Genomic DNA, 131,626 nt, shown 5'->3' on the forward strand with positions numbered 1-131,626 from the left:
CAAAGGGTTTCCGAATTGGGGAAGTGCTCTGTTTTCTCCCAAGAGGAAAAGAGCGGGTGACACTCCGTCAGTGCTTCAGCCCAAATGTCTTAAGGGTTGGTCCGAAGCTGTAAAGGAAACAAAGCGTCTCTTTTCGCCAGCCATCGGGCTGGACACAGGCAGCCATATTTCCCATTTGCTATCACTTATCTTTGAGCATTAAGAAGGCATAGCTCTTTCCTCATTCTTTCCTCAATTATCATTGGATATGGCTAATCACTGCTTAAGGTGCCATCTATTCCTCCTTTTGAATACTTGCTTAGAAATAAATTCCACTAATTAGGACATTTATGCACAAATCTTTTTAACTGTTTTGCAGTTACTTTTACCAGTAATTCTATGGACTGAAACTTAAGAATGTTAAGTTTCTATCCCTGCTTCTTTTAGATTGTTTCATATTTCAAAATGCGGAATGAAGATCTTACTGTACTGTTTTGAACCCACAATTTCTGTCCTGATGTCCTGCCCTAAATTTTGCCCTCCAGATCTGTTCGATTATAATATTCACCACTCTGACAAAAAACAAACCCAATTTATTAGGATTAGGAACCCATTAGAAGTGTAGCTATTTCAAGGACTAGTCAATAAGAGGAACATCTGTAATATTCAAAATCACCGTTATTTCCCTTGATTCTCTTTGGCTAAGAATTTTGTAATCTTCCTCTTTGGCTTAGATTTTTGTAATCTTCCTGTAATCTTTTGTTCTCCAATAGCTAATATTTTCATCGTGTGGGACTTTTTGTTTTCTGATTGGAATTCCACAAGTCTCATTTTTCTCATTCTCCTACATATTCTTGGGGCATTTCAATAGTCACCAGCTTCACCCCCCAAACTTCAGAAACATTTTTACACCATTTTAGCTATGTCCTCACTATTATTCTAATGTCTTCCAGATAATAAATGGAAGATGCAAAAAAATTTCCAGTGTTTATTAGCTCTTTTTCCCTAGTAGAGAGATAATTTCCCCTCAATTTAAAAAGTGGTCCAAATTTTGGCAAGGCAAATGGAGAAACTTTCCCCAGACCTTAAAACCCCAACTTGATAAAGTAATTTCTTCCTGGATTGTCATTTTATTATTTTCTGGTTATTGTTCTGTGGTTTTGTATACTTTCTGTTAGTTTCTGTGGAAATATCTGTAAATTGTCCAGAGTCACTTAGATGAAGTTGGTGGCCACATAAATATTTAAATAAGGACAATAAAGGAGAATATTTGTAGCTCAGGGTTGAAATGACAGATCCTTAGGCTTGCTTGTTCTCTTGCATTACTCTAACTAACTAAGGACAAAGCAAGAATTCCTGTTAGTAATCGTATTGCCATTTCTTTTGTTCCAACATTAGCTCTGGAATTGTTTTTGCTAGTTCCTCCTGCATTGTAAATGACCTAAAATTTAATCAACAACAGCAGAATCCCAGGACTATGGGAACATAGCAGCACAATTCCAGTTTCTGCTGTATATACATGATGCATCTAGAACAGGGGTGGGCAAACTACGGCCCGTTGGTCTTTTTAATCCGGCTCGCCGAAGATTGGTACAGAATTAAGGTTTGATGTGAATGATTGAATGATTGCATTCATTTGATTTTGACTTGTAATGACAGGCATTTCGACACCAGGAGGCGGCCCGTCTGTCAAATTTTAAAAGTCAACGAGGCCCTCGAGCCAAAAAGTTTGCCCACCCCTGATCTAGAAGGACCCTACAAATGTTCTTCACCTGATATATAACAACTTTTTGTATCACTTTGCACCAAGGACATATTTCTCTACTCTGGAAGTAATTTTCAATCCATGTAGCGCAGCATCTCTAAATGTTTTTTTTTTTTTGACAAACTACCTTGAAAACTTTGCCTCCTTGCCTTTCTATTTTGGCAAGCATTCCGGGAAGGTAATCATTTCATTTAAAAAAAATGGTAAAACAGATGCATCTTAACAACCTCTATCTTAACAGCCCAGACAGAATTATATTGGGAGAATCATTTAGACAGGCCAAAATAGTTTAGGGTTTAAAGATCAGTATCAATACACTAACTTGTGCCTGGGGAAAAAGAATTAATGCAGATTATTGCTATATCCTATTATTTTTGTTCCCTGTATAGTAGCAGGCTAGCTGCTGTTCATGCCAATTGCAACTTCTGGGTATATTGCAGGAATCAAGATAGTATGTAACAAGATGTGAAACACTCAAATTTAAGATAACATATTGCATACTATCTTAAAACTCTGCCATAAGCTTCACATGGTTGTTAAAAAGCACGGGAAACAAGATGGAACTTTGTAGGATATCACAGATCAATGGCCTAAGGGTCCAAACAGAAATCACTTGACATTAACATCACCTGACAGGCAGATTGGAATCACTATGAAACATCATTTTCAAGGCCAGATCTTGCCAAATGCTTCAGGACACCATGGGCTGATATGTCTACAGTATTTCTTCCAAACACTCATTACATAATATCACTATCCATTACACTGAATCTTTATCTTGCACTCCTTTGTCTCCAATAATCATCAAATAATGTGAAGTCTGTATGATAAACATTGCAACCTTTTTTTCTATTTTTTCTTACATGACTGATTACTTGCTTTAAATATAGCAGCGTCCTCTCACTTTTCACTTTCTTCCCTTGTTAAATTCACCTATGTAGAGAACTCTCTTACCAAAAGTACAAAGGCTGTTCTGTTTTCTAGTTTTAATCTTCAGGGCAGAAAACTATCTTATTTTTTAGGTAATCATTACATTATTGATAACATCATATACAAAATAAATGTTACAGCCAATAAAATTTGTAGTAAACTTTAGTAGAAAAGCAAACGTAAGAGAATGTTATAACTGAAACAAACTAAAACATCAATGTATATAAGGAAAAAAGCACCATATATTAGTAGCATGAGAGGCTCCATTAAGAGATACAACTATACATTTTGAAGATAAATGCAATATTGTCTTAATTCAGATCTCTGATTTCTTATGACTAATCTGACTGATTTCACTTGGCAGTAAAGATTTGCTGTAATCATATAACTGTAAAGTTGGAATAAATGCAAAAGTATCATCTACTTTGCAAGGTTGTTTAGGCTTTAATTGAAGTTTGTAAAGTGGAATTATTAGGTGAAGCTGTACATGATATAAAAGGATATATTATCTTCAGCTAAATCAGACTATATATTTATTAAATTTATTTACTCCCCATCTCTCTGCAAGGGTAGTTATATTTAATATTTGGCATCTTAATAGGCACTATTAAGTGCTTTCTGCAAATATAGTAATTTTCAAACTACTTCAGAAACAGTTTTAGGGTAAAATATTAAAAGTGCTTCTTCACAAGTAAGGAAAAACTTGTAATCTTTACAATGGACTTGCTGACGCTTCCATCTCTAAGGCAGGAAATATTTAGATACATAGCTTTTGCCAATGATGCTGTTGTTAAAAATATTAGGACAGGTTTAAAATAAGATCTTATACACTTGATAGGCTATTTTAGGGATCAAGGGGATAGTTGGAGACATATAGAAAGTGGCAGCAACCTCATGGAATTTTAACATACTCGTGCACTATATTTTCAGAAACTGAAAGATAATTTAAAAAGAATTCTTGGGCTGCTGCAAGGTAACATTGCCTTCACATTGTTTTGATCTAATCCCTAATCTACTTTGTAATAGTGAATATGGTATAGGGAAAAGGAACACAGTCACACATATTATGAAAAGCATATGCTACAATATACAGCAATGTTAAAATATGAATATAATTGTAACTTCTTTGTTCAGCACTCAGGAGACCAAATCAGAATAAAGTCAAAATTTTTATACTATCTAGCCTGTTTTCCTTCTTTCACATGTTACTTCTTAACATAAATGTTATATCCAAGTTACTACTCCAGTAAGAAATCCTGATTTCTCCTCTTTATGCACAACTATATAAAATGATTGCATAACTGAAGTGCAGAATAATATACCCCTTCTTGAAGAGACAGCCAAAACCTACCAAAGGGATGCTTAATTCAAATTTTTCATGGAAGTGATTATGATTAATATATTAGGTCTTTTAAATTCAATTCAATTTTTCTCTGAAAATTATTTATATACAAAGGATATATAAAAACAAAACAAAAATGGTTCTCATCTAGCCTCATTTTAAAATTCAAATAAAGAGGCAGCAGATTTATAGCTAATAGTTCTCCTATCTTTAGAAACAATTAGTTCTTTAGGAACAACTTGATTAGATATACATTGTCATATGATATACAAATCAGAATTCAGCTGATTTAGTTTTCACCAAGAGTAATAAACCTTTAGGAATTCAAGTGGCAAGAAAAACCAAAAGTACCTATACAGACTGGGTGAAACCAGGCTCAATAGCAGTAACTGTGAGAGGGATCTTGGAGTCTTAGTGGACAGCCTGCTAAATATGAGCCAGCAGTGTGCAGCAGCTGCCAAAAAAGCTAATGCAATCCTAAATTGCATTGAGGGATACAATCAAGATCAAGGGAGGTACTAATACCACTCTATAAAGCCTTAGTAAGACCACACCTAGAGTACTGCATCCAGTTTTGTTCACATTACAAAAAAGATGTTGAGACTCTAGAAAAAGTACAGAGAAGAGCAACCAGGATGATTAGGGGACTGGAGACGAAAACATATAAAGAACGGTTACAGGAACTGGGCTTGGCTGGTCTAGTAAAGAGAAGGTCCAGGGGAGACATGAAAGCAGTCTTCCAATATTTGAGGGGCTGCCACAGAGAGGAAGGGGTCAAGCTATTTTCTAAAGCGCCTGTAGGCCAGACAAGGAATAATGGATGGAAACTGAACAAGGAGAGATTTAACCTGGAAATAAGGAGAAACTTTTTGACAGTGAGAACAATCAACCAATGGAACACCTTGCTCTTGGAAGTTGTAGGAGCGCCATCACTTGAGACTTTCAGAGTATGTTCTCAAGAAACCACATCTAGTTATTTGGCAGAGACAATTTTTACTCATACCAACAAAGTCCAAATTCCATAATGGCAGGTTATTCCCAACTCTTCCTTCCAGTAGTTGATATATTCTATTTCTACCTCAATGTGTCAGAGCAATTAAAGATGGTCATGAATACTCCCATACACAGAGAGGCAAGGGTCCTCAAAGTTGTGCTGTTTTTTACCTAGTCAGGTATAATCTTTTATGTAACTTGGAAATATCTACTCATACCTTACTTGGATTATCTCAGGATACTGGGAAAACAATATAACTGATAGAATAGGTACCAATCCAGACATGACATTTGTGTAGATTTGCGATCTGCGGCATTCAACACTATTTTTGTCTTCTACTTTCACTATCTTTTATTGAATTTTAGAGCTGTTCCTCAATTAAGGGGAAAGCTCCATTATTTTGTAAGGCAATGATCTATTAGTTGGGCAGACAATAAATTTAAATAAAATAAAAATTAGTATGAATATGAGTAATTCCTAGAGATATTGATCATAATATTTAATGGTAGAGAGTAATTGGGGCAGCCGCACTGTTACATCCTCTGTAACCTTCTATCTTCCTAAATATACAAAGTGTATTTGGAAATCATTTTTTTGGATAAATAATCCCAACACAGATTGACATTTGATAAGGTATCATCCAAAACCTCAAAGGCATGTAAATTCACATGTATTTTGTTTCTCAATTCAACAATGCATCCTATGCACCTATTAATTATTGGTTTAATATTATCACTAATCTTAATTTAGAGATAGCTCTGCTTGTGCTATGATTTCATAACAAACAGAAATCTCATCATAACAAAATAGATGTAACTTTTTGTATAGCTCTTAGCTGGGAAATATACAAATTACTTTACAATGATATCCTAAACATTTTTGAAGGAGATGTAAACATTTTTGTAAAAAGTATACATCTATGTTGCTTCTACAAGACAAAATAATAATTCAACCTAAAAATGGCTGAGATTAAGAAGTTTCTGAGTTTAGATGTTACCATGAAAGAGAATGGGGCCTTCAGACAGGAAAATTTCCATCTTTCTACACTAGCCAAAAACATAATTAAAATTTAGCCCAGTTGAACTAAGAAGTACCAAATATTTAATTCTTCTAGAGGAACATTTCTCATTGATAATTGTAATTAAGCCCTAAAAAATAGCATGATATAAAACTTATATTCGTTGACAGAACAGATTAAGATTACTATAAACCCCTTTTAAAAATATGAACCAGCAAGGTCAGCTTACGTAGCTACTAGATTATGTTTCCAAATAAAACATGCAGAAGGAATTTATATACATAAAAATGAATCAATAATTTATAGATAGTCCTGAATTATGACTGTTAACCGAGTCTGGCATTTCTGTTGTATATCATGGCAGTTGTTAAATTTTGGCACCCATATGATCAACCTGATTTTACATTTTTTCAGCAGTTGTTAAGAGAATCCATTTTCCACAATGGACTTTTTCCCCCAAAACCGGCAAAAATGTAGAAAATCAGTCACATGACTGTAGGATGCTGCAAACAGCTGTTAACGTGGGCTGGCTCCAGTGTACCAAAAATGTGATCATCACCTGATTTCAAGAGGACAGGGACTGACCATCAGAACTTCAAATTCAGGTCATGAGTACCTTGGGAGAGGAGGGGTTCATTGTAACTTTGAACTGGTCAAGAAATGCTTAATGAATACAAATATACTCTAACAAATACAAAAGATAAATTTGGCAAAATAGTTATTCATCCAAGTTATACTGACCACCTTTTCAACTTAAAATTGAATTTTGATACTACAGACTATTGCATGTGTACAATTTAACATACTCTGTGTGAATTATATTTGTACTAGGAATTGTATATTCCTGTTTTTCTCTTTTCTGCTAGTATTCCCATGTTAAACTTATCTGTATCCTTTTATCTTTACTTAATATTCAATCACTAATGTTCTAATTTGCTAATCTAAGACGACACTGGTCATTTCTAGGGGATACCCAAAATAAGAGCATGACTATAGTTTTGAGCCAATCCAGAAATGGATACAAGATGCCATATATAATTTAGAAAACCTTATCTTTACCAGCATATGTAGACATCAAGATGACAGAATTTCCATATGTTTACATGACAGTGTAAAAACTGAAACTTCCTCACATTCTCAGGTCCACCCACATGAGAAATCAAAATGTATCTTTAGATTCCTTGTACACAGATGTGTAGCTAAGAATTATTTACTCCATTTAAGTGAGTGGGCATGAAAAGCTTCAAACAACAAAACTGCTGTTTTTGATGAAGGATGTATCAAATCATTTTTATAATTAAAATCTGTAACTGCTGGAGTGGTCAAAATGTACCTGAATTTTTTATTACTTTCAAAACTCTTGAATCAGAGTGCAAAGCAACTTCCTAAATCACAGAAGAATAAGCCTGCACAGCTCAAAAATGTGCACACTGAACATGTTTGCTTGAGACTGAAGTGCAACCAAGTCAAATATGCAATTAGCATCCCACCTGGATATTAAAAATGTCTTGTACTTTTCAAAGCACAAATAAAAGCACATACAAAGGCACACCAAAATGGACATTCATCAGCTTCATTAGAGTCTAAAATACCCACCTTTAAAAAAGACCAAACACTAGTATATATACATGGATTGGATTTCCATAGGTTGTCTGTAAAAGCATACCATCTTCTTTCCCCATTGTAAAATAAGCACCAACCGTAGGGAAAAGAAGAAGGGAAGCATAAAAAACCAGTCTGTCTCACACAGTTTATTTAACAATAGGTAATAAGAAATCAATTAACAGTCTATACAGTGATCGAAAGTTCATATTTATAAGTAATCAACTTTAATTGCATGATTTACAACATTTGAGGGTTTTTTGCTTTCTATTTTCAAGTTTTACAGAAAATGGAAGAGGAGAAAAAGGGAAGGAAGGGAAAGAGAAAGCAAGCATAAAGAAGAAACCCCAGGGATTTTCACTCAGGTTAAAATTTTACCCTTGGAATAGTTTCTTACCCTCTTTAGTTTTTTCCTTTGTTAGATGTAAAAATAACAAAAAATCTTTCAGGAAAACAAACCACAATATATATACTACATCCATTTGGCAGCTGCCCCCATATATTTGCAAAAAAGTTTTCTTTTCTACATGTACAAATTTTAATACTTGAAGTTTAAGCTCAGACTCTGGTATAGAAAATTCTTGGAGGACAAAAGTAGACTTTGGAGGGGAGACTGGATTTCTTAATATTTTTTTTACAGTTTTTAAAAGAATTGACATCTTTCCAACCAAGGAAGAAAATTGGTATTTATCTTTAATATATATTTATATATATATTTATATATATATATATATGCACTGTAATTTTAAAGCAACATTCACCTTTTTGTCCTCCAGTTTAGGTAATGTTCTTTTTGTTTTGTTTTGTTTTGTTGTTGTTTTTGCAGTAGACAAGAGGAAAACCAGAATAGGGGAAAGTTAACCATTTGCCTCAGTAAATTATAACTATCAATATTACATATTTTCATTAATTTAAAAAAAATAAAACCTATTGGAGGCTAGTGAAGGAAGTCATTTGGTCAGCAGCCAAACAACTATCCACTCCCAAGCACCTCCCCAACGCACGCGAAGGGAAAACAAAAACAAAAAAAAGGACTGGTTACAGTCCCAGCCATAACAAAAATATATTTTCTTTGTATTCCATTGTCCCCCATTTCAGTTGGGGTTTCTTTTTGTTTGTTTTTAAAACCACAAACTACTGTTGCAGATTTCAGGTGTATTCCAGGGAAAATGTTCTGCTAAGAAAGATTCAAAAAATTGTCTTCAGTACAAAACGTCTTGCGAAAATAAGTTTTTTTTTTTGCTCCCAAAATGCTACAAGGTATCTTAGCGTATGTCTAGTGTACTCTGTGAAAGATTTGAATTTAAGTCTGAATTATCTGAGCTGAGTCCCAGTTCTGTGGCACCTGCACCATGGAGCCCTGCCATGCCTGGATTACTAGCAAGCTGAGAAAGCATTGCACTCTGGTCCGAGCTAGCAAAGTGCCCTTGATCCATGGGGTTAGCTTGGGCAGCTACCAATCCTGGATGTGGGGAGCTGGTCTGTGGGGAGACGTGATGTGGAGAAGGTTGAGGCTGCATCCTAGGGGAAGGGCTGGAATGGGGTGGCTGGGATTGGGGGCGTGGTGAGGGAACAGGCTGCGGAGAACGAACTTGATTGGTAAGTGATGATGGAATCTGTTGACCTTGTAAGTGTGGGGACTGGGCCTGATTAGGAAGCATATGTTGCTGAGGACTCATAGGATTCGGCTGCGCTGGGGATCCAATTTGCTGTTGGAGTAATCGCTGTTGGTAAGCCTGCTGCAAATTTGATCCTGTGTCTGCACTCATGGCCTGAGGAAGCTGGCTCATCTGTCCCATATTTCCTTGCTGCAACTGCTGCATATGATGCTGCATTCGCTGCTGCTGCTGCTGTTGCTGCTGATACCCAACTCCTTGAGGCTGTTGGAACTGGTTATGATTGGCTATGCCAGGACCTAAATTGGGTCCTGTTCCTTGCTGCTGCTGCTGCTGCTGCTGCTGCTGCTGCTGACGCTGTTGTTCAATCATCTGTCGTCTTAGCAGGAGATCCCGGAACTGGGGAGATATCCCCGAATGATTCATGTTCATTGGCTGTGCCTGAGGATTCATCCCACCCATGGTTTGTTGGGGTGGAGGCTGCTGAGGCGGTGACTGCTGAGGCATGCTAGCCCTCTGAACACCTGCTTGCATTGGATTCATGTTCTGCATGGCTGGATTTGAGTGAACACCTTGTTGTCCTTGCATGACCTGCTGCTGCTGCTGCTGCTGCTGCAGACCTGGCTGGCCCTGAGGCATTCCAGGCTGTCCCGGCATGCCTTGTGGATTTGGGTTACCCGCATACTTGGCAGCTCGCTGCTTAATAAAAGCAGCTAGCAACTGAGGGTTTGAATGCAAGATGTTAAGCACCTGCTGCTGCTGCATGGGAGAGCTGGGAGACCTGAGAGTCCGCAGCAGGTTTTGTAAGGCTGCCTGAGGCAGAGAGCCTGGTTTTGATGAAGCTGCACCAGGTACCTGACCCATTCCTGGTTGCGGTGACATATTCATTGGCTGTCCAGATTGGGCCATTGACATCATGGTTGGTCTTTGCATTCCTGGCTGCAGTTGCTGTGGTTGTGGCAACCCACCTTGGGCCCATGCTGGTTGCTGCTGTATTCCTGTTGATCCCATCCCTTGGTCTATGTGCCCACCGGGACCTCTGGCCATCTGAGGTGGCGTTACACTCATAGGCTGTATTGGATTCATTTGAGGCATCTGGTGTTGAATAGGCCTCTGGAAGATTGGAACATGAGCCATCTGCCGCTGGTGATCTGCTACTCGTTGTATCTGCATGGCTATTTCCACAGCAGCTGCAGGAGGACCCTGGATAGGTGGCTGAACAGTCTGAGGAGTTGTTGGAGGAGTTACCTGGCCACCCGCCTTGCCTTGAGACACAGCACCAGGAGGTTGAGTTCTTGCAATGCTATATGGAGGCATGTTATTAGGAGGTGCAGACTGTGGTTGTGAAGCAGGCTGTGGCGGAGGCTGAGGCTGTGGTGTTTGAGGAGTTGGTGGCTGCTGGCCTGTTGGAGTAGTTGGTGTGGCTGGTGTAGGTGAAGGCAACCCTTGCTGTTGTCCTACTATGCCTGTCCTCTGCATGCTTGCCATCCTCCTCCGGAGCATCTGGGCCTGTTGTAGGCGATGCTGAAGCTGTTGCTGACGAAGTTTATGTTTGATATTTAGACAAAATGGCACTGGGCACTTGTTCTCCTGGCAGTGCTTAGCATGGTAGCAGCAAAGAGCAATGAGTTGTTTGCAAATTGGACACCCTCCATTGGTTTTGCGTTTGCAGCCTTTGGTGTGCTGGACAACTCTCTTCATCTTTTGACAAGATGGCAGTGAACAGTTGGCATTGCGACACTGGCAGGCATGAACTAAAGACTGGATGCAGCGCTGGATACTCAGGCGACGTGAATCACCAGGACTCTGAGTGGTGGCTGTCTGTTGGTTGTTGCTTTCATCATCAATACCAAGGCCCAGTTTTTCCATCTTGTGCTCATGGTTTTTAGTGTTATAGCAGGTAATGCACAAGTCATAATCCTAAACACAGAAATTAATATAGTCAGTTACTTGGAACTTTAGACCAACAGACATTAACTAGCTTATCATCTCTAAATAAATAATGTAGTAATGTACATTATTTATGTTCCACCAATTTCAATATGGTAATAGTAAAGTTATCTCAGAAAAAAGTTCTTATATTTTATGCACATAAGCATCTTTGCATTCTAACCCTAACAGAAAAACTTATTAAAATAGGCAAACATAAAAAGCTGGGCAAGTTAACCAAATGCTTATTAGACTTATTAGTGTATCAAAACTATGCAGTGAAGATCACAGAAAGTAATAATGCATTGGTACTAATAGCAATAGCAAAAGCACTTATATACCGCTTTACAGCCCTCTCTAAGCAGTTTATTGACCCCAACAATTTGGCTCCCCATTTTACCCGCCTCGGAAGGATGGAAGGCTAAGTCAACCTTGAGCCTGGTGAGATTTGGACTGCCAAACTGCAGTCAGCCAGCTGAAGTAGTCTGCAGTACTGCACTCTAACCACTGTGCCACCATGGCTCAATATACAAAGAATCACAAATCAAGGGGGCTTTCTCCTATTTCATATTGATGTATATGCATAAGCCCACGGAATTCTCAGGTAAATAAAATAGGTAATGTACTCTCTTTAGTAGGGATTCCTATCATTTCATTCACTGTCATATTACAAAGTTAGTAAGTAGAAAGGAGCTATATTGAGATGACAGAGGTACCTATATATTTATTATCCAATGATTAAGCACGTACTAGCAGGCAAAAGAAATTCCTGAAATGCAAGTTTAACCAGCTGCTTCACTATAGGTTAGGCATACCTCACAAACAGTGCAATGCCATCTTGTCTCCACATGGTGCTTGCATTCATTGCAGGTGTACACAAAACGGTCCTGGCTCTGTGTATGCAGCTCTACTAGCATACACATAGTTGACCACATTGCTCTTCGTAGTGAAGAAAACTCAAGATGTTTGTCTCTAGCAAGGGTAAGGAAGGCATCACGCCCATCCATTAAGTCACACGGAACAAGTGGGTCAGGTTCAATGATGGGAGGCAGAGAGTTGGCTTGAGGACCAGCAATGAGACGGATCACAAAGAATACCTGTAAAAGAGACAGGCCTATTTTAGGTTCTCTTCTAAGGCACATTCTTTGAATATAGAATGTTTGATAATTTATGCTTTTAATGTCAGTGTTAAATGTTTGTATAGATTACAGGAATCACGGGCTTTAATTTTTTTCAATTTCATCAAATGCTTTTTATAGTAGTAAGTATAATTTGTAGCAATGTACTAACTAAACACTGAAATGCAGTCATTTGGTTTTCTTTAGTGATCCAGTTATAATCAATGGAAAGTAGGTGGTAGTACAAGTGAATGAGGGCTTAGTTAAAACATGATTTTATTTAATCTTATCTGGAAATGATAAATTATTGGTTGAATTTGTATAGAATAAGTCAGAGACAAAAAAATGTCATTTTACAACTTTACACTGTTGTGAATGCAGGAATCTCTCTCTCTCCCCTCTTCCCTCCCTCTCCCTCTCCCTCTGTCTTTCATACACCCCCCTACCCCCACCCCCACCCCCTCCAAGGCAGCCACACTCCTAGCCTGCTTTTGAGCTCTGTTCTCAGAGGGAGGGAGAGGGAAAGAAAGGTCCGATCTAACCTTGAAGGCTGGTGGTTTTCTTTCTTTTTCTCTCTCTCCCTTACACAACCCCTCCCCCTCCAAGGCAGCCACATTCCTAGCCTGCTTCTGAGCTCCATTCTCAGGCTTCATGCAAGGAAAGCAGCAGAAGTCTTTCTTTCTCTTCCCCCAAACTCCACCAGAAATGAGTCTTCGCTGGTGCAGCCTCTTGGAGCAGGATGCCTTGCAGGGTCCCAAAGACTCATTTCTGGCGGAGTTTGGGGGAGAGAAGACTTTTGCTGCTTTCCTTGCGTGCTGCCAAAAGCAGAAGAAAGAAGCGGAAGCAGCAACCTGGTGGCCAGGCAAGTTCCCCCCCGCCCTTTCTCCCCTCCCCTCACTTCCTAATGCAAGAGACGCAGGCCATGTGTTCCAGGCATGATATTCCCCTCTGAAAAAAAAAATCGGGCCGGCCAAAAGAGACCCCCCACCGCGCGCCAAGAAATCGCTGCCCAGCTCCCTTTTCCTGCCGCTCAGCGGCCTCCGCTCGTACCGCCCACCCGCCCGGGCTCCGCTCGCACCGCCCGCCGCTCGCACCGCCTGGGCTCCACTCGCACCGCCCGGGCGATTCCCAAAAAAATCGGAATTCCGATTTTAATCGGAATAATATCATGTCTGGTGTTCCCGCAGGCCATGTGTTCCCTCGGAGCCTGGATTAATTGCTTTGGGGGTGGTGGTGTTCTGGGGGTGACATTTCTCTGTGGCCCACCAACGTTTTCTTGTGGCCCACCGGTTGGCGACCATTGCTTTAGACTATAAATCCATGAATATATTTTATACTGCACTCCCATCCTACAATTTGGCAAAAATGGTCAATATTGTAGATACACATAATAGTAGTGCTTTAAAAAGCCACACAAAGTTATTAAGTTTCTAAAAAGCCAATGGTACTCTTCTAGCTTTGTCATTCACAAGTCCAAGAGCATGTTTTATTGTCTTTTTAGTCTCACTTGCCAACTTTGTCTTACATTTCCTTCACCAACCCCTCCCTTCCAAACTCATTTTTTGTGGGCTGGAAGTGTTTACTTCACTCTTACCTCTTTGTGCTTTTCCATAGTGGCATAGAGTTTCTGGGAGAGATCATTAGAGACATTGGGCATGCCTGGCTTCTTTTTGTTACCACGACTTAAACTGCTCTTATTTTTACTGGTCTTCTTGTTGTTTTTCTTTTTGGCATTTTTACTATCTCCTTTGCTAACCTGAAAATGAACATAGTGAAGTTTGAGAGTGGCAAACTAAATTTTAAGGTCTTACCCTTCCCAGAAGAACCAGTTCAAGAAAACCTTCATTAATTCAGCACAGACCTTCTGAAAGAGCCAAGCAAGACTTATAGCCATGGCTTAATCCCACTACAGGATTGGGAACAATGGCACATGGAACATCCTTCTAGTCATTTTAATGTTATTCCTGAATTAAAATAAAGTGCCTCTGGTTGGGTCTGAGTCACTTGCTCCCCTGCATCCATTAATTTATCAACATTTCTGGAGCAAAATATATCATTTATTTTCTCTACTTTCTCTATTTTAAAATGTTACAGATGAATTTTTTATAAAAGCTATTTTCTTACATCAGTGCTCTCATTGCTAGTGTTCTCTTCCCTTTTCCTCTCTTCCTCCTCTTGCTCTAATTCCTTTATGCTCTCTTCTAGAACATTTGGCCAGAAATCTCCTTCAAAGTAGGGCAGCTCTTTTGCACTTGTTAGACGGTCTTCTGTTGCTTGTTTGAAAATGTCCTGCAACACAAAATATTTTTCAGCACACATTTAACAATCTGAAAACAGTAAAATAGTTGTCAATTTTTAATTTTTTAAATGTTTTGTTTTAAAGTAACAGAAAAAGCAAAAACAAATGAAAAAACACAACAGAAAAATAAAATGAAAAAAAAAATCTCTTACATACACATACACACAAACTGTTTGGACCTGAAGCATTTTCCGCTTCTGAAATACTAAAACCTGAGATACCAGAACAACTTGTTAAATCCTTTAAAATTAAAAAAAAAATCATATCACTGATTTTTTTAATAATTGTCATCAGTAAGTGAATTTGATATGCAGACATTAAGAGATGAGTTGAATATAGATCCCTATATTGCTTCACCTAGTGGCCCTAATGTTTTGGCTGTCAGGCACCAGTTCTTGGGGGGGCGGGGGTGGGGGAGATTTCCGCAGAGTGAGAAGGTTGTTGTTTCACGTGTAACCTAGATCCCACACAGGCACATATAAAGCTTTGCTTGCTGGTGTGGATTGGTTCCTAGTGGGCCATGGACTGGTATCAATCTGCGACCCCGGGGTTGGGGATCCCTGGCCTAGACAATGGAAGAGTGTCTTTATTTCTATATTAAGAGTGTTGATGTACCTTGAACTATGACTTATAATTCTAAATAATATTTAGAATTTATTAGACTCCATGACAATTGTATAGATGGGGACTATCTAAGAGAGCATTTGTTGGAGATGTAATAAGGAAAATAATTCTTTAAAACACGTGTTTTTATAATGTTCTATAATTACTAAAATTTGGGGTGAAAATAATAGATCATATAGGCGTGGGTTAGATGATGGGAATAAGGGTAATCATGCCAAGAGGATTGTGCGGCAAAAGCTAAAATTTTCAAAGGATAATATTCTTTTAAACTACATATCTATTACATGGAATTTTACAACTGGACAATGTACAAGGATTCTCTCTCCCTTATTATGGCTAAAAAACTAACACTACAGCATTAGAAAGATGCTTGTATGTTCCCATTCTCTCAATGGATTGAAGCAGGGGTCCATAACCCCCAGGCCACAACCCACTACTGTGGTCCGTTTGGAACTGGGCTATGGAAGTGGTGGCCGAGTGGATGTGCAGTTTCACTCCTGTGAGCAGCAGCCATGCATGCAGCTCCAAACTGAGCGAGCGGCAGGTGTGCATGCCTGCTACTTACACAAATGGAGTTGCACACACATGTGCACTTGCCCATTACTCATGTAGAACCATCTCCTATCCCCCCTTTCCACTGGCCCGCAAAGCCGGAAAGGTTGGGGATCACTGGATTAAAGACCTGATTACACTTGCCACCTATGGAAGATTATAGACGTAGACTTTATATGGACAAATATAATTAAATATGGGCTTCATTTATAAAAAACACAGTAGGTGAAAAAAACATAATAGTTGTAGTAGTTATAGAAATATGTATACTTACATATTTGCATTAGATAAATACATAAAACTGTAATGATATATTACACTTTATAAGGTCCAGTTTCTTAAGCCTTCTCAATCTATATTACATATCTTTTCAATTTTTTTTCTTATTTAATGCACACTTGGAGATGTAGAAAGATGAAATGTTATTTCTACTACCCCTATTTGACAATCTCAAATAGGTTTCATAAACATCAAAACTTGATATGCTATATTGCTTTCCAAATAATTTTTTATATTTTTCTGAAGTACTATGACTTAGGAATAAACAGATAAACAAATGTGATATTTCAACTAATGCACAACCAACCTTATAATCATGGACAATGCGCTCTGACACGGATTTATCCAACATTTTTTTATACCACTCTTGCAGTCGTTTTGGTTTGGGAATTTTTTGATCAGGAGGATGGCAGTGGAAAATATAATCATCTCCTTCACTAGGTGGACAAGCCCAGATATGTCCAGTTGTATAGCTAATAAGGTAGAAATAAGTTATTAGTTCTATTATACATTATTTAAGATATACTTACTTTATTATCATTTGTTACCTTTTCAAACCAAGAATGTACTCCACAAGATAGCTGACTCTGAAATAACTATATTATAACTATGTCATATCTGAAAAGCTCAGAAGTTATAAATAAAAAGGGGTTCAGAAGCTTTATAGATGCTTGTTTTCTCTCTGTCATTCCCTCTCATGTTATTGCATCTTGGGCACTTGGCAACAGAGTTCCATGTATGCCCATTTGCAATATCTTGTAACTGCGATTTTCATGCTTTTTTTTTTTTTTTTTTTTGCCAACTTTCGGGGTTTACTTCCGATTTCCAGCAAAAAATGTCTAATGGTAAAAATGAGTTTATTTAATGATTGCTGCAAAAAAAGTTATAAAGTTGAGCATGGTCACGTGCAGATTCGCTTAATGACTTATGATTATCATTTTGGACTCAATTATTATTGTATTTGAGGGCTATCTTTAATCGTATAGGATTTTATAGCTTGATTAGCAGATTGAATTGGCAATAAGACAAATATATTCCCTTCCCTTGGAAATTATTCACATATTTTCTGTATGTTGCCAAATAATTTCTGCTTTAAATTATATTAATGATTATGAACATTTGGAGCACACTTCTTCCATATATTCTATTTTTGGAACCATATAAAAACCTTGTTTATAAATACACAGACACACTCAACACAAGACATGCTTAACTTGCCATTGAAAAGTTATTTTTCCAAAATCAAAATTAGTTATGATTGAGATAAACCAAGAAACAAAGCAATGAATACGATTAACTGCAGGTCTCTCTGCTCACAGATGCATAGAAAAACACCATAATGATGTAAGCATAATCAGAATTTCCTTTTATAAGAGTAACACTTTTTTATATCTGTCTTTAACTTAAACTATTTTCCTTTCTGAATTTTAAATTTAAGATTAAAACTAGCCTAACACTTAAATTAGCCTTAAATTTCTCTTCCAAAACAATTAAAGCATTAATGAAGCCTTTAATAAAATGCTACCAGTATTCTAATATAAATTAAGATCCACACACTACTCTCAAGTGATCCATCTAAGTTACAGTTGATCTTTATAATAATGACATAAATTAACTGCCTTAATGACAGTATTTCAGGAATTCTTTCATTTTATTCTAACAACAATCCTCACTTGGGAATTTCATATATGCAATTCTTCAGTAAAGAAACAAAAAATACATTCTTGTTTGCTACTAGTAGTGTACTAATCAAAGCACATCTACACCCAAGATTTTAATAAACATGCTGAAAATATATTTATCTTCTGGCTGCTACAGAGAAGGGATTGGCAACATAGTCTAGAAACATCTTATTTGGTGTTCAACAAACTTTCTGTCCACTTGACTTAAATACAATTGACTTTACAATTATAAATCTGTTCACTAACCCAAATTCTCCATGTTTTTTATAAGTTGAAATACACAATAGCATACCACTATAATAAAATAGAAAACTTACCCCAACTTCTTAACATACTCTAGGTAACCTATCAGAATTTCATGATAGACAGCAGTCCTCAGGCATTTAGGGCGGAAGAAATGAACACTGTCAAGGTAAGATATGTATACTCGCCTAAAGAAGAGAAAAAGTTCATAAGCTATAATCAGAAGCATCTTGCAGTATTCAATTATTCCCTTTTTCTTCCATTAAGAAATTTGTCTTAACTTCACCTTTCATAGTCTCCTTTTAAAACCAGTACCTTAATCTAACTATGTTTACTTAGTTCTCATGTAAGATTTTTAAGCTATTAACATAGTTCTGGATTAATGTAATTCTCTTGGCATTCTCTGCCATACAAACTGCAATAGCTGCCAGTTTGCTTCTGGAGTAATTCAAGTTGCTGGTCACAACTTATAAAGCTTGGGATTGGCACTGGGTCAGGTTACTTGAGGGACCACCTATCTCCTAGAGTACCTGCCTAGTAGATTCAATCTAGCAGGGTTGGCACACTCCAAGTTCCATTGTTTAAACAATGCCACATATCGGAACCTTGGAAGTATACCTGATCTCTGGAATGAAATTCCCCAACGCCACCCCCAAGATTCTAACAGCCATCACTCTACTCATGATTTAGCTCTTTGCCTAGTGCTTTGGTAAAGATGACTGACATCTCTTTTTTCCTTTTCCTTGTTTCCCTCCAGATTTATTTTCCTTCACCATATTTGTTTTTTGGTCTTTGTCTTTATAATGTTTTTTATTTTTAAATGCTTTTTACAACTGTAAAGTGCCCAGAGCAACTAGATGGCCAATCAATCAATCAATCAATCAGATAAATACAGGAGTAATTCCAAAGAGTTCAAATCATTTTTGGCCCTAAAAGAATGAACTTTCAAGCAATTTAAAACGGCATATTGTGATATATTTTGTACCTGAACTAAGCCAGTTTATCATTTTGGTTGAATTAGAAGATTGTGGTTTCTACTTGGTTTACAAATTGGTTACCAATCTTAGTTTTCAACCTCAATCAAACCAGTTTCCCGTAGGCCAAAATAGCACGACAGCTTGACTTGAACCCGGAAAGAACCAGTATGGGTAACGGGAGTAAAAGTTTTGAACTCCACATTTATTCAAAATGTGCTGTTCTAGCAGAAAACTGTAATAGGTGGTTTGGGTTTACACAACTCCAAAAATTGCTGATATACAAATCTCTTTAATAACCAAGCAGCCAACCATAGCTGTTGATATGCTTAATAAGATGCAGTCACTATTACAGTAGCAATACATAACACTTTTTGTTAATACTCCAGTGCTTAACTTTATTGTAACTTACATTATCAAGTAGACTTTGGGAACACAAGATATAAAAAATGGGCATATCTTGAAAATTTAGGTCACCTGACCAATAAAATATCACCAATATACATTTTCCCATTAAAATATATCATCATACTTGATATTGCTTGGTTAAAAGTTCCCAAAAACTATTTCCATACAGATGGAAAACTAGCATAAATATTTTGGTATAAATTATACTTTCTCCTAGCATTTCCCCATATTTAAAGACACTTTAATAATTTTTCCTTGTTTTGATTATTTTACATAGTTGCTAAGCAGCAGTCATGTGCAGGTCACAGCTCAATATCAGCATTTTTCCATCTTTATCTTTATCTTCTGCAAAAAGAAATAGAAACCAAGGAAAGAAATTCTTCAATTTCTTTCTGAGCTTCTTTATCAAACATTAACTCAAATTAGAAATTACCTTTCTTTTATTTCAAAAAGGTAGATTTTCTCTGTTTAGCAAAAACATTCATCTCCATCAACTTTTTGGAGGAGAGAAGTAGCTTATTTAAAATTGTGAGTCAAGCTGTCTTTAAAAATGCAAATGCTCCTAAATAATTCCATAAAGTAAATAGTGTAATTTAATAAAATCTTCCTGTTAAACATGTGGGAATGATTCAAACTTGGAGAAAGACAAGTGACTTAGGCAAGACAGGAAGGGGGAAGATGTATTAAAGGGTATATACCTGATACAGTTACAAAAAGATCCATTTCTCAGGCATTTATGTAGCAATAATCTAATTTTAAGAATCATCATCATCATAAAAAAAAGAAGTTTTTAAAATACCTCTGGTTGGGTTGAGGGCAATCGGACCCATACTCCTGAACATGCATGCCAAAAAAGCATAAATCTACACCATCGATCTCCTCAAAAGCAAAAAGTGCTTTTGTTCGGTAAGGGAATTGTTCTGCCATCTCTCCACTATCTACAAATCTGCAAAATTAAAAGGCATAATATAAAGCGATGCTAGAAAATTTAATACTATCATGTGTTATAGAATGCTGTAATATGGAAGCTGCCCAACGTATTCTTTTACCATTTTATTTTAACAATTTATTCACTTTTATCTATTTTGTTCTGCTATATTTTAACTTTCTCTATGGGAATCATTTGTAGTAAAACAACATATAAATAAACCTAACCTAACCAAAGTCATTCAAAAGTACAGAGCATTGTAGAAATCTGACATGATATAAATCAATCACACAAACAAACAAACAAGTAAAGGTAATGTTCATTGGTCCAACTTTTTAATAAACTTGTTATTTGATCGTCTAAAGCCTAGTTTTCACCATCTCCTTCCAAATCTCTTCTTTTAAATCAATAATATTCTATCTGAAAACAGCTCAAAATACTCAATAAATTGTAGATGTGTTGAATTGTTGCAAAAGTAGCACTGATCACTCAAAATGTTTAAAAATGAAACTATCAAATGTTCTTTTGACTAACAAAATAACGTTTTATTGTTCAGACAAATGTACCAATAACACAATTTAATATTCAAACAGAAAAAACCATGCCATTCAAAAGTTTAAGGAAAATTACCTTGCTTTCATTCCAGGTTTCACTTCAACAGTTTTCTCTGAGGTATGAACCACCCTAACAATGACTTCGCCTGACTCAGGATGATTCTGTCGTCTCAGGAATTCATTCACTCTGTTTTCCAAGAAGGTACCAAGTCTAGTGGTTGGTAATCCTACAAAAATGAAGATTGCTTAATTGTGTATAATTACTCTAGCAACAAAATAACCTATAAAATGATACGCTGAACTTGTGGCTTCTAGGTTAGAAAGTTACAAGTATTTACCTTGTTGAGCAAGTAAAATTTACATTTTGTATTAATTTACAACTTTAAACGTGCACACTGAAATTACACCAGTAATAGGTTTCAATTAGGGTAATACAGCCTCAGTTTAAAAAAGCTAAACTGGGTCATTCTTTACTTAGCTAGGAAAATGCTGCACCAAAAAACCCTAGGGATAAAGTCTAGGTAATTTAAAAAATGACAACACCAAAAACCAAAGATAAGACATGTCCAAGCTGGACTTCCGGCTGACATTGCAACGAGACCAGAAGCAGCGAACGGAGGTCTCTATTCCTGCGCTGGCTTCTTGCCGTTTGTGGGCTCCATATGGAGCCAAAAGCTGCCTTGGAGGGGTGGCAAAGGTAAGGTGAGGTTCTCGGGGAGAACACAACTCCCCTGTAGAAACCCCGAGCTTGCTCTCTACGCTACAATGGAGAGAAGAGCATGTCAAGATGGACGCTACAAAGTTGGGACAGCCGAGGAACATCTAAGTGCAGCGCTGGAGTGGAGATTGGGAATGGTGTTTGGAGAAGGGTGAGAAGAATCTACGTTATTTGTACTACCCCAAACAACTATAACAGAAGAATAAAGGATTGTGTTAGCGGCAGATGGAAGATACAAGAAATTGGGAAATACAAAGAGTTCTTTTAAAAAAACTTTAAATTTGAAAAGGAATTAATTTGGAAGAATATTAATTTGGAATTGGTGATCGGACAGGATTTGGCATTGGAAGGCATTAATTTGAATGCTGGAAACAATTGTTTTAAAGAGAAATAATATTTTTAAAACTGGTGAAGCTAAATAAAGAAATGGAAAAGGAGTGGCTGTGAAACTGGACTAAAAGTGCCACTTGTTGATGAGTGATATATGCAAAGAAATAAAGATGCACATTTGAGCCATGAATGAGATGTAGGATAGAATGTTGGATATATGCTCTAAAATAGTGGTTGCCAACCAGTGGGCCGGGGACCACTGGTGGTCTGTGAGAAAATTTTGGTGGTCCACAGAGAAATGTCACCCCCAAAGCAATTAATCCAGGCTGTGCGGGAACACAAGGCTTGCGTCGCTTGCACTGCGAACAACACAAGGTAGTGAGGACAGGGGGGAAAGGGCGGGGGGGGGGAACTTGCCCCATTCGCCTGGCCTGGCCACCGGGCTGCTTCTTTCCACTTCTTTCTTCTTCTGCTTTTGGCTGCACACATGGAAAGCAGCAAAAGTCTTTCTTTCTCTCCCCCAAACTCTGCTACAAACGAGTCTTTGGGACCCTGTAAGACATCCTGCTCCAAGAGGCTGTGCTGGCAGAGAATCACTTCTGGTGGAATTTGGGAGAGAGAAAGAAAGGCTGCTTTCCTTGTATGAAGCCAAAAGTCTCCCTCTCTCCCCCTGAGAATGGAGCGATCCCAAATATAGAATGATCAATCGGTAGGAAAACGGGATGGGGAATTTTCCTGCAGACTTTTTGGGGGGATTTTCCCAGGGTCTCTGGTTCGCGGGATTTAAAATTATGAGTTTGGTGGTCCCTGAGTGTGATGACCCAGGGCGTGGCACAAAGGCAACAAGTCAAATAACTAAGAAGTGTCCCCTTAATACTTCCAACTTTGTCCCCAATGTCCAGGTTACCTTCGGCTGGAGAAAAAAACTTTCCCAAGAACAGTCTTTAAGTGGAAGAAATTCAGTCCAAAAACAAAGTACATACAAACTGTAACTTGACAGGGCAGGAGAAGGAATTGCAGACTTGAAAGCCCAGCAAACCACACACAGTTGGGAAGACCCCAGGAACCCAGAAAAGCCTCGACGATGCCAGATAATTCACGATTTGCTCCCAACAACTTTGCTATGTGCAGCCTCCCTTTTAAAACACTGTGTTCCCAACTGCAGCAAATGAAGGGAATCAGGGCTCTTTCCTCCCCCATAAGCCACACAACTCACATTGCTCTCTTCTTCATTCTTCCCTGCGTGCCCTAGGATGAAGAGTGGGTGGGCCTGGGTCTTCCTCCAAATTCCCTCTCCCTTGCTCTATCTCTCCCCTGCTCGGCCCAGCCGGCCTTTGCCCTTCCCCAGTTTTTTCCACAGCCAACGGAGCCACACTCTCACTTCCTGTCAGCTGCTCGGCCTCCCCCTCCAAATCAGATTCCGACAGGGGCATGACACTGAGGTCCAAAAGGTTGGCAACCCCTGCACTAAAATAGAATATAGAAGAAAATTTAGAAATGACGACGGTAGCAGGAGAAGGAGAAAGAACAAAGGAGGAGGAGGAACTAGAAGAAAGAGGAAACAGTGAAACGGAACAAAAAGAACAACAAATAATACAGAAGAAGAAAAAAGAAGTTGAACATGGGATATTAATGATATTGGGGGTATTGAGATTGGAATGCTGATAAATGGTTAGGGAAATATAGAGGAGAGATTTAAAGAGGGTGGGGGTAAACTTTGTGAAATGGGAGAGAAAATATAAGAAAATGATGATAAATATAGGAAGGATTAAGGGAAAAAGCCAAAAGATGATAATAAATGGTAAGCAAGCAAAGAAATGGCAAATTCACATAAAAGAAAGACTTAGAGATAATGGTTAGAAATGGAAAGGAGGGAGACTCCACATGAAGAGGTATACTGGTAGTAAAAATATATATTATAGACTTTGAGGAATTGGGATTAAGAATAAGAACAAGAAGGAATAATGTTAATGTAATAGTGATGAAAATAAGAATTTATAATGGATTAATTAAGTAAGATAGAAATGTTTATATAAGATATAAATGATTAATCGTTAAGATATGAAAAGAACTGTTATGTGGAGTCTGAAAGAGAATAGATATAACTTTGAGGTAGGATAATATTTTTAATGAATTATATATTTTGTTTTATATATATATATATATATATATATATATATATATATATATATATATATATATATATATATATATATATATATATATATATATATATATATATATATATATATATATATATATATATATATATATATATAGTGTGTATATATAGTGGTATGGTGGTGGCTGTTTGTGCTGCATCTTGATTGTTGATGGGTGATGTTGTATAATGGGCTGTAATGGCCTTTGTTGTGGGATATCCTGGATCTTGGCTGTCATCTCCTGGGTCGTTAGCCTCTTGTGTTTTGGCTTGGGATGGGTTGTGTGATGGGCTGTGAGTTCTGTGATCCTGGGTCGTTGTAATCTCCTGGGTCGTTTGTGTTTTGATCTCTTTTCCATTAGCCTCCTGTGTAGTAACAGCTTGGGTAATGGGTTGTGTGATGACCTTGTGAGATTTATTGCTGTGGTATCTTGGTCTTGTGCTGTGATATCCTGGGTCATTTGCTGTGTTGTGACTTCTTGAGTTCTTGAGGTGTAATTTCTTGAGTTTTCTGATGTGATGTCCTGAGCAGGTGGCTGTGATGTACCCCCCCGCCGGGGGGGGGGGGGGGGGGCCCCCCCCGCATTTTTGCACAAGACCAAGGCCAGCCACAGGTCCCACCCTTCAAGGTCCAGAGGCAATGGAGGGGGGGGGGGGGGGGGGGGGGGGGGGGGGGGGGGGGGGGGGGGGGGGGGGGGAAGGGGCAAGACCCCCCAGGCGCCCCGGGGGGATACCGCGCGAGGCCCGGGATACCAAACAAAAGGACCTCACAAGCCCCACACAACCCATTACCCAAGCCGTGCGCGGGAGGGCACGCCCAGGGTGTTTTGGGGGGCAGCACCGCAGGAGCTAGTTACAAATACAAACAAAATTACACAGCCCATTAACCAACATCAACTCCATCAACCATCAAGGGCTGCGCCGCCAACCGCCCAACACCCATCCCCACCACTTGTTATTGAGAGAGAGGCGGCCCGGTCACACACTGCGACTGTGTAAGTTTCAGCCTGAAGTGGCAGGGGGACCGCGAAGGCGTTGACGGCAAATGGAAGGGGAAAACCCATAAGATCCACATACAAATATGAGAACCTCAGAAAATATATATATATATATATATATATATATATATATATATATATATATATATATATATATATATATATATATGAGATAATGAGATAATAATATTATAAGGTTGAATTTATTGGGTAAGAGAAAATGATATTTGTGTAAAAATGAGATGTTAGAGGGAAGGGAACATATAGAAAATAAAATATAAACAACTGTGGTAAAAGTCATATTGGGGGAACATAATAGGGTATGATATAAATTAAGACGGAATTTTTAAATGCTTAAAGAATGGTATGAAATCATAAACATGGTGAGCATAAGAATACATGATTAAGGAAATTAGTATTTGATTAATATATTTTTAATGAATTAATATTTTGTTATCCATTTGTATAAAGTAATGAGGATATATTGTTACAGATTTGATAATATAAACAAAGGTGATTACAAGAATATATGATTAAGGAAATTAGAGAAGGGATAACCATAAATTAAGATGATAAATTGAATGTTGAATGTTTAATGATATGAATAGATTAAATTGTAAACATGTAGAATATATTATTAAGGAAGATAGAGAATGAGTAAAAAATAAAGAGGCTGATACAAAGTAATTTATGAGAATATAAAGAAAAAATAATAATAATAGATAATGAAGTGATGGTGGAAAGTTGTATTTGTGATTATGGATATGATTGATTTAAAATGTAAAACACCTGAAACCACACTATTCTCGCAAAGATGTATTTAAATAATTAAAAAATAAACTTTTTGACAAAAAAAGACATGTCCAAGCTGTTGCCAAAGGACATTTGATATACTTTACTTCCTCAGCAAAAAAAGGAAACTCATCTAGAATATATAGCAATCCAATGAGTTTGTTCTAGCCTAAATTGAGGAAGATGTTCAAACCAGAACAATCAGATTGGGGTCAGTGAGTTGGAGTTGAAAAATAAACTTCCCTGGATTGTTATCTTGAAGTTAATATTTTCCATTTTTCAAGAACTAAGTTTCCAAATATATCTTGTCATGGCAGGTTATCAATAGTTGAAAGATTTTTATGTTTATCAGGTTTTTTAATTATAAAATAATCAATAATAAACCTCTAATTTATTAGACATATGTTCCTCAAAGAGCAATACTATTGAAATTCAGTATTGGAATTGTTGATCAGATGAACATATTGCAATTCTTTTTCTCCAGTGCATGTTATAAAAAAGGATGGATAATGTTTATGCCATACAATGTTAGTAAGGATGAAAGCCCTAAAACATAATTTGTTAATAGAATTCACTGAAAACAATGGGACTAATTCCCCAAACAGTACAAGTTATCCTTACTTAGTGACTGTTCATTTTATGATTATTTGAAGTTACAAGGACCATAGAATGGTGCTTTATGTTGGTAAAGCACCGCTGGCTGTTATAAATGGGTTACGCTGTCCTTCCCCCACAGTCATAAGACCGTATGTTAGGTGGGGTCAGCTTTATGACCATTCATGGCATTCCAAAATCACATGATCCACATTTATGATAGTTTTTGCCTGGCAAAAACTGCCTTATTGAAATGAATGAGTTCACTTAACAACCCTCACAGAAAAAGGATAGAAAATTACTGCTGGTCATGTGGGTACCTTGATTTATGACAATGACATGACCATAATTCCAAGATCAATTATGGTTGTACATTAAGGACTACTTGCAACTTCTTCAAATCTAGCTATCTGTTTAGAATAGTGGATATCCTTCTGTATGTCAAATATCTGAAGTCTCTGTCAGATCACAGAACTCTCTCCTGAGTGAAACTCTTCTTACAAAAGGCTTTGGGAAATACTACGTCAGGCTTGCTAGAATAGTTTTATTTGGCTCCTCCAGAATGTTGTTTTTATTCTACTTTTTTATATGGATTTCATTATCATTCTTTTTATCTTATCTTTAAACTGCTTTGGCATTAATAGAAGGAATAAAACATTTTAAATAAATACATCTATTTAAAAAAGCAAATAGAAATAAATATGAGAAATGCACCAATCTCTACTTACTTCTGGCAGAAAATTTGTTCTCTCTTCGAGTTCGTCCTGATTTTTTTAGGCAGCCATCACAGACAAAGCTACAACAGAAGAAAATAATTTAAATTCCTAACATAATTATTAAAATATTTCTATAAAAATATCTCTCCTGCATTTTCTAGTATATACTAATTATTAAACATGGATTACAAACTGCTACTGAACAGCCTAAATTAGACTTGCTGTATATCACAATCTGAGCAGAACATCAGATTTCACCTGGTATAGTAATATCATCATTACAGGTTGTCATTGGCATAACGACTATTCGTTCAACAACTGTTTGAAGTTACAGTGGGGCTGAACAAAGAGACTTACAACTAGTCCCTTAAGTTACAACCACTGCAGTGCCCCCGTAGTCACTTGATCAACAATTGTTGCAGCCCACCTACACTTACAACCACAGGGGCACTTCAACACTCCCCCACATCACCCTCTCATCTATGTTGTTTTGGCCCCCTGCACACCAAGGTCCTTGCTGCTTTAGCTGATCTTTGCCGACTTCTTGACTCTGATATTGACCAAGCTTGTCTGGCCTGGCCCTTTGCAAAGCAGCTGCTGGCACTATAGGGCTTTCTTCCCCAGACTGTGCATGGGAATTTCCTTGCAATACCTAGTGTAGATACCCTCACAGGGACAGCAACTGCCTCATGAAATGCCAGGTTGGACACACCTTGTCCTCACTGGAATTTTAAAAAAATTGTGCATGGAAACTAAAACTAAATTAAATAGCCATACTAATATCTTGCTCATGGTCGCTCACTCATGCCTTGGTCAGTTTCTGTTTGGATTATTACAATGTACTCTACTTAGGGTTGCAGTTTGAAGATCAGTTGAAAGTTACAACTGGTCCAGAATGTTGTTACACACACAATAATAGGTGCTTCTTTGCTGTGCAAGCTGCACTGGCTCCTGGTTTCCTTCTGAATACAATTCAAGGTGTTGGTTACCTTTAAAGCCCCATATGGCATAGACCAGGTTATCAGTGTGACTGTCTCTCCCTAAGGACATCTACCCATTCTAACAGATCAAATAGTGTGAGCACACTTCTAGCCCCTTCCCTTAAACAATAGCATCTTATGGGGTCTAGGAAGTGTGTCTTTTCCATGGCAGCCCCTGCCCTATGAAAAACCTTTCCCCTTGAACTTTGGCAGGGACTTCCCTCCTTTCCAAAAAGCATTAAACACCTGACTATTCACTCAGATTCTGGGACAGGGTGAATTAGATAAGAGCAAGAGTCGCCAACCTTTTGGACCTCAGGGACCATCAAGCTCATAATTTAAATCTCAGGGACCACTAACTGGTTCTGTGGGCATGGCCTGATTTGTGGGTGTGGTTTGGTGGTCATGTGACTGGCTGGGCAAGGCTTGTATGTACATATTATATTTATATAAACATTGAATTTTTTTATTTAAAAAGAGCAACTTTTACCCAAAATCAGGCAAAGCAGGCAGGCAGACTGAGTTGCTCACAGAATCATTCAGTGATCTATCTATCTGCCATCGGCTAGCTCAGTCTCTCAAATTTGCTTGCTGTGAGTCTGCACTGAATAATATAACCTTCAGTCCTAAGGGAGGTTTGGCTGTACTTAAAAGCAGAGCCGAAGATCTAAAGACTAGCTAGAAAGCAAGAAATCCAACCATTTCCTGCTTCCTAGCTAATCTAAATCTCCCGGCACAGCAGAACACCTGATGGTTGGAAAAAGGAAAAATAGCAATTTAGCAGGCAAGTTTGTCAGGTAAGGAGTGAGTGGGCGGGGAGGGTTCCCGCGGGCCATGTGGGCGGCGCAGCCTTATGTTTCTGTGCAGCCTGGATTAATTGCTTTGGGGGGTGCTTTGGGGGTGAGATTTCTCTGCGGCCCACCAAAATTTTCTCACAGCCCACCAGTGGGCCACAGCCCACCGGTTGGTGACCGCTGGATAAGAGGATTTATCAAAGGACCCGATGGTGAAACTTAATTTTGGAACCAGATTTTTTGTTTATGGCTTTAATAGATACATACATTATGTGGTTTTATTATTGATGTTGTTTTAATTTTTGGTTGGGTACTGCCCAGAGTTTGCTGTAAGATGGCAGCTATATAAAAGTTTTAAATAAATAAAATCACATCACAACTTTGTTAATCTATTTAGAGAGTTATCAAAGATCACATGGAACTACAATAAACTTTACCATTAGCATCTTCCAAATATCATTTTTAATTGTTTACAATTGTAAATAAACACAAAAGGAAAAGCAGCATACCCAGATGGCCAGATTATTTCATTGTGAAGTACACAAATCTGATGCATCTTTCTTCCACATTCAATGCATTCAACAAATCTAGAACAGAAAAGAGTCATAAGCACTAAAAAAAACAGCTGAAAGTTATTTTAAAAATGTTTCAGGAATAATGCAATGTGACAAAATCTATTTGTTCTTTAAACCTATAGAGTTCTGTATATGTAACTTTAATCAAAAACATATAAAAAGTATCTTGAAGTACAAAATATCATTTAAAACTGAAATGTTTTCTCACACATACTAAGAGATTTGAGAAATGAATTCTACACTGTGCCATTAAAAAAAAGTACCTCAGCAAGCTAAAAAATGAGTAAGAATTGTATTAAAATGGACAAGAGATGAAGGATAGAAAGGAATTTTTTTTTCTAATATAATGATAGCCTGTTTAAAAACTAGAATAGGGGTAGAAATAAGAATATACACTTTTATATAAAGCAATAGCTAGATGGAAAGATTAGAAGTTGAAAGATGGTATTATTATGTATGTTTAAACAATATGGTGATTGGCACTAGAATGGCATATTGAAACATTGAATAACTAAATAATATGGACTATATCTTAATATAAACAGGTGTATTAACATTAGGATTAATTATGGTGGCCTGACTAGAAGCTAGAATAGAGGTAGAAATAGGAAACGGGGAATATTAGCATACATATTTTTAATATAATAAAAGCAATAACTAGATGGAAAGATTAGAGGTTGAGCATTATCTATGCTCAAATAATATTGTGATTGGCATTAAAATGGAACATTGAAATATTGAATAACTACTTTAAAACAAACATGCATATTAATACTAGGATTACATACATTTGACTAATGTAACAAATATTAATATTGCTACTTGTATCAAAATGAATGATACCCAGATGCCACACTGTTCATGTATTGATGTTGATGTATATTTAAAAATAAAAATCCAAAAAAAAAAAAAAAAAAAGGAGGGGAGAAGTACCTCAGGCTCCAACATAGCTTTATATAGTATGTTTACAAGTATGCATACAGTATCTACCTATTTACATATATAAGAGGAGAGGGAAAGATGAATCAGTATTTTTAAAAAAACTAGTTAAATGTTTATGATGAAAGGAAACTTTCAAAAATGGATCCTCACTTAACAAGTATTGGGACTGGAAACGCCATTGCTAAAAGATGTTAATAGTTAAGAAAATATTACCACGCCAGATTTATGTCAGTTACTTTGTAATTAAACAAATAACCCATGGTTGGTGACACATGACCACAACTTGGGATTTTAATGCTGATTTCTCTATTAATTGCTTGTCACAAGCCAGCTATGAAGTTCATATAGGATGGTGAAATGGGTTATAAATTTGTACAGACTACAAAGTGTCCAAATGGTGATCATATAAGTGCAGGACACTGCAATGGCTTTAAGTTTGAAGACCAAGTGTTCAAACTGCTGTAACTTTGATCAGTCACTAAATAGGCCAGTCATTAACCGAGGACTACCTGTATTATCAAATAAAGCAATCAATATTTTTCAGTCCCAAAGCAAAAATAAACAAATAACAAACTGGTAACAAATTTGTTTGTTCTCAAGATACAAATTTAGCTGCTCCAGTATCACTTACTGTTCTGGATCCAGTGTATCATTTTTTCTTTTTGAAAACTGATCTTTATTTATTGTGCTGAGGAGAGAAATGGACAATTTTAGTTGTACGAAGATGGACATTAACATAATAAAACAGTTTTAGATCTGCAGCAGACACATTGACATTTAAGTACCGTATTTGCCGGCGTATAAGACGACTGGGCGTATAAGACGAGCCCCCAACATTTCCACTCAAAATATAGAGTTTGTTATATACTCGCCGTATAAGACGACCCCCCCACTTGGAGGCATGTTTTTCAGGGCAAAAAAGCCATCTCATACGCCGGCAAATATGGTAAGTTGTAACACTTGGGGTATTCTGGATATAATTCTTGATTGACACCCCCGCCCCTTTCCCCCAAACTTACAAAGCCACCAAAATGCTTTAGAGAGGCAGCTTCGCCTTTCTCAGGCTGGCACTCAATTCTTCTCCCTTTCTTTGTGACAGCCCCCGCGTGCGTGCCATCGGGACTCCAAGGGTGGGGGGTGGACAGCTGCCAACTCTCTCTCTCTCTCTCTGTGTGTGTGTGTGTGTGTGTGTGTGTGTGTGGAGGGTAATTCCGGCTATCTCTGGCCTCCGCTCGGTTTTAAAGTCGCTTGGCCGGTTCCCAAGTTGCAAGCGCGCGCTGGCCGGGAGACGCGGCACTGGGTGGCAGCTCGGTGCCGGGAAGGCGGATCTTTCTCTCTTAAGCAGGGAGGGGAGGAGGGGACAAGAGGAGGGACGGGACGGGGCGGGAGGAGGTCCCTCGCCTTCTTCCACCGCCCACCGGACCCTTTTCTTCCCAAGGGGACCCTGGAAAGCAGCTCGGGAGCCGGGTGGCCCTGCCCAGCGGGGTCCCATCAAGAACTTCCCGAGGACACCCCCCCGCCCCAAGCACAGCCCTCCCGGTCTTTCAAAGAGGGAGGGAGAAGCGGGAGGAGCAAATTGCTGCCCCACGCCCCGCTGCCCAGAAGGAGGGGCGCCACAGTCCACCACCACCACCTTCTCCCCCCCACTCCCCGGGCCATTACGCGGCTCGGGGCTGGCTGGGAAGCGGCGGCCCGCCAGAGACCCTCCCGCTCCACCCCACCCCACCTCCAGATTGGCCTCCATAGCGCCCGAGCCGGGCGGAGGGTGGGTGGGTGGGGGGAGGAGGAGGAAGAGAGACTCCAGCTGGGCTTGAAGCGGCTTCGCAAGTTGCGGAGCTCCGCCCCCGTTGCTCTTGCACCGAGTGACAACAACGTATTTACCGGCGTATAAGACGACCCCCCCACTTGGAGGCATGTTTTTCAGGGCAAAAAAGTCATCTTATACGCCGGCAAATACGATATGTAGGATCTTCAAACATACTGCTTTTTAAGAATGTTTTGGGAATAAAGGAAAGGCGTGAATTGAACAAGATGATAATAGTATCCCAAGCTAATACTTTCAAAGAAACAACCAGTGGATTTAGACACTGGAAGCTCTATGGTTCCGACCTGAGAAGGTACTCACATCATTTAACAATCTGACAAGAAACTCCAGAATTTTTCTTCCCAATAAGGCATAAAAACCACCTATATTTGTAAACTACCTATCTCATGGCTGGCAGAGGGTCATACAGGAGATATAGAATACACTCATTTTCAAACATGTTCAGTTGCTTAACACAACCTACTGGTTACATCAATCAGGCTTCTTTATCACATCTCATTTCTTGATAGAGAAGTCAGGACACAGTTACCCATACACAACTCAAGATAATTTCTTATATAAAAAAAAGCCAAGAATGCCATAATTTATATTTTTTAAATTTTTTTACACATTAGTACAAGGTAATTGTGTGAGGTTCAGAAATTCCAGCTGATCCAGAATTTCTCATGATTAAGGTCACATATAAATCATTATAAACTGTAAGACTAGAAAGCTAACTAATAACAAGCACAATTTGAACCAGTGGCTTAACTTCTATGGCCTAAAATAAAAGCTATCTGAAAAAATGTTGCAAATCCTTTCTAACAGATAAGTTCCTCCAAAATCAGGACTTTTAGAAGGCAGTAAACTCAGATTACATAATTGTTGCCTCAGCAGGATTGTCTGGTTAGTTTCCTATCACCTTTTGACATTGGTAAACTCTTTCTGGAAAATATTTACCTTTTCAGAATACAACCTAGTTTACAATTATGTCTGCTAAATTTGGTATAGTTACAAAAGTATAATAAAATAGCTTTTAGGAACACAGTGATAAGAGTTTTAGCACTTTCTATGAACTGAAAAATTATATAAAGAAATAATTCATTTGTTGGAAGAGAAATATACACCTTGATAAATATTTATTTCAGCTGTTTTCATTTTCCCCAGTAAAATAAAAAAAGGATTAAAGAATTTACAATCCCATCATTTCTTAACATTTCGAGTTTATTGTAGCATTATATTTTTATTTTGATTGTTTTATAAATGTAATATTGCCAAAATATAGTTATTTCAAGATACCACCTATGGAAAATTCATAGTACACTAGAAATCTTGATACTACTGCTTCGCTAAACATTGCTCAGTAACAAAGGAATTTATTAGGACAAAACGAGTAGAAACTATAAGAACTTGTAGATCAGTATTTAAAAATGAGATAATTTAAACAAAATATAATTATATAATTATTCCATATCTAAGCTTTTTAACTTTGTGGCTTTATTATGAACCATTTTGTACAGCAAAATCGTTTTACAGTTATAGAATTAAAAGCTTTAGTATTAGAAGTATTTCTGCACTTTCCATATATACTTAATAAAACATTGTTAATTATTCCACCTTGATCTGAAATTTTAAAGTAAGAATTTGTTCTCAAATCTCTCACTTTGAGGTTTATCTTTTTAAGTAAAGCTTTTTACTTAAACATGGCTTTTTCAAAAACATATAGGAAGTACATCATGATAGGTTTGCTAATAACATAATTGTAACTTCTGAGAGTTAAATATTATTAAAAGAGGACACAATTACTCACGTTTGTGGTTGTGATGGATCATCCCCCAAAGAAACGCTTTCCCCTTGGATTTCGTTGAAGCACTTCTCACAGAAATGATACCTGTCGGCAAGAAGGCCATATTTGGGTGAACTGTTCCGTCCACACAACACAGCCCAAGCCAAGCAACGAAGTCACCAATCACAGCAGGCCAAGGAGTGGGACGGGAGCAGAGAGCAGGTCATCAACGACGACAGGGACATTCAATGATGAAGATTTATGGGACCCAGAGTTTGATATTGGTTGTTTTGTTTTTTTGTTTTTGTTTTTGTTTTGGGTTGTTTTTTTGCAATCAAAGCCAAGTGCAGACAACGACAAGCATGAAGGAGAAATAAAAATATACATACAAACAAAGAAATGGGATTTTCAGGACAAAAAACAAAAACACAGAAGCAAGACAGGACAACACAAAGCAGAAAGCCAAGGCAAAGCACAGATTAGCATTAAATCTCTCAAATGGGATTACAAGCAGCAAATTATAGCAAACAAAATGTATTTGGTTAAGTATACCCATGCTCAATTACCAATCAAAATGAAGAAAAAAGAAGTGCAACTGCTGCTTTGCAGCTGCATCAAGTTAGCAACTTTCTTCACATCTAATATGAAAGAGCAGGATAGGCATGAAAATAAACTATCCTGAAAATGCTTAAATGTTTATGGAGCATATACTTAAATATTTGTTTGCAATAACTCTTTACAGGAGTTATTTGAATAATTTTTATCCAATTATTCATGATTTGTTGAAATGTTAGATGCAATAGCAAGCAGCTGCATATTGTACAATTCTTAACAGGTGAAGTCCATAAATTTGGATGTCTGGAATAGCTGTTGTATTAAGAGGATTCCATCTTCATTTGATTTGGGTTTGAACTACGCTCAAGAGCGTATAGAAACTGCTGTCTCTCTATTGCTTCAGGAAGGGCGCACAAACACAAAAGAAAACCAAAACCAAAACAACTACACAAACCCTCCAAAATTGTGACAATATTTTAAAGCAAAATAAAAACAACACTATCACATCTGTAATTGCTAAGGAATGAATCATACAAGTCACTTTCCCACTGCATTTCTTCTAGTGTGTAATAAAAGGAAATCATATACATTGGTAATGCTATATTATCAGTTTGGGCATTCAGAAAATCAGGACATGGTGCCATTTACTAAAAAGATTTTGGCTTTGAACAGCAACTCTTACAAGTAACAATCTGAATATGGCATGCAGATTAAAAGTTAAAAAATAACTTTTCCTTGAAGTAAAAAAACTGACATATTAACTGAAAGTATATAGCTGCAAAAATACATTAAATATTTTTTGTGTTTGAAACAAAATTCATCACCTCTCGAAGAAACCCAAAACAGATGACAATCCTTTGGTTTAACGGAAGAGAAAATCTTTATCTCTTGCATATCCAAAAAGATTAAATCATCGCAATAGACAAATACACATACACACTCATTCACACACACATATTATTGAAGGCGCATCAGTAGAGTATACAACATCTTGTGTTTGCTGGAACTCCAAACCAGGTGGACCTTGAACTAATCCAGTTGTTAAGCAACAGCATTTGACATACATTAGTTATGTCTTAGTTATGAAAACTGAAGTGTGACATAATAAGCATCTACTTTCAATTTATTTTTTAAACCACAGATTCATTTTGCTGCTGTTAATGTGACAATGATTTAAACAGAAAAGTTTAAGCAAAAAACAGTGAGTAGGTACATTATTATTTTCTTACCTGTTTTGATAACTGTAATATGTAGCATCTCGTGGAATTGTGCATAATTGCTTGCCATAACAACATAAAGTTTGTGGTGAAAATTCCAACTGCAACGAGAGGGACAGGTTGCTTACTAACATATGAAATTTATAAGAATATCAAGTAGTATTGCAGACTGAAATTAAGTGGGAAGACACAGACCACACCCAGTAGGACAAATACAAAGGGGGGCATTGTTTTGCATCAAACTGCTTCAACCAAATTGCTTTGGAAGATTTTGAGTGATGCTCTGCGTAGGCTCATAAATCTTCGACGGCTGTGTGGTTAACAAATGACGAAAACCAGTTTTATATTTTTAAGCATTTGTGCAGATACAACTGGGTGTTGATGCAGTGAATATTTACTGCCTAAGAAATTGTTTTGGTGGATCAAAACCAACACTGTTGTCTACATTTACAAATGATTTCTGTCATCAGTACAAACCTGATGAGGATTCACAACACAGTCCTTGACTTAAATAATTTGTTTAATGACTGTTCAAAGTTACAATGGAACTGAAAAATGTGACTTATGACTAGTTTCTAAAGTTACAACCGTTGCATTTTCATGGTCATGTGATCCAAATTTGGGTGCCTGTTATGTACTTGTGACCATTGTGCTATCCCAGGGTAATATAATCACCATTTATAACCTTCCCAGCTGGCTTCTGACAAGCAAAGTCAATGGGAGAAGCCAGATTCACTTAATGATTCACACAATTCACTTTACAGCTACAGTGATTTATTTAACAACTGTGGCAAAAAAAGCTCATAAAATGAGACAAAACTCACTTAACAATTGCTTTGGCTAGCAACAAAAAATTTGGGCTCAATTGTGCTTGTAAATTGAGGATTACTTAAATACTTAATTCCCAGGATTACATTTTATTGAATAGAAATCCGTTATTTTTTCACCTAGAAATCTTGTCCCATTACAAGATTTCCAAGAACACGTGGGATATTCATTTCCAGGGAAATCAATTCTCTGGTACAGAATACAATTTAAATTTCCTTTAAAATATTCTTTTGTTTACTTATTAAGTGTTGTTACCCAATTTTACTTAAATATTGTATTGTGTGCTGAGTATATGAACTTGAGTACTGTCCATAACCATATTTAATTACTACTTTACAATAATTTAATCTTATGGTTACTGAACAATATTCAAGTTATAATTGTTATAAGTTGTAAGATAAACTTTTTAAAATTCACTTTTTAAAATTGTAAAAAGCTGAAGATAAAAACAGTTATAGGGAAGAGACATTTGCAGAATGCTATTTCACATCTGGATATTTATATTTACAATCAATATAAGCACAATGCTTAGAACTAGGTATTCAGTTATCTTAATAATTTTCTCACCTATTACCATAGTTCCTTCCTTACCTTTCTTCCACAGCAGTAGCCGAGGCTCTGCATAACTGGATCAATTTCTTGCTCAAAAACCTCTGCCAACTTGGAGCAGTACTTGTACACTCTAGATGTTTTACGATTGTAAAGCCAGGCATTATTGAACATAAGCCAAATATCATCCACATATTGCCAAGGTTCCTGGTACTGCCCTGTATCAAGCTTTCTCTTGATAGTAGAAAGATCCATGGGGTTCCTTACTATATCAAAGTAATCCTGCCAAGACAAGACATCAATAAATTATGCTTTTGAATCTTCAATCCAAATATTGGACATTCCCCCCCTTTAACTTGTCATTAGACAATTCAAAGCACTGTACACTGGGTTGTCCTTGAGGTCCACTAAGAAGCTACAGCTAATCCAGATCAAGCAGCATAAATAATTACCATAAAACTCTACATGGCACAAGGCCTGAATATTTGTGGGACTGTCTCTCTCCAATTACGGGTAGTTCTAAACTTACAACAATTCATTTAGTGACTGTTCAAAGTTACAAGGGCATTGAAATATATGATTCACTTAAAAACCAGGTTACTAAGTTACCAACTGCAGTGATTCACTTAACAGTGGCAAGAAAGGTTGTAAAATGGGGTAAAACTCACTTAACAAATGTCTCACTTAACAACAGACATTTGGGGCTCAATTGTGATCAAAAGTTGAGGATTACCTGTATCTCTGCTATTTCAACAAGATCAGATAAGGTTGATATGAAGCAGGTTCCACCTATTCTACAGTGTCACTTTATGGGATCCAGGAGGTATGCCTTCTCTTGGAGCAGCAGCTGCACCTACTTCTAAAATCTGGATGCTCTTGACCGTACTAATTTTGAAGGCTTTGAAGACTTGGTTCTTCTTGCTGGCACTGGGCCAGGGTGCAATATGAACTTACTTTAATGTGAAGTATGTGCGTTACTGTCTCTGGTGCCATGCCTGAGCTTTTAACATGTATTTTGATCTTTTAAATCCTTTATTACCTGCCCAATTACTTATCAAGCAGGTGACAATATAAATTGAATAAAATAAATATCCATACTTCATTCCTCAGCCAAACAAGCCCATCCCAAAACCTCAAGGAAGTGCCAGCATTGCATATTCTATTTGGGCTTGCAACTCTATTAAAGATGTTGGCAATCAGTTATCAAAGTTACAGTTGGTATCCTCACAGTCATGTGTTCAAAATTTGGGCACTTGACAGCCCACCTACCTTTACTACCACAGGATGATCTTATGACCATAGGCTGTGCTTCAAATTCCTCCATCCACCTATCTCAGCCTACATATCTGCGCCCTTTTGGCCACTTGCCCTCCACTGTCCCTGCCGTCCTGCATCTCATTACCCCAGCTGACCTTCACTGTCTTCTTCCTTTTACTGTTGATGAAGAACCCCCAGCCAGGTGCTTTGCAAGGCAGCTGCTGGCCACATGAGGCTGCAGGAAGGCTGAATATGACCACCAGCTGCCTCATGAAGGCAGTGGGCAGTGGTGGAATGCAGGTGATCAAAAGGACACAGATCAGAGGTAATAGGCATGTGGAGGAATTTGAAGTGGAGGTCAGAGTGGCAGGGCAGGAGAAGCACTGCAACTGCGACTACCAAAATTGCCACTGCTAAGCAATGTTTTGCCTAATGAATGCATTGATTAGTGATGGAAATTCCGATCCCATTTAGAATTAAGCAAGGCAGTATAAAGACATGTTAAGACAAGAAGAACTTTTTAAAAATGCACTTACAGGAATTCCTAATAGTTGAGGATCCACAGGCTGCCGGAAAGGAAGGGATTCTGGGTCCTGGCGATACAGTGCCTCCAAAGTTGGCATAAGTGCCTGTCTCAACTCTTCTGGCTTGAAAACTTTGAAAAAAGTTATGGAAGATTGAAGGCAACATACCAACCAGATTAGTTACCTATTTTAAGATCCAAACAATGCTTTAAGTGCAGTGTCAGTATTCAGTTTCCAATGTTGGACAGAATTTATCAATCTAAATTTCGATATTAGGACTAGGATTATTGTAAGGTTAATTTCTACAATGTATTCTGTTTTTCTAATATTAAACAGCTGTATTTCATAGATATTTCTTCTAACTGATAAGACATTTCTGAAAAAGCTTTTCTGATACCAAAATGTTAAACATACATTCAAATCTCAGTTGAAGAAAATGACTTTGCCTCCATATAATGATGGCCAAAAAAACCCCAAATTGACTTACTTTTTCTCTTTGACTGCCCAGAAGCTGGTGAAGACTGGGTACCTGGAGTACTAGGCCTTTCCTCCTCTTCCTTTACTTCTTGCTTCATTTCTGGTTTCTTTTCCTCCTGTTGCATTGGTTCAGATTTACATTCATCTGCTAAGGGTTCTACTTTAATCTGGAAAACAGTATGTAAATTTAACATTACATGTATATTGTATCTATAGCAGTTTAAGATATTCTCTCCTGTATCAATATTTTTGTACTGTCAATATTGATAGAAATATATTCCCTCTGAATCTATAGGAAAGGGCATAGAAAACACATAAATTACATGTATGGCCATGATACATGCACAGATCTGGCCACAATCAAATGCAGCCTTATAGTGCATGTAGGCTAAGAGATGTGCAGAATTGTATCTCCGATATATTCTGGATTACAATAATTGCCGTTGGCTATAGTCACTATGGCTGATGAAACATGAAATCCAAAGTATCGAGATATAACCTTTTGATCTACCCAATATTGTAGATAATCTAAATTTAGTTAGATCACCATTATCTCTTCATTATTTTTCATTTGTTCTCCTTGACTAAAGTACTTTTTCAAGACTTTCGTATTCTGAATACAGAATCAGGTTATATTAAAAGGAGAAACTCACTTTCCTGTACGATGGCATGTTTTTATTTCAATGTATCTATATAAGTATTCATGATCCTGTTGCTGGTATTGGCCCTAACATCAGCAAGAGACACAAAGAAAACCTGCCCATTGAGTTTTTCAGCTTATAAAGCATTTTAGTTCTATTTCTTAGCCAACTGGTCAGAATGGTGGAATTAGTAAAGCATCCTCTTCCAAACTACTGATTTCCAGATATGCCTAACTTTATCATCCTTTAGTCACCTCTGGTTTCTCATCTATTTGATGATCTGTGTGTTCAGAGTCCTCCTCTTCCATTTTAACCTCCTTTTTACTTTCAGGTAAAGTTTGCTGCTGTTGCTGCTGCTCAGGGGCAGCTTGCTGAATGTTTACATCTGCACTGCTGGTGGATGGTGGATTTGATACCTGCCCATCAATATTTGCACCTGGCTGTGAAAGCTAGAAAAGAAAAGAAAAAATCCCCAATAAAACCAGATTATAAAGACTGAAGCCACATGACTTTACTAAATTTATTTTTTGCTTTCTTTTGTGTTTTTAAATTATGTTAGCTCTTGCATCGCTTTCTACCTGCACAAAAGAGATGCTGCACAATAAATTTAACATTAGCTTATACTTGTCTATCATGGAAGCATCCCATTATTTTACAGCTGTTTATTTCTTCAAACATGGGTCATTAGAATTAAGCTGATGAAATTGTGTTTCATAATATTAAATTCCACCAAAACACCATTGACGAGAAAAAAGGGCAAGTTTCAACATTTACTACAGTTCAAGTATTATTCCCCCATGACATGTACACTCCAAAGGTTTTTTGTTTGGATTTGCAGTTTTGAAAAATAATAGCATTAGAAGAGTAAAAGTTTTCTTACAGGTGTTGTAGGGTGTTGAGTTTGCAGTGTCGCTGTTGGGGTGGGTACAGATGCAGTTGTGCTCTGTTGTGAAAGAGGTTGCTGTGGCAACTGCTGCTCTGCAGAAGAGGTAACAGAAACTGGAGGTTGCAGCTGAGGAGTCAACTGAGGCTGTGGGGGTGTTGGAGTCTGCCTCTGAGAGGGATGCATAGTTTGCGACTGGGACCCAGAAGGTGGTATTTGAGAAACAGCAGCAGGGGCAGAGGCAATAGTTGCCTGTTGTGGTGCAGGTGGCTGTTGCTGTTGCTGTTGCTGCTGTTGCTGCTGCTGCTGCTGCTGCTGCTGCTGTTGGGAAACCAATCCTGGGGGTGTATGATGAGGTGTAGGAGTACGACTTGGTACTGGAGAAGGAGAGTTACGATGCAATGCAGACTGTGGAATGGGGGGACAATGAATATGACCCCCCTGAGAGCCAGGAGCCACTGCTGGAGATGTTACAGGACATGAAGAGTTGGTCATTTGTGCCTGCAAATTTTTTAAAAAAGGTTCTGAATATACTGTATTTGGAGGTTTGGAGTCCAAATTCACTCATAAGGACTAAAAGCTTGTCATCCCTCCTTCAGCTATTATCACAAAAACAAGGTAATCCATTCTGGGAAATGAGCATAACCCTGGCCTATTGCTCCCCACACTCATAGAAAAACAAGCTATAGTCAATTAATTAAGATGAAAAGGGGGGGAAAGGATAGAAAGAATTCAGCAAAGACAAATAAAAAAAATTACAAATAAAAAGAAAACTGACAATGCCACTGACAAGCTTATCTGAAGAATCTTGTTTCCATTTTGTACATTTCATTTATCTACATTAGCTATCAATATGTCTGTAATCAAAGAGGTTATTAAAATATTTTCTCAACACATACTTGAGAAGCTGGAGTCTGATTGGCAGGTTGAGTCATAGGTGTGCTAGCTGGATTCATTCCAGGGGACAATGCAGGAAATTGGTTCTGTGGTACAAATTGACTTTGACCAGAAGACTGACCAACCCCTTGAGGTTGCATACGTGGGGAAAATCCAATCTATAAGAAAACATCAATTAATAGAAATACTATATAATGCCATTAATTTTCATATTACCTAACTCTAATAAAACTGATGTTTTAAAATATCCCCTTCTAGAGTGTAAGAAATATTTATGTGACTACCTATAGATTTTCCACCACTCAATAAATCAATTCTCCAAAGAATGCATGTATGACTTAAACAAATTCAAAACAGAACTAATTAAAATATGGACAAAACACCACATTTAGATAGAAGACTTAGCTTTACCAGCTAATTCATCCGAAAACATAGAAATCAAAACTAATAACAGATAGAAGAATCAACCAACCTGATTTATATTCCCAGTCTGGTTTAGCTGTCCAGGGTGTGGAAGGGGAGGGGTTTGTCGGGGTCCAACTGATGGCATCGACATGGTTATTGGGCCAAACTGATTCATTCCTGTGAATGTTCATGTTTAAATAAAAATTTACAGTGTTCATTAGTACATTGATGTGCTACACATTTTTTAAAAAAGGTATAAAAAAGAAAGAGCTGTTGGAACAACTCAATACTAGTGAGAAAATAAGGAGAAAACAATGGGTGGATGAATAAAATAAATAAATAAATATCAGCAATCAATAAATAATCATTTAGAAAAAGCTTTGACTTGATAAATTTGAAGAAAACAATGGAAAGGAATGATTTTTAAAAAGCTGCATGTATGAAGCTTTAACCTAAACTGAAGCAAAGGCTTTATTGTGCTATTTGAGAGCGAAGCCATTTAGTATAGGTATTTTGTAATACAGCTAGAGGCTAATATAAAAATACAAAGATAAAAAGAACAAAGCAAGAGCCTATGTGTAATTACTAATGGTGGCTTAAATAAAGCCATATATTGTTTCCATTAGGAAGACCTCAAAATCCCCCAAAACAGAAAAAGATGGGTTAAAAATTAAAATTTGCAAAAATGTTGACAATTGCTTGATAAAAAGGACAAAGATGTATGGTATATGCCCCTTTGGGATAAAGGAAACTACTTTGCCTAGAACAGAACATTCATCGAAGGACAAGGAAAACTTGCTCTACTTGGTTATACTGAAAGTGTAATGCCAGTGGATTGTGTCACTAAGGAAAAGCAATAATATGACAGAGATACATGATCTATCTATTGAGAAAAAGTATAAAGTGATAAAACAAGAGTAAATATATTCCAGAACTAAAATACTGAATGTGGAAATCCAATCATAGTAATAAGAAATTATTAGAACAGAACAACTACACAACCTAAATACAAAATTTCCTGAATCTAATGATAAATGTCCCTAAAGTCTCACCTGGTGGTGTCTGCATGCGATTTACCATTTGATTTGGCACATTGGAACGAATCATGTTTGGGTCAGGAAGAGGACCATCTGTAATGTAGATAAAATTCCAAAAATTATATTAATATTTTTTCACAAATCCTAGGTACTTTATAATTAGGGATACTTGGTAAATGATTCTTTATATACATGATCTCATGTTTGGGGTCCTACTGGGGAGAACATCACTGGAGGTAGCTATTGGATTAATTAGCTGACCCCCCCCCACACACACACACACTTCATGGTCCCCCTCAGCCCATTTTTAAAAATACCATATTATTGTACTTTATTGTTTTATTCCTTTGCTATTGTTATGTTTACTTTTTACTTTTATTGTTTTAAGCCACCTCCCTTCTGATACTGGTGATTTTTCTGTATGGCCATCTTGGCTTAGAAAGGAGAAACCAGGTACCAATGTGTAATTTTTGCTCAGTGTTTACCAGATGAGAAAAACAAGCAAGCCTTGTAAGTAAGAAAGTGCTGGTGTGAGCAATAGAAAGGAAACAATAGGAATGTAAAACAGGAAAGATAGAAAATCCCCATCTGTCCCACAAATCAAATTCTTACTAAACCTAAACATCTTCAAAATCTGACTCTTTCCCCCAGTGCCAGCCCATGTTATAGAGAGTAATTAGTGAATTTTTTCCTACTGTAGGAAATCCACCAATCATTTTTGTTAACTTGTTCCACATGGAAATTGTCAAGAGAGCATTACTTTCTAGCCTTGGTAACAAAGCAAATGAAATTGGCTGATGGGGCAAAATTAATTATGTCAGCATATTTACTGAATTTTGCAGATTGGAAAAATTTATATTAAACTATCTGTATGTGCTCTGTTTAAAGTGGGGCCTTATCTATTGTCAGTTTCCTCCTAATAATATACATGATGACATGCTATAAATTAAAACTACCAGCCTCAAGCTTTATTTTCATTTACAAAAATGCTTTTGGATACTGCAGCATGATACTCGAGCAGAAAGTATGCCCATCTCCTAAAAAACTAAAATAAAAAAATCTAGGCTTAAGAAGATGGGGAATTTGGGAATTTCTTCAGACATTTACCATTAAGATATTTTCTTACTTGCCTCTCCTATCATGGCACCACTGTATCCATTTTATTAGAATAACTACAGGTATGACATTTATAAATTCTAAATAAGCTGATGAGCCTACTTCTAAGATATCATTTGCTGGCTAAGTATTAGATTTCTCAAATATTAATTACACAGGTTAGTGTAAATACTTACTTGCTGTCATTCCAGGCTGTGGCTGCCCCATGGGCCCTTGACTCATAGGAGCTGGTGGCATGACTGGGGCATTTGGTATCATATTTTGCCTCTGCAATCTGGTCCTTCTCTTTTCCTCCAATTCCTTCTGGATTTTATAAATTTTCTCAGCTAATAAGTGATAGTACTCTGCCTGTAATGGGAAAGATATGTATATTAAATAAAGATTAATGATACATGACACGTATTTGCTAATTTTAAATTTCCAGTTATGCAATATGTATTTTACTCTTTTAGAATTTGATGTTTATTCAACTCTAGTAAAAGAGCTATCACTGTAATTCATGTTCTGCATATAGAAAGCTAAACAATGTAGTGATGTGGATTGTTTGGGTAGGTAGGTGGAGCTAAGAATACCAAGTTAGACTATAGTAAGCACCAAGGCTCCAAAATAATCAGGTTTCCCTCTATTGCCATCAGAATTCTGCATTACAAACTGAGACATTAGACCAGTGATGGCTAACCTTTTCAGCTTGGTGTGTCAAAAATAGGGAAAAAGTGTAGCCTTCCTCAGGTCGTGTGTCACTTCAAGAAATATCAATAATTTGGTAATATTTGCAGTCCCCCAATCGCGCAGCCCAGAATCGCCCTCCCCTCGGGGGGCAGCAAAGACGCCCGGCGTTTCCCAAGACAAGAAGCTCCGCCGTGCAATGAAAGCGCCCTGGCTCTAGGCTCGCGGGCTCAGAAAACAACGCGAGCCGAGGTGGCTTCGGCTCCGCTTGGCTTCGTTTCCTCAGCCCCAGCTGCTTTCAGTCCGCTCGGGAGGAGGTGGTGGTGGCGGCTCGTGTTGTTTTCTGAGCCTGCGAGCCTAGAGCCTAGAGCTCAGAAAACAACACGAGCCGCCACCACCACCTCCTCCCCCTCCTCCCGAGCGGACCAACAGGCGTGTCAGTCAAAGTGCCTCGGCGTGTCACGAGTGACATGCGTGTCATAGGTTAGCCATCACTGCATTAGACTGTAGACCTGTCAGGAGTGTAATATGAGGTTTGATATTATATGTATCCTCAAGGCCATATAAAACATCATACACAAAATTCATTTGATTTTAATCTTCATTTTAAGGCAAATCTTCAACACTGCGTCTAATGCCATATCATACAACAGGAATGAGTAGCAGTTTGCTCCTCACTGTTAGGATCTATCCAATTATGTTAAAGAACCATGAAAATTACATTCACCTATACTAGTTTGGTCTCAAATTTTGTTTCTTGAACACAAAAAAAATGAGTTTAAATGACTGTAATTGACTTTGCAATCCAACTATATACACATAATGATTCACTGGTATCACTGAAGTAGTCTATATTCTTTGTTCTATACACATCTCACGATAGAAAATTAGCAGTATATACATAGAAAAATATAAGGATGAGCTGTTTAGAAATGTGAGAGAAACAGGACTCCAGAAAATAACATACCCTGCTATTTGCAGATTCATACATGTCCCCTTCAACTTTCCGAGCATAGGAGACAAGATTTGCCATACGCCTATCTTTCAGTGCTGCAGGGTCAGGAGTTGGAAATATGGCTTGTACTCTAGAGGAATATAAGGGGGAAAAATAAACCTGGATCCTCAAATCAAATAACTATCTATTGTTTCATAAGCAAGTAAACCAAAATTTTTGAAACTTTGTATTACATAATACCATCATGTTCCGTTTCAAAATGGCAGTCATATTTCCTTTAGGAATAAAAAGTAGTTGGCTGGCTGATAAATCAAAACAATCCTCAACACTTCCCAGTATGAAGGCAAATATAAGTGTCCCAGGATAATGTTGCGAGATTGAATTTGCGGTCACCAGGACCAGAGATTTACTTTTCCAAGTTTTTTGACTCATGCTGGAGCCATCTTCAGGGAGCTTCTCTCTATTGGCTTAAGAGCTGAGGGCTTGGCAGCACAAGAAAACAACAGCCACCAATAGGAAGGCACCACATACACACAGAACAGCCCAAAGCACGTATTCCAGTAAAGAGAAGTTCCCTGAAGATGGGTTCCAGCATGAGTCCAAAAATTCAGAAGACTAAATACTTGGTCCAGGTGACTGACCCAAATTCGATCTCGCACTTCCCAGTATATTTAGAAATCCAGAAAATGTTACCATTATGAACTAAAATATCAGCACCAAGAAGGGAGAGAAGCAATTCAAGTAATTTTAATTTAGCCATATTAAAATAGGAGCGAGCACAGTGGTGGGATTCACATTTTTTACTACCAGTTCTGTGGGCGTGGCTTGGTGAGCGGGCAGGGGAAGAATATTGTAAAATCTCCAGTCAGACGTGGTATTTGCCGGTTCTCCAAACTCCTCAAAATTTCCGTTACCGGTTCTCCAGAACTGGTCAGAATCTGCTGAATACCACCTCTGAGCGAGCAGGGATTTATTTTACAACAAGTATTTTATCGTTCTTATTATATTCTTATCAATGCTGCAATAAGGAGAAGCATATAGAAACTCTGCAGCTATGTTTGCCTCCAAACAATAAAAAACTTACTGAAAGCTTGTACACCCAGCCTTATTTAATACAAAATAGTCTTGCCAAATCACAGCAGCACAACTTCTTGTAATATGGAAATAAAGGATATCTAACAGAACAGCCTTCCTTGACTCAGGACCCCTCCAAAATGTGCCTGATCAAAGCTTTCATTGCCCATGCTACCTGGAAGTAACAGGAACTATAATTCAATATAACACAGAATACAGCCAGGCACAAAAGATCGTGTTGACTGCTGCACAGCCAATGCAACCTTTTTCAGCCCTACCAGATCAACAGCACTGGATTACTTGGTTTTCTGGAATTACTTTGTCACTTTCATGCTGTAGCTATATAGAAAATTATAGCTGACTCTTTCAGCGGTTTACCACAAGAGCCAGTAGATCATAGCGGCTGAAGTCTAGGCCCAAAAGATTTTTAGCAATTAGAGCTATGGAAACTTGTTTGAAAAAGATGGCTGACAATGAAGTATGGACAAAGTACCTTTCTTTTAATCATTACAGCAACCATGTCTTTAACCAGCTTGCTTTGTTACTTTGTAAGCTGTTCCTAGCTATCTCTGTGTATGCTTTTTTTGCTTGTTGGTTTTCCACCATCAAGTCTATTATCCGTGGTTAATGCAGGGATCCAAATTAAAGCACTATCAACAAAGGGCTTTCCAGCCTCTCCTCACAAACGTATAGTGAAAGTAAACTCTCTACTTCACTTAACTGTTTTAAATATCCTATTACTAAACTGAAATGTGTATTCCTGTAACTTAAGATCATTATTTGATTTTCAAACTTAGACATGCAACTAGTAACTTTGTTTCCCAACTAATATAGGAAGGAAGAATTAACTCCAATCCAATGGAACTATACTAAACTTTTCTTTCTTGCCATTTTCTCTAGTGATGAGGCACTTTTTTCTTGCCACTGATATACTCATGCCTTGCAAGTAGCTGCTATTTTACACACATCCCTGTAGATCAAATAGGCCCTACAGAATCCTAAATCCTGGGGACCAATAGGTGTCCCATTAAAAAAATCTACTTGGTTTATTTTTAGCTTCCTTATAAAAAGGAGATGCTATTCTTCAGCAAAGGAAAATTAAGATAACTTTCTACAGACAGAATAAACATTTGCAAATATTGCAATATATTTTATTTGTAGACATTCTGAATAATAAATAAAATAACAAAACATTTCTAATTATTACTGAAGTTATAATAGCTTTTTATCAATGTATTTTATTTTAGTCAACAGACACTTAAAACACAATTGGAGTATCTGGGGCCATGTATCCATGACCCCAAAAGTTGACAACCATGGTGTATGATAATCTAGGAGAAAAGAAAAGGATATACTATATTGAAATTAAAATTGTCGGCTTATACAGAATAGAAGGAATTTTATAATTATATTTATAAGGCCATTCAATTCTACTGCCACTATGGGCTACATATAATATTAAAATAATTCAGAAAATACAAACTAAAGATCAGACATCCATAAAACAAACAATCCCCGCCCCAAGCTTTAAAAAAGAACCATATAACACAACAATACTGCACCCGCAATAGCCAAAAGGCTGGAGGGGAGCGTCAGGTTTTAAGAGTGCCTCTGAATAATCAGTATGGGGCTGTTCCAATGGCAGGTATAGGTTATAGAAAGGCATGCTTCCTAGGTCCCGTCAGATAACACTGTATAATAGATGGCACTTGAAGCGTGCTGACTCTGCCTGATCATACAGGATAGCAGAAATTGAGATAACCAGGACCTATACCATAAATGGCTTTAAAGGTAATAATAGATGTTTTGAATTGCATCCAGACTCCTGCTGTTAACCAACGCAGCTCATAAAACAGGGTTGGGGGATACCATGGAGCCTGGACAAAAATTGTATAGAACCACTGACTCCAGTAATGTCCAAAATTACCTATTCCTTCAACAAAATAAATACTACTGCATGGGTGCAATTTTAAATCCCCTCCAAGCAGTCTTTATGAGCCACAAGGGGTAAGGATCTAATAGACAAGTAGCTAAGTTAACAGATCTGAGGATCCTGTCCACTTTTTCCGGAGTTACAACTCCAAACTTGGTATGTTAATTATCCAAGACCTTGATGAATAATGGTTTAAATTATGAATGGAAAAGTTAAAATATGACACAAAGAGGGTAGAAATTGGTTTAATTTAGATTGATTGATCAGGTGCCATGTAGTTCATGTCAGCTCTTAACAACCAGATACTGTATATTTTCTTTATGATGATCTGCTTCTATTATTGGTATATATGAAAGTAGGAATTTATAGGGTTGTGACAGGTTGGCTATGTAACCTGTTTAGTATGTATGCACAGACTATATCTATATATGGCAATTGGAATAACGGTATTATATTTCCTTTATACAAAGGGAAGATACAACAATGAATGCAAAATCCACAGTGAGATTTATTATAAAGTGTGGGATTGTGTTGGGTAAAATTATGATTCGGAGAGAAGTGAAAATGAGCAAAATTTGGGAAGTGTGACCGGGTTTAATGCCAAGTAAGACTGTATACAGTCCAAATGTACAAATCTGAGAGAAAAAAACACTATACATTTGAAAATAAAATGGACTGAATACAAAAGGAAGTTATAAAAAAACAATATACTGAAATGGATTGGTTATAAAGGAAGACAAAATTAGTTAAGAGGAAAGGGAAAATCAAGAAAATTGTAGTTAGTTGAAGTTGATAAGGTCTCAAAAAGAGTCAGGTAAAACTTTCAAGAACAAAAGGCAATGTATGGTGTATTGCTATGGTGGAAACAAGGCTGGCATGAAAGAAAAGAAAGGAGGTATAAAGAATTTTTAAAATGGTTTTGAAGTTCCTCCTGTATCTTCTGCAATTTATTTATTTTATTTTATTTTATTTGCTTTGCATAATACTGCTTATATTGAAAGAAAACAGCATGATGGGTGTGCATGCATATAAAATGATACAAATTTTCAACTATACAATGTTTCTGTGCACCAATGTTTTAGCCCTGGAAATAATAAATATCTTACTGAATATTTACATATTTATGTGTGGCAATTCAATGAAATGAAATTCAATTTTTAATGCTCACAAAATAAAATTAGTTTAAGGCAATGTAAAAGAAATGGATTTCCAGATATGAGTCACATTTTCTGACACTGACTGTCTCCTTATCAAAGAACTTATTGCCCCATGATAGGATCCACTTAACAAAGCAGCAAATTATGAGTAGTTTTTACACTATTTATCAATTTCTCTTTTCATTAGAAATGTATGGCCTTAACTTTAGATTCTTGCCCTATATCTAGTTCCACAGGCTATAAAGACAGTTTCAAGAGTTACATAAGTAAAAAAGAAATCAATAACTACCATCATTGTGAGAAAGCATTACAAATTTATACTTTGTTATACTATGTTTACCACTCTCATTATATCAATTGTCTTATTTGTAAGATTTGTTTATAAGTCTTAACATTTTATCAGTACATACAGTTTATGAACAAGGTGGTTTCTGAGATCCTGAGTAATATCTTCATGCCATGGTTTTCGAATTCCAATACCAGAAGGATGTGTTGCGGTTGGCATGGTCCCCAGACCAGCAACATTTGCATTTTCATTCAACATAGGACTGAAAATGAAGTGGAAACTTATGAGGCACCAAAAAACAACGTTTAGTCTATACAGAAGACAAGATAGTTTATTCTATTGATGTAGCCCTCTTCTATTTATAAGAAGTTTCCTGCTCTGGCATGATCAGATGTGTTATATGTTATCTTAGGGAGATAAGTATTTCTCCCAAAATGATTTTTATTTCCTAAATGTGAGCTTCAATATCTTGTCAAAATTTTCAAGATTAAAATCAAAACAAAAATTAGAAAAAGAACTCAAAATACTCTTATATACCTCTGAAAGTTTTATTTGGTGAAATAAGGAAGCATTTAAGAATTATATTATGGATTTGATATCGGGAATAAAAATCCAGCAGGTCATCAGTCACTAAGTCTTCGGTTTTCAAAACTGTACTTCAGAATATGTATACTTCAGAAAACATGTATTTCCAAATAGAACAATTGATGAGTTGTTTTTTAAATGGTCTTTTTATTAGTAATTTATATTAATTTAATTTAACCAATTATAAAAAAATATAAATTCATTTATAAACTCATTCAGTTATCTCAATATACAGGCAGTCCTCGACTTATAACCTTTAGTAATTGTTTGAAGTTACGACGATGCTGAAAAAAATGACATGATCATTTCTCACACTGATGACTGTTATAGCATCCCACGGTCACGTGAACAAAATTTGGCCTCTGGGCAACTGACTCATATTAATGATGATTGCAGTATCCTGGGATCATATGATCATCTTTTGTGACCTTCTGACAGTAAAATCAATGAGAAAGCCAGATTCACTTTACAATTACGTCACCGACTTAACTGCAGTATTCACTTAACAACTGTGGCAAGAAAGGACGTAAAGTGGGGAAAACTCACTTAACAACTGAGTTGCTTAGCAGTGGAAATTTTGAGCTCAACTGTTGTTGTATATTGAGGACTACCTGATAAAGAGTAAAATGAAATACATTTAATTTTCACCTGTCCTAAAGTTACTAAGTATATTTGGGAAAAATAAGCATTTATTCATATTTTATATTAACTTCTAGTCGATATATCTACTTCATTCAGCTCAATCATATCTACTTTTACATCCAACATTCTGACCTTTCTAGTGACTATGGTCAAATTTTTTTCAATACCCAATACAATTATTGTTTTTTATTGAGAAAGGAAAGGTAGAATCCTGTTCTTTTTAAAAAGAAAATTTTCTAGAATTTCTACATTATGAGAAAATTCTACCTTTATACGAGAAAATTCAAAACCAAGTAAATTTCAATATTTGTGTGATTTTAAGATTTTACTCATGTCCCCTTTCCTTGAGAATAGCATGCAGATCTAACCTGACAAGATGGAGCTATTGTCGAACAGTAAGGAACTGCCTTGAAAGAGGACTATAATTGGGCTTATATTGGACTGCATTTCAAATGCACTAGTTCAGGGGTGTCAAACTCAAGGCCCAGGAGCCAAATCCAGCCCACGGGGTGCTTAGATCTGGTCCACCGGGCTGCCCTAAAAATAGCGAAGGACTGGTCAATGGTGCCTTTGCCAGAAAAAATGGAGCTCCGGAGGGCCATGTGTGGCCCTCCCGAGCTCTGTTTTCACTGGCAGAGGGTTGTAGGAGGATGGCCCAACCCAAAACAGAGCTCGTGAGGGCAACGCATGCCTCTCCAAGCTCCATGTTCACCTCCAGAGGGTTGCAGGAGGCCAGCCCAGCCGGGGAGCTCGGGAGCCCGTTTTCGCTGGCAGAACGCTCAGGCCTCCACAGGCAACTGCCCCCTGACATGAATGACCATGCCCACTCTGGCCACACCATGCCCCGGCCCACCCAAGGTCAAACACAACCCTGATGCTGCCCTCAATAAAATTGAATTTGATACCCCTGCACTATTTGGATGTTTTCCTTTGCTTGGCATCATCCAAGACAGATCATGCCATATTTAGGAGAATTTTTAACCAATTTAGAGGGTATACCAGCTGTAGCTGTACCAGAAAAAAAAGAGCCTCCAATCTCAGTAATAGTAATATTCAGTCTGAATTACTAACTCATAGGGTAATATAATGTATTGTAGTAATGGAAAATTCAGCTGGTGCAAAATGCAGTTCCCAGTCTTAGTGATTTTTAAATGGTATGGGGAGGGGTGTCAAACTCGCAGCCCATAGCCAGATGCGTCATGTGCTAGTCACGGCCACCCCTGGTTTAGTGAAGGGGGAAAAGTTGTATACATCATGTGACAATGTGTCGTCGCGAGCTTGACATTCCTGGGTTAGGGTAATTTAATAAGTAGTGGATAAGCAGCACTAATCAATGTATTTCCAGGCCCAGGTTAGGATGCTAGAATATATCTGTAAAGTTTCTTATTGGTGCTAAGTTACCTGAAAACCTTCTTTCAACTACAGCAACTGCCCATCTATGCTAATTTTACAGGTTATAAGTTAAATGAAAGTAATCTTACTTTTGAGAATTTACAGCTGAATGCAACATTGCATCTGGTAGCAGATTCTGGGCTTGAACTCCAACTCCTCCATTCACTCCCATAGGATTAGCACCTATATAGGAAAAACAAAACAAAACCCAAACCTCCTCATGAAATCTTTTCTATGTTGTTTTACAAAAAGCAAGTCCTTACTGTTTACAGTTTGTATTATACCTATACCATGTAAGAGTCCACTCCATTCCTGATTTTTATAGCTTAAACATATAAACATATACAAAGTTTGTAACTTTTGCATCAAATAATTATCATTATTAGAGAAATCTCCTTCAAGAGAAAATACAGTAGGATTCTTAAGGGAGATCTAGTAAATTGCTGAGACCTCAGGGACATTAAAAAAAAAAAATATGGCCACACTTCCAAGATGTTCTCTCCCCCCCAATAGGAATATGTACCAATAATTAAGTTAAAAAAAAAGAAAAGGTATCAAATTTTAAGATTTTTTTTTCAATTTTTGTAATAATTTTCTAATAATTTAAATTTCTTTTGGCACTTCAGAGAGAAAAGCTCATCAATAAGATAAAGATAGTGCTAAGTATATACAAATGTAAAATTATTTATTGGTTATGAGACATATTTTGTCTTCTATGAACTCACTTGTGGGATTCATGGGGCGAAGCCCCTGTGGTGACTGTCCTTGCTGCTGACTTTTCACTTGAGCTTGTGTCTGCGTTGGCATCTGATTCCCTTGATATGTCAGCCCCAGAGCTGCATAAGCCCTCTCAATAGAGCTGGGGTCAATCTGGTTAGTAGCATTTATGTTGGGTGTTGTCTGCTGCCCAACTCCCACAGAACCAGAATTTCCAATTCCTACTGCAGCACCACCTAATAATGCTAGAAGCAATAAAAACACAAAGATAGAGAGATGATTAAAAAAAAACCTAGCTGGATTGAGATTAATCCAAATTTTTAAATAAACATCAAAAACATGGAACCATATAGCATACTATATCAAAATCAAATAAGCCACATTATACAGGTAGTCAACTTACGACCACAATTCAGCCCAAAATTTATGTTGTGAGAAAGTTGTTTAAGTGAGTTTGGTCCATTTTATGACTTTTCTCACCACAGTGAATCATTGCAGTTCTTAAATTAGTAACATGATTGTTAAGTGAAATCTGATTTCCCCATTAACCTTGCTTGTCAGAAGGTCGCAAAAGGGGATCACACGATTCCAAGACACTGCTACTTGTCATAAATGTGAATCAGTTGTCAAGCATCTGAATGTAAATCACGTGACCATGGGGATGCTACAAAGGTCATAAGTGTGAAAAATGGTCATGTCACTTTTTCAGTGATGTTGTAATTTTGAATGGTCACCAAATGAATTGTTGTAAGTCAAGGACTACCTGTATTTTGGGCAGAATCAGGACATCAACAAATGGATGAGATAAATACTCTTAAAGTTGTTGATGAGACTTTTTAAAAATTAAACCTGTCACTAATCAGGGTTTCATGCTCAAGTGAGAATTTCCCCGATTTTATTATATTGATCAAATTACAGAATTAGAGATAAGCCTAGTCAAAAGAGCTCTCTAAAAAGCCCACTGATATGACAGAAATGTTGATCTCTGTAATAGGATTCATTAGACCTGCTGACATGTAAGTGAAATGATGGAACAGCAGTGCCCCCATATAGCCATGAAATCCGAAAACACAAATCACTGTAGCTGTTAAAGGCTTTATTCCCCTCAAGGAATGTCAGTTTTGAAGCAAAAATGGAGCCCATTCAACAACATTAATGTCTAAGTGTTAAATCAGAATTAAGTCTTCATAAAATAATTCTGTGCTCATGTTATAAACATCTTGCATTCTTACTATTTTAAAATTATTATTACATACTCAATATATCTTGGTCATTTTTGCCAATTATTCAGCTTGATCAAGAGTTATGTAGAGGAGAGGCAAGGAAAAATAGAAAAATAGAAGCACGACTATGGGGAAAGCATGGTATGTACCTTTCATCAATGAAGAAATATTGATTTACTAAAAAGTCACTCCTGCAGGCACTGAAAAAGCTTAACATGGCCTAACATAAACTGGCATACTGATTATTCTCATCCAAATAAAATCTTATTAATTAAACTACTGCAATTGTAACTGAGGAACTCATTTTAAGGGATTTTTGTTCTGAAAGCTTTTGTGGACTTTTCTAAGTGTTATAACTGCTGCAATGCAGGATAGCAAAGGCTGCAATACATGGATGAAAGTAAAGGAAGAAACTAAGAAGTGAACATTAACCGTCCCTGTCCTATTGTTTCTTTTATTTTTTTTATTTTTCTTATATGTATCCATGTATTCATAACTATGTTTTTACTTATACCTATTATCTTGTAAGCAATTGACAAAAATAAAATAAATAAAATAAATAAACAGGCATCTTTATTACATTCTAAGTGCTTAGTGTCCTAGGAGGCAGCACATAAATTAATGCAATAAACAAGAAAATACATCTTTTGATACACTGTTTGTCCTATAAAGGATTGTCAGTTTCAGGCCTCGTACTTTGCATAACATTGTAAAAAAAAAAACCTATGGAATTACAGTATACATAAGTATAAGATTCTGATTTTGTTAATAGCCTAACAATGGTATTACAACAATAAATATAAAGGATGTAACAGATTTCTTACATTGTTGATTTCTTTTATCCCCAGCATTTTTAAGAGGAAGACACACAGGACAATCATGCCGGGTACAATTCTTCCAGTGAGATATGATTTGTCGTGAAGATGCACAATGAGCCACTAAAAGAAAGTAAAAAGATGTGTGACTCGCACAAACCTGAACATTTCTTAAACTATCTATACAAATTGAAATCTGCTGTTGATTCCTAGAAATAAAACAGTCGGTACAATATAATTTCAACTTTTAAAACACGCAGGTTCCTAAAATTAGAAAGCCTTCCCCAGTTGTGATCATTAAATAACTTGTGGATTCATTCCAGCCAAGTACAGGTTATAGTTTCTGGACATATTGCAATAAATCATTTAGACAATTCTTTTTTCTTGCATAGTAGAAACCATGATGCTTACTAAATTTTCAATGCATTTATAACTCTGATCTTAAGATGTGTTGTGGCTCAGCGGCTTAAAGATGCTGTATTTGCCGGGTGGAAAAGGTTGTCTCTCTCTCTGTACTCTAGCAGTTTGAGCCCTAGCACTGTGTGATGGAGTGAGCTCTTGTCATTTGCCTCAGCTTCTATCAACCTACCGGTAGCAGTTCAAACCATGCAAAATACAAGTAGATAAATAGGTACCACTCTGATGGGAAGCTAACAGCGCTTTGTGAAGTAGCAAGAAAACAAATAACGTTGGACCTGCCCAAATGTGAGACAAATTCAGTGGAGAAAAGCTCCGGATGACGCATGCACAGAACACTGTTAGACACTGTGGGTGGAGCTAGTTCACCCCCTGCGGTGTACCCTGGATGAACCAAACAAACTAGCAATCTTAGGCAGCCAAACTATTCTGTACCAACATTGTAGACTCCCTAGTTCTCAATGTACAAACACCATATGCGAAATAAATCAATAAATCAGATCTCAAATTCATCATTCTATTAAATACTAGAACTACAAACCAGTTTTCATTTCAGCAATATAATAGTCTGAGCAAAGGCAAGTAGTTTTATTGTTGCTCATGTTAAATAACTGTAAGTTTAATATAAATCCTTGCTGACTTCCAAAAAAATCATCCAAAGTACTAACATTAGATTAAGATCAAATTTCTGCCAATCCCTGCTGTAAAGAACATGATCACAAGTATATAGGAAATCAAATGTTGCACTTACCCTGACAGGATTTTCCAGCCTGGCAATGTGTCATGTGGTTGAGGACATTCTTCATTGTTCGACAGTGTGGAAGGTTACACTGTCGTACCTCTCCATTTGCTTGCTCCCTCCGCTGACATTTGTGAGCATGCAAGAGGAGAACAAGTTGCTGCTGTATAAGCTTGCGTTTTTCTGGGTCTGCTGTAGGTGCTCCTGATCCCATAGCAGTTGATACCATACTAGCCTGCTGAACTGAAGGAGTCTGCTGCTGCTGACACTATCAAAAGGAGACAAAGCATTTTTGAGTTCAGCAAAAATTAGAAAAGTGATTTTTTTAAAGCCTCTTCCTGGAGCTTAGCTTGAAGGAAACATACCGTATTTATCGGCGTATAACACGCACTTTTCCCCCCCTGAAAATAGGGGGCAAATGATGTATGCGTGTTATACGCCGATATAATGTTAAGAAGCCTTCGGTGAATGCTGCTGGGATCGGGGATCAAGGACACAAATGAAAGAAGGGGAGGGAGGAAGCAACTGAAGCCTGTCCTTCTCTCTGGGTCAGCTCTCTCAGTCGCTCTCTCGCTCCTCCACCAGCACAGGAAGAAACTGCTTCAAAGAAGCGGGGGCTTTTCCTGTCGCCGCAGCTTCCCTGAAGCGCCCGTTTCTCCCCACCCCCACCCCGTCCGCAGTGCTCCGTTCTGCCTGCCTGCCTGCCTTCGTTAATGGTTGAATCGGAACAGCTTCGGCTGAGTAAAAGAGGCGAATAGTTATTATTCTCAGCCGAAGCTGCTCCCAAACAACCAGAAACTAAGGCAGGCAGGCAGGCAGGCAGAATGGGACACTGTGGATTGAAGCGCGCGCGGGTGGGAGTGAAACGGGCGCTTCGGAATAGCTGCGGCGACAGGAAAAGCCCCCGCTTCTTTGAAGCAGTTTCTTCCTTGGATGGTGGAGCAGCGAGAGAGCGAAGCCTCCTTCTTCTCTTCTCTCCCCCGGTCCTTGCAAAAATTTTCTGCTTGAAACCGGTCCCTGGTACAAAAAGGTTGGGGACCACTGATTTACCTTATAAGTGGTAATAATATTAATAAAAAAAAAGTTCTGAGCTACCCTTATTTTGCTTCAAAGTTTTTATTTAGAAATTTAATTTTTTTTCCTGAAATTTCCCTCTTAAAATGAAGATGCGTGTTATACGCCTGTGCGTGTTATATGCCGATAAATACGGTAACTATTATTTTGAATGCAAACCAGAAAGAAGTAAGTTTCCCAAGAAGTTGGTTCTACAAGATGGAAACTGCTATTTTGTTTTGAATTCCCCAGTTCCAGTAGTTATTATGGACTGTGTTTCTGACCAGCACGTCTCAAAGAGTTGACATCAATAAATGGAACAATTCTATAAACTGTATTTACATGATTTAATGTAATGTGATTCTATTGCTTTTGCCTTCATCTCTACTCTTATGAGTTATTTTTAAAAAAAATTAGTTGAAATCAATTTGGTTAGTCAAATAATAAATGTCGACTGCACTTTAGGAAATGAAGTCAAGTAGTCTTTCCTTTTAAGCTAAATTGGTAACTTAATGAAGTCAAAGCAACTTATTTACCATCCCGACACACACACCCCACTTCCCCAAGATATTCATGCCTGTTCAGAGTTAACTGAAAAGTACCTGAAACAATCTCTCCAAAAGACAAAAGAAAAAAATATAGACATGTACTCTACAGTATCCTGCTTTGCTTCCTTCCCTGACCCTGACAATCAAGCTTGCTCACCCTCCATCAAAATCAATAGTGGATTACCTTGGCTTTGTATATATTTATAGCCAGTATTGAGGCTGGCTAAGGAATTCTGGGAGTTGGAGGCCACATTTGAAAGCTGCCAAGGCTAAGAAACATTGCTCTAAACAAAAGGCATAAGTACTCTGTATATAAACCATGTCTACTGACTCTATAAATAAAATTAATTAGTACAATGGCTCTTACTCCCAGATAAGTATAATACCTGCTTCTCTAAAGGGGATGAATCTATTTATCAAATTACTTAATGTAAGTTGAAATAAATATTTGGGGTACTAAACTTACTCTTCCTCTAGCACAGAAGTGTCAAACTGGATTTCAGAGGCACGTGGGCCCATCCTTTGCTGTTCCCAGGCCAGCGCTGTGGGCCTGATTTAAGTACCCCATGGGCAGACCTGGCCTGTGGTCCTTCCATTTGACACCCCTGCTACAGCAAGAAAACTAATTTGTGAAAGCAATGGAGAAAAAAATCTGCCCTTTCTGGAGAGAGCAACAGCATTTCCACAACTCTGAACTGAAATGCTAAAGACTTCTTTAATGAATGAACACTTTCTTGCAACACAATTTACCATGCCAATAGCTACTACAAACAAAAATCTGAAGAAAAAAGGTTCAATCCATGCCTAACTACACAATGTATAGGGAGTTGATCAGTAACTAAACGTATTTTAGCTCCTGAATGTTCCAAAGGAGAACAATGTATGTGACAATCTGATACGTGCTTTATAGAAATATTGATAAAGAACATACTATTTCTGTCCTTATTTGATTTCTGACCATAAAGATAAATCAATATGACAAATTTTGACCATATAATCTACAATTATTTTGGATTATCCCAGTGTACAAAGAAGAGATACAGGAAGTCCTCTGCATACAATCACAATTGGGCCCAAAATTTCCATTGCTAAGACAGTTGTTAAGTGAGTTTTGCCCCATTTTATGAACTTTTTGCCACAGTTAAGTGAATCATTTCAGTTGTTAAGTGTATCTGACTTCCCCGTTGACTTTGCTTGTCAGAGGGTCACAAAAGGGGATCACATGAACCTGGGAAACTGCAACTCTTATAAATACATGCCAGTTGCCAAGTGTCCACATTTTGATCACATGACCACAGGGGTATTGCATCGGTCATGTGAAAAACAGTCATAAGTCACTGTTGTAATTATTAATGGCTGCTAAATGAATAGTTGTAAGTTGAGAACTACCTATACACACTAAGATCTATTGACTATTCATTTTGTGTTCATGATGCCTTTTGATTAAACAGAAGATAAGATTTTCAGGTAAACTTGTAAATCACCTAGACCCTTCAGGATTGGATAGCATACAAATTAAATGAATATAAACAGTAAAAGGAAAATACAACATTTAAGAAAAAAACAACCAGTTTCCAGATAGAGTACAGCAGGAACAGACAACTAGACAAGCAACTAGATTAGTTCTGTGTTCTGGGTGATTGTGTACCCAATTATGAAATACTAGCTGGATATCTGTGCTTCATGATGAAACTATGTGATCGGGCTATGCAGGAGAAATTCTGTTGGCTCAGTGGTGGTCGGTGATTGAAACACATAAGGGAATATCGCTCCCGCCACCTTGAATCCAGAAGCTGTTGCATAGGTGGAAGGCGTAGACATTTTGGTGAGGCACTGACATTTAGTACTGTAAAGCAGGGGTCCTCAACCACCGGGCCGCGGACCGGTACCAGTCCGTGGAGCACTCTGTACCGGGCCGCAAATAAAAAAAAATTAAAAAAAATGGCGGCTTTCTTCGCCTTCGGTGAATGCTGCTGGGATCGGGATCAAGGACACAAATGAAAGAAGGGGAGGGAGGAAGCAACGAAGCCTGTCCTGCTCTCTGGCTCAGCGGCTTCGGTTTCCTCCCGCCTCGTTCCTCTCTCAGTCGCTCTCTCGCTGCTCCACCAGCCCAGGAAGAAACTGCTTCAAAGAAGCCGAGGGTGGCTTTTCCTGTCGCCGCAGCTCCTCCGAGCGCCCGTTACCGCCACCCCCCGCCCGCGCTTCAATTCAGTGCCCCGTTCTGCCTGCCTGCCTGCCTTCTTCGTTTCGGAGCAGCTTCGGCTGAGAATAATAACTATTTGCCTCTTTTTATCAGCCGAAGCTGCTCGAAACGAAGAAGGCAGGCAGGCAGGCAGGCAGAACGGAGCACTGTGGATTGAACCGCGCGTGGGCGGGCGGGGGTGGGGGTAAACGGGCGCTTCGGAGGAGCTGCGGCGACAGGAAAAGCCCCCGGCTTCTTTGAAGCAGTTTCTTCCTGGGCTGGTGGAGCAGTGAGAGCGACTGAGAGAGGAACGAGGCAGACACCTGAGGGCGGGAGGGAGACACTTGAGGGATGGGGCTGAGGGAGGCAGGGCCGAGGCGCTCCCTGAACTTGGTGGTTTGCTGGCAGGCGTTTTATTACCCGACTAGGTAACAACATCAGATGTTACCTAGTCAGGTAATGAAACGTCTGCAAGCAAACCACAAAACTCGATTCTCACCCCCGGTCCTTGAAAAAGTGTTTGTGCTTGAAACTGGTCCCTGGTACAAAAAAGGTTGGGGACCACTGCTGTAAAGAGCCTCAGACCACTCCTGAGGGAGGGAGTGGAACCTCTGCTGGTTTGAACTGAAGTAACGGAATGTGAGGCAACTGATACATGGAACATAATTCTTTCCAGGTGGGGAGGGGGAGTAGAATGTCTAACTCCTTTGCATCATAGCGTGTTAATATAAGGCAACTGGCAGTTGGAACAGAGTTCTTTTCAGGTGGGGAGTAGAACTCCTTAACATCAGAGTGTGTTAATTACTGTATAAGAAATACTATACCCATGCTTTGGGACGAAACTATGTGATCGGGCTATGCACGGGAAATTTGGTTCACAATCCATTGGCTCAGTGGTGGTCGGTGATTGAAACACATAAGGGCATATCGCTCCCGCCACCTTGAGTCCAGAAACAGTTCCATAGGTGGAAGGTGTAGACATTTTGGTGAGGTACCTATGTTTAGTACTGTAAGGATCCACAGGTTGCTCCTGAGTGAAGGAATGGAACATCTGCCAGTTTGAACTGAGGAAGCTGGCAGTTAGAACAGAGTTCTTTTCAGGTGGGGAGGGGGGGGTAGAATGTCTAACTTCTTAGCATCAGAGCGTGTTAATATAAGGCAACTGGCAGTTGGAACAGAGTTCTTTTCAGGTGGGGAGGGGGAGAAGAACTCCTTAGCACCAGAGCATGTTAATTACTGTATAAGAAATGCTACTGAAATACTAATGATCCAATGGTCATTTCGAAAAATCCTTTCTTAGCGAGCACCTAGAAGCCAAGAGGAACATACATGCCAAATTTCAAGTTTGTAGGCTTTATGGTTCTGGAGATTTCATGATGAGTGAGTGGTACTTGGCTTTTACATATACAGATAAAAAAGTAATTCACCCAATTCCCAATTCCAAAGGTTATGACGGTGCTGATTTGCCTAAATTGGGTGGTGAAATAACTACTTCCTGTCACATAAATGGAGATTATAGAAAGAATTAAAAGCAAAGTATTTCCAATAAGTAAAGTTACTGAGAGAGCAAACAAGTGTTTTATAAGCTGAATTCAATTAACATTTTCCCTCTAACTTAACAATGGCCTGAAATGGGAAGAAGAAATAATCCTCAACTGGTAGGATATTAAAACACAAAAATACACAGAGAGAAATCTATGGTTGTGACTTGTAAAACAACCTGGTTATTGTGCAGCAAGCAGAACCATGTATCACGTCCTGAATAAAAAAAAGAGCATTGGCAAAGCAAGTGGCCACACTTGAGATAAGAAAGGGTGAAGACTTATCAGATTATACAGAAATGAGATGTTATCAGAAAAATTGACAGAAGAGGTAAGTTTCCATAAGAGCAAGTTCACTAGATGAGATAAAAGCATTTTTAATAACCTTTTAGAACAGTTAAGATAATTTTAAAAAGTCAGGCATCAGTTGATATTTTAGTTTGAATCGTGCACTGAGTGGGATTTAACTTGATGGTCTAATTTTTTTAATTAAAGATTATCAAAGGGAACAGCATAAAATCTTCTGGATCCTCCAAATTACTATCTATCAAATCTGAAGATTGAATACAGTGTGCTTAATATCGTTAACAATTTTTATACAATGTACTGCTTTTTCTTTTGTTTTAGCACCCAGCCAACGAAGATCCTACATGTTAAATTTAATTGATCAATTTTTCTTGTTTTTTGTACACTATTTTTTGTTGTTATTAGGGTTGAATAGATGCTTTTGTTTTGTTTCATTTTGTTTGTTTTACTGTTTTGTATTTTATTTTCTATGATAAAACAATAAAAAAAATTAAAAAACAAAACAAAATTTTATACAAGGGTAGGCCATTCTTCTCAATCAGCATGATGTGAGGTAGTACACAACCTAAATGTATTTTTTTTTTTGACAAGATGAACACCAAGAAAGATTCAAGTTCATAGAAGGGGTGTTGGTCTTACCGGAGACGTTTCTTCTCAGAGGGTAGAGATAGGATCCAGACAGCGTGGGATGACTCTGATCTGCTTGCTCTTTAGACTGAATTGTTTAAACTGAGGACATGCCTCTTCCTCCCTAACGGTCCCCAGTTTTCAATGAGGTCGAAGCGATGCACATGGTTGATAATGGCAAATGTCCACACACATTCCTGCACCCCGAACCAGACGGTCTCCAGGATGGGGCTGCATCCTATCTCCACCCTCTGAGAAGGAGCGTCTCAGGTAAAACCAACACCCCTTCTCCAGAGTGGTGTTGATAGGATCCAGGCAGCATGGGACATATCAAAGCTGATGTCCTAAGGGTGGGTCACTGGCTGGTCTTGAGCCTGTGATGCTGAAAGTACTTGTTGCAGGACTTGTCTTCCGAAAGCAGCTTCCACCAAGGCAAATGTGTTGAGTCGGTAATGCCTAATAATAGATGAAGGTGACGACCAGGTTGCCGCTCTGCAAATTTCATCCACTGAAGCCTGGGTAGCCCACGCAGCCGTCGTGGCCGCGCTTCATGTGGAGTGAGCCATAATTTGTCGTGGCTTGGCAAGTCCTTGTACTTCATACGCCTTAGCAATGCAGCCCCTAATCCATCTGCCAATGGCCAATGGTATAATCTTCTGTCCCAGAAGAAGTAGAAACGACACAAACATGGCCTCCGTCTTCCTAAAAGCTGCAGTCAGTTTGATATACATATATGGAGGGCCTGCCTTATGTCCAATATGTGCCAGACTCTCTCCCGGACCTGAGATGGTGTCAGGCAAAAGTCCAGCAAGATCAATTCCTGGGCACAGTGGAAATAGGAATTGATCTTAGGTATGAAGGCAGGATCCAACCATAGGACAACTCTATTGATGTGGAAAATACAGAGGTCCTCCCTGACTGATAGGGCCACCAGGTCTGATATCCTCCTGGCCGACATTATGGCTATGAGGAAAACCATCTTATACATTAGAAAATGTAGGCTGACAGATCTTAAAGGTTCAAAAGGTGCAGATGTAAGTGCCTGAAGCATCTTGGATAGGTCCCAGGTGGGGTATTTATGCACCACCAGCGGTTTTTAATTGGTGGATCCTGAGAAATCTACGTACCACCAGGAGCTGTGATAGGGACTCAAAGCTCCCAAAAGTCAAGACTGTTGAAAGGGCTACTATCTGTCTATGAATAGTGGCCAGGGCTAAGCCCTTATCTAGCCCTGCCTGCAAAAAAAGTCCAGTACTTGGACCACTATTGCTGAAAAGGGCGTTGGTGCTTACCTGATACGCCCGTTCTCTTTGAGCTGCGAAGAGTATCCAGTAGTGGGAGGTGCTTCAGTCTCTGCATTAATAGGCTGCGCTTGAAATTGAGGAACGCTCCTCCTCCTCCACAGCGTTCCCCAGTTTTGCGAAGACGAGAGGAAAAAAAGGCGCTTTCATCCCTACTACCTAAAAAAGGTTCCTTGGCTGAAAAAACGAGGTCCCACCAGATGGAAAAAAAGGGTGGGGCTGGATGCTCTTCGCAGCTCAAAGAGAACGGGCATATCAGGTAAGCACCAACGCCCTTTCTCCTATGAGCTGCTCCGAGCATCCAGTAGTGGGACATACCAAAGCTTGGCCTGTCCTACGGGAGGGACTCCGTCTGGTTCAGAATCTCCTCAGGGTCCCTAAGAACCCGTTGCAGAACCCTTCTGCCAAATGAAGTCTCCACAGATGCAAACAGATCAATTTTGTAGTGCCTGATGAAAGGAGATGGGGAAGCCCAAGTCGCCGCCCAGCAGATTTCGATTATTGGTGCCTGGGTAGCCCAGGCTGCCGAAGTTGCCGCACTCCTAGTGGAATGCGCAGTTATGCCTCTGGGCACCTGCAGGGCCTGGGACTGATAAGACTTAGCTATGGCCGCCCTGATCCAGTGGCCTATAGTGGACGATGACACTCTGTGACCTAGTGTTTTGGGCTGAAAGGAAAGAAATAATGCCTCCGATTTTCTGAAGGACTCGGTGTGTTTGATATAGATTCGCAAGGCACGCCTTACATCAAGTTTGTGCCATTGCCTTTCCCTTTCCTGTGATGGTCTGGGACAAAAATTCGGAAGGATGAGCTCTTGGGCTCTATGGAAAGCTGAATTGACCTTGGGCAAAAATGTGGGATTGGGACGGAGGATCACCCGATCGGCATGAAAGACACAGAGGTCTTGTCTGACCGACAAGGCTGCTATTTCCGATATGCGCCAAGCGGATGTAATGGCTACAAGGAAAACTACCTTATATGTCAAAAACTGGAGGCTTGACTCCCTCAAAGGTTCGAAAGGTTCTTTGGTGAGAGAGAGAAGGACTTTGTTAAGGTCCCAAGTGGGGTAACGGTGCACTGCTGGGGGGCGTAAGTTGGTGGCCCCTCTAAGGAAAGCCCGTATATGTGTGTGATGAGAGACGGAACTGAAACCCTCACAAGAAAGAACTGATGTCAGAGCGGCTACCTGTCGTCTCAGTGTATTAGGAGACAGCCCTTGTCAAGTCCCTCCTGAAAGAATTCTAAAATCTGTGCGACAGAGGGGGAAACGGGGTTAATTTGAAACTTGCTACACCATCTACAGAAAATGGCCCATGTGGCGTTGTAAATTCTAATGGTTGAGGGCCGTCTGGCAGCTAGGATGGTGTTAATGACCCTGTTGGAGAGCATTTCGCTCCTGAAGCTGCTCCGCTCAACCTCCAGACGGTCACAGGCGCTCGGCTTCCCTCATTAATTGTATTGATTGTGTGCCCCCCTGTTTGTTGATATGTGCTTTGTCTGTCACGTTGTCTGTTAGAATGAGAATGTACTGCCCGCGTACCTGGGGGAGGAAGCTCCAGCCAGTTGATGCTGCACGCCTGTTCTATTGCAGACCATCTGCCCTGGGATGTGAGTGACTGGACGTGGGCACCCCATCCATATAGACTGGCATCTGTGGTGATAGTCAGCCTTTGAGGCTCCTTGAAGAAGCAGCCTTTGTTGATGCCCGGTCTGGCCCACCAAAGAAGGGACGTGAGGATCTTGAGAGGTACCCTGACCGTGAGTTTGGAATTGCTTCTGCCGGATCTCTGGTACGGGAGCAGGAACCACTGGAGGGATCTGGTGTGAAGACGGGCCCAGGGAACAATAGAAATGCATGATATCATTTTTCCCAATAATTTTGACAAATCCAGTAAGGCTACCCTCCTACGGCGCCTGATCTCCCTAACCAATTTCTGAATACTAAGTGGTCTATCTGAAGACAGGTAGACCTTGCCTTCCACCGTATCGATGACAGCCCCTAAATGAGTTATTCGAGTAGATGGGGATAATTGGCTCTTCTTCCAATTTATGAGAAAACCATGTTCTTGGAGAGATGTTAGAGTGGCCTGGATGTCCCTCGCTGCTTGATGGGTAGAGGGGGACAGGATTAAAATGTCGTCCAGGTAACATTGGAGACGAATGGGAATGTTCCTAAGGTGGGCAGCTAGCACTGCAAGTACCTTAGTGAAGGTCCTGGGGGTGGAGGCCAGTCCAAAGGGAAGGGCCATGTATTCAAAGTGGTGATTGTTGTAGCAGAACCTTAAGAATTTGTAATGGGAAGGCCTAATGGCAATATGTAAATACGCTTCCGTCAGGTCTATGGACGTGAGCACGTCCCCTTGCCTGATGCCCAGCAGTATCGATTGCAAGGTGTGCATTTTGAATTTGCGGTATGTTAGGAAGCGGTTGAGTCGTTTTAGATCTAAGATCGCTCTCCACCCCCCACCCCCGAGTCTTTTGGTACAACAAAGAGGTGAGAGTAAAAGCCCCGCCCCCGTTGCTCGGACGGTACTGGTTGGATGGCCTTTATGTTTAGATGCTGGATAGCGGAATCCATTAGATTACGCTTGACCGGGTCCCTGGAAAGGGGGGATGACAAAGAAATTTGGGGGAGTGGATTGAAACTCAAGCGTAAGCCCAAATCTAATGGTGTCCCTGACCCAAGAGTCAGAGGTGGAAGAGTCCCATTGACTCGCGAACGACTTAAGACGTCCGCCAATGGGGACAGTGTCCCTTAACCTATCTCGGACGTCGGAAGGGCCTGCTTCCGGCTCCCCGAAAGGGCCTTTTGTATTGACTGCCCCTCCGGCTCCTGTCTCCGGAATTGGCTCTATCCTGGAGTTGTCCTGACCTGAACGGTGGGAGCCTCTGATACCTGGGGGAGAAGGGGGCTTGGTAGAAGGGCCGAAAGGAACCTCTCCGAAAGGGCTGGGAAGTTCTGAAATCTGACCTTCGTGTAAGGGAAGGAAGGAATTTTTTCTTACTGTGGGTCTCCATCAGTAGGGGGTCCAGGGAAGGGCCAATTTGTTTCCTACTATGGGGGAGGAAGCCAGCTTGGCTCTGTTCTTAAAGTCTGCTTGCCAGTGTCTCAGCCAGAGTAGACGGCGGGCTGTGACGTGAGATGTAATTGCCCTTGCCGAAAATTTAACTGCATGGTATGTGGCATCAGCAGAAAACTCGGCTGCAGCAGTGAGCTTGGCAATGTCCTGGTGTGCCCTGATTTTGGATGTAGGGACATGTTGCTTGAGCTGACAGAGCCATCGAATGGATGACCTTGTGAAAAAAGATGCGGCCGTAGCCGATCTGATGGCCCATGCATCCGACTGATGAGCCCTGCCAGGGCCAGCTCGGCCCGCTTTTCCTCTGGCTTAAGGGCCTCTAGTGCATCAGTCGGAGTTGAGGAGGATGCAAGGCCCACAATGGGCTCGTCTACCTCAGGGGTGCTTAATAATTTTGAAAATTCCGGATCCAAATTAAAGTATTTTTTGTCGTGACTAGAGGGGGCTGGGGGCACCACTGCCGACGCTAGTTGCTTTTGCACCAGGTCGGCAAAGATGGGTGGGGCTGGGATAACCTCGGCCTCTACAACGGGCTGGTTAAAGATGAGGTCCTCTGGTCCCTCCGTTGAAGGAGCGGGGAGGTCTGTTGGTGATTGTTTACTTAGGCCTGAAATATTCTTGGCCTTGAATAACAAGGACTTGAATAGGTGAGGCCTGAATAAGCCGGCAAAGGCGGGTTGGTCAGGGGTGAGCCCCTTGTCCTCGGACATTTCGCCTTCTAGAGGATCTGCCTCTGATAGGGGCTCGCTGTAGTGCATAGACCCCAAATCTCGTCTGGTTCCATGAACTGATCCAGTTCTCCCTCCCCCTCTTCCCCCTCCTCCTCCTGCTCTTGAAGGGGGGTCTCCCTTTGCAAGGGTACCTGAGCCTGATGTTGATCCGACCTGGGCAGGGACCTTACTGATTGAGACTCCTGGTAAGAGACCGCCGGATAATGACTATGCCTGGTTGCTTGTTGGATTCCGGCTGCGATCCCTTGGCGAATAGCCAACTCCACCCAGGATCTTATTCTTTCTGGCACCTCCTCAATGAGAGACTCCTCTTGACGGAGGCCAGCTGCTGTTGGGGTGAAGGTGGCTTCTGGAGCCCTTCTAGCCGGTGTTCCAGGAACCTGAGTCTGTTGTTCCTGTGAGGGCAAGCTGCGCCTGGATGAGAAGGAAACATCTAAAGGGGGTGGGGGGTGGGATGAGCGGAGGTAGAGGGACTGGGGGATGGAAGAGCCTGAGGCACCTTGAGTGCTTCCTTAGCTCGCTTGTCAATTTCCTTTTGCAGGGCCTTGTGGCGCCTTAAGGCGTCTCTCTGGGCAGCTTTGGAGGTCTCTTTAGCCTGCTTGCGCAAATGATGGGTTTTGGCTTTTGCCTTCAATGAAGATCCTCTAGAGGTGTTACCATCTGCCATTTCAATGATTTATATATTGCAGCAATAGGTTAGAAATCAATATAAGGTGGTTGGCACGCCCAGGGTCCGATCTGAGGCAAGAACGGTTGCCCTGATCAAATATTTCGCGTCCCCCTTTTTGTTATTTTTTTTATTACTTTTTAAATTTAATATATATATATATATATGTATATGTATATGTATAAGTATGGCATTCAGCTTTGTTTGGGTATTTTCCCACGTCATTGTAGTTGTGCTTTTTATATATATATATATATATATAGATTTGGTTTTCTTAATAAGATTATAGGTAGCTGTTTATGAGCTGATGAAGTCTCATTCATCATCTTCAGGCTTCTGTCTTCAGCTCTGTGCTTCTCATTCACTCTGAGAAGCACAGAGCTGAAGACAGAAGCCTGAAGATGATGAATGAGACTTCATCAAACGTTGCCTAGATACTTCCAATCTATGCGAGAAAAACCCTCAGAATAAAAAGATCCACATACAAATTACCTCAGTGATAATATTTTTGTGACTTAAAATATTATACTGCCAAGATATATGATATCAATATTATGCCAGTAATGAAATATAGGATGGCTGGTGCAATTGTATCCCCGCTCCTGGGATAGAGTAGTTTGAATGGTAAATTGCCAATGAGAAAAAAGAGAGACAAGACAAGCCAATCAGCCAAATTTCGAAATGCCTAGGCCCGGATAGAAATTAAAGATGGGGCCTTCAGCAGCTTCTCTGCACAGGCGGACACAAGGCCTGGGTGCAGCTGCTGCACCGCTGGAATTGAGCTGTGGGGTTAAGCCAACGATCCTTAAAATTGATCACGAGTACAATCTAGTAAGGAGGAATAATAACTCTGAAAAGCCAGGCGAGAACCTGTTACTTTAAAATAAATTCCACTCACAGCACAGAATTAAGTAGAAAAACAAAATGGCGCGCAGCCACGAGGAGACTCCCAAAATGGCGTCCCTCAGCACATCGCGCCTCTCAGTGGCGTTTTTTACCCGCCTGGGAGAACGAAGCCGAAGCTCTGCCTACAGAGGCGGCCAGGGAAGGGGAGATTAGCCCTTCTCCTCTTAAAAGAAAAGACGGTGTTTGAAGGTGGGGGGGAAAAAACAAGATACGACTCAAACGGAACGAAAATAACAAGCCGCTGGGTAACGACGAAGGAAAACGAAGCGGCAAACAGACGAAGGCAGAGTGGGGGATTTTCCGGCTATGGGAGGTAGTGCGAAGTCGCTACTGACCCTCCCTTCGCCTCCCTTGGGGGCGCAAACTGCGCTTCCCCTTGGAGGCAAGGTTGCCAATTTAAGCAATTGCACAGAGGCTAAAGAGAAAGGGAAACAATTCAAACCTGTAAACAACTCTATTGAGACTGTGAGATCGAAAATTCCTGATTCGGCCAAGGAGAAATGTAAAGCACTGCCTGTCTCGCACGAGGCTGAGCAAAAACTGGGGAACGCTGTGGAGGAGTCACGTGGAGGAGGAGGAGCGTTCCTCAATTTCAAGCTCAGCCTATGAATGCAGAGACTGAAGCACCTCCCACTACTGGATGCTCGGAACAGCTCATAGGAGAATGTATTGTACTCCCTTCACTGCGTACTACTCGCAGAAGGCTTTCCGTGTTGCATCATAAATTCTGGTGGTGGATGGTCTCCTGGCCACCTGAATGGTTCTGATCACCAGGAGGAGAAAGTGTCCCCCATCAGAATTCTCCGCTCAAGTGCCAGACAGCCAATTGGAGCCACTGAGGCTCCGGATGGTCTATTGGCCCCTGGCTGAGATCCTTTTGGGGGGGGGTTCTCCATGGTCTGGCTATTGAGAGACCCATGATCGCCTGGGCCAATGAGGGGCTACAAGAAGAACCTCCGCTTATCTTTGATGACCTTCCTGATCAACCCTGGAATGAATGGAAGTGGTGGAAAGGCATAAAGAAGACCCCACGGCCATGGGCACCTGAGCGCGTCTACACCTTCCACCCTCTGTTCTGGGAATCTTGTAAAAAAATCTTGGCAGCTGACAGTTTGAAGGAATTGCAAAAAGGTCCACCATCGGAAGACCAAAACGGTCTGATATCTTCTCGAACAGGACTGGATGCAGGTGCCACTTGGATTGATCTACAGTGGCCCTGCTCAGCCAGTCTGCCCTCACATTCCTCACTCCTGAAATGTGCTGTGCTTTGATGGAACCCAGGTACTTCTCCACCCAGCGGCACAGCTGTTCTGTCTTCCTTTATGAGGGGCTTGGAATGAGTACCCCCCTGCCTGTTGATATGCGCCTTGGTGGCCACATTGTCTATAAGAAGGAGAATGTGCTGTCCCGCAATCTTGTCCTTGAATTCCCTAAGAGCAAGGTGAGCTGCTCATAGGTCTAGCCAATTGATGTTGTGCTTCAAATCTATGTCTGACCATCTGCCCTGAGCCACTAGGTCTTGGAAATGTGCCCCCTAGCCCGAGAGGCTGACATCCGTTGTAATCGTGAGACGGCCCTGTTCTCTGAACAAACACCCCTTGATCATCGCCTGGGACCTCTACCGAAGTAATGATGTTAACATCTTTGGTAGGTACTTTTACCTTTGACAGTGAGTTGCTCAGACCTGACTTCTGAAATGGGAGTAGGAACCACTGCAGGTCCCTTACATGCAGTCGAGCCCATGGTACGATTGCAATGCAAGAGATCATCTTGCCCAACAGCTGAGATAGTTGAGCAAGCGAAGCTACTCTGAGGGACCTCGCTTGACTCACCAGACCCTGGATGTCTATCCTTCACTCTGGGGAGAGGGAGACCACCCCGGCTACTGTGTCTATTATCGCCCCCAGGTGGAATAAACGGGTGGTTGGTGCAAAGTGGCTCTTGCTGGTGTTGATTGAGAACCCATGGGCCTGCAACATCTGCGGGTTAAGTCCTCCTCTGCTTGCCTATGTGATGACGATTGAATTAGAATATCGTACAGGTAGCATTGTATATAGACAGGATGGTTCTGAGATGGGCTGTCAATGTTGCCAGAATCTTTGTGAAGGTTCTGGGCGCTGATGCCAGGCCGAACGGGAGGGCTTTATATTGTAGATGTCTGCCCTCGTAGCAAAACCTCAGGTACTGACAGTGATCTGGCCGAATCAGTATGAGGAGGTAAGTCTCCGTGAGATCAATGGATGTCAAATAATCTTCCTTCCTGACACTCTGCAGAATGGATTGTGGAGTGTGCATTTTGAATTTTCTGTATATTGGGTAATGATTCAGTCCTTTTAGATTGAGAATTGCTCTCCATCCCCCCAAGCTCTTTGGTATGACAAATGGTACTGAATAAAATCCATGCCCCTGCTGATTTTCTGGAACTGTCGCTATCGCATGTATTAACAGTAAATGCTGAATAGTATCCATAAGATTTCTCCTGGTTGTATCTTTTGAGGTTGGGCAACGGATAAAGAAGTTCGGGGGTTTGGATTGAAATTCTAGGGATAAACTGGACCTTGTCGTGTCTAGCACCCAAGCATCCATTGTTGTTTGCTCCCGTTGGTCTATGAAAAGGCTTAGTCTGCCACCAATGGGAGACTCGGTATGGTAGTCATTTGGGGCGATGGAAGGGATGGTTTCCAGTCCCTCGAAAGGAGCGCTCGTTTTGTGTTTGGGGCTTGTTCTTGTCCCCAAACCCATGGGACAACTGAAAGTCCTGCCTCTGACCAAACGACTCTTGAGCTCATTGAAAGGTCAGTCTGTGATAAGAGGAATGAAAGGACCACTGAAAAGATGGTGAAAACCTGTTATCTGCTCTGCGCAAAAGAGAAGGCAGGATCTTCTTTTTGTCCCTGGCTGCTACTAGGACTGGTTCCAGTGGGTCCCCAAACAGGTTGTCACCTTTATATGGAGCTGACGCCAGCTTCCATCATCGCTTGGTGTTGGCCTGCCAATACTTGAGCCACAGAAGGCGTCGAGTTGTCACTGCCAATGCAATGGCCCTGGAAGCAAACTTCACCGAATTCAGGATGGCATCAGCTGAGTACTCTGCCAGAGGGATCACCTTGTTAAAATCCTGGTGGGTCCTGATGTCACCGGTGGGCACCCTCTCCTGCATTTGGCGAAGCCAAATCAAAGAGGCTGTAGTGAAGTAGGACGCTGTTATAGTGGTCTTCACAGCCCATGCAGCAGCCTGTTATGTCTTATGCAACATCAGCTTGGACTTTTTATCATCTGCCTTGAGGACATCATCTGCATCATTCAGCATATTTGAAGACAATGCCAATGCCAGTACTGAATCATCCACTTCGGGAAGTTGTAAGGTATCAGCCAGAGGCGTGGCCACATTATAATATTTTTTATCAAAAGAAGTGCCACTTGGGTCGTGACCCTGGCAAGTCTAGTTGTCGCTGAACCATATTCAAAAAAAGCTTTGGAGATGGAATCACCTCCTCCTCTTCCATTGGTTCAGCAAATATAAGATCCAAGTGGGTTCTGTAATGCCCAGAGCAGTATCTGGCAAAACAGTATCCAGATCCAATCTGGTTGCATTTTTGGCCTTAAAAAGTAAAGACCTAAACAAGTGAGGCCTAAAAAGCCCTTTAAGAGCTGGCTTATCTGGGACCCTCCTATCATCCTCTGACAAATCCTGTTCAATCTCACCTTCCTCTATTGAGCTCTCAAATTGACTCTGTCAGAAGAGACTGGAGAATACTGAACTTCAAATTCTGATGGATCTCTCTGAATTTGACAAGGTATCCCTTGGCTAACTGCCCTAGGAAGTCCTTGTAACATAGGAGCCTGATGGCGGCCTTGCTGAATGCCAGCCATGTAACCCCGTTGGATGGACTCCAAAATCCATCTTTGCACCTCTTGGGGCATGGGTTGGTCATATTGAGCAGTAGACTGAATTGAAAAAATGGGGACCGTTAGGGAGGAAGAGGCGTGTTCTCAGTGTAAACAATTCAATCCAAAGAGCAAGCAGACCAGAGTCATCCCACACTGTCAGGATCCTATCAACACCACTCTGGAGAACAATCCATTCAGAAGTGTATAGCATTGAATATTTGAGTAAAGTAAGACAGCAAAAAGTTTACACAGTTCAACTAACTAAACTGTGTTGGCCACTGAGTTAGTTTTTCACTGAGATGACTACTCCATGCAGTTTTTTTAACAAGGTTTTTTTGGAAGTAGTTTGCCATTACTACGTCCTAGGACTAAGAGAGGGTGACTGGCCCAAGGTCACCCAAGTGGCTTTGTACTTAAAGACAGGCATAGAATTCAATCTCCTGATTTCTAGCATGGCAGCTTAACTGCTACACCAAATCCTTTTCAAAATAAAAATAATTACTTGACAAAAATATAATGGAATCTGAAATAAAGAAGTTGGACTGCAGGCACTACTACAGGTGGTATCAGTAGTCTTTTCAATTTCTGCAGTTCAATGTGTGACTAATTTAGGTAACTTATATTTATGAAATATAAGTGTTAAATGGATCAATGTAGTCTGAAACTGTTAGAATTTTTGAAAGGAAAAATCCCTACTAAAGATAATTGCAAGTATTCTGAAACAGGAATATTTGTGGACAGAATTCAGCTGTTCAGATCCGAAGTGGGAAAAAAGTGGGAATGCTCTCTGTGCCTTTTTTGCAAAGATAAATAGCTGCTGCAAGCCTAATCTAAATAGAAAGTAGATTCATTACAAGAAGGGAACAGCTATAAAATCCCTTCCTTTCAGATCACCTTCCACTTGCCCAATACAATGAATGAATCAATGAGCGAGTGAGTGAGTGAATGAATGAAATGATATGCAATGCGTGCTAACCAGAAATACAATGAGACAGATCCATGGTTATTATGGAAGCCCCAAATCCCTGCATGGGCATTCTAGGATGCCTCAACACCAAATCTGAGATGAGACTTTAATAAATTTATCAAGCCAGCACAATTACATTACAATAACAAACACAAAAGAAATTAAAGAATTAAAATAAGATATTTATTTATTAAATCCATATGTCACTCAACTCCCAAGCTCCTTAAATATTGAGAGAGAAGGTGGCAAATGAGACTCCCTGTGAAGGACATTCTGGAGAGAAAGTATACAACTTCTTTCTTTGATGCAGATAAAAAGATAAAACCATTTGAAATATTTCTGTGGGTGATTTCAGATTATTATTCTGGGGAGAGATTTTATGCACTTCTATTTGATTTTATTTGGAGCTATAAATATCAAAATGATATAGGCCGTCCTTGACTCATGACTATAATTGAACCCAAAATTTTAATTGCTAAGTGAGACAGTTAAGTAAATTTTGCCCCACTTTATGACTTTCTTGCCACAGTTAAGTAACTCACTGCAGTTGTTGGGTGAATCTGGCTTCCCCACTGACTTTGCTTATCAGAAAGTTGCAAAAGGTGATCACATGACCCCAGGACATTGCAAAGTGTCCAAGTTTTGATAAAGTGACCATGGGGGTGGTGCAATCATCATAAGTATGAAAAATAATCACGTTATTCTTTTTCAGTGCTATTGTAACTCTGAATGGTCATCAAATAAATAGTTACTTTTAGGACTACCTGTACATTCTGGATCAGTAGAAATTTTTATAGAGGGGTACAAACAGTCCTTTTCAGAATAGGGACGACCTCCTCTATATTATGAAATTAAAACTTAAGTAAAAGGTGCTGTTCCATGAAATTTATTTCCTAATAAAATTGAATTAGTTCACTAAACATAGAAGTCAATTTTTTTTTAAAAAAAAGAAAACCAATCTGGTTGATAGTCTCAAATAATATTAAAAGCCTTATATCAATTCTGATGTAGATGTTGCATTGGAATTTAAAACAATTCTAAAACATTAAGTAGAGAATAGAGTTGGTTAAATAGATCTGGTAAACAGAGGGTTGATGACAACAGATTGTGTCATAATTTATTAACAAATAAATGTGAATGTGATTGCAAAAGAATCTGAAATTATGAATAACATAATACAGACATTTACACTTGTGAAGCTCATCAGTATATAGGCCACAATTATCCACATTCTCAAATTATAGTTTTGGAGGATCTTAGGGTAAGAGCTTTTAAAATACACACTAACTGAAATTTACAAACTATACACAAAGAAATATTGCCTTTTTCCTCCTACCCCAAATTATATAAAGCTGCAATAATTTATTTTGTGGGGAAGCATGATTTTTTTAAATTAAAAATTAGTTAGGCTTTTTCTTATAGGGTCCCTATAGCAATTTTTTACAACTAGTCTTTTATATTCACTTTATCACCATTAATGGCCTTTCATATTCACTCAACACATTGTTCTTATGGTTGCTATCATTTCCCCCCATTTCTCCCAGGCTACTCTGCTGTTGCTATCACAGTCTTCAAACTCCCCAATAATTTACTGCCTCAATTTTACTCTAAAAATACCATACATATTACATTTCTCCAACCATAAATCTTTCCACTGTTCATTTTCTCCAGTGAAGGTCACTCAGTTCTCTTTCAATTTCTGCTATCCTGGAAAAGTTTCTATTCCTTATATTTTAAGAATTACCATCACTCTACTCTATAAACATCCCCTCACAGAGTATAGCACCATCTCCATAGCCAGTTTCAGTTACCACTGAAATTTATGGCAAGTGGTATGTATGCACATTAATCCAGCATCTTTTCTACTTGAAGATAAAGAGATGAAAAATGTTATATTGTTCTACAACAATTGCATACATTTTAAACTAATTTTCAGCATAGTAATCTGAGTAATAATAACCATAGTTTTAGTAATATAGTTTTTCCTAATATATTCCTAAATCATTACTACTTTAACTGTATGGCCACTTCAGAACAATTACAGATTGTTTTTCTTCTTTGAGCTTCCAGAATGTCAACCAGAAAAAGAAAACTAAATCTGTGCTTTAAATCAGAACCGATATTTGTGACTTCCAATGATGCTGAATGATAAATTCCAGCAGCCCCACCTGTGATTCAATGGTGCAGTAAAAGTGTATGACAAAAATATGGCAAAAGATAAAGATCAGAGAAAACTCCACAGAAGATATGATAATTCAGTTGAAACATTTCTTCTTCTAGATCCAGTAACTTATTTATAGTTAGACTTCAATGATAATTTACTCTCCCATTCCAAAACATCTTTTCCCACTGTAGTTTCAGAGACAACTAAGCAATGAAACAGTATGTAAATCATTAGCACAGAAATACTGCATTATTCCAAATTAGTTGTAAAAGAATTTTCTGCTAAAATTACTACTTACCATGTTAGGCATAACAGGAGCAGGCACTGGTTTCTTGTCCATTGGAAACTGTGACAAACTGTTAGGTAATACCGGCTTACTTTGCATCTGGGGACCAAGTCCACTGGCTCCAATTGGCTGCCCAGTGTTTTGGCTATATGGCGGGACATAAGGGCTGGGGTTGTTCATCATTCCCATCTAAAAATTAAGTAAAAAGTGATAGATCAGTTAAGGATTTTTAATTTTGACTTTCATGGAATATAAAGTAAGCATGAATATTTTAATGTCACAAACTGTCTTGATGTAGTGAATATGTCAGAAATGGTATAGGGTCTCCTGCTTGGGCGGGGGGTTGGACTAGATGACCTACAAGGTCCCTTCCAACTCTGATTATCTGTTATCTGTTACCTAGAATAGCCCTATCTCCTATCCAACCTTTCATGAATGCTATTCTAATAAGGAATTCTTAAAAACAAAAAAAAGCAAAACGATTCATTACTATTAATGGTAATATAGTTCATTTCTAATTCAGTCTTACAAGTTTTCCCCAGATAATTAAACTTATTAAATATAATTTAAATTGGTACTATTCCTATTGAAAGAGTTCATAACTGAACATGTATTTGAATGTGCTTCAGTTTGTTATACTCTTTAACTAGATTCTATTAACTGAATATAACTTTCAGATTTTATAGCTTTCAGATTTCAATATCTAGCTTAGACTCCATAAAATGTTTAATCTGATTACATATTAAGACATCATATAACTTTCATCATGTTCACAGTTCATTACTATATCAAGTCCTCCTCTTTCCCTCAAAATAAAAACTTAGAAAGGAGTTTTTATAATTATCTGTTAATAGTGACTAGCAAGTTTATATTATTTCTTAAGTGCATATACATAGAGATAATTTGGTATGGAGGCCAAAGTCATCAAACTAGAAACCAGAAGATAGTAAGTTGTCGTTCAAAAAAAATATGACTTAAAGCCACAGTTTTTAAACAATGCATGTTTAAAGACTGCATAGAGTCACTGGAGATAGCAAAATGTGTAGCTTATAAATTAAATTGAAAAATTGATTTATACTATCTAGTTCATATAATTTAAGTAATATGTAAATTTTAGGACTTTCAAAGGTGATAACTAACACTTTGAATTGGACCTGGAAGCAAATCAACAGCCAATGCAGCTCCTGCAGGAGATGACACATGTGCACATGTGTATTGGCTATTAATTTTCTTCCAGGTACAATTCATGGTGCTAATAGTCATCTTTAAAGACCTACATGGCTTGGCACCAGGTTATTTGAAGGACTATCAGAGAGACGAGGCAAGGAATGTTATGGGTACATCTAGCAAGTACATCTAGCAAGACCAAGAATGGCTGTCTCTTTTTGTAACTCCCTCTCCGTGGAACATCATCCCCACAGAAATAAGACTGGCTTCCATTTTGACACTCTTTCAGAAGGCCCTGAAGACTTTTGGTTTTGCCAACAAGCAAGTTTTGCCAACAAGCAAGTGGCTTGTTTGACTTCTTGCTATTACCACGTAGGTGAGGCATCACTTTTTATTGTTTTTATGAGATTTTTTATCTTTGTAAGCCATCCAGAATCACTGAAAATGAGTTGTGTGACCATATAAATTTTCTCAAGTAAATTAAATAAGGTAAATATTATCTGATAATGGATAGGGCTAAAATAGCTCTCATGAATGAAGGCAAAATACCTAAAATACCTCTGTTCATAACCAGAGCAAGTAGATAATTGCATGAATAAATAGGAAAAGAGGTTGTCAAGTTAACTTTGATTACAACTTTTGGCATCATGCTTATTATGCTTAATCCTACCATCCACTTTCAGAAGCAAATGGAAGAAGCATGAACATCTGCAGCAGAAAGAATAGGAGGGAGAGCACTAGGAAAGCCCTACTAATATATAAATGGAACATAATGCACAATCCTTTAGATCTTATCCATATTTGCCCAAAATTATTTCTACAGTCCAAATTATGATCTATAAAACATACTTTACAGTTTCTAGTGTGATAGATTAAACAGCTCTTTGGCACTTTTTATCCTTGATATTATAGAGATAGGTTGCTGTTACAGATGCAATAGAAAGATTACAAGAACTCACCACATGAAAGAGGGCAGGTGCAGCAACAGATGCTATTGAGTGGCAAGGATAATTTCAGTGTTACAATAGAAATTAATTATACCCCAAATCCCCAAAATAAAGCAGTCTTGTTAGCCAATATTTCATCATAAATTATGAGAGATTCTGCATAATAGATAATTTGCAAATTTACTTTTGAGATTTCATTTTGTGTAAGATTTCTAGAAAGGGAGCATTCCTGCAGTTGTACTGCATTTTGCAGGTTACTGAGATCCCTCCCAAAGAACAGTGTAAATTCAGGAGTGATTTACTAATCTACTACCTCAGAAAAAGAGATGGGACCTGGAAGTTTGTAGTAAGAAAAATATACAACTGTAATCACAGCAGTGGCATGACCAGCATTGGTGAAAAGCTTTAAATTCAATTCAAACAACGAAGTAGAATTCAAATGTTTTAGAAGGCAGCCAACTACATTGTTACATGATTCTTAAAGCATGGAAATGTAGACAATTTGTGAATTGCACACTTCTCTATTTTTTAATATTACAACCACATGAAACAAAGTTTATATAAAATCATACTTCCTTCACCATTCCAATGTAATTGAACTGAAAAAAATATTCCCAGACAGCAAAAAGACAGTACAATATGCACAAATGCACTTTCATGAACACTTCTTAAGCATGCACATATTATATAACTTGTTGCTTGATTATAAGATTAACCATAATTGTTTCCCTTTTGTGAAGATCGAATTATATGTTTGGTTCACAACTGTAAATGTATTTGTTCATGCTTAACTGCATATTAATACCATATTAATAAGTCTTTTGCTATCACTTCCAAGATCATTTGGAAGTGTCAGTCAGGGGCAGTACATTACATCTGTGTTATGGACCCTGCACTAACTTCCTAGTACAGGGGTGTCAAATTCACATCGTCATGGTGGCATCACGTGACATATTGGGACTTTTCCCCCCCTTAGCTAAACTGGGCATGGGCATGGCTAGCACGTGACGCATCCAGCTTGTGGGCCGGGAATTTGACAGCCCTGTCCTAGTACTATTTAGTCCTTGTAGTGTTAATCTACAAAGCTCTTTATGGTTTGGTATTCAGGACTGCATTCACCCACTAGAATTGGGTGAACATATTGAACATATTCAATCTTGCTGGGAAAAAACAGTTAATAGCTTCCCACTTTTACTAGTGTGGGAAGCTGAGGGACAGAGGCACTACTTTTTGTAGCTGAGGGACAGAGGCACTACTTTTTGTTCCATTGGAATGGTTTTCTGCTGAACTTAACTTTGCCTGCCTTCTAAAAGGCAGAAGCAGCTGAAAATAGATCTTCCAGATACTTTTCAATTTCTCAGTCAATGTGCATTCTTAAATTCCTTGGAAATCTCCCATCTAAGCCCTGATTTGCTCAGTCCCCTTGACTATCACCAGCTGTGACAACTATGTTTTACTTTTAAAAATATAAGCAATGCTGTGTACTTTTCAACTTAAGAAAAAAAAGTTCTACTTAACGCAACTCAATAAAAACATGAAGTTATGTGTACTGTTTAAATAGTAAAGTATGAAACACATGGCTCACATATTCGAAGTCAAAAGACTGGTCCAATACTTATTATTGTCTATAATTTAACTGTGATGCTATAAATCACACTGCTGATTTCCATTGCCTATTTTATTTAGAAAATGCCTCTGAACCTCAGAGCTCGGCTGAAACTAAAAATGGCATGCAGCTGAGGATAACTTTCTGTTTTGAATCATGTTCAGCCATCTCAGAAACCAAAGAATGCATAAGATAAGTTAGAGATAGTGAATCAAGGAAGTTGCAGGAAGAATCCTTTAACAGAAAGTTTAAAGGAACAACTTGACATTTTATGATTTTGTGTTTCTTCCTCTACATGCATATATCTGCAGTTTTCTGTGCATCATATATATATACTTTTTCAGTTTGTCTTTTGTGCAATTGTTATTTTGTTGTGCTGGAACCAAGTACAAATGTATTGGCATTTGGACTCACTCTGCCCCAAGTTTTATAGAGTTATTTGGTTAAGGTTTTTTTTACGTCATCACTTTGTTCTACTGCCCCTCAGGACCCTTCAGAATTACTATTTCATTCAAATTCATTAACATCCACACACACAAAATAATTTTTCAGAGAATGACAACTTGCTAAATATAAAGTAAATAATAAAGTACAAGCTAAGTCTAAGAAATACAGTTAATGACTTAAGAAGCATTAATTTTTACATATAACTTTATAAGGCAGAGCGTCAAAATCCCAGCCCGTGGGCCAGATGCGTCATGCGCTGGCCACACCCACACCCAGTTTAGTGAAGGGGAAAAAGTCCTGATAGGTCATGTGATGCCACCGTGATGACTTGAGTTTGACACTCCTGGTATAAGGCATTTAAAAACTATTTATAAACTGTTTTTATTTATAATACGCTACATTAGATAGTCAAGAATGCAGACAAATAGATCACTTTTGACAGCTGTGTAACAGTTTTAGAGATTTAAAGTTAAGATTAATTCAACATGTGTCCATTTACTTTACTGAGTTTACAGGCTACTCCAATCAAAATATTCTATTGAGTGGCATACAATTCCCCAGTCTATGAGTTAAAATAAAAATAAAATAAGCAAATATTAAAATCAAGTTTTTTATTATAAAATATCAATTTATATTGGGAACCAATAATCCTCAAACACAATTAAAAATAATGACTTATCCAGAGAGAGAATCATAGTAAACCTGTGTCTAATGCTTAGCCAAGTCTTTACTGACATTCTGAAGGTCAGGAGGAAGGGGCTTATTTAAAAGGCTGGGATACAGCATTCCGCAGAATGGAGACAACAACTGAAATGTTATGTTTCAAGCCCTTTATTTCAAAAAATGTTGTGAGTGGCACAAAATATGGGCTGTGCAAAGACCTCTTGGCTACAGCTACCTGTTCCTTGAACGAGAGTTGTGAGTCCAAGAGGATCCCCTGTAAACAGAGAAGTGCAACTCCTTTCAGAACTAAACATATATCTCTGGAAACCACAGGCCTTTGAACCTGCTCCATTTGAAGTTGCTCCATTTGCTAGGATTCAATCTTAGTCTATTCTCCCTATCTAGACCTAAAGAAAAGCACTTTGACAGATTATTTAACACCTACTGAATATTTACTTTTCACTTAGAATATGTACAGGTAGTCTTTGACTTACAACAGAATATGTACAGGTAGTCTTTGACTTACAACAGTTCATTTAGTGACTGTTCAAAGCTACAATGATAATGAAAAAAGTGACTTTGGCCATTTTTCAGTTACAACCAGTGGTGGGCTGCTGGATGGTCGGCGAGGTTTGGGCGAACCCCTTGTTGTGATCTCTGGCTGGGCCCGTCCACCCGCCCTTGTGCTATGCTTTCCCTAAATAACTAACTTTTCCCCTGCCCAGGCTGCCCAGGCAAGTTCCACGCCGCCCTGCTGTACAGTAGGAGCTGTCTGGGTCAATTAGCTGCCTGTTTGAAACTGCGTTCCAGCTCCAAAACACTCATTCACGACCAGCAAACCCTTTGTCAACAAAAGTGCAGCCCACCTCTGGTTACAACCCTTGTAGCATCCCCATGATCATGTGATCAAAATTCAGATGCTTGGCAACTGACTCATACTTATGACTGCTGTGTCTCAAGGTCACGGGATCACCTTTTGCAACCTTTTGACTAGCAAAATCAATGGGGAAGCCAGATTTATTTAACAATTGTGTTACTAATCAACCGTGGTGATTCACTTAACAACTATGGCAAGAAAGGTCATAAAATGGGACAAAATACACTTAACAAAATTGTCTCATTTAACAACATAAATTTTGGGCTCAATTGTGATCATAAGTTGAGGATTACCTGTAATTACTGGAGATACAAAGCTTATAACATTGTAACATTTGTTTATATGGCCGTCCCTTCTGCCTTATTGGCTGGCAATCATTTGGATACAAGTTATTTCACATATTTTGTTTTGCAATTTATAGATATACCTTTTAATTATAAAAAAATTAAAACTGCCAACAAAAACATACGAAGTTGGAAGAACACTAATTCTCCATCCATTATAAAATGGCTGAAAAATTACTATTCACTGTTTATTGATGTTTTATAACATATGAACTTGATTTTAATCTTTGGTTATTTTATTTTTATTTTAACTCATAAATTAGAGAATTGTACAACATTCAATAGAATGGGCCTTGGTCTTACCTGATACATTCCTTCTCGGTGTGCTAAGAGACAATCCAAAGAATGGGTTAACTCCGCCTTTCTGCCCAGAGACTGAGTCCTTTTAAACTTTTTAGCCACGCCTCTGTTGACTGTGTCCCAGTTTTGATGAAGGTATAGCAGTTGACTTGATGCATTACTGATCTTGTTGTCCACTCCTGGACTCTGAACCAGATGGTCACAAGGGTGGGGTTGGATTCTCTCTCAGCACACTGAGAAGGAGCGTATTAGGTAAGACCAACGCTCTTTCTCCAGTATGCTGAGCAGAGAATCCAAAGAATGGGACATACCAAAGCTGGCTTGTCCTAAGGGTGGGCCGCAGTCCAGTGCCAAGTCTCCAGGCCTGTGTGTATCTTCTGGAGAACCTGTCTGCCAAAGACTGCTTCAGTCGAAGCAAAGGTGTCCAGCTTGTAGTCTGAGATGAATGGTGGCAGTAAGGACCAAGTTGCTGCCCTACTACACACTTCCTCTAGGGAGGCCTGTGTTGCCCATGCGGCCGTTGTGGCAGTGCTCCTGGTAGAGTGGGCTTGGGCAACAGGACAGCATGAAGCTCGTATGCTTTGGTGATGCATGCCCGTATCTACCAGCCTACTGTCAATGCTGTAACCTTGCTACCCAGTGTAGAAGGCTGGAAGGACACAAATAGAGACTGCTTTCCTGAAAGGAGCTGTTCTTTTGATGTAGATGTGGAGGGCCCTCCTGACATCCAAGGTGTGCCACTTCTTTTCCAGGGGACAGGAAAAGAACGAAGCGGGCCCAGACAGAAGTCTGGAAAAATTATTTCCTGTGCCCCGTGGAACAAGAAATTAACCTTGGAGTGAAAGGAGGGATCCAGCTGCAGAACCACTCTGTTTGAATAGAATACACATAAGTCCTCCCTTATGGAAAGGGCCACCAGCTCCAAAATTGTCTGGCCAGGTAATACCCACAAGGAAGGCTACCTTGCAGGTGAGGAAGCACAGACTGGTTGCCCATAACAGCTCGAAGGGCAACAAGGAGAGTGCCTGCAGGACCTTGAGTAAATCCTAGGTGAGATACCTGTGTACCACTGGAGGTTTCAAGTTGGTTGCTCTTTTAATGAAGCTGCGCACAATAGGGTGCTGTGCCAGGGACTCCAGATCCCCGCATGACAATACTGATGACAGAGCTGCCACCTGCCTGTGTATAGTGTTATGGGATAGGTCCCTGTCTAGCCCTCCTATAGGAATTCTGGGATCTGGACTATGGATACCACAAGGGGGCCAATGTTGCCCTTGGAGCACCAGCTACAGAAGGCCTTCCAAGTCGAGTCATAGATTCTGTTAGTTGATGGCCTCCTGGAGGCCTGGATTATCTGGATCACCCTGACAGAAATTTTTCCCTGTCTCAGAACTCTCCGCTCAAATGCCATATGGTCAGTTGAAGCCATTGTGGTTCTGGGTGAACTAGAGCCCCCTGACTGAGGGATATTTTGCTCTGTGGAATCCCCTCCAGGGCCTGGATAAAGACCAGCTGACCAGATCTGCGAACCATGGCTGTCTGGGCCAGTGAGGAGCAAGGAGTAATATCTTTGACTTATCCGCCAATACCTTCCTGATTACACCTGGGATCAAGGGAAGAGAGGGGAAGGCATATAATAGTCCTCAAGGCCACGGAATGAGGAGTGCATTTATCCCCTCCACCCCCAGTGTTGCAAATCAGGAGTAAAACCTCGGCACTTGGCTAGTTAACGGGATACAAATAGGGTCCTGAGCCATTCTGAGAGTTCCCTGAACAGTTCTGGATGCAGGTACCACTCCAAGTGGTTGACTATAGTCCTGCTTAGCCAGTCTGCCTATACATTCTTTGTCCCAATATTGCTTTGCCTCTCGCATGAGAGACCTGGAGTGGGTGCCTCCTTGATGGTTGATGTAGGCCTTGGTCGCTACATTGTCCGTCAGAATGAGAACGTGATGGCCAGAGACCTTGCCCTGGAACCATGTGAGGGCCAGGTGGATTGCCTTGAGGTCCAGACAGTTGATGTTGTTCATCAGGTTGTCCTACGACCACTGCCCTTGTGCCAACTGTGATTGAAAATGGGTGCCCCAGCGAAGAGTACTGATTGTTAGGTGGCTGGACTCTTTGAAGGCACCTCCCCTTGTCATGGCACAGGACATCCACCACTGGAAGGACTGGAGAACCTTGTGTGGAATTCAAACCTTGGTAGGTGAGTTTCTCTTGACGGACCTTTGGTAGGGTAGGAGAAACCACTGTAAGATTCTTGTGTGTAGGTGTGCCCAGGGACGATTGCGATGGAGGATACCATCTTGCCCAGGAGCTGTGAAAGAACAGGTGGAACTGACCAGATCATTTGGATCCAGTTCACCAATGCTTTTATGCTGTCCTGATGCTCCTACAATAGGTAAGCCTCCCATTATGAGGTGTCTATAATCACCCGCAGGTGTGGTAAATGAGTGGTAGGAGCCAGGTGGCTCTTCTCGTAATTGATGGAGAATCTGTGATCCAGAAGGACCCAGATTGATCCTCTGCCCCATGAAGGTGGGAGGAGGACTAGATTAAGATGTCATCCAAATAACACTGGACGCAGATTGGAATTGCTCTGAGGTAGGCCGCCAGTATTTTGTGAAAGCCCTGGGAGCTGAAGACATGCCAAACGGTAGAACCCTATATTGATAATGCCATCCCGTGCAGTAGAACCTGTGGAACCAGAGGTGGAACAGTAGGATTTGTACATGGAGGTATGCCTCCATCAAGTCTATGGATGTTGAGAAGTCGCCCTCCCGGATGCTCTCCAGGATGGATTGGAGGGACTGCATCTTGGTCATTTAAATGGTCATTTTGGTCATTTAAATCTTTTCAGGTCCAGAATTGCTCTCCACCCTCCCGAGGCTTTTGGGACTACAAATAGGATGGAGTAGAATCCTTGCCCCTGTTGGTCCACCAGAACCAATTGGATAGCTTGAATGTCCAACAGGTCTCCGAGAGTGACCTGTCGCAGCCTTACAAGGGAAAATATTAGCTTTCTCTGCTCTTTGTCTCCTGAAAGCCAATCCCTACTCTGTAAGGAAGAAGTCGGAGAGTGAGGTTCCCTAAGGTTCGCCAAGTCTCCATGAACCTGATGTTTCAGGTTTTGACTATGCTCTAGAGATGAGTTTGATGCCACAGAGGCAGCTTGGCTTCCTTGCTGCAATGCTGTAGTTATGGAGATCAGAAGTTTCATCTATTCAGAAATCTACGATCCCTGGTTCTCCCGTGGGTGAAGCCCTGCTGCTGTGGGAGTAAATGTGGTCTCTGGGGCAGATAGCCTCTTTTTAAAATTAGGCTCCCAATGATTCTCTGCTGGCATTCTATTTGACTGTGAAGCAAAGGGATCCTCATTGCTGCCTTTTATAAAAGGTAGCTGTGGAGATTGTTCTATGGTGCCATCTGGTGGCCGAGAGTGGGGGCTCAGAGTCTCCAGTTTCCTGGTTGGGTCAGCCTACAACGAATGGGAAGAGATGGGATCTCCTGAAAGAAAATCTGTCTGCCTTCATCGCTCAGCTTGTCTCTCAGCTTTGGAGATCTCTAGAGCTCTTTGACGCCCCTGGGCGTCTCTTTCCTCAGCCTTAAGAGGCTTTTCTGGAATGTAGGGCTTTTGCCCTTATTCGGGCAGCCACCTTCCTACTGCCTGCTCTTGGCGCTGAGGGACCTTTCTGGTTAATCTGGGGCTGTGCTGAGCTCATCTCTATTCATGAGTCAACTCATGGCCCTCTGAGGCAGCAGTATCGTCCATCCTTTGTTTCTCCTGCTGTATTGGAGGTTTTCCGGTCCCCTGCTGGGGCGGCGCCAGAGCATCTGCAGTTGAAAAGCGTGCCAAATGTGTTCAAATGAGCAGGAAAATGGCAGTACTAGTTGGATCAAAGGCGCCAGCCACGTGCTCTAACGGCTATGCCAGTTGGAGCTTGGTCATTGCGGTGGCTGTGCCAGTAAAATGGGAAGCCAGCCGAATCATTGCAGTGGCTGTGCTGATCAGACTGGGGTAGCCAGCTCGGTCATAGTGGCAGCTGTACTGATAAAACAGGTAGCCAGGCAAACCATTGCAGTGGCTATGCCGGTCAGACCAGGATAGCCATTTGAGTCTTTCCTTCCCACCCACTCGTTCACTGAAAAACAGTTGATTTGCTGTAGCAGCAGTATCACTCATTAAAAAACTGCTGTTTGCTGAAAAACAGCTGATTTGCTAGCGGCTCTGTCGCTCACCCCAAAAAACTGTGCCATTTGTTCACTATTTGCAATTGGTCTAATATCCAGTCGTGCTGTGTGAGAATCCCAAGAATCCAACTTCTGCCTTCTTGCTCTGAGGAGCTCTTTAAATGAGTCTCTCTTTGACTAAGACTGAGTCAAAGCTGGGACATAGTCAAGAGAGGCATGGCTATAAAGTTTAAAAGGACTCAGTGGAGCTGTCCCATTGATCAGCAAACAATTTTAGCCGCCCTCCAATGGGAGCTGCTGTCAAGGACTCGGGGTGATGAAAAAATCGGCCTCCGGTACCTCTGGGGTTTCTTCTGTTTTGGCCTCCCCGCTGACCTCTGTCGGAAGATTCTGACCTATCCTGTTTAAAACTGGGTCTGTAGCCTAATGTTCTTTGCGATCTGGGAACGTATGGGCCTTGATAGTAGGTCCAAAAGGAACCCCTTCGAAACGACTGGGGCGTTCTGTTTTCAGACCTCCGAAAAAGAGGGGGAAGCACTTTTTTCTTGTTTCTATTCTCAATAAGCAGGGGCTCCAAGACACTGCCAAATAATTTATCCCCCGATATTGGGGCTGATGCCAGCTTGCATTTATGCTTGGTATCCGCCTGCCAATGCCTGAGCCATAGCAGTCTCTGTGCTGATACATGAGATGCTATGGCTCTAGACGAGAATTTGACTGCATTAAATGTGGCGTCGGCGGAGAATTCTGCCGCTGCAATAATCTTAGCAATGTCCTGGTGGGCTCTGACATTTGACGCCGGCAATATATCCCTCAAGTGGAAGAGCCATCGTAGGGAGGACCGTGTAAAAAAGGATGCAGCTATAGCTGCCCTAATGGCCCAGGCGTCAGAAACATGCACCCTACGGAGTGCCAACTCTGCTCTCTTTTCCTCCGGTCTCAGGGCTTCCTCGGCCTCGTTGGGAAAGGTTGAAGAGGCCAGTGCCACAATGGGCTCATCCACCTCCGGTGTTTTGAGAAAATTTGAAAACTCTGGTGCCAAATTATAATATCGTTTATCGTACCCTGTTTGGGCTGGGTAGGATGCTGCTGATGCCCATTGGTTTTGTACTAATTCAGCAAGCATACGAGGGACAGGAATAGTTTCTGCCTCATTAGCCGGTTGTGAGAATATTAGATCCTCAGATTTGTCCTGAGACCCTGTTGACAATGGATGAGGGCTTGATGTGCCTAGTTTAGCGGTGTTCTTTGCTTTGAACAGTAAAGGTTTAAAGAGGTGCGGGTGAAAAAGGCCAGAAAAGGTAGGTTGGTCCGGAATGAGGCCTTCATCATCCTCGTTCTAGTGGGTCAGCCTCTGACAACCCCAAGTCCATCTGATGGATCGACCCCACCTCCATGGGAACATCCTGGTCATCTAATTCCACCTCCTCCTGAAGACCCTGGGCTAGTATGTCAGGGATATTGGGGAATACCTGAGTTTGATGATGTCCCATATGCGCAAAGGATCGAGCAGACAGGGATCCCACTTCCGAAGTAGCCGAAAAGTGTCTGGTCCAGATGGATTGCTGAACTCCAGCCGCAATGCCCTTTTGTATGGCCATCTCCATCCATTGCCTTATTTCGAGGGGAATAGTCTCAGGTAATCCCTCCTCCTGTCTTAAACCGGCGGCTGTAGGTGTGAAGGTTGCCTCTGGGATTCGCCAGGCAGTGCTCATTGGAGGAGATATGCCTATGGGAGGCTGTCCAGAAATAGCCTGTCTGGGCTGGGTGGATAAGTCCAAGGGCCCCAACAATGTACTTGGGCCCTGATCCGATTGTTGTGTCATAGCCATCTTGTCCGCCTCCCTGGCCCGTTTCTGCCACTGCCTTTCCAAGGCTTGGTGCCGTCTATGGGCATCCTTATCCGCCGCCTTAGAGGCCTTTTTGGGGCCCACTGACTTATCTCGGGACTTATTTGTCTTGGAGCGGAAGACGTTGTCACCTTCCATTGTGGAGGACTGAATCTCGTGTCTCTAACTTTTTTTTTTTTTAATAGGTGGTGCTTACCCCTGTGGTTGAAAGTAGGGCGCTTCTCCAGGAGTGAAAGTCTATATATATATATCTATATCTATATACAAACACACATATATATACATATGCCTATATCTATATGTAAGCCCGTATATATGGGAAACAGTATCTAAGGGTCCCCAGCAAGGGAAACCCCCCAAGCGCTCCAAGCAAGAAATGTTCAGGATCCCTGGTCCCCAACAAGGGAAACCAGCTATACAGGTCCTGGATGGATCCTTTCCTGTCAAAAACGTCCCGCTGTTTGAAATGGCACTTGAGGCTTCGCTCCAATGTAACGATCCAAAAGCAATTGCGAGAGGGGGGAAAAAAATCCTGTTTAAGGACTAGCCTGCTTATCCAACGCCAGCAGGCTAAGAGAGAAATAATCCCAGGAAAGTGGAGTGGGAAAGTACTTGCCCCGGTCCCCAAGAAGAAGAACCAGAGGGGAATGGCGCCTGTAATATTTAGGCGCGAACTTGAAGCCATCTGTTTAAAAAGGCGGGAAGGCAGAATCTCCGATGTTAAATGCCTGAGCAGTTTAACGAGCCACTGCTGCTGACTCTCCAAAATGTCAGACAAATGATTCTGTAAGGAGAAGTGAGCCGCGGCTGCGAGCATTCCGGCAAGATCGCAAAAATAAGACGATCGGGGAATTAGGCTAATTGCCTGAAGCGGCTGTCTCAGACTGCCTGCGAAGTGGCAGGCTCCGCCAGTCACAAAGAGCTGCTCTCAACTGATCGGGGTGATAATCTAATAGAGCCACAAGCCTTGAAATCGCCGGATTAATAGGGGGAAAAATTTGCAAGCCGGATTAACCCAAGAGCAAACCTGAATCTTGACTAGCTGAATCAGAAACCGTTCCAGTTAGGGAGTGCACAACCTCTTACCATGAAGGCTGAGCTAAAACTGGGGGATGCTGAGGTGTCCCGTGGGGGAGGAGGAGTGTCCTGGAGTTTTAAGCCCAGCCTTTCCAGAAGAGAATGAAGCACCTCCCCACTTCTGGATGCTCTGAACAGCTCATGGGAGAAAAGTGACTTACGACCTGTGCTTGCATTTAAAACTGTTGCAATAGTCCCGCAGTCAGGGGATTGCAATTTTGGCGATTGGCAACTGGTTTAAATTTTTGACTAATTTGCAGGGTCTTATGGTTGGTCATGTGATGATGATTTGCAACTCCCCCCCCCCCCTAATTTCTGGCAAAAAAGCTCTATCCATTAGGGAAACTGGATCATTTAACTGCAGTTAATGGCTGTCATAAAAACTGATACGACTGCAATGGCTTAAGATGGAAAATCCAGTCCCAATTGTGGGTGTAAATCAAGGAATATCTATACTTAAGTATTCATTAATTTTACAAAGTGAGATATTAAAAAATCAGATAACTTATAAAACTAGTAATTTTTGCCTGTATTAACCTACTGAATTAAAATAAGCCTGATTTTCATGAAACTCCAAATCATTCCAAAAAGTTGGCCCTAAACATTAGGGCACATATTTACTTAAAACTCCAGGCTTTGCTCATATCCTAAAGAGATACACACATATATACATTCATAAATATATATATAATTTTCCAGTAACTACGGTATATATAAAAAATAACCTATACATTTGCAGTTGGATGCCCAAATTACCTTAATGCATTGTTGTGAAGCTATACATTTTTCATAAAGTATTTCCCTTATGCTGCTGAAAATGCATTTTTTTATAAATTACTTCCAAATTGGAAAACAGAAACTCAGAAATACTAGAGCTGGGAAGAAAGCTGAATATGAGATTCTTAGATTGCAAGCTTCTAGGAATTTGCATTTATTTATTTAATTTATATTGCCATCTATTCGCCCATGGAGACTCAAGGCGGCTTACAGAATGTAAAACCACATTTAAAACAATAAAAACTAACAAAAAGAATCAAATAAATTATTAGAGTACAATATAACAAAATCACCCACTAACTCCCAACCCCTGCCCCAGCAACAGCAGATCACACGAGCCACTTAATGGGCTCCAGCCCGCTCTGGGTTCCCCAGGCCCACTGGCAGAACCGCTGGCAGAACCTCTGGGGGAATGATGTTCCAGGGAAAGGGAGCCACCAGAATGCCCTTTTCTGGGTCCCATCAGGAGTATCTCCCTCGGGGATGGGACTCGGAACATTCCCTGCCTCACCGCTCTGATGGGTCAGATAGATATGACTGGCAAGAGACGATCCCTCAGATACCTGGTCCCAAGCCATGAAGGGCTTTAAAGGTGACAACCAGCACCTTGCATTGCATCTGGAAGTAAATGGGCAACCAATGCAGCTCCCGCAGGAGAGATGATACATATGCACACTGGAGGTTGCACAAAACCATGCAGGCTGTTGCATTTAGAACCATGCCCAAATATTGCGACCATATTTCACAGTTCTGTTTGTTAATAAGGAGGCCTTTCTCATCACTCCGAAGCTGTTCAAAACATCTAGGGGTAGGATTCTACCTGGGTGGACCATAGAACCAGTTGTTACAGTTCTGCGCAGTTCGGAGAACTGGCAAATTGCACCACTGGCTGGCCCTGGCCCTCCTCGCCCACTCACTCCTGACCTGGCATGCACACCATTTAACTTGCTTGCATTGTACCTTTGCCTAATTTTTGGTTTTTTCCTTTTTTTTCTCCCAACCATCAGCTGTTCTCACTATCAGCTGTGCCAAGAGATTTAGATTAGCTAGAAAGCAGGAAATTGTTGGATTTCTTGCTTTCTAGCTAATCTAAAAGCAGAGCTGAACCTTCTTTAGGGCTGAAGCTTCTATTTTTCAGTGCAGACTCAGGCAGCAGATTGCAGAATGGTAGATCTTTGAGTGAATCTGTGATTCTGGGATCTGCCTGCCTGCTTTGGGGTAAAAGTTGCTCTTTTTTAAATAAAAAATTCAATATTACATACCAAGCCACGCCATCCAGTCATGTGACCACAAAGCCACACCCACAAATTAGGTCCTGCCCACAGAATCAGTTGTTAATAAATTTGAATCCCACCTCTGAAAACATCCACCTGTCCAATTCAAAAAATGATCGTATGTTGCCAGAAGTGTGGTAGTTCTTTAGCCAAGACACCAAACCAACAATTCTCTTAACTCTTTTTCTGGACATTACAATCCCATATGGAGGCGATCAAGATGCCTTTAAGCAACAGCAATGAGAAAAAATGGGCAATGTATTGGGACTGCTACACATTAGCTAATTTAATAGTGAAACTCAGAATTTGCAGAAGTTGAAGAACAGACAACAGTTATGGGTTATCTAGTGCATAAGTGCACTTGGGGATCTGCCAAGTAAAAGACCACCATCATTTGGCCCGAAACATGCTAACAAGTTTACATTTTGGCAGTATAGTGAAGATAAAAAATGATAGTATAACCACTACTATCCCATTAATTAATCCATTCTCATTTAAAAGAGGCCTTCAGGGGATAGTGCTTTTTTGACCCATGAAAGATTTGTTTCCTGATTCATTAATAAAATAGTTTCCTAATGACATTTAATACAGAATTATTACTGATGAGATGAAACTTTGTAACCATCTTTGTTTCCCTTACTTCCAACTGGAAATTTACATCTAATGTCAAATGGTAAGTTCTTTGCAACAGGCCTATTCAATTCAATCAAATGTAATTTGCAACCATTTCCAAAACATAGCCTAGCCACTATAAACAGAGATGGCATCACAGTAAAAATAAAAGTCACTCTTGGACCATTCTTATACAACTTTTCAGCAGCCTTACCTTACAGAGGCTTGCCTTTAACTTCATGCAGAAAATTTTTAACATATAGCTCTGGAATAAACACAATGCTTAATTTTCCAAGTCAGTCAAATGGCAAGATGCCACCACCTGTCAAATCCTTTTAAAGTGACTAGTCTAAATTAATCTCTGGCAACTATATGCTTATACAGTTTTCTTAGATTTATAATGGAAGGTTTGGTATGTATGTCCTGTTGAGATTTTATGGCCCAGGCTACCTTGGAATTCCAAAGTGCAATTGAACTGAATTGAATACTTTATTTGCCCAAGTATGATTAGACACACAATTGTGTCAAATTCATCCAAGTACAATAATACTTTCACTTAGTCTCTGCCACAAAGAACTTATATTACAAAGTAGTTAAATTTGTATTATATACAAATGATAAAAATATGAATTATGACATTAACAGCATCATAACAGTATTAAGCAAATAATATAAATCATGGCAAATGTCATTTACATTTATTGGACATTAGAGTAACAGACACTCTTTCCCAAACTGATCTGGGTATAGTGAAATAAAGATTTTATTATACTAACTAGCAGCCATTCATGGGCTCTAGTATCAATTAAGCTCATAATTCCATCATAAACAAATTCTACAATATCCTTAACTTTCTTATCTCAAACAAAAAATAATTTTTTCTTTCTTTCTTCAAGAATCTTCCAAGATTCACACTTATGGTATAGGATAGTTTTTTTACACAATGCCATTTTTCATGGTAGCTTAGTCTGAATTTACTTTTTCAGAATCCAAACACTGAACAGTTGTTTAGTCATTTCTTTTCATTGTCTGAGAAGAAAACAGAAACTTTATATAATAACCAAGTGGCTCTATTGTGGGGGGAAGCAGGTATCAACTATACTGTCTCCTCTGCAATACATCATATATCCCACATTGCTTTCTGAAAGCACCCAGGTTTCCAAAATAGCACACAATTTAGCCTGCTAAGAATATTGGCAATTCAATGTTTTATTTACTTATTTTAAACATTAACAGAAATTTTCTGACTGCATGCAATTTGGATCCAATTTGTCAATTAGCTTTCACATTAAGCCATGATTTGCAAATCATACACTAAACAGACTAACTTATCTTGAAATATATTAAACCCATCGAAAATATGTTGCTTGAAGCAATTTTAAAAACATGGACACATACTATTTAAGAGGATTATTGATTATATACCAGCACCATCCAATGCAGACAAAATTGACAATGCATTTGCATGCATGTACTATAAATTGTTTGCTTGTATTTTCCAAATAATTCATTTTTTTATTGCCAGGATCATTTTTAGTAGCTTTATTTATAGGAGCAATATTTTACTGTGTTGAGTTAATTTGGTTTTATTAAGTTATGAGAACATCGGAATACCATCACATACCATCCATTTTCAGCAACTATAATAAGAGAGTGGTGTCCATTATATTATTCTTACAAAATAAAGCCTATAAGGACCCTAGATTTTGATGAATCAGATATACTTATTCATAGGTTAATTAGACAATGAGATTTATATAACTGATAGAACACTGTTTTTTCAAAAGTATATTTGATAATATAATTTAAGACTGCCACCAATGTTAGCAAAAATCCTCATCTTAAACTAATAATACGATAATTCAGAAGTTGACAAAACAATACATTTTTGCTGATATATTTGAGAAATAACTTTAATAAATCTTCCAAATAACCTGTGAAAAATTACATTCATATCATAATTTATTTGAAAGCAGTGATAATTAAGATTTTTTTCCCTAGTGATCTTCTAGATTTACAAAAGCAAATTAATTTTACTAGAATATGTGATCCAAGTTATGCCTAACAATTCTGCTATTTAGGTAATATTTCTGAAATTGCAGGTTTGAATTATTCAATTTTGTAGCATTCTTTAGCAATCTTCTTTGCCAAACTAACATACTGTATCTGCAATTGTGATACTTAGAAATATAAAAGCAACATTTGAAAAAATTAAAACAAATCTTCATTACAAAATGATTTATTTTCTTGGTTAAAAAAAACTGGAATTCTGAGGCAAATAACATTTCTCTAAACCAGTAAATTGTATAATTAGTAATGCAACCTCACAATATAATGGTTGAATTCAGGACTATGTTTCCATATCAGAGCCATGTTCTTTAAAAGCTCCGATAGTAGAGGTAGAACCAACAAAATTTATACAATAATATTGCACTCTATTTAAAAATTCTCGAATTATTTTTCGTGAAAGAGCTAGGATTTGGGAAAATACCTGTGGTCAGAACAATTAAAGCAATATGATAACAAAAAGTACATTACACACATACCCAAATTTAAGCTAACTAAAATGAGAAATGATACAATTAAACACCTACTCAAAATAAAAATGACCCCAGGGTCTTTCTGGTACTTAATAAATCAGGTTGGATTAGTACTGTCTTTGAATAGAGGAAAATTTAAAATTAATGTTCATCCATATTCAAATTAAACCCTATATATTATAATCCTTTCCCCCTAGCTAGACAGATACCATGATCATACAGAATAAAATATTAATAGATAATTTCATATTGAATATTTTACTGAGATAATGTAATATTATCTAAAAATTAAAGGAAACCAAGCCATTGATTCACAAGTCACCTATAGGCTTTGTAAGTGCTATACCATAGCTTTTAAACATTATTTACTAAACCAACTACAATAATTGGGTTTACAGAAGACATTGTCAGAAACCAGTTTCGATGTAGAGCACCATATGAACGTGGTTATGTATTACCAATGATATTTGAAACTTTTTAAAAATTTAATATGTTCTGGAATATGCTGTCTGCTTTGTTTAATAGGCTTTTAATACTGCTATTTTTGAGATGGTTTAGGTTAAACACTAAAAAGCAGTCTGAAAGCATTTTAAATATACTTTAAATATACCAAATATATTAAGAATTTAAATTAGTATTTTGTTATTCTGCTAAAATGCATCCAAAAACAGCTGAATTCCACACAAAAAAAAACAAGAGTTACTCTGCTCCTGTTGTTTATATTCCATATTTTTTTTTACTGCACTGTTCCCATAATACAGGGCTCTTCAAACTTGACAGTTTAAGACTTGTGGACTTCAGCTCCCAGAATTCTTCCTCCTGTCATGTTAACTCAGGAATTCTGGGAGTTGAAGTCCACAAGTCTTAAACTGGCCAAGTTTGAAGACCCTTGCCATAATGTGTTCTACCTGCTAGAATAGCTGTCAATAATATATATTCAGAATAATGAGAACTTGGAATTTTTTCCCTGTATAAATATGTTATATACTTATAATTTATTTTAATAAAGCTACATAAGATCAAAATTTTGTCAATAGGTATAATAAAAAAGGCGAAAGATTCTAACAACAGGGAATTGAGGGAACAGTGCTACAATGCCAACTTAAGTGTTTATTGTACAAATTTTCAGAAATCAGTACAGTCACTGATCCATATTGATCTCCTAAGTAAAACCGCTCTATTTAGATTATGCCCCTCAGCTGCTGCTTTGTGCAGGGAACTACATTGATTTTCTAGTGCTCCAACTCAACATTATCAACAATCTCCCACACAATCACACTTGGACAAGTATGGCAAATATTTGGCTTAGATGGAATTTCAAATCTTACTTCAGAAAAATGATTGGAAAAAGTTGGTTGATTTATTAATTTACAATACCAAATTTCCTAAACATATTTCTTAATAAAATAAGGTTTTATTAAGTTTATTAGGTTTCCTAGAAAAGTACACAATGAGCAAAATAGATTACAAATTTTCCTCACTTAATGACTATTTGTTTAGCAAATCTTCAAAGTTTTCAAAGTTCTGAAAAAGTGACATTCACATTTAAGATAATTCCTGTGGCCACATGATTGCAATTCAGATGTCTGATAACCATTGTGTATTTACAATGGTCACATGACCACCATTTGCAACCATCCCAAAAGGCTTCCGAAAAGCAATGTCAATGGGGAAATCCCAGGAAGTCACGTTTTGGACGTGTGATACCTTTATTAACGATCATGGGTGATTTGCTTAATGACCAGTCACATGTTATTACCTTTATTGTCAGAGTACAACATGTGTACAATGAGATTGGCTATGGTGTTGCCATTCCCAATTAGAGTGGTAAGCTAGCATTATCAATATACATTTTATTCAATATTTGTCTGTTCTTTCTCAGATTTCACCAATGAAAAAATGAGCATGTCAAATTACTAAACCAGAGTTAATTTTAACCATGGTTCATTGAATATACCACATTAGAATTGTCTGAAAAATCAAAATTAAAAGTATCATTTATGCTTTAGCATAAGCTCATCCTATGTTTTATCAGACAGAGAACAATGTAACATGCTTTGTTTCAAAGTTAGTGTGATGTGTAAAATCAGCACTGTGGTTTGGAAACTGATTTCTATATTAATAACCAATCTACTATGGTTTATCCATTAAACTGTTTTCAAATAATTTTTGACTTAACAAGTTTGAACTCAATCATTTTATTGCTTATTTTATATTAACAGTTTATTCAATTAAACTATAACTTCAAATTTAACCCCAGCCATTCCTTGTTTCTAGAAACAGTCCATGAATATTCCCATAAGAATCGTATAAGCAGTGTATGAAAGCCATCATTCACACAAGACGTGGTCAGAAAAATAATTGAAAAAAATGTTTTTCTGATCATTTCTCAACAAAGGAACATACCACACCCCTTGAAGTAGTGGTATGCAAATCTTTTGAATTTGAACTAATTTGAATTCAAAATGTCATTTCAAGTTCAGAATTGCTGTTTTGATTCAAAACGCTTTCAAAATGATTGAAAACTTCATTTTAATTTGCAAAATAAATATTCTGCATTCAATGCAATCAATTGGGTCTTCAAAAGTAGCATTTTAAATTCATATTATTTTGCATCTACAGTATTTTACAAAATGCAAGATTTAAGACACAAAGCCAATATAATATTCTCTTATATTACTAATGCTACTCTTAAGAATGGAAATTATTAGCCTTTGGAGTACTTTTAATACTTGCAATTAGGCAAATTATTAACTTACTAGCTCGATATCCGTGCTTCCTTACGAAACAATGTGGTCAGGCTTAGCTTTGGGGGAGGAAAATAAGGGGGGGGGGGAATTCTGCCTCTGCCTACCAGCATCCATCGGTATTCATCTGGCTAGCGTTGTCAGTGTGTGAGAGTTGAGACCTGTTTAGAAACTGAAACAGTATTTGCTGTGTGAGCAAGTAAGGAACCTGGGCGTGGCTGCTTGGTGCTGTGAAACTAAAACTAAAACTCCTCTCCTCTGCTTGTTTTGCATTTGGAACATTTGGAACAGATTTTTCAGGTGGAGTAGAACTCCTTGGCATCAGAGCGTTAATAATAATATACGAAATACCAATGCTCTGATGGTCATTTTAAAAAATCCTTTCTTAGTAAGCACCTAGAAGCCAAGAGGAACATGCATGCCAAATTTCAAGTTTGTTGGCTTTACGGTTCTAGAGATTTTGTGATGATGCATGAGTGGCATTTCGCTTTTATATATATATATATAGATTACCTCATGCACAATCATTCTACGTGTGGAAAACCTTCCATACTTATAAATTCAAGCAACTTGTTTTGAATAATATAGTATACCTAGACTGCAATAGACTCCAGGATTATTATACAGTTGACACCTATGTAACATTTATTCTTAATATGCATTGATAAGGTTATGTATATGTATGTGTATTATGTATTATGTTTCATCTGCAAACATGTTGGAGACATCTGGCAAGACACCCAAAAATATCCCTAAAGGGTGGCATTTTGAAACTGTATTTTTCATTGTCAATATTCAAAATAAAATCTTTGACATACCTTGTTCATTGCTCCAGGCTGTGGACCTCTGAGGCTCGCCTGTCCTCCCATTTGAGGAGAACCTTGCTGTAATGTCTCTGCAATTAGAGTACCAGCATTTCCCATTCCTGGGTTTGGATATGACATATTGGAACGTCCTCTTCCAGCTCCAATTGAACCGTTCATAACTTGTCCTTGCATCATTCCTTGCCCATTTCCTGCAGACAACATACCAGGATTCATGCCAGCATTCATTCCTGCATTCATTCCCATTCCAGGCTGATTTACTGGACTATTTACTGTTGGCATCATTCCTGCAGTGGACTGAGTTGATGGACCTTGATTTGGCCCACCTGTACCCATCCCCAAATTTGGAGATGTCAGTGCAGCCTGTGCCATGGGGCTTTTGACCATACTGTTTAAGATTCCCATTCCAGGGTTGTTCTGTTGTGGCTGACTGGCCATATTCTGTGCTGGCCCAGCAACTCCCATATTAAGGTTTGGCGAGCTGCCAGCTCGTAGCAGTTCTGACAACTGTTTGTGTTTTGAAGCAGCATCTTGTGCCATACCAAGGCTGGTCTGCAGTTGATTAATGTCACCACCATTAGTAAGTCCCAGTTCCGTAGAGCTGATAAGTTCATCTGGTAAGTCATGTTCCAAATCAAAGAGAGATCCAAAATCTGGAGAGAAAAGTAAAAAAAAAAAAAGGTTTAGAGCACTTCAGCAAACATTTCAGCTGAATGTTTTTTTCCCCAGTATTGATAGAATAGCTATTTATCTAATTTGTTTTTGACTAATTTTTTTAAACAAAAAGGCACCTCAACAACACTCTCAAAATATTAAATAATGTTTTTAATATACTCAGTTCAGGCTGTGCAACACTATCAATTAACTCACATTGGTTCCAGGTTTCTACGCTTTTAAGTATCTCTCAAATGTGAAATGTGGCATCTTACAGTTGCTAACCCCAAGTGCTTAAAAATTAAGAGCAGCAAATCAGTGCACATGCCTATACATCATTCAGCAACACTTTGCTGGGAGATAGATGGCATTAAACACGATTCAGCAATTCCATTCTTTACTTGCCTAATTTTTAGTTCTATAACTTGTCAGCTAACATGATCCATCATATATAGTAGGAAAGTTTACCAGTGAAAACTGAATAGACAAATTGTTCTATTTTGCTGAAACTGACCTACACATTTTACAAGTTTAAAAATTATGTACTTAGGAGATATAGAAATATGAGATCAACCTGTTCCATGTTTCTGAATGATCAAAAAAAGTCAACCACAATCTCATTTTGGTTCTATTACCAAATTTATTCAATGTGTGAATATAATATAGCCCAGACACAATATGCTAAAAGGATGGACATTTCTAATTCTACAGTCTTTATTCCAAGATATCCAATAGGTAAAAATCTTAAAAGAAATACAAAACTGAGCTAAGTCTTTTTGGCTTTTATACTATTTGCCTTTCAGAAGCTTCCTGCAATGAAATCTTGAACAGCTTTAACAGCTATTTAAAATTCCAGAATCTCCCCCAAGACAGTGTTAAGATCTGCTGAAGGAAAACCTAAAGACTACCAATGGCTACAAGCAGTTTCTCTTAAAATTAGTTTCGGAAGTATGGCAAATTCCAGGGTGACTTTATTTTTAAAATTATTAATAAAATATTGATCCAAGAGGCACAAATTCTCCTTCCTAACAAGTTTAATAGCTTACCATACTACTTCAAAAAGTTTGAATGTTTGTTAATATACCTCAACAGTAGTCCTGACATTTGCAAACAAATGTAGCAGCTTCTTGTAGTGACATGGCCAAAATAGTGGGTTTTAGCAAAATATTCAAGAGATTCAATGTTTGTTGCTATTTTTAAATCAGATGTATACCATTTTTTAAAACTAAGGTATTTCTTGGACATGGGAGAAAACAACCTGGCAATTAAGAACTAATCTACAAAAAAAAATGATGCTCTTTGCCACGCTATTTATATGTGGGGAAAAAGTACATGATGTCACATGGTTCACTTTGTACACTGAAGTAATATAAATGAACAATTTTCAACTTATTTGAAGAAAATATTTTGATGGTACAAATATTAATGAGCATAAATACTAATAGGTTATTAAGGTAGTTTTTACTCTAATTTTATGATTTATACCCCTTAAACAGGAGCTGAATTTGACAGTTAAGTTCTTAAATTCAGTTCTTATCATTTGGTAGTATAATCATATTTACTTGCAAGTAAAGCCTTCATAATGGTTCTACGTGTACTCTGAATTGTTGAAGGCTACAAAAATTCAACATGTCCTCTTAGAGAAAGGAGATAGGGAATCAATTTATTGCTACCTCCTCACACAGCTCATTAACAGAGAACATTTGGGGGAATATAACCAGCTGTATTACAGAAAGGTGAATCGACATAACCATCCCCTTCTCCACTCATGGAATTATTTAATTTGGAATTTCACAGAGCCTTTGGAACTAACATGAATATTATTGCATATTGTTTAACAACTACATCACACTGGCTGATATTCAGAGATATTGTGTGTACATATGGAACTGAATACTTTTCAGCATTTTCACTTTTCCAATTTTAAAGCCATATAATTTATCTACAACTATTAAAGCAGTAAGTATATTTCCACTTCAAAGATAATTTTTGAAATTTAGTTTGCACGTTCATTGGAAATTAAATTCTGACATGCAAAACAAACTTCATTTAATGATATTTTAAGGAACATATTTTTCAGTAAGCAATTTCTATTTTAAAAATCAGAAGCTATTGGCCATTGGTTAATAAAGCATTTTATGATGCAGATTGCAGAAAATCAAGCACCTACCGATATGTTTAGTTTAGTAGCACTTATTGAAACTTGCCTAAAATACAATTACAGATGACATAACTGCTATAAGTAATAACTGCTTTACGCGAGAATTTGAACAAACCTCTTCTCTAATCTTATTAGCTAATTTCAGAGATACTGCATGAAGGAAGGAAAAGCAACAGACTATACATTCTACACACTTTCAGAAGTTTACCTTAGGGCTCCTTAAAGAGCCAAGGGCAACCACATATAACAGATGGAAACTGAAATGGCATGCTTCTTTGCCAGAACTCCCTCTGGGATCTGAGATCCACAGGATCCTACAAGTACATAAAAGCAAAAACACCTGCTACCACTTCCTTAAGTGTTCCTGAATCCTAGGAAAGTGATAATCACTTCTGCCATGAAATGACAAAACCAGAAACAAGGGACATTACAAGAGAATCTCACTTCAACTACCCTTTTCCTTAGGTATACCAAAAGATGGTAATTCCACTCACATTATTTTTTATAAATGCCTATACAAAATGCTAAACTATTAATGTAGTATTTTCATTTTACAGAAAGTCTATTTCAGACTTTATATATAAGTATCAAATATTGTTATAAATCTTCAGACATTTGGAATAAATTTTGTCAAAAATAGAGGAATCTCAAAATTCCAATACAAGCACAAAAACATTCAAAACTGTGATGACTTTTACACATATGCTTCAAGGATAAAGGAAAGACTCAAATACTCCTATATTCCTAGACCTAACTTATTGAGTCCAAATAGTTTGGTACCTGCCAAGTAGCTTAGCATACACTACATGTATTTACAGGTTTTTCTGTAGTCACAAAATAGGCAAGATGACAGAAACAATTCATTTCTGGAAAGGAAAAATAGAACTTGTACATGTAGTTTCATTAAACTGAAGAGCAACTGCAGTTTACTAGCAGACATAATAGGACTTGCATATCTTAACTACAGAAATATAACTAAAATGAAATGCATTCTAAGATGACCTTAGTCAAAAATCTATGTGAAAAAACACATTCAAAATATTGTGAGCAGGATTATAAGCAAAAAACACTACCATAGTAAATAACTATAGCTGTGTTCTTTCACTTCATGCTTATGTTGTTAAGCAGAATTTTTTTTGCCTCTCCTTTAGTTCATTTGGAGTGGGCTTGGTTATCTTCAAACAATAAAACATTAAATCCGACATGAAAAATGTTCAGTATACAAGGTATTCTTGATAACTATAGCAAAATATTTCAGGGAGAACTGTATTGGTATATAATCTTATGTAGAAATTCTAAGGAATAAAGCTACTTTTAGGGATAAAGACAGAATTATATAAATTAATCTCCCTTATTTTTCTGGTATTGAAGGCAAAAGGAAAAGGGTATAGCAGATGATGAGATGGTTAGATAGTGTCATCAACACAATGAACATGAATTTGGGAAAACTCCAGGAGACAGTGCAGGAGTGGAGGACAGGGGGCTTGGCATGCTGTGGTCCATGGGGTCCTGAAGAAATCAGGCATGACTTAGTGACTGAACAATAATTTTTATTGTAATTGCATAATGTAGATGCATTTCCAATTTGTCAACAGATATAGATTCCTGGCTCTTTTCCCATAGCTCCCAAATAAACTTAGCATTTACACCTGTGCACGTTCTAGAGAATTAGAGTAAGAAAAAAAAGAACAGAAAAATGAATCTAGAGCATGTATTAGCTAGAAAAAAGATGCAGCACTGTGACGCAGCATTATGGGAAAGATGTTAGTAATTTGTTGCACCTATGTTTACTATTCTTACATATGTAAGAATATGTAACTTTTTCTGCACAGCTTTTATTGGAACACACTAAATCAGGTATCTTTACACCTTTAGAAAACCGAATATTAAAACAAAGTCAAACTAGCAATTCACTCTTTGCAATATATTGAAAGAACTTAATATTTATAAGCTTGCTATATTTGAAAATCTCCCAACTATTATTTCAAAGAGGATTCAACCAACAAAAATTAAAATCACATTCATAATGATTAATGAAAAGCTAAAAACATTTAGCAACTTTTGGAAATGGTAAAAAATTAAAAGTCAATACAACAAAATTAGATTTATATTTCTAAAACAAATTGGAAAGATGTAATAGTTTATAAAGGCAAAAACTATGGCTTTTTGAGGAGAATAAAATTGTACCATTTTCACTGGCAAAGCATTCACTAGAAAAGTTCATTGAATCAAGTAAGATTTATATCTGAGTATATATACATTGGGTTGTATTCATTCACAATATACTTATATGACACTGAATTCATTCAATGGACTATAGTCTCAGAAAAGTACAGACTTGCAACTTTAAATCAGGATGCCTATTTTCAATTGTGTGCATGGAAAGGGTACAATGTTAATAAGGATTATTCTATAACATAAATTTGAAAAAGTATGTATTATTTTATAGCATTTGTTTTATATACCACAAGGAATTCTGAAGGCAGATTCCAATCTTACTTTCCTACAAGCAAAATGGAACTTGTTGATTTTCAGGTAAGCATTATATTAGGCCTGCAAATAGTGAAACAAATGCTCTTGGTAGCAAATAACCTACATATCCTTAAAGTTGCAGGAGATACCAAGATAGACTGCAGATTCAAATAGAAACATTGTTCAGAAGTAAATACTAAACACAAGCAGCATTCCAAATTACCTAATGTATCCAACCAGTATTCAAACATACACATACAGCCTATCTATCAAATCCTATCAGCCATTTTCCCTTGCATTTATATATGCAGTAGGAAACAAATTCAATGAACAAGTCTGACAACCATTAATAATCAGAATGTCTGCATTTTTGGCTGAAGGATTCCAATTAATTTCTTCTGATAAGATGGATTAAAATAACTATTGCACAAACTATACTACTCAGAAATCTCAGGAAAACAACACAATTTTTCTTTTGAAGCTAATTTATTCTTATAGGGGTATAGTTGCCTGAACTTCCAAGAGAACCTATAAAAACAGTTGTTACCAAATGAACACCTGTAACACGCATACCTAATTTCAAAAGAGTTGTAATATTTCTACCTAGCTGGTTTGTTCAATAAATAAATAAATAAGTAAACAAGTGTTACTGTACTCATCTTTACAAATAAGGCATGACTTCAGGGGAAATTCAGACATTTTAGTCTGAACAAAAGCAAATGACCAAGTCTATATTGTTTTTCAGTGCTGATCTAACGAAGCTGTCTTAACAAAAGCATCAAAATGAATTCGATCAGCAAGTGATAACCTCTTTACAAAACAATATTAGTACTAAATAATTGATGGAAATAAAGGAAATTAAAGCCATCAGAACATTGGTAAGATGAAAAATAAGGACTCTTCAGATTAAATGAGTTTAAGATTTGAAGAAAAGACTTTCTATATCAACACACAGATAACAACTAAGCAATAAATATCACTTTTTACAAGATTTCAAGTGCTGCAAGGACTCAGAGGTAAGCATCAACTCATTTACATCTTCTTCAAAAGAAATAAAGCTTAATGTCAATTAAATGTCCGAAGTAATATTGCAAAATATAGGCTAAAAAAAAGTAGCCAGAGAAAAGAAATATATCAGACTGACAGAGACTGCCCGAAAAAGAGAGCCCATTTGTGATAAGGTAAAATTAAGGGATCTATGCCCAAGACTGACCTGTGCCATCGCTTGCAGAGACAGAGAGCGCCGGTGAAGAGAGTTTAGGCCTCTTGGCTGAAGGCGGGCCCGACTCCACCACATTCTCGGCCATTTTTAATTCTTTTTAGACAAACAGAGCCCAAATTGAAGATGGGGATCCCCAATGCCCTCAGCCGTTTTCTGTGATCCAAAATCAACCCGAAGATCAGTATGGAAATGGACTGAAGAAATAGACAAAGTTCCTCTTTTTCCGCTCCTCGAGATCGATTTCTGTTGGATAGCAGTGAGTAAGGGGGAATAGAGATGGGAAACAGGGTGTGGAAGCAGTCTTTTCTCCGGGCCACAGCGAAAAACAAGGATGAAAAGAACAGAACAAACCCTTCCTACACTCAATTAAAGGGCTCGGTAAATTTACAAATCGAATTAAATCCGGCCGTAGATCAGTTGGTGCTTCCTCGCCGCCGCCGCCAATACCACCATCTTCATCCTCCGGGGGGTCGTCGTCTTTTCCTCCTGCTGCTGCCTCTTCGCCGCCATCAACCTCTTCCTCCTCGGCGTCGTCCTCCTCCTCCTCATCGCCACAAGGAGGCGGGCGAAGGAGGAGAGGCGAAGAGAGAAAGAATCGTTTTTCTTTGCTCGCAGTTCTTTCCTACTCCTTCCAAAACCAGCCTGCAACGGAGGAAAATGCCTACACTGGTGAACAAGGGGCTGGGGAAGGGGATCACAGACGGAACGTACCGAGGGTCCCCCTCAACTCCCCCTGCTAATCACTAATGGCTGCAGAAAAGGGAGCCGTGAAGAGGAGGAGGATGAAGCTAAGTCCCAGGAGTCTCCGCTTCACATCTTGTTGTGCAGGAACAAGGAGGCGGAGGAGAGATTTGTTGTCCCGATGGAGGCAGCAGAGATCCCGGGATGGGAGCTGGAGAGGGTGGGCTTCAGGACGCGCGCCTGCCACCCCTCCTTTTCTTTCCTTTCTTTCTCTCTCTCCGGCAGGGTACCCCTTTCTGGTGAGACGACGGGATCGATCCCAAAGCAACGAGAGGAGGAGGAGGAGGAGGAAGCGGCAGGAGCGGCCCCTCCCCCCTTCTCTCAGCCTCTCCCCCCTCCCCGGAGGATACGGATGGTTACGAGCGCTTGATCTATCGAAAGGATAAGGCTCTCCTCGGCACTGGAGACGCCGTGCCTCGGGCGTTTCAGCAGCGGCCCCGTCTCCTCTCCACCATATAGACCCACAGGAAAGGAGATGTTCAGAGAAGCAGCAGCAGCTCTCCAAATCGAGGCGAAGCGGTTTCCTAGACCCGCGAACGTCCTCAATTGCCAGAAGGAATTGGGGTGGAGTCCACCCGGGGTCCCGAGTTTCTAGCCGAAACCGGGAGTGCGTACTCCCCTACTGGCTACGAGGCTAGAATAGTGGGTATATCACGGAGGTTTCAGGTTGTCTCGGGTCTGGCCGGCCGGGGGCCCTGAGTTGCCGAAGGTCTCTGCCGCTGTTTTCCACCTCCACGGCTGTACCCGCCTAGCTCGGTCCTTTTCGTTCGCTCCCTCCCCTCAATCGCTCACACACCAACAAAATGGCGGCTGTTGTTTCTTCACTCTCCCGATTCCTCAGAGGGAAGCGAGCGGCCGCGCCGGAAATGAGCCAAGAGAAAAAAGGGCGTGTCCAAAAAAGGAGAGGCGGGGACGCACGCAGCTCGCACACACAATGGAACGCGGAGGGCTAGGAGGGGGGAGATCCCGAGGCGGGGCCAGCTCCGGTCACGAGAGTAGCTCAACCAGTCGGCTTGCGATCCTTAAGTGATCCCTTCCGCAAACTCTCGCCTAAATTTCTTAAAGGGGCAGGAGAACTTATCTTCCCCCCTCCCTCTCCTTACTGTTTTTCAGTCGGCCGAAATGTGCCGCGAGATTGTTCCTTTGGCCAGTCCTATTATAACCCAGAAGCGGGGGGGAGAGGTTGTGTATCCTGGAACCGACCGTGCTCGAAATGCGCATCAGAAGCTATTTATGTGACGAGGGGCCTCCTTCTTTCCTATACCCACTTGCCTTAACACTAGACCTCCACCTAGACGTCGCGGCCAAGAGATTTGGTCAGCGAAACAGTTTCTCACGTATACACAAATGTAAGGAGGAGGCCGCCACTGTCCGCCAACGTATAAATCATTAATGTTAGCCGTTCTGTATGATAGTATGGCCGAGACCCCAATCAAGATACAGGCTCAAGGCGGGGTTGGGAAGGACTTTTATCGAACAATCCGTGTTGCCCAGAATCAATGTCAGAATCAATGTCTGACGCTCCCAAAGGAAAAGGAAACTCAGCTGAGCGAAGAGGTTTTTATTACGCATGAGGACGCGGGACTTCGTTGTCCCTGGATTGATGTGCATTTCCTGTAGTACCATGGGCCGAAGTGCTCTCTTGGTGCCCGCGACTTCCTACAAAAATCGGGCTCTGTGTAGGTTAAAGGAACGCGGACTGGCGGGATGTATATAGATAAACACGCTTGCCACTTGCCCTTCAGTTCTCTGTGAACGGATCATTCTCTTGGGAAGCACCTAAGCATAAATAACAGCCCTTTCTCCTGTCGTATATTTGTATTTGTGAAACGTGAGGATTCCACTTTCTCTCCTTGCTCCTTATCATGGGAGATGAAGAGTCAGTTCATTAAACTATCGGCTACGTGGCCTCCTTCGAGTCAGTAATTAAAACTGCCTGGCCGTTTGAACGTACCTATTACCCTTCATTGATATTCACTTTCAGGCTAAGCAAAGTTGGGCAAAGACTAGAAAGGGTACATAGTAGTGAGGAAAATAAATTAAATGCAGGGAATAAAAGAAATCTACAAAAACCTAGTTTGTATAAATGCAATTCAATATGTCTCTCCTGTACAGAGGCATCTAGTAATTTGTGTAAATTATATTTATGTACATTTCCTTTTCCAATCATCCTTGGTTCCATTATGTATGTTATTCACTGATTCTACATTACCTTTTGTTCTTTAAACTTCTCATTTCTTTCTTTTGAGGGTCTTTTCGACTCCAATCACAGTTTTCTATTTTCCTTTCTCCATTCTTCCCACATATTTTCATTTTGTGATTTGTTTCTCATTCTCTATGACTAAACTACATAAAAGTCTTTCTCATTGGTAATTCACTCTTTGTGTTCATATTCATTCAGCATCTATTACTTTTTCATATTCTTGTTTTTAGCCATACTCTTTTTAAGAATACTGTTTTGGTTGCATTACAATGCTTTGACTTGTACATCATATTTCAAGAGTATTCAAAATACATGACCATGTATTAATTTTGTATTCTAACATGCTATTGTTCATTTCAGGATAAGCACTTTTATGCAAAATAAATTAAAAGCCTGCAATTAAACCAGAAAATAAAAGCTAAACGTAGCTTAGGCCATCTTCATGTTGTTCAATCCTTCCTTTCATTGGGACAATTTATTACTTCATAGATTGTCTTTTGTTCTTTAAATTCTCTTTTGGAAGATCTCATGAATTTCACCCAATTCCAATTTTCTCAGTCTTTTTTTCTCTGTTTCTTCTCCCACACAGCCTTCCTTCATATATATTTTTACCATTTTATTCTTTCTGTCACTAAACTATGTCAATTTACTTTCATACTACTAATACTCATTTAAATCTGATTTCAGCCCACATTCATTCAGCGCCTATTCATTTTTACCCTATTTTAGTTTTATCATGAACACGTAAATACAATTCCCTGTAAATCCAGCTTACTCTTACATTTCTCCTGGCAAATCTAGTTCTCACTTCCAGGTAACGAAATGGGCAGAAGCACATTTCTGTATAGCCATTTCTATTTCTCTCAACATAGTCTTATTTTGAAAATCTTCTAACTTTTTAAAAGTATTTGCTTGTTTTAACATTTCTCCATTTTTTATTTTTAATACATATTCCACCAAGCTACACAAATTCATTTAAATGCTCTAATGTTTCACAATTTATATACAGTTTGCAATTGTTTTCTCTATCTTCTCTGTCCAACAAAGTTATATGGATTATCAATACATTAATTTACCTATCTTTTAATATCATAAATTAAATTTAACATTCAGTATGAGATACTTGGCTTCTCAACCAATAAAATGAGTTCCTCGTCATATAAAAGACAACTTATTCATACCTCCAGTCAAAAATATCCGTAATATCTGCACTTGATCTTAGCCAAAAGGCCAAGATGTTATAGATTTATATGATTTGGGTCTCTCTTCAGATCGTATAAATCTATAACATAATCAGAAAGTAATCATAGAGGCATGATGCATCCTCAGCTTCCTTCCTGCTTAATGATTATTTGCCAAGGATTCCATTTTCTCTTTCATGCTGTATTTACATCATATATCTCCCTTATCATACTCTGCAACCAACTTCCATTTTTTTTTGCAACATTTTCCATAACTGGTCAATTTATTATATGCTCTAGCTAAATCAACAAACATAAAATATTTTGCTTTCTCACACTCATAACTTTTTCAATAACCTGCTAAAAAGCAAAAAATATACACAATTTGCTATTCAGCATAATGCTGCACTACATATCCTAAGTTTTATATATTACTACCCTTACTCTTACCCTTTCGGTCAGAATTCTGCAGAATACTATCTCAAAGGTTTTCAACAAATTATTTTCACTGTAATGTTTGCATTCATCCTCCTTATTTTTCCCTTTGTAAATCATTGTTAATCATCTTTATAGTCCTCATGCATATTTATTTATCAAATTAGAAACCACCCATCTCAATCACATAAGACATGTTAAACTATTTCATATCTATATATTTACATATCTCTAATCACATGTATGCTTGCAGTCTAACCATTTTTTAATCCACTAATAGTATTAACTTTTTCATCCTTACTTTTCCTAGACATTGATGTTTATAGCATTCATTAATTTCAGTTCCTCTTTCGATACACCCTTATAATTCCCATACAAACCTTTAAAATATTCCTTTCAGTATTCTCTCATTATAAATTATTTCATTATTTTTATTTTTAATTCCATTCATTATATTGGAGGCCCCTTTTTTAGCAGTTTTTGCTCACTTCCAAAGTCATTTACATAATTATATTTCCATCAACACCATTCTGCAATTTCTCTGCCTCTACCTAATTTTAATTACTTCTTTGGAGTACATTCAACTCTTTTTTTCTCTACAGTTATACAATATATTTCTCTTGTCCAAATTTTTTACATATACCATCGCTTTACGTGTACAAGTTATTTTCTAACCCATAACATTTTCACTTCATTCTACCTAGTATTATTTTTCATACTTTCCACTACAGTAGTATAACTCCACACATTTCTATTTCATATACTGAAAAACAATTGTTGTTACTCTGATCCAGGATGATTCCACATCTGCTTTTGTTTGTCTACTTTCTATTCATTCTGTGGGGAGATGAAGTTTTTTTTCATATAGATTAATATTTTTATTTATGCAGTTATTCTATTTTTTGCTATTTTCAAGTTCTTTCCTGCCATTATTTACACTTAATGGTCAAGTAAGTAATGGTCAGGTCCATATTCAGGATCTTTCCTCATACTTGTATCTTTTGTTAGTCTTTCATCACTTATAATCAAAATAGTTATGCTTTTAATTACTTTGTCTTTGTAAATATGGATAACCTTATTTTTAAATCTCAAGTTCAAAAACAAGCCATCATTTTCTAATTATATATCATTCTCATTCATCCTTGGGTCTCTTTGTTCCCATTCATGTCACCTAACAAAATATTTTTCTCCCAGATCAAATTCACTTAGAATGTTACAAAATTTTCCCTAAAACTCAACCACGATCTTTCATTATCATCATTCGCTAAAGCATCATATCTAACTATCACTAACCTAAAATTCTCATGTTCATATGCAGTGATCCCCAACCTTTTTTATGCCGTGGCCCGGTACCGGCATCAGCTGGGCGCCGCTGCCCCAGTCGCCGGCATCAACTGGCCGCCGCCATCTTTTTGACAAAAAGTGCTTCCGGTGACCTCACCGGAAGCACTTTCATAAAAAGATGGCGGGGCTATGCCTTCGGTGAGCTTTTTCGGGTAGAAATGGCTTTCTACCGGAAAAGCTCACCGAAGCTTCTGCCGCCATCTTTTTGATGAAAAAAGTGCTTCCGGTGAGCTTTCTACCCGGAAAAGCTCACCGAAGCACTTTTTATCAAAAAAGATGGCGGCGATCAGCAACCAGCGGCCCGGTAAGACTTGTTCCGCGGACCAGTACCGGTCCACCGGACCGCGGATTGGGGACCCCTGTTCATATGCATCTACCACAATTCAGAAGACAACACTTTCTGATACACATTTTCGCTGTTTAAGTCATAGCAAAACATATGTTTAGTGCCATGCTTATATTCATCACTGTTCCTTCAGAAAACCCACAATTCAGTTCTATTAGATTCTCCCCTTTTCTCTGAATAACAAAGATATGCAATGTATCTGTTTTCCTTTCTTTACACTTGTTTATTTATTTAGACATTGTTATGCTTCCTAAGCCAATGATTCTATCAATGAACCTACAAAAGATGTCCTGTTCAGGACCTAACAATGTGAGATGGACTCTGCTGAATCTTCAAGTACTGTAAATTGTACCTAAGCCATGTAAAGTTTTATACACCAAAATGAACATTTTGAATTGGACTTGGAAAGCAAGTGTCAACTAATGTTGATTGTTTAAAATGGAGGAATACGCATTTAAGGAATTAAATTTGTATCCTAACGATTTTTATTGACTGTTTCTTAGTATGATTTGATTGCTTATTGTACCCTATGATATTATTAAGTGTTGTACGTACCTTATGACTCTTGACAAATGTATTTTTTCTTTTATGTGCACTGAGAGCATATACACCAAGACAAATTCCTTGTGTATCCAATCACACTTGGCCAATAAAGAATTCTATAATATTCTGTAATTAATATGGCAAGACAGTAAATAGCATTTCCCAGACAAAACAGAAACAATGATCAGGGGTGTCTTCCAATCTCAAAACTATGAAAAAGTGGTCTGTGGCTTTATTCTTGTCTGCAATAAATAACTAATCTAGCCATGTCAAGTCTGTGAGCTGTTGTAAGCAAGTTCTTAAATACAAAGTTAAATATCGGGATGGCTGAGATTTATTGCTATGTTTGGTGTGAACTCTGATGGACAGAAGGACATGAATGTTTAACTGCTTTGATTCTCTATGGAAAGTCTAGTACTACTTGTATTTGAGAACAACCCATGACTTTTCAAAATATTTTGAATAATACTTTCATAATGTTCTGAACAAGTTTTTGATACTTGAAAGATACTTGATACTGATTTCTTGTAGTGATCCTGTTCTTCATGACAATTAGATTTAATCAATTCTTATTCAAGATAAGCTGGAAAAATGTGATTTTGACCTGCTTGGGTTGGACTATTTAGGTATCATATTTTCTTAAAAGAATTTCAGGTAGATCCAGATAAAGTGGACTCTAATCTGACCTGGAGGTCCCCATACTAAACCCAAAGGTTTGGAAGCTTTGTCAATTTTTAACATATATTCCTAATTTTGTTATATTGGTTGCATTGTGATTCCCTTTAAATGGGATTTTAAAGTCCAACAAGCCTTTCTTTAACTTACACAAGTCTAGGCCAGATTTTAAAATGAAAATATATTTTACTTGGATGTATAATACTGCCATTCCACAGTTTTGGACAATCCAAAATCCTAATATGTTTCAAAAACTTGACTGGCAGATAAATTGATTTAAAATATTAATATCCTATTAGCCCTATTAGCCCAAAATTTAAAAAAAAATGTTTTACATGATTACTTTCAAATTGAAAGTATGTCAAAGGATAAATTTATCATGTAAATAAAATATATCTTGCAGCCTAATTCTAGAAATACGTGAAATTATGTCTAAAAAAACAACTATGCACCTCCCATGATAACAGAGAGATCACATAATAATTGTGAGTTGTATACATAATAGGATTTGGAGTCAGTTATTTAGATTCATATACTGTAGAAATAAAATCTAGATGCAGGAAAGTCAGGAAATATTTTAAATTCCATGAGTCTATGGTAACTATTCCCACTGATTTTAACAATTAAAAAAATGCATTAAAGAGTAAGAATCCCTCCCATAAATTGTCTGTCTGTCTGTCCTTCATCTATGTGTACACATACATGAAATAATACATTTTTCAAAAATTATGTTTTGCTTGACATATTAATGATCATATATGTATAGCAATATTAATATGAGGTAAATAATTTAAAATATTTAAACTTAAAAATAAAGGTGTTATTCTTGCAATAATTTTTCCAAGCCAAAAGAATTCAAACGTCAAGTCTTACATTTTTACAGATATCCAGAGAAACATTAGAGCTATAGGAAGCATATGAAATTTACCAAACTTAGTTGAATGTGACAATTTATTAAACTGTTGTATTGGCAATACAATACAGATTTTTGTTTAAATGTTCATAATTTAGCAATAAGATTAATTGCAATTTGTGTTCAATTTTCAACTGCTTATATGACATGAAAGCAATTGACAAAGCCAATATTTTTAATACTAAATATAAGAGATATAAGAGATTTGTTCTCAAGTCAAAGAAAACGGAACTATCTACTATCTGTACTTTCTTGAATTTCATTTGTATGTTTGCTAACATGTAGATTGACATTATCTTTTCTTTTAGTATTTACTGTTAGCACAATTTCTATTTTTACTTTCAAAACAAGTTTCTCTTAAGTTTTCTACACTGCTCAAAAAAATAAGGGAACACAAAAATAAGATATCCTAGATCTGAATGAATGAAATATATTAAATATATTAAATATATTAAATACTTTGTTCATTACATAGTTGAATGTGCTGACAACAAAATCACACAAAAATTATCAATGGAAATCAAATTTAGCAACCCATGGAGGTCTGAATTTGGAGTTACACTCAAAATTAAAGTGGAAAAAAACACTACAGGCTGATCCAACTTTGATGTAGTGTCCTTAAAACAAGTCAAAATGAGGCTCAGTAGTGTGTGTGGCCTCCACGTGCCTGTATGACCTCCCTACAACGCCTGGGCATGCTCCTGATGAGGTGGTGGATGGTCTCCTGAGGGATCTCCTCCCACACCTGGACTAAAGCATCCCCCAACTCCTGGACAGTCTGTGGTGCAATGTGGCATTGGTGGATGGAGTGAGACATGATGTCCCAGATGTGCTCAATTGGATTCAGGTCTGGGGAACGGGCGGGCCAGTCCATAACATCAATGCCTTCATCTTGCAGGAACTGCTGACACACTCCAGCCACATGAGGTCTAGCATTGTCGTGCATTAGGAGGAACCCAGGGCCAACTGCACCAGCATATGGTCTCAGAAGGGGTCTGAAGATCTCATCTCAGTACCTAATGGCAGTCAGGCTACCTCTGGCGAGCACATGGAGGGCTGTGTGGCCCCCTAAAGAAATGCCACCCCACACCATTACTGACCCACTGCCAAACCGGTCATGCTGGAGGATGTTGCAGGCAGCAGAACATTCTCCACGGCGTCTCCAGACCCTGTCACGTCTGTCACGTGCTCAGTGTTTACCTGCTTTCATCTGTGAAGAGCACAGGGCACCAGTGGCGAATTTGCCAATCTTGGTGTTCTCTGGCAAATGCCAAACGTCCTGCATGGTGTTGGGCTGTAAGCACAACCCCCACCTGTGGATGTCAGGCTCTCATACCACCCTCATGGAGTCTGTTTCTGACCGTTTGAGCAGCCACATGCACATTTGTGGCCCGCTGGAGGTCATGTTGCAGGGCTCTGGCAGTGCTCCTCCTGTCCCTCCTTGCATAAAGGCGGAGGTAGCAGTCCTGATGCTGGGTTGTTGCCCTCCTATGGCCTCCTCCATGTCTCCTGATGTACTGGCCTGTCTCCTGGTAGTGCCTCCATGCTCTGGACACTACGCTGACAGACACAGCAAACCTTCTTGCCACAGCTCGCATTGATGTGCCATCCTGGATGAGCTGCACTACCTGAGCCACTGGTGTGGGTTGTAGACTCCGTCTCATGCTACCACTAGAGTGAAAGCACCGCCAGCATTCAAAAGCGACCAAACCATCAGCCAGAAAGCATAGGAACTGAGAAGTGGTCTGTGGTCACCACCTGCAGAACCACTCCTTTATTGGGGATGTCTTGCTACCTGCCTATGCTTTCCACCTGTTGTCTATTCCATTTGCACAACAGCATGTGAAATTGATTGTCAGTGTTGCTACCTAAGTGGACAGTTTGATTTCACAGAAGTACGATTGACTTGGAGTTACATTGTGTTGTTTAAGTGTTCCCTTTATTTTTTTTTGAGTAGTGTATATCACAAATAGCTAGTATTTCTACAAACTGTGCTATGCCAAATACAATTTAAGCTTTATTTCTACCAATTCAAAACCTACTCAGTGATGGCCATTGAATTTCTGGGATACTAGCTGAGAATGTAACTTCTTCCAACTCCTCAATGGTTTATATAACACTTCAATAGCTTAACTAAGCTGTTTTATCAACTTTGATTAAGCTGTAAAAATACAGTTATTTTAATTCATAAATGAAACCAAACAACCTAAATTCTGTTTTTTATTACAGATAGTCCTTGAATTATGAATACAATTGAGCCCAAAATTTCCACTGCTAAGCAAGACGGATGTTAAGTGAATTCTGTCCCATTTAATAATCTTTCTTGCCACAGTTGTTAAGTGAATCACTGCAGTTGTTAAACTACTAACACGATTGTTATGTGTATCTGGCTTCCCCACTGACTTGGCTTGTTAGAAGATCACACAAGGATCACATAATCCTGGGACATTGCATCCATCATGCCAGTTGCCAAGTGTCCAAATTGATCATATGACCATGCTGCGATGATCATAAATGTGAAAAATAGTCATAAGTCACTTTTTTCAGTGCTGTCATGACCTCAAATGGTCACTTAACGAATAGTTGCAAGTCAAGGACCATCTGTATGTATACATGATGAATTCATTCTATCTCTACCTTCCTCTGATACAGTATAAGGAATACAAATTGGTGACTTCATGACATAGCTAGAATTTATTGAAGTTAAACCTTTTCGATGAAAAGTCCTCAATAAAACCATCATAATGTTGGTCTTTTTCAATGTTATTATCAATTGAGATCATCGCTAGTCTACTGATTGAAAATTTACTTACTAAAATAGGCTGTACAAACTGTCATCATCCAAATACATTCTGCTTTTTTTAAATGCTGGTTTTTTTTCATTTGCTGATATTGTGTCAGAATTGGAGGCACCATCCAATATGGGACTCTGGGTGAAAGAAGTTTGTCCACTTCCAGGTGTCTGTTGGAACACCTGGCACATATTACCACAAGTAGTGGATCTGTACATAGGCAAGGAAATTTTGGATACAAATTCATACGTGGTTAGAAAAAAATGACCAAACAACATATAGATTTTAAGCCAGAATTGTTTTTACTAGGTATTACATCAGAGGGTTATGATAAAGGGACAATATATCTAATACTACATGTTTTGACCACAGCAAGAATTGTATACGTGGAAGCAGTGGAAGAATGGAAGAATGAAAACAGAGGATTAGACGATAAGGAAGATACTAGACTGTGCGGAAATGGACAGACTAACATTAAAAATAAAAGATAAAGGAGACACAGAATACTATTTAACATGAAATAGATTCCATCATTGGTTAGAAACATGAGGTAGAAGTTGGGAGACAAAAGAATCAGGTTAGGTGGACATGGAAAGAGATACTATTTTTAATATTGACATCGGTGGTGGGATTCATTTTTTTTTTACTACTGGTTCTGTGGGCGTGGCTTGGTGGGCGTGGCAGGGGAAGGATATGTACAATGTCCAGTCAGAGATGGTATTTACCGGTTCTCCAAACTACTCAGAATTTCTGCTACCGGTTCTCCAGAACTGGTCAGAATCTGCTGAATACCACCTCTGATTGACATAGGAATGTAATATGTAAATATTAGAATGATAGATAAGTTGACATATTAGAACATGATTGTACAACACTAGCACTGTTTATATATATGTATATATGTTATTCTGTTTTTACTTTTGTTTTATGGTAATTGGAACACCAGGACAACCACACGGTATTCAATATATCCATATGTAAACAATAAAAAATACATTAAAAAAAGAAGTTTGTCCACTTCTAGAGCAATCTCTGCATATGATCTGAGTTGCGCAATATACCTGATTTGCCCCTTCTTAGGAGGGCATGTATGACAGAAAGCGTAAGATGGCAGCATATGCATGCTTAATAATTCTTTACAAAATGGCTTGAAGCATTGCACTAACAAATACAAACAAGATTTCGTAATTACAGGAGGAACAGAAAAAGTTTGAAAGGTCTTGTTGATCTTATGAAAGAGAAGCATTTCCCGGCAATTGCAGAAAAATAGTTATGTCTTCATTTATTGATTTAGAGCATTTATTTGGCCAGCCAACTCAAACTATGCTGCATTGGGCAGTGTACAAAATCATTAAACAAAACAAAAAAATAAAATAACATACTCTACTAAAGCAAACTAAAACAATTAAATGACAATCAAGATTAAAAGGTATTATAACTATTTCTAAATGTCCAGGGAAAATGACAGGTTTAACCACTGTTCTAAAGGCCTGCAGGTCATGGCCAGAGTTTGCAGAGCTCTTGAGCAGGAACAAGTCTTTGCTCTTTGAAAAAGAGAAAAAAGGCTGCTTTTAGCATTTCCTCCCTTTTTCACAGGCCAGGAGCACAATGAGAAAAAGGTGTTTGGGCATACTTTATTTATTTATTTATTTATTTTATTTATTTGATTTGCCAATTGTTTACAAGATAATAAGTATAAGTGTATACATAGTTGTGAATACATGAAATGGGTACATATAAGAAAAATAAAAGAATAAGAGAAACAATAGGACAGGGACGGTAGGCACGTTGGTGCGCTTGTGCACGCCCCCTACAGACCTCTTAGGAAAGGGGTGAGGTCAATAGTAGACAGTCTAAGGTTAAAGTTTTTGGGGTTTGGGGAAGAGACTACAGAGTCGGGTAGAGTATTCCAGACATTGACCACTCTATTGCTGAAGTCGTATTTCCTGCAATCAAGTTTGGTGCGGTTTACTTTGAGTTTGTATCTATTGTGTGCTCTTGTGTTGTTATGGTTGAAGCTGAAGTATTCATTGACAGGTAGGACATTGCAATGTATGATTTTATATACCATGCTTAAGTCAGACCGAAGACGGCGTAATTCAAGGTTTTCTAGTTCTAGAATTTCAAGTCTGGTGGCATACGGTATTCTATAACGAGTAGAAGAGTGGAGAACTCTTCTTGTGAAATATTTCTGGACTTTCTCAATTGTGCTAATATCAGATACGTAATGAGGGTTCCAGACTGATGAACTGTATTCGAGTATTGGTCTAGCAAATGTTTTGTATGCTCTGGTTAGTAGTGTGATATTACCAGAGAAAAAACTAAGTAGGATTAGGTTAACAACTCTTAATGCCTTTTTGGCTATGTAGTTGCAGTGGGCTCTAGCACTTAGATCATTAGAGGTGAGTATTCCAAGGTCCTTTACAGAGCTTGGGTCATCAACAAGATCTTGACTATTCAGCTTGTATTTTATTTTCTGATTTTTTTTGCCAATATGTAAGACAGAGCATTCATTTGTTGAGATTTGAAGTTGCCATTTGTTTGACCATTCAGATACATAGTCAAGATCTTTTTGTAGGGTAGCAGTATTGTCTGTGGTATTGAACAGCTTTACATCATCAGCGAAGAGAACGCAATTGCTCTTAATATGATCACAGAGGTCGTTTATGTAGAGTATGAAGAGAGTTGGTCCTAGAACACTGCCTTGGGGGACACCACTATTGACAGGTACTGGATTTGATAGGACGCTCCCGATTTTGACCATTTGTTGTCTGTTTGACAGGAATGCTTCTATCCAGTTATTCAGTTGTCCAGAGATACCATAGGATTTTATTTTTAGGAGTAGTTTGTCGTGTACCACTGAATCAAAGGCTTTACAGAAGTCTATGTAGATTGCGTCTATTGCTTTGCCCTGGTCGAGTTGTGTCGTCCATATGTTTTTGCAGTGTAAGAGTTGCAGATTACAGGATAGTTTTCTTCTGAAACCAAATTGTTTATTGGAGAGTAGGTTGTTTGTCTCTAAGTGGAGGATAATGGATTGGTTAATAATTGATTCCATGACTTTACAAGTGACGCAGCATAAGGAGATTGGCCTGTAATTTTCAACTAGGCTTGGGTCTCCCTTTTTGAAGATGGGGATGACTGTGGCTTGTGACCATAGGTTAGGCAAGGAGCTGGTCCTGAAAGATTTTTCAAAGATTATGCTTAGAGGTTTGGCTATGGCAGTGGATAGCTTTCTTAAGAAGTAGGCACATATTCCATCTTGTCCAATAGATAGAGATGGTTTTAGATTGCGTAATGATTTTTCAACATTGTCTTCTGTGAAATCGATATGTATTAGATCATTGTTGTTATCTGTGGTAACGGCTAGGAAATACTGGGCATGATCCATTGCTGTTTACAAATACTGAGCCGAAGAATGTGTTAAAGATGTTGGCTTTAATGGTGTCGTCGTTGCAGTCTTTACCATCAGGTCCTATCAAGGGAGGGATGGACCTTGAGTCTTTTAGTTTGTTGTTTACAAAATTGTAAAAAGCACGGGTGGAATTGGTGCTTAGAAGGTTTTCCTCTTGTTTAATGTGATAATTGGTGCATTCGGTCTTTATCTGGTGGCATAAATTTTTGTATCGGTTTTTGAAATTGGCAACGTGACCAGATTTGTTTTTCCGCCAGAGTGATCTCTTTTGGATTGAAGTTTCCTTATTGATATGGGTAATCTGCTTTTTTGTTTTGTTTTGGGAGTTGTTGTTGGAACATATAGTTTGATGACTCTTTTGACTTCAAGTAAAAATATGTTGTAATGGTCTTCAACAGTATTGCATCCAGTGAATAGAGATTGCCAATCAAGGGATGAGAGATCGTTGTCTATAAGATCATAGTTGCCTTTTTGAAGTTACAATTGGGGATTACATCATTGTGGTGATTTTTGTGTGGACGTATGTTGAGACAAAAGTCAATCATATTGTGGTCACTACTGAAAAGGGTTCTTTAGTTTGTATTCCGTAAATTAAATTCAAACTATTGCAGAAGATGAGATCGAGGCAGTTGTTTAGTCTAGTGTTGTTGGTTACTAGTTGTTCCAGTCCCAGATTTGTAATAGCATTGTAGAAGGTTGTGTGTATGATTTCAGTTGTACAATCATTTAGGGTCCAGTCAATATGAGGTAGATTGAAATCACCAAGAAGGATAAAAGGGTATGGGCAGAATGCAGCCCATGTTAGTAATGTATTTAGCTTGTTTACATGTTCGATGTCATAATCAGGTGCTCTGTAACATAGTAAGAATCGAATTGTGATATTTAAGGATAGTTCACAGATGATGGTTTCAGGAAGAAACCATCATACTCCGTCCGGCTCAGGGAAGGGCTGCTTTTGGCTCTCCCTCCCTTTTTCTTTACAGCGCATAGCCAGCCTATCCGACCCAGAGATAAGGCAACAAGGGGTGTTTTGGCATACCTTGACTTAGAGAGGTGCTGCTTTGCAGTTTTCCTCCTTTTTTGCAGTGTAAATCAATTACCAGGGCCCTAAGAGCAAAGTGTAAAGCAGGGGTGTCCAACCTTGTCAACTTTAAGACTTGTGGACTTCAACTCCCAGAATTCCTCAGCCAGCTAAGCTGGCTGAGGAATTCTGGGAGTTGAAGTCCACAAGTCTTAAAGTTGACAAGGTTGGACACCCCTGGTGTAAAGTGATGTTTTGGTGCACGCCATCCCGTTTAAGCTGCATGCTTCCCCTCCCCACACACTTTTTTTCTGATACCTTGTCAGCAGCAGGAGCAAGAAGATGGTGGCAAATGTCATCTTGGGGCAATGGTGAGTCTCTGAGTGGTGAGGGTGACTGGGAGTGGGCTGAGTGGTTACAACTTCCCAGGTATGGCAAACAATCTCAGAGCTCCATGGTTTTGGGACTGCACCCACAAGGTAGGGTGCTGGGAGGCCAAAAGGCCAAAGATGGGGAGAGATAGGTGGATGGCGTGAGTTGGAGACAGTCCCTTACCTTACTGAGATTTGAGGCTGGGAGAGGACAAGCCCGAAATGGCTTGAATTAGGATGGATTCTTGGCTAACAACTGGTAAAATTTGCTTAACAATGGCAACAGGGATTGTGATATTGCTGTCACTAAGCAACATGGTCACACAAAGTCTCATTTTAAGACCACATTGCTTAGCAACCTAATTTCCAGCCCTAGCTGTGGTCAAGGACTACTCTATTGTATTATCTCCTAAATTATCCACACTTTCTTCTTTTGAACAACAGTTAAATCTGGTGTGTTATGTGCCAAGGTTTTTATCAGTTTGTATTCTGAAATTCCATAATATTTTAACCTTCTCATTTTTATTACTTTTTCAACTATATGTTACCATCAATTTTGAATTACTGGCACATGATAATTTTAACAGATATTCCATTTAATGTTATTCTTGTTATTACTATGCAGGGGTAATGTAACCCTGCACAGAATCAAATATGAAATCTCTCTACCTCTAGAACTTGTTGAGGCCCAAACTCACAACCACACGTCCTTGGAAGGATCCAGATGTTGCCTGTTCCTCCCCATTTGGATCCCCACAGCATTCAGACACTGGACAGGACCCTGATAACTTCACTTGGCAGCCAAGAATGGAGATACACAACTAAGTATCATTAAAGTCTTGTCACATGGATTTTTTCCAGTGGCTTCATATAGATGTTAAAAAAAGAACACTAAGGTATTCTGTAAAGCAGGGGTCTGGGACTAGACCACTCACCCATCATCCTTTCTAAATGGAATTGACCCTGGAGGAAGGGAAAAATGCAAAACAATGTCTTCCACTCATAAACCTCCCAAAAGGATACTGTGATCAATGATACCAAATGCTTCTGAAAGATCAAGGAAGATCAGGTTGGATGCACTGTCCCTGCAACGGGTCTTTGTCAAGCAAAAGTAAAACTATCTTGAGCTGAAACTTATCTGGGAGGGGTCAAGATGATTTGTAATTGTTGTTATTTTTCTTAAAATTTGCATGCTGCCCATTTCCAATGACTCCAGGATCCTTTGGAACTTATACTCAACTATCTCCTCAATAACCAAGAAGGTAAATTTGATGGCTGGATGAAAACTGTCTGGTTTTTGTATGGGATCAAGCAATGCCTTTTTCAGAGCTGGTGAGACTATTCCTTTCTCTCAAGGATGCATTCACCAGAGCCTGGATACCCAAACATACACCTTTCCTGAAGGATTTGACATCTCCGGAAGGGTATGCATCTAAGTCACAAGTGACTGAACCCAAAAGCTTCGACCACCATGGCCATTTCTTTGGGACCATGTGAAGGCTTCAGCAATGGGTTTCCATATTTGCTCTCAGAGTATGTGACTTTAAATTGCTCTTGCTTCTCTCACACAACATTATGCCATCATTTGATTGTGTTATAGTGAATGTTGCTCCGTAGTATTTATTAATATATAATCCCAGAGCAACAATTGTAGGTTAAAAATAGCACAGCACAAACTAAAAAATGAAAGATGTTCTAGTGTAAAATTTAACTTAGTCACACTTCTGTTAAGTCCACCATTGTATTACTCACTCTCACTTTTTACAAGAAGATTATTTTCTCCCAGGCCATCTATGATTGTTTAAAATTCTAAAGCATATTATTGGCATGGCATAAATAATATATTTTGTGGGCTGGCCTGTGGAGGCAAAGTTGTGATTGTATATTTTAGTTTTTCTAATGTTTTTATGCATTTATTACTATTAAGACATTTTTTCTATCTCCTATATCCGAGAGGTCAACCACAATAGATTGAATTGTGGCAATCTCCTTCTATACATTTAAAACCAGTTCTCTTAAGCACACCTTCACCCAAAATCATATATGGCTTTGATTTAGAAACTGCATGTTTTCACTTCTGTAACCTCTTCAAGAATGCAGATCATTAATATCTTTATAGCTTCCCCTGTTTGAAGTGGGATGAGGGTCAGACTTTAAAATAGTAATAAATGGCAATTACTTATCTAACAGTAATAAATGGCCATTTATGTTTTTGATAAGCTGTGCCCCAAGAATACAGAATGTTGCTGTCCTGGACACAGGGACAAAAATCCTTGGGCAACTCTATCTGTATTCTTATTTAGCTTTAATCCTTTGACAATGCTCATACTCCTCTTAAGCTAGTAAGTTGCAGAATCACTTGGCTCCTGCTCAGAAAGAACTAAGAGTGCAGAGAATGGTCAGTGCAATTCTTTGAACAAAGAACTGACTCTTCTATGCACTCTTAGCTCTAGCTGACTTGGAGCCAAGTGATTCCTGCAATTTACTAGCTTAATAAACTGGTTTGAACCTCTCCAATTATTTTGACTATTCTTTAAGATGAGTTTCTGACACCACAGTTCACATTAACAGGGCTATCTCTAAAACTTGATTGATAAATTATTAGAAGAGGTGGGACAACTGTTTCCTTGAAAATTCACCCTACATATTTATAATACTAACTTTAAAAGTAAATCATAATAAAATATATAGCTCTTCCATTAATACAATATATGACCGATTGAAGATACACCACTGATATGGCTGAACTGCATACAATCCAATAGCAATTCAGAATAAATGTGAGCCATAAACATTAAAGGATGGAAGTAGAAATAGCCACAACTAAATTATTATTGAGAACAAAAATGTTTCCAACATTGCAAGCTTTTGTCAAAATGGGGAAAGCAGTGTTGTGCCTTCACAATGCTATCTCCATTCTGTTGTCTGTATGCACTGTATGCATGTGTATATGTGTATGTGTGTGCATATAGTATGTGCATCTGTGTGTGTGTGTGTGTACAAAAAGGGCAAACTTGTGTCATGAGGACACAATGCTTTGTTTGATTTGTCTCCCCTTTTTCTTCCCCATAGAAAATTAATAAACTCTATAACAACATGTTAAGCTTACAGAAAAGAATGCACTGCCTAAATTTATGTATTTTATTACTTTAGATTTGCAGAAATCATCATTTCAAATCACTTACAGGTTTACTGTTTCTACAAACTTACATTAGTACAGTAGTTGTTTTGGATTCCACAACAAACATGACCTCAAGTAAAGTTTTGCCCCTAAACTATGTTAATTCAATCTTTAAGCCTGCAATAGAGATTATACTCCTAATCAATATTTTTAATCACCAGTTAAGCAAACCAGTTGACAGCTGTTAATTGCTCATAACTAATACCACATAGCTTGCATGCTGTCCCTTCCCAAGAAAATAATTCACAGTGTTTACATGGTCTGGTGCCTGACAATTATTTATCTGAAAAACAAATTGATCCTCCTGTATATGGGGCAACACAGCAGTAAAGCAAAGGAAAGGTGTTGTATAGCAGGCTGTGATTCATTCAGAGCAAAAGGAGATTCTCTACAGGCTGGCCTGCTCTTCTGCTTTTCCAGCTATCTGAAGTTGCCCATGCTTGTTTCATCTCCTTACCTTGTTAAAAAGAGAAGCACATGCCTTCATAACTGCTCAGTATTTGCACAAACAAAAGTCAATAATTAACCTATTCCCAAAGCCCAGTGTTCTTGAACAGGATAAAGTAATAGGATTAACAGTAAATTTTCCATACTAATTACTTTTCTTTATTCGGCTAGTTCTTCTCATCTAAGTCTTTACCGCTCAGTCAATATTAGAGGCGCTTATTTTTTCCACATGTCATCCTTCTTCATTGTGTTTATATTCAAGCAATTATGTTGTTCAGTAAGCAGGAAGCATTAAGCTTAAGTGATGGATATGTTCTTTTTGATAAATAAACATTGCATTAGTTTTCTATACAAATTGGAATGTCTACAAATACATACACAAAGTGATATACATGTAATACCATTTTAATTTTTAAAAAGAGTCATTGATCGTGTTGTAGATTTTCTTCCTACAAGCTTTATTTTATGATGTAATAGATTGGAATCAGTATAATCTGAACAATGTTGAGCAAATTAGAGTAAATTAGAACAGCATTTCAAATAAATTATCATCCTACGATTCTTTATATTATGTTTTACATATATATTTATTATGCATTATATTATATTGTTATTTTATATTATATTATGTCATATTACATTCTATTATATTAATATAATTATTATTATTATTATTGAAGACAAAAACAAGACATAAGGGAAAAGAAATTTGAGAGTTAAAGGCAATAAATCCAGGGCAATTGAAAAAGTGAATAAAATTATCAGCATATTTTAATTTAAATATGTGTTATTTTAATTGTTTTTTTGTAATGTATGCTGCCCAAAATCACTTGTTGAGATGCGTGGCTTTAGAAATCAAATACATAAGTAATAATAGGTGATCTTAAAAAAAATAGCATTAAAATCCACATTTTAGATCACGCAATAGTAACACTATAAGAACTTTTTTTGTTAATAAAGCTAATGAATAATCACCATATTTAAATGAATGTGTCTTTCGTTATAAGATTTTTACAAACTTTATTTTTGCATTTTTTTAACCAAAGCAATTTCCTACATTTCAAATACTGTGAAATTGGTAGGAGATATTATTCAGTTACTTATAGCAAAACTTACATCTAACTAGAGCAGGAATCCCCAACCCCCGGAACTGGGACTTGTAAGTGGTGGGCGAGTGAGCGAAGCTTCAACTGCACATATATGAGATCTAGGTTGTGCACGAAACCATTCCCCCCTATCCATGGAAAACATTTTTTCTTCCAAAACCGGTCCCTAGTGCCAGAAGGATTGGGGACTTCTGAACTATAGGAAATATGTGAATAATAATTTTTCAGATCTGTTTTGCTTTTAGTTATATCATTTGTATTGCCTTTTTTCTAGATATTGTAAATCAGGGATGTCAAACTCAATGTCTGTGGGCCCAGCCTGTGAGGTGGTTAGATCTGGCCCACAGGGCCACCCTGGAAACAGCGAAGGACCAGCCCGCGTTGCCTCTGCCAGCGAAAACAGAGCTTGGGAGAGCTGTGCACAGCCCTCCCACGCTCCATTTTCGCTGGCAGAGCATTTGGGACACCACAGGCGCCCTGACACAAGTGACATCAAGCTGGTCATGCCCACCCTGGCCATGTCCCCCCCAGCCCCCCTGATGGCAAAAACACAACCCTGATACGGCCCTCAATAAAATCGAGTTTGACATCCCTGTTGTAAATAGTTTTGTAGAAATGAAGGGCAAGTGTTTGTCACATATGAAACAAAAAAGCCAAAGAAGTAAGCAAAAGAATTTGAAGTATTATGTCTGTTATATGTAGTTTTTTTTTTAAATAAAGCCAGCTAGGTTTATCCCTTAAAGCAATACTGCTAACGACCTTAGCAACTCTTAAGATATGTGGACTTCAACTCTCAGAATTCCCTAACATATTGGCTGTGGAATTCTGAAAGCTAACGTCCACACATCTTAGAGTTGCTAAGGTTGAGAAACACTGCCTTAAAGCATAATAGTCTTCTGGGATTTACTTAATGCTAGTGTTCATTGCAGGAGAGGCTATGGGAAAAAAAATCTGTCTTCCTAGGCAGACATCATGAGGCAGAATGGAGAGGTTTTATAGTATAACTATTTGAAAGTCTCTTTACCAACCGCTGCTTGGATAATAGTCTTTTTGCAGACTGCCTAAATTTCTCCTGGATCCATGAAGCCACTCTTCATGAGATTACATCATCCTTGCAGTTGTAAAAGAAACAGCTCCAGAGGTACTGAGGTGACAGAGATTTTCTGGACCTATTTCAGTCAGGAATGGATTAGCTTAATGCAACTGCTTTCATTGCCTTGATAGATAATTTTTGCTAGAAATTAAACTAAAGGAAGGTAACCCTGCTAATTCTACAACATATCCCACTGGTTTTCAATACCCTTGATCACAGGGTCCTCCTGAGCTGTCTGATGGGTTTGGATTTTGGGGGCAGCATTTTGCATTAGGTCTCATCTTCATTGCGGAGCTGCAATCACAATTTAGTACTAAGGCAATACTGATCAACACTTACATCAGTGACCTATGAAATCTCACAGTGAAGTCTTACTTATATTCTAATGAGCGAGATCCCGGGTGCCACTAGTATACTGATAACATACAATTCTACTGCTCTTTACCATCAAATTCCAATAATGGACTGAATATGGGAAGTCAATGAGAAAGTTAGTTTTGATAAGACTTAACCCATCATGAAAGAGCAGGTCTACAAAAGAGGAATACACTTCAGCTATAAGTTGATTAACAGGTAGTAGTGATAGTGATTCCTTCCTTCCTTCCTTCCTTCCTTCCTTCCTTCCTTCCTTCCTTCCTTCCTTCCTTCCTTCCTTCCATCCATCCATCCTTCCATCCATCCATACATCCATATGTCATTCTAGTCCAACTTAGCAAGTTACATTCCCTTCTTACAGTAAAAGAGTTAAAATACAAACATGACATAACAAATGTAAAAATTGGCACAGTTGCTACTAATGTAGCAGTTATGATCTTTCCTAAGCCTAGGGATAGACACAGCACCAACTGTTTAACAACTTGTAGCATTGTGTCTTGACTATTCCAATCTTTATCATGTGGAGATACCCTTGAAAAATCTCTGGAAACCGTAATAAGTAAGATAGGCAGATTGCAAGGAACAGAAATCACATGATAATTGTATTGAAAGATCTGCACTGTTGCCGGTTGTCTGCTAAGAATAGTTTTAAAGTTTTGGTGCTGACTTACATGGTTTATGTCCAGATTTTCTAATGGACTGGTTTTTCCAGAGGTGGGCTGCTGCCAGTTTGCACCAGTTCAGGCGTATCGGTTGTTAAGATTCTGCATAGTTCAGCAAACCAGCAAATGCCACCACTGGCTGGCCCTGCCCACCCTGCCCCTCCTAGTCACTCCTTATCTTGACTGACTTGGCCGGTGCCTAGAGTCACGCCTGAGGCACAGTGCTGCTGCTCTCTGTTCCCTCGCTTGCCTCGACCACGCAGCTCAGCTGATCTCTGCGTGGTGAGACATCCTTTGCTTCTTGCCCAGCTGCCTCCCACATGGTCCCTGCAGCCCAGCCTGCTTGTCTGTGTTTTCTCTGCGGCCTCCCACACGGTCCCCATGGCTCAGCCTGAGAGAAAGTTATTCCTGACTCCTGGGTCAACTGGCTTCTTCCATGCAGCTCTTGGTCTGCCTTTCGGTATCAGCCAGAAAATAGGAGGTTTTTGTGGGCAGAAGTGTTTTCCCCATGCACCACTGCCCAGATGCCCTCGCTTTCCACAAAATCCCCAAGGATTTCTTTGCTTACCTGATTTCCAGCTCCATCGCATTTCTTGACATCGTGTGCATGGAAACTAAAGTTTGTGGGGCTAAAAAAAAGTTCAACCAATCAATTCCAACTTCTCGTGAAAGAAAAAAATCTCGCAAAGTCGGAATTGATTGGATTTTTTTTTAGTCTCAAAAACTTCTCTTTCCCCGTACACGAAGGTGAGAAACGTGATGGAGCTGGAAATCAGATAAGCAAAGAAATGCTTGGGAGAGGGCATCTGGGCGGTGGTGGATGGGGAAAAGCTCCATGATGCGGCATTGCATTTGGGCAACGGAGTGGCGGGCGCGAGGTGAGGAGGCCGCTTTCCAGCTCTTCTCCCTGCTCCTCCTCCTTGCCTCGTGCTGGCTGTTCCACTTCCTGTTTCTACATTGCAGTCAATGGCTCCATCGGTGACGAAAAATACAGCCCCATCGCGCCATGTCTCCTCCTGCTGCCAAGCGGCCCCAGCCATACATGGCCTTTCTTTCAGCCCCTGCTGTTTCCTGCCATTTCCCGGCTGCCCGTGCTGTCCAGGAGGAGGCCTTTCCCGCCGTTTCCCGCTTGCCTCTGAATGCTGGCTGAATGCGCTCCTCCCAGGCCTCTTGCCAATGGCTTCCCAGCACTTATCATTGTAACAGAGCTCCCTGGCTTTTGAAATCCAGTGCCGCTTCTCTGGCTGCCGAGCCCAAACAACTGATCCAAGGGTGCTGGATTTCAAAAGCCAAGGAGCTCACTGCTACAAGGAGAAGAAGTGCCAGGAAGCCATCGGCAAGTATCATGTTGCTGGAGCTGAAGGGCTGTTGCTGGCTAGAGAATGGCGATTTAATGACTACGGGATCTCTGTATGCTTTACCAATTACCTGAGGCCTGGAGTCCCTATTTGTACCACCCAGAGGGCCAATGTATACCTGTACGCAGGGGTGGGATTCTCCCGGTTTGGACCAGTTTGGGTGTACCCCTTGTTCCAATGATCAGTTGGCTCTGAACTGGTTTGCTGGGCTGAGAGAGGGAATGACTGGACCAAAATCAGCCGGTCAGTTGTTAATTCACTAAGACATTTCTGAACTTTCCTGAAAAGTGAAAAAGAGAGCTATCTGCAGCCAGTGTTTTGTTTAGAAGTACATCCATCTGTCTTGAAAAAGCAGAAAAATTATTAGCATAGGATTGTGCATTGCTCTGGTGGACAGGGATGCATCGGTCTGCAATTCTTTAAACAAAATATAGTTTTTTTTCTGGGGAAGGCAGCTGCATAATCCCAGGAAGCTGCATAATCCCAGGAAAAAAATGCAGCTGCCTTAAAGAATTGCAAACAGGTGCAGCATTCCTTTCTCTGTGCTCTCCAAAATATTTTTTTTTTTTTTTGCATTTGAATCCAAAATGCAGTGATACAGTACAAGAGGGCAAGTAAGAATACACAATCAAGAAATGTTATTTGAAACAGGTACTTTGTAAACTTATCTGTAACAAGTCTTCCCAGCCACTGTTTTGCAAAAGCATTCACAACAATATCCATCAGAATCCAAAAATAGGGTTCCAATGAATGAGAAATCATCATTTTTATAATTATTCCTGAAGTGGATGAAACAATCATATAAAAGGCTTCAAATTTAATTGAATATATAATTATAATTAAGCCAAAGATGCAATTCCAGTAAATTAGAATTTGCTCACAGAAATTTCCAGATTAACCCATGACATCTCCAGCAAGTGATTGGAAAGTTCTTTTTCCACCTAAGGCCCAGAAGAAATGGTACTGAATTAAATAGACTGTAAGCATAAAGGTAAAAAATGATATATGCAGTATTATCTTCATTTTAGGGTTTGTGGCTCCCTGTGTTTTTTTTTCCTGTGGAAACAGGTCCAAATGGCTCTTTGAGTGTTTCAGGTTGCAGACCTCCAAGGATGGGGTTTAAATTTCTTAACAACCAGTTCTGTGGGCATGGCCTAATTTGTGGGTGTGGCTTGGTGATCATGTGACTGGCTGAGCATGGCTTGTATGTAAATATTATAAATATGTATGTAAATATTGAATTTTTTATTAAAAAAGAGCAACTTTTACCCAAAGCAGCAGGCAAAGCAGGCAGGCAGATTGAGTTGCTTGCAGAATCACAGATTCACTCAGAGATCTATCTTTCTGCAATCTGCTGAGTCTGCATTGAAAAATAGAAGCTTCAGTCCTAAGGAAGGTTCAGCTCTGCT

The 131,626-nt window shown here is 38.9% G+C and overlaps 1 protein-coding gene across 1 annotated transcript; it reads right to left on the minus strand.

Annotated features, from left to right (window-relative positions):
* Positions 1-7,764: 7,764 nt before the first annotated feature.
* EP300 (EP300 lysine acetyltransferase) lies at positions 7,765-107,595 on the minus strand. The gene is made up of 31 exons (XM_026694809.2): positions 106,007-107,595; positions 99,501-100,159; positions 77,276-77,452; positions 57,026-57,281; positions 55,867-55,980; positions 53,828-54,064; positions 53,192-53,285; positions 50,608-50,745; positions 46,046-46,163; positions 44,589-44,760; positions 43,312-43,389; positions 42,327-42,436; positions 41,857-42,012; positions 40,955-41,458; positions 40,329-40,523; positions 39,444-39,600; positions 38,969-39,087; positions 37,218-37,457; positions 35,811-35,899; positions 34,051-34,131; positions 31,068-31,124; positions 29,429-29,506; positions 27,158-27,225; positions 20,913-21,063; positions 20,154-20,300; positions 18,047-18,160; positions 16,355-16,520; positions 14,418-14,582; positions 13,888-14,049; positions 11,991-12,272; positions 7,765-11,166 (listed from the first exon to the last, which is right to left on the minus strand). The coding sequence occupies exons 1-31, from the start codon at positions 106,098-106,100 to the stop codon at positions 8,896-8,898; spliced, it is 7,449 nt and encodes a 2,482-aa protein (XP_026550594.2). The 5' UTR covers positions 106,101-107,595; the 3' UTR covers positions 7,765-8,895.
* Positions 107,596-131,626: the final 24,031 nt, after the last annotated feature.

The sequence above is a fragment of the Notechis scutatus genome, chromosome 6, assembly GCF_049901735.1.
Source record: "Notechis scutatus isolate UNSWTSFEM ecotype Mainland chromosome 6, rNotScu1.2, whole genome shotgun sequence".
Taxonomy (NCBI): domain Eukaryota; kingdom Metazoa; phylum Chordata; class Lepidosauria; order Squamata; family Elapidae; genus Notechis; species Notechis scutatus.

What these genes read in the sequence shown, in the direction of transcription:
- EP300 (XM_026694809.2), bottom strand. Translation starts at nt 106,100, where the DNA reads ATGGCCGAGAATGTGGTGGAGTCGGGCCCGCCTTCAGCCAAGAGGCCT. An exon ending in GGCTGGAAAATCCTGTCAGG is followed by an intron (nt 55,981 to 57,025) that starts GTAAGTGCAACA and finishes ACTTTCTTTTAG; the next exon opens with TGGCTCATTGTGCATCTTCA. An exon ending in TATTACAGTTATCAAAACAG is followed by an intron (nt 34,132 to 35,810) that starts GTAAGAAAATAA and finishes TCTTGCCGACAG; the next exon opens with GTATCATTTCTGTGAGAAGT.